Source organism: Oncorhynchus gorbuscha, linkage group LG10 (genome assembly GCF_021184085.1).
Source record: "Oncorhynchus gorbuscha isolate QuinsamMale2020 ecotype Even-year linkage group LG10, OgorEven_v1.0, whole genome shotgun sequence".
Classification (NCBI taxonomy): domain Eukaryota; kingdom Metazoa; phylum Chordata; class Actinopteri; order Salmoniformes; family Salmonidae; genus Oncorhynchus; species Oncorhynchus gorbuscha.
In genome coordinates, this window is record NC_060182.1 from 26,057,166 (window position 1) to 26,179,196 (window position 122,031).

Consider the following 122,031-nt stretch of genomic DNA (forward strand, 5'->3'; position numbering starts at 1 on the left):
CTCTCTCTGCATCTCTCTCCCTCTCTCTGCTCTCTCTCTGTGTATCTCTCTCCCTCTCTCTGCTCTCCCTTTCTCTGGATCTCCCTCTCTCTGCTCTCTCTCTCTCTGCATCTCTCTCCCTCTCTCTGCTCTCTCTCTCTGCTCTCTCTCTGCATATATCTCCCTCTCTCTGCTCTCCCTCTCTCTGCATCTCTCTCCCTCTCTCTGCTCTCTCCCTCTCTCTGTATCTCTCTCCCTCTCTCTGCATCTCTCTCCCTCTCTCTGCTCTCAATTTATTTTTTTCTGTCTATACTTTAATCTTTCTCACCCATCCCTGTCGTTCTCCTTGCATATCTTGAGAACTGTGTCACCTAAGGTGCATGCAGGGGACAGGTTAACGAGGTGCTAAAATGCCAAGTCGTGCACTTCTGCCACAAAGAGGTGTCATCCTCTCTCACACAGCCTTTCTCCCTGTCAGCCTCCCGATCAAGGTTGTTAGAAACGCCACCCACATGCCGGCAAGAACCACACAAAATCGCAATTTCTTAAAAAACACACCACTGATATCGACTCAAATTATAATATCCCACCGAGAGAGACATTGGAAGATATGAGGAAAGGGTAAGTTAAGGAGAGAAGAGGGAGGTTTTGGGGAAGCGTGTAAGTGTGTGTGCGTTTGCCTGCATGTCTGTCTGTGTCTGTGTGCATGTGTGTATTTGTGTCAATGTCTGTGGTAGAGCAGATGTCCTGTCTGCCGTTGTCTAACGGGGGAGTTGGAAAACATATCGCTCGTTGACAACCCATTAGCGGGAGGCCATCTCCAAACAGTGAGAGTAAGGGGAAGATACTGTGCTCTCATTCACACTGGGTTAATTAGAATGTGTGAAAATCCTAAATTAATGTGAAAATAGGGATCTAAATATAGATGGTAGAGTACATCTACACAATTGCAGTCAAATTCATTTGCACGAACAAGTGTGCGCTTGTGCACACACACACACAAATGCACCCACACTCACACACACACACACACACACACACACACACACACACACACACACACACACACACACACACACACACACACACACACACACACACACACACACACACACACACACACACACACACACACACACACAGCCCCCCTTGGGTTGTGCCGTGGCTGAGATCTTTGTAGGCTATACTCGGCCTTGTTTCAGGATGGTAAGTTGGTGGTTGAAGATATCCCTCTAGTGGTGTGGGGGCTATGTTTTGTCAAAGTGGGTGGGGTTATATCCTTCCATTTTGGCCCTGTCCGGGGGTATCATCGGATGGGGCCACTGTGTCTCCTGACCCCTCCTGTCTCAGCCTCCAGTATTTATGCTGCAGTAGTTTATGTGTCGGGAGGCTAGGGTCAGTTTGTTATATCTGGAGTACTTCTATCTTATCCGGTGTCCTGTGTGAATTTAAGTGTGCTCTCTCTAATTCTCTCTTCCTCTCTTTCTTTCTCTCTCTCGGAGGACCTGAGCCCTAGGACCATGCCTCAGGACTACCTGGCATGATGACTCCTTGCTGTCCCCAGTCCACCAGGCCGTGCTGCTGCTCCAGTTTCAACTGTTCTGCCTGCGGCTATGGAACCCTGACCTGTTCACCGGACGTGCTACCTGTCCCAGACCTGCTGTTTTTAACTCTCGAGAGACAGTGGTAGAGATACTCTTAATGATTGGCTATGAAAAGCCAACTGACATTTACTCCTGAGGTGCTGACTTGCTGCACCCTCGACAACTACTGTGATTATTATTATTTGACCATGCTGGTCATTTATGAACATTTGAACATCTTGGCCATGTTCTGTTATAATCTCCACCCGGCACAGCCAGAAGAGGACTGGCCACCCCTCATAGCCTGGTTCTTCTCTAGGTTTCTTCCTAGGTTTTGGCCTTTCTAGGGATTTTTTCCTAGCCACCGTGCTTCTACACCTGCATTGCTTGCTGTTTGGGGTTTTAGGCTGGGTTTCTGTACAGCACTTTGAGACATCAGCTGATGTACGAAGGGCTATATAAATAATTTGATTCGATTAATACATTGAGTTTAATGAGAGATGAGAGAGAAGTTCCTCTTCATTGGCACTCATCCTCTGAGGAGATATTAAAGGAATAAATAGCTAAATCCTTTAGGTGAGTTTCACCTCTCCCTCTTCTACAAACATCACAAAGAGCTTTAAAACCAAAACCTTTCCACACCAGACTGTGTGACTCCTGTTCATGTCATGAATCATTTCCTCTTCCAGCCAGGACCATTAATACCTAATGTTTCATTCAAGCAGGGCACCTCTCAGTTCCATCTCTTGGTAGCAACGACAAAAGCTAAATAGTCTACATATCTCTGCTGTACCGTAACCTCACATAGTATCCGTAACCATGGTAACAGCCACCAAACAGCTCCCAGAAGTAGGTCTGATCATTTGATGTTTTCCCAGCATGCAAAGCTAATGATGCCATTTGGCATGAGACAATGTGTCTAAATTCTTGGCTGTGATAGCTGGAATAATTGGGAGGACATTTCGGGTACTGTGAACACAAAATCAAAATGATGTAGGATAGGTTTGAGGAAGAAAAGGTCTGATATCCCATTAGTGTCTTATAGAGTGAGAGAGTGAGTGAGCGAAAGAGAGAAAGATGGAGAGAGAGAGATGAATTATTCATGGTCCTGTAGTTCTCACACAATCCTGTCAGTCAAAGACCATCCTTCCGTAAGCTGATCTGAGATCAAATCAAATCAGTAAAATGCTTACTCACGATCCCATTCCCAACAAAGCAGAATTAAAAAGTAAGACAAATATTTGCTAAATGAAAAAGGATATAGTAACACAATAATAAGAATAGCGAGGCTATGCACAAGGAGCACCAGTACCGAGTTAATGTGCAGGGGTACGAGGTAATTGAGGTCATATGATATGTACATGTCGGTAGGGGTAAAAGTAAAAATACTTATTTTCCACCATAATTTGCAAACAAATTCATTAAAAATCCAAAATTCCTCATTTTGCCTGTCATAGTTGAAGTGTACCTATGATGAAAATTACAGGCCTCTCTCATCTTTTTAGGTGGGAGAACTTGCACAATTGGTGGCTGACTAAATACTTTTTTGCCCCACTGTATATATAATAAAATGACCCAATTTGGCCCGTGGGCTGCCAGTTGAGGAACCCTGGTCTAGTGAGTGTGCAGAGAGCCAGTGCAAAACTATTAAGATGAAGAAATAAATAATAAAAGGGGTCAAAGTAAATTGTCTGGGTCGCCCTCAGTTCCCAGCAACGTTATCTAAATGTTGTGTAACGTTGCGTCCTCCTGACCAGAACCCCCTTTGGGTTCAGAGCTTGGGTTCATTTTATGACCCAACTGATATAACATTGCATGAAACGGTAGAAAACAGTCATTACATCAAAAGTTGAACCAAATCAAATAATCGTCTCAATCCAATCAAATAACAGTTTGCCTGATTATGTGTCACAGCAAGAGCTTATCAAAACTTATCAAATCAATAGCTGTGGTCATTATGTTGCGAAAGAGAATTGAAACCAGTGGCGCACTGATTTCCCAGAGGACACAGTCTGACACACAACAACAACACTTAGTTCAACTACTAACTGACTAGGTATCCCCCTTTCCCCTTAATGAACAGGACCAGTAATGCCATAATGTGAAATAGGGAGGCCCATTCAGGCCCAGAGCAGTTTCTTTCTCTACGGAACACCACTGCTCCACGATCCGCTGGGTTAACCTCGAGCGGGAATTGCTGTTCTGACATGACAGATGGTGTGGCGTTTAATTTTTTGGTTCACACTACTTTGCTTTGGTGTTGTCAAATAGAGGACTGTAATTTGGGTAAGCACTTCTCCCTCTAACCACACCATGATTGTGTGCCTGCAAACACATTGAGAGCAATTACTTTAATTAATATCACAACTATGGGAATGGGGAAAATGGTTCAGATTATTCTGAAAAAGTAGTTGGGGACATCTCCGAGTTGGTCTCTGTTTGGGTCCTCCGAAAGTCTAAAATGTTGTTTATATTTTGAACATTGAGAGATTAAGGGTCCACATTGACTCCTGAGCATAGCTAAGCATCTTGTTTCGTTTGATGGAAAGAGACATACGTTTCAATGGAGCATTAGTTGGCAATATGTTTTACGGTCTGTGTGTTCCTGTTCCCTAATGTTAGATTAACACTGTGCGGACAAAGCGATCATCAGCAGCTCTGACCGATAGCAAATTAACCTTGAGCGGTGAGGATACGCGCTGGATAGCTGGACAATTCCCCTCGCACACATATCTGTTCAACCTCTCACCCATAAATTTAGCAGTAGTAGTTGTAATGTTACAGGGCGCTCAATATGGGGCGTAACTCACGGATAAAGCAGCAATAACTTTGGCCAGACAGTTACTATCAGACGAAGCTGTAGAACACAGCTGGCGTTGCCCCTACCAGACCTGGGTTGAAATACTGTTTGAAATCATTAAATCATTTCAAATACTTTATCTGGACTTGATTGAGCTTTTTTGGTACAAAGTAACCAATATAATAGTCGCAAATGTTGCAAGCCTCGCCCATCGGGTACTCTAGGCAGGCTGAAGAAAACGCTAAAAGTATTTGAAAGATTTAAAATAGTATTTGAACCCAGGTCTGGTCTGTACTCTAGTAAAGCGCCTGTTGTTAATTTAGGGGAAATCTTTCCCTCGGGGTCGGCAAGCAGACTCATAACATCGTTGTTTAACACCAGTGGAACAAGGACACTGCTGCCACCAGATGATGTAACCAGAGGGGAGACTACGAGATAATGGGAATCTAAATTACACCATATTTTGTCATTGAGCGGTGTAAGTCGCTCTGGATAAGAGCGTCTGCTAAATGACTTAAATGTAAATGTAAATGTGTGACAGTCACATTGGACACAATGGTCTTTTATAGTGGTTTCCAAGGAAACACTCTATCTAGGGAAACACTGTTGAGGAATATTTATAGATAGTGCATATTGATAGATATCAAAGGGTGTCACGCCCTGGTCGAAGTATTTTGTATTTATCCTTATGTATTGGGTCAGGCCAGGGTGTGGCAAGGGTTTTTGTATGTGGGTGATTGTCCTTAGTGTCCTTGTAACTGTCTAGTGTTAGTTTGCACCAGTTTAGGCTGTTTCGGTTTTCATTACGTTTATTGTTTTTGTATTGATTTGTGTTTACTTTGTTTTTATTAAACATGGATCGCAATCTACACGCTGCAGTTTGGTCCGACTCTCCTTCACCACACCTAGAAAACCGTTACAGAATCACCCACCACAAACGGACCAAGCAGCGTGTCAACAGGCAGGAGCCACAGGAGAAGCAACAGCGGCACAATAAGGATTTCTGGACTTGGGAGGAAATCCTAAACGGAGAAGGACCCTGGGCTCAGCCTGGAGAATATCGCCGCTCCAAGGAAGAACTGGAGGCGTAGAGAGCGGAGAGGCGCCGGTATGAGGAGGCAGCACGGCGACTCGGAAGGAAGCCTGAGTGTCAGCCCCAAAAATGTCTTGGTGGGGGGCTCAGGGAGAGTGTGGCAGAGTCAGGAGTCAGACCTGAGCCAACTCTCCCTGTTTATCGTGAGGATACAAGGAGGAGACCAGAACCAGAGCCGGTGTTGGAGGTGAGCGAAGCAGAGACTGTGAAGGAGTTAATGGGGAAATTGGAGGAGAGAGAAATTAGTTGCTGTGTTTGTGCTTTTTGCATGGAATTCGCCCGACGGAACGTGTCTGGATTTGATGGCACCTGGGTCAGCGCTCCATACTCGTCCTGAGGTGCGTGTTAGTCGGCTGGTGAAGTTGGTGCCAGCCTCACACATCAGGCCTCCTGTGCACATCCCTGGCCTTGCACGTTCTGTGCCAGCACTGCTCTCAAGATCTCCAGTACGCCTTCACGGTCTAGCCCATCCTGTGCCACCTCCACACACCAGCCCACCAGTACCAGCACCACGCATCAGGCCTACAGTGCGCCTCGCCTCTCCAGCTCTGTCGGAGCCTTTCTCCTCTCCTGCGCTGCCGGAGTCTCCCGCCTGTTCAGCACAGCCAGAGCCTTTCTCCTCTACAGCGCTGCTGGAGTCTCCTGCCTGTTCAGCACAGCCAGAGCCTTCCTCCTCTACAGCGCTGCTGGAGTCTCCCGCCTGTTCAGCGCTGCCAGAGCTTTCCTCCTCTACAGCGCTGCTGGAGTCTCCCGCCTGTTCAGCACAGCCAGAGCCTTTCTCCTCTACAGCGCTGCTGGAGTCTCCCGCCTGTTCAGCACAGCCAGAGCCTTCCTCCTCTACAGCGCTGCTGGAGTCTCCCGCCTGTTCAGCGCTGCCAGAGCTTTCCTCCACTACAGCACTGCTGGAGTCTCCCGCCTGTTCAGCACAGCCAGAGCCTTCCTCCTCTACAGCGCTGCTGGAGTCTCCCGCCTGTTCAGCGCTGCCAGAGCTTTCCTCCTCTACAGCGCTGCTGGAGTCTCCTGCCTGTTCAGAGTTGTCAGTCTACATGGAGCAGCCAGAGCTGTCAGTCTGCATGGAGCAGCCAGAGCTGTCAGTCTGCAAGGTGCTGCCAGCCTGCATGGAGCAGCCAGAGCTGCCAGCCTGCATGGAGCAGCCAGAGCTGCCAGTCTGCACAGAGCTGTCAGTCTGCAAGGAGCTGCCAGTCTGCAAGGAGCTGTCAGTCTGCAAGGAGCTGTCAGTCTGCATGGAGCAGCCAGAGATGTCAGTCTGCATGAAGCAGCCAGAGCTGTCAGTCTGCATGAAGCAGCCAGAGCTGTCAGTCTGCAAGGAGCTGTCAGTCTACATGGAGCAGCCAGAGCTGTCAGTCTGCATGGAGCAGCCAGAGCTGTCAGTCTGCGAGGTGCTGCCAGCCTGCATGGAGCAGCCAGAGCTTCCAGCCTGCATGGAGCAGCCAGAGCTGCCAGTTTGCACGGAGCTGTCAGTCTGCAAGGAGCTGTCAGTCTGCAAGGAGCTGTCAGTCTACAAGGAGCTGTCAGTCTGCATGGAGCAGCCAGAGCTGTCAGTCTGCATGAAGCAGCCAGAGCTGTCAGTCTGCATGAAGCAGCCAGAGCTGTCAGTCTGCATGAAGCAGCCAGAGCTGTCAGTCTGCAAGGAGCTGTCAAGGAGCTGTCAGTCTGCAAGAAAGAGCTGTCAGTCTGCATGGAGCCAGAGCTGCCAAAGAGCTGTCAGTCTCAAGGAGCTGTCAGTCTGCATGGAGCAGCCAGAGCTGCCAGTCTGCATGAAGCAGCCAGAGCTGTCAGTCTGCATGAAGCAGCCAGAGCTGTCAGTCTGCATGAAGCAGCCAGAGCTGTCAGTCTGCATGAAGCAGCCAGAGCTGTCAGTCTGCATGAAGCAGCCAGAGCTGTCAGTCTGCATGAAGCAGCCAGAGATGTCAGTCTGCATGAAGCAGCCAGAGATGTCAGTCTGCATGAAGCAGCCAGAGCTGTCAGTCTGCATGAAGCAGCCAGAGCTGTCAGTCTGCATGAAGCAGCCAGAACTGTCAGTCTGCAAGGAGCTTCATTTTGGTCCGACTCTCCTTCACCACACCTAGACAACCGTTACAAAGGGGTGGAATGTAATGTTTGTTGGTGTTGATCTCAATCTATCTATCTACATTTACATTTACATTTAAGTCATTTATCAGACGCTCTTATCCAGAGCGACTTACAAATCTACCAATGCTCTGTTTTAATGGTTGCGTTACATCTATCTCACAGGCCAGTGGTACCTTGATTAGGGAGGACGGGCTCTTAGTAATGGCTGGAATGGAAAAATATAAAGGTATCAAGCACAGCGTTTCCATGGTTTCCATGTGTTTGATACCATTCCATTCACTCCATTCCAACCATTATTATGAGCCTTCCTCCCATCAGCAGCCTACTGAGATCTATCTATGTAACGAATCGATCAACCTCGCTGTTCTTTTTCTTTTTAGTCCGATTATTAGCAAGTCTAGCAACCACACTGAAAAACAACTCCCAGGGGCTATTATCAACAAGCTGATTTGCATTCAGACAATATGATCTAAATAATGGGGTTCCAGTTTGACCTCTGCTGTGTGTATTTTGCAGAGTGTTGAGAGTAGTTGAATGGGGCATCAAACAAGGGACCTGGTGAGACTGGGTGGGTTTTTCAAAGGCCATCCCTTCCATTGTGTCACGCCCTGACCTTAGAGAGACTTTTTATTTCTCTATTTGGTTAGGTCAGGGTGTGATTTGGGTGGGCATTCTAGTTTGTCTGTTTCTTTGTTGGCTGGGTATGGTTCCCAATCAGAGGCAGCTGTCTATCGTTGTCTCTGATTGGGAATCATACTTAGGCAGCCTTTTCCCCTCATGTGTTTGTGGGTAATTATTTGTTTTCTGTGAGTGTTTGTGTGCGCCACGGTTGCGTCACGGTCGGTTTCTGTTTACCTGTTTTTTTGTGAAGGTTTCACTTTTGTTAAAGATGTGGAATTACATGCACGCTGTGCCTTGGCTCATTTTTGACAGGGAGTTTGAAGACAGCGATCGTGACACATTGTGATGTAAAACATTGAGATGTAGCAGCACAAGGCATGTTGTACTCTCGGCCCGTTCAATGTTCATGTTCTCACAGAGAAAACATATCAGGAAGATTTGTTTGCGGATGTTATAAAGTAACACCTCAAGTTATACTTCACACACACGTACAGATACCAACTAACACATTACAAACTATAGCCATTAAAACAAGCTATGAATAAACTTTGAGATCGACAAGCAGTGGTTCGGCAAGCTCAATTTCTCAGACCATTAAGTCTGGGGGTCCATTGAACTGGTCTGGTACAGTAGATAAGGCTTGAACATACTGTTTTCCTACTATTGCCAAAATAATCTGGTCAACTGTGGATGTGCACACAGAACAAGCACAGCTTTGGATGCTGTGTTAACTAACCTCCAGACAAGCTTCGATGCCTTACAATTCTCCTTCCATGGCCTCCCAACTGCAAGTAAATGCAAGTAACACTAAGTGCATGCTCTTCAACCAATCGCTGCCCACACCGGCCCGCTCATCCAGCATCACTACTCTGGACGGTTCTGACTTAGAATATGTGGACAACTACAAATACCTAGGTGTTTGGTTAGACTGTAAACTCTCCTTCCAGACTCACATTAAGCATCTCCAATACAGAATTAAATTTAGAATTGGCTTCCTATTTCGCAACAAAGCATCCTTCACTCATGCTGCCAAACATACCCTTGTAAAACTGACGATCCTACCGATCCTTGACTTTGGCGATGTCATTTACAAAATAGCCTCTAACACTCTACTCAGCAAATTGAATGCAGTCTATCACAGTGCCATCCGTTTTGTCACCAAAGTCCCATATACTACCCACCACTGCAACCTGTATGCTCTCGTTGGCTGGCCCTCGCTTCATATTCGTTGCCAAATCCACTGGCTCCAGGTCACCTATAAGTCTTTGCTAGGTGAATCCCCGCCTCAGCTCACTGGTCACCATAGCAACACCAACCCGAAGCACGCCCTCCAGCAGGTGTATTTCACTTGTCACCCCCAAAGCCAATTCCCCGATTGGCCGCCTTTCCTTCCAGTTCTCTGCTGCCAATGACTGGAACGAACTGCAAAAATCACTGAAGCTGGAGACTCATATCTCCCTCACTAACTTTAAACACCAACTGTCAGAGCAGCTCACAGATCACTGCACCTGTACATAGCCCATCTGTAAATAGCCCATCCAACTACCTCATCCCCATAGTGTTATTTATTTATTTATCTCCTTTGTACCCCAGTATCTCTACTTGCACATTCATCTTCTGCACATCTATCACTCCAGTGTTTAATTGCTATATTGTAATTATTTCCCCACTATGGCCTATTTATTGCCTTACGTCCCTTATCCTACCTCATTTGCACACACTGTATATATACTTTTTTATATTGTATTATTGACTGTATGTTTTGTTTATTCCATGTGTAACTCTGTGTTGCTGTTTGTTTCGCACTGCTTTGCTCTATTTTGGCCAGGTCGCAGTGATAAATGAGAACTTGTTTTCAACTAGCCTACCTGGTTAAATCAAGGTGTTTTCAACTAGCTTACCTGATTAAATAAAGGTGTTTTCAACTAGCTTACCTGGTTAAATAAAGGTGTTTTCAACTAGCCTACCTGGTTAAATAAAGGTGTTTTCAACTAGCTTACCTGGTTAAATAAAGGTGTTTTCAACTAGCCTACCTGGTTAAATAAAGGTGTTTTCAACTAGCTTACCTGGTTAAATAAAGGTGTTTTCAACTAGCCTACCTGGTTAAATAAAGGTGTTTTCAACTAGCCTACCTGGTTAAATAAAGGTGTTTTCAACTAGCCTACCTGGTTAAATAAAGGTGTTTTCAACTAGCTTACCTGGTTAAATAAAGGTGTTTTCAACTAGCTTACCTGGTTAAATAAAGGTGTTTTCAACTAGCCTACCTGGTTAAATAAAGGTGTTTTCAACTAGCCTACCTGGTTAAATAAAGGTGTTTTCAACTAGCTTACCTGGTTAAATAAAGGTGTTTTCAACTAGCCTACCTGGTTAAATAAAGGTGTTTTCAACTAGCTTACCTGGTTAAATAAAGGTGTTTTCAACTAGCCTACCTGGTTAAATAAAGGTGTTTTCAACTAGCTTACCTGGTTAAATAAAGGTGTTTTCAACTAGCCTACCTGGTTAAATAAAGGTGTTTTCAACTAGTTTACCTGGTTAAATAAAGGTGTTTTCAACTAGCCTACCTGGTTAAATAAAGGTGTTTTCAACTAGCTTACCTGGTTAAATAAAGGTGTTTTCAACTAGCTTACCTGGTTAAATAAAGGTGAAATAAATACATCAAATAAAATAACTAGAATGAGAGTCTATTACTATGGGTTTGCAGCTGTAGTTTGATGTAGCTTATTGTGCATTACACTGTGGTGTCCAGTCTGCAAACTATGTTAATAAAGATGTAACTTGATGATGTGATCAAACCTAGAGCAGCAGAGGGAGACTCTCTCTGACTGGTCCACTGGCAAAAGACTGTGGATGTGTCTAATGTGCCTCATTTCTGACTGTAAAACCAGTGGACCTAGCATGAATGAATGTATGAATTAGCTTGAAAGACCATGGCATATTGACAGCACACACATGCGCTATCGCACACACACATACCCATGCACACACGCACACACACACACACACGCACACAGGTCAGACCATAATAAGTGATGTAAAGATTACATTAAGAGAACTCAACAATCAGCCTTTCTCTGGACAGCTAACGAAGCCACAGCACATCTGTGATGGAACACAGGCTCTGTGTAATGTGTTGCACTAGGAACCGCTCGATACGTTACACAGAGGGGTAGTGTCTACACACAACACAATGTTAAACTGTTATGATGCAGTGACTAGAGAAAGCTACCCTTTTCATCTGAGGTCATTATATGGGTGAATGTTGTCCAGAGACAGTCTTGTTCTGTACAAAATTACAGTGAGGAGAACAGTACAGGGGGATGTCCTTAAACAGAACATTTGCAGACCATCACACTTCACTTATAAACTGCATTTAAACGTCAATAAGGGTTTTTAAATGTATTTTTTTATCAGGCACATAATGTGGTTAGTCCTCCTGACAGAGCTCCTGGGCACCCTTGGTGAGTCTGGGGTCCTCTCTGGGAGATGGATGGCTGTGATGTTGGTCTAAGACAGCCTGGTGAACACTTCCCTCCAGCAGCAGGCCAGGCTTGGTGCTGGCCTTATAAGGCAGTGGAGGGGTGATCTTCTTCTTGTTGCTGTTTCATCATTACTCAAACACACAGAACAAAGCTGGGAGCTGGAGCAGCTAGTGATTCAGCTACACAGGCCCACTGACTAACAGAGAAGAAGGGGCCAATACAGTAAACAAGCGAAAAAGAACGATGAACCAGCATGTTTGTAGACACACTGCTATGTGTTTGCGCGGGACATTACATTCCTGGATACGGATAGACATTTGCAATTGAATATAGTAGTTCCGGGAGGTAGTGTGTTCCTTGCTTGTTTGAGTATCAGTAATTAGCTACTGAAGTTGATACAAATACTTTGTTAACAAAAACAAAGGGGAATAGTCATTGTTACCTCAGGTAAGGTTGTGAGCCTTATCTACAGCTCTCTCCATAGAGCCCCATAGTGCAGACCCTGGCAGTAAGTCACACTGTCTGCCACTCTAAAACCTTTCATCTTCACAATGGCTTCACGTGGGCAGCTTGATGGGAACATGATGGTACCTACTAGACAGGATGGAGGGGGAGACATAGAACGCAGCCACCACCACCATTACCTGAGAATCCTGAAGGACGCTTGTGTTATATGCAGATGTGGAAGGTGGGGAGTGGAGAGTGGAGAGTGGAGAGCAGACTGCGGAGGACTGATTATAGACAGTCAAAAGAAAGGGAGGGAGGGAGTGTAGTGGCGAAAGAGCACAGCTATTTTCCCCTGCCCTTGCACTGCAGCAGCTCTCCCAGGAGAGGAGGTGTGTTGACAACAAAGGGTAGAGCAGAAGGAAGGAGTGAGGAAAGAGGGCACGCTGAGGATGGAAGGAGTACACTGTACTGTACATATTGCTAGCCCACACAGCAGGTGCTGTACTCATAAAGCATCTCAGAGTAGGAGAGGGGGGAGGGTACAGAAATCAAATCATTTGATAGTGGTATGTTTATACCACGTACAGCAGGATAGCATGGGCTTGTGAAAACCCCATAATAAGCCCCTGATGATGAGTGAATGGGTGGCCAGTCTGATGAGTAGACAAACACACGCTCAGTGTCTGTCTGTCTGAACAGATTTCACAGTCAGCACTGATGTCACAGTTTCAGCCCTCCTCCTCTTCGGAGCACCATGTCTGTCTGGAGGAAAGATGCTCTTTTGTGGCTCCTCTCTCTCTCTCTCTCTCACTCTTTCTCTTTCTCTCTCTCTCTCTATGTCAGTGAGCTGTGTTCCTTCTGTCTCTCTGTACTGTTGGGCTCAGCAGGGGTGGAGGAACTCACCTGGCAACTCGCTGCACTCGTCCACATTGCCATGGCAACCTCATGGCCTGGCATTCACCTCATGGCAGTGAAGAGGAGAGAAAGAGAGAGAGAAACACCATCAACACAGCACTTACATTATTTTGCAAGCCTTAAACTGCATCAGTTATTCAAAAGGACAGGTTCATTTCAGTTTCTTACCAGCGTTTTCAGAATACATGGTATATGTGGGCTCACATAATGAAATAAAATTCATAGTTGAGTCAACAGACACTTGAAAGAACAATCATTTTTCTGCCAATTATCCTTTTACAGTAATTGCGTTATGGACATCATCTCTTGCTGTCATTGCCAAGTGCCAACTAATCCACTAGGGCGGCAGGTAGCCTAGCAGTTAAGAGTGTTGGGCCAGTAACTGAAAGTTCACTGGTTTGAATCCCGAGTTGACTTGGTGAAAAATCTGTGGATTTGCCCTTGAGCAAGACACTCAACCCTAATTGCTCTGTTAAATTACGTAAAAGTACCTCTTTATTAGAGTATTTGTCCATTTGAGTTCCCCAATGCATTATATAACAAGTTGTTCTGTAGATAGAACATTGGCTTTGTATCCATTAATTACAAACATCATTAATCAAATCAAATCAAATTTATTTATATAGCCCTTCGTACATCAGCTGATATCTCAAAGTGCTGTACAGAAACCCAGCCTAAAACCCCAAACAGCAAACAATGCAGGTGTAAAAGCACGGTGGCTAGGAAAAACTCCCTAGAAAGGCCAAAACCTAGGAAGAAACCTAGAGAGGAACCGGGCTATGTGGGGTGGCCAGTCCTCTTCTGGCTGTGCCGGGTAGAGATTATAACAGAACATGACCAAGATGTTCAAATGTTCATAAATGACCAGCATGGTCGAATAATAATAAGGCAGAACTGTTGAAACTGGAGCAGCAGCACAGTCAGGTGGACTGGGGACAGCAAGGAGCCATCATGTCAGGTAGTCCTGGGGCACGGTCCTAGGGCTCAGGTCCTCCGAGAGAGAGAAAGAAAGAGAGAATTAGAGAGAGCATATGTGGGGTGGCCAGTCCTCTTCTGGCTGTGCCGGGTGGAGATTATAACAGAACGTGGCCAAGATGTTCAAATGTTCATAAATGACCAGCATGGTTGAATAATAGTAAGGCAGAACAGTTGAAACTGGAGCAGCAGCATGGCCAGGTGGACTGGGGACAGCAAGGAGTCATCATGTCAGGTAGTCCTGGGACATGGTCCTAGGGCCCAGGCCAGTTGAAACTGGAGCAGCAGCATGGCCAGGTGGACTGGGGACAGCAAGGAGTCATCATGTCAGGTAATCCTGGGGCATGGTCCTAGGGCTCAGGTCCTCCGAGAGAGAGAAAGTAAGAGAGAAGGAGAGAATTAGAGAACGCACACTTAGATTCACACAGGACACCGAATAGGACAGGAGAAGTACTCCAGATATAACAAACTGACCCTAGCCCCCCGACACATAAACTACTGCAGCATAAATACTAGAGGCTGAGATTAAAGATTATTGTTTCAATTTATTAGCAAATGAATACAGCATTATAACAATTATTACATATTGAGCCTTGAAAGCATTTTGTCAGTCTGGTCTACTCTTCCACACAGGATAAACAATGTTTTTATCCTCTCAATTTCACTCAATCACCACTCCTGCACTGTCCTCTATATCTGCCAATAGATTTTTATTCATTGTATTTGGTATTTGTTATTTTATTAGGATTCCTATTAGCTGTTGCAAAAGCAGCAGCTACTCTTCCTGGGGTCCACACAAAACATGAAACATGACTTAATACAGAACATTTATAGACAATAAAAAATAGTTAAAGGGACATGTTGCCTACATGCCAATACATACACACAAACTATCTTGGTCAAATAGGAGAGAGGCATTGTGTTGTGAGGTGTTGCTTTATCTGTTTAAAAAAAAAAAACAGGTTTGCTTTTATTTGAGCTGATCTGATATGGAACGGAATTCCATATAATAATGTCTCTTTATATGTCACGCCCTGACCTTAGAAAGCTTTTCATTCTCTATGTTGTTTAGGTCGGGGTGTGACTGGGGTGGCATGCATAGCATTTATATCAGCCCTCTGATTACAATGAAGAGCAAGATGTGCTGTTCTGTTCTGGGCCAGCTGCAACTTAACTAGGTCTTTCCTGTCAGTACTCGACCACACGACTGGATAATAATCAAGATCTGATAAAACTAGAGCCTCCGGGACTTGCTTTGTGGAGTGTGGTGTCAAAAAAGCAGAGCATCTCTTTATCACAAACAGACCTCTCCTTATCTTTACAATCATTTAATCTACATGTTCATTGCTGGTCGTGTAGGCTAAAACATGACTTTCCAAAGCACTTACCAGTCTCTTTTTCAGCTGACGATTCTTGTTCTTCACAAACACAGAGTCCGCAGAGGAGACCTTCAACTACGAAAAGCTACAATACCCCCTCTTCATCAAGGTACTACATCCTGACAGCAGTGCGCTGCAGTGGGAATTGTGGGTGGAAGTTAGTACAGGCAAAGATTAAGATTATTATTTTGACAAGAGAGTTGAGTGACCGCTCTAACAATGGAAATGCACGTCCTCAAAGATGGAAGGCAGGTGGAGAAAATTAGCAGTGACATTTTCTGTTGACTGAATTTGACACTGTCACTGACCTCCATACAAAAATATATTTTAGGGTGTTTTCTCTGCTGTTAAACGTAGTGGCGGATCATTGTTTACCCTTAAGACAACACAAGGGTTAAGTAAACAGCTGAGGGCTAGAAAAATGGAACCACTCGCAAACTCAAGGACATAGCTATGGATACAAGGAATAGTATACAATACAAATTATAGTTTTAAACTTGGAGTAAAACAACTTCTATTTTGGGTTCTGATGGGTACGACAGTTGAACTAAGCTCATCGGTCATCTAGAAATAATATTATTCAGGAATCAGTGGGTATTTGTCATGAATTAAAGTCTAAAAATGGATGCAGCAACAGCAAATTGCCCCTTTAACTGCAATATCATTCCACCTGTTTTACCGAGTAAGATAATTACTCACTCAACCCATTTCCTCACTTTTCCACCTAGGTGAGAGAAATAGATACAGCATAAAGAGACCTACACATGTGAGACCTACACTCATACACACATTCACACTCACACACACACTCATACACAAACACACACCCTGTTACTCGCCCCGTGCTAGATCAGGTGGTAATTCTGTACAATGGAAAACAAAGCCCCACTGAACTGTATCTGTGGTGATCAAACAATATGTGCTGTTCTCTGCAAACCATGGAGAAGATACTGTGATATTGTTGTGTCGAAACAATTTAACAGAATGTGGATGGAGAGAAAAAATCAGAAGCATCTCAACAAGCAACCTGGAGCAGATGGGAGTAGAGCAGTACATGAACACTTGTATGAGTCAGAGGGGCTGGAGGACAGTGAACAAATAAATCAATGGAAGAAGAGGAGACAGAGGCTGAGAAAGAGCAGGAGCTTGAGTAGAGTACACTACACTCCTTCAGGTGGCTCATCTTCAGCCTTACTGAGGACCAGGACTGAACGTTAGCTGAAGGTTTACTAACCTCCAATTCCAACAATAGGGAAGGGCTATTCAACAGCTTTACATTTTACCTCATATTCTCTTAACATTTACAGTGCCTTGCGAAAGTATTCGGCCCCCTTGAACTTTGCGACCTTTTGCCACATTTCAGGCTTCAAACATAAAGATATAAAACTGTATTTATTTGTGAAGAATCAACAACAAGTGGGACACAATCATGAAGTGGAACGACATTTATTGGATATTTCAAACTTTTTTAACAAATCAAAAATGGAAAAATTGGGCGTGCAAAATTATTCAGCCCCTTTACTTTCAGTGCAGCAAACTCTCTCCAGAAGTTCAGTAAGGATCTCTGAATGATCCAATGTTGACCTAAATGACTAATGATGATAAATACAATCCACCTGTGTGTAATCAAGTCTCCGTATAAATGCACCTGCACTGTGATAGTCTCAGAGGTCCGTTAAAAGCGCAGAGAGCATCATGAAGAACAAGGAACACACCAGGCAGGTCCGAGATACTGTTGTGAAGAAGTTTAAAGCCGGATTTGGATACAAAAAGATTTCCCATACGTAACGCATAAAAATCGTCTGTCCTTGGTTGCAATACTCACTACCGAGTTCCAAACTGCCTCTAGAAGCAACGTTGGCACAAGAACTGTTTGTCGGGAGCATCGTGAAATGGGTTTCCATGGCCGAGCAGCCACACACAAGGCTAAGATCACCATGCGCAATACCAAGCGTTGGCTGGAGTTGTGTAAAGCTCGCCACCATTGGACTCTGGAGTAGTGGAAACGCGTTCTCTGCAGTGATGAATCACGCTTTACCGTCTGGCAATCCGATGGACGAATCTGGGTTTAGCGAAAGCCAGGAGAACACTACCTGATGAATGCATAATGCCAACTGTAAAGTTTGGTGGAGGAGGAATAATTGTCTGGGGCTGTTTTTCATGGTTCGGGCTAGAACCTTAGTTCCACTGAAGGGAAATCTTAACGCTACAGCATACAATGACACTAGACAATGCTGTGCTTCCAACTTTGTGGCAACAGTTTGTGGAAGGCTTTTTCAGCATCAGTTTATGTATGGCGGCAGCGTAGCCTAGTAGCCTAGTGGTTAGAGCGTTGGACTAGTAACCGGAAGGTTGCGAGTTCAAACCCCCGAGCTGACAAGGTACAAATCTGTCGTTCTGCCCCTGAACAGGCAGTTAACCCACTGTTCCCAGGCCGTCATTGAAAATAAGAATTTGTTCTTAACTGACTTGCCTGGTTAAATAAAGGTAAAATTAAAATGAAATTAAATCAGTTGTTGAATCTTGTTATGTTCATACAAATATTTCTACATGTTAAGGTTGCTGAAAATAAATGCAGTTTACAGTGAGAGGACGTTTCTTTTTTTGCTGAGTTTATTTAGCAGATGTTATTGTGGGTGTCAATGTATATTGTCCGGTTCTGATCTTTCTGACTTGTTCAGCAGTCTATCTTGGGGGTAGAAGCTATTTAGGGGCCTTTTGGTACCGTTTGCAATGTAGTAGCAGAGAGAACAGTCTAACAGTCTAACAGTCTAACAGTCTAACAGTCTATAACTTGGGTCTCTGACAATTTTATGGGCTTTCCTCTGACACCGTCTATTATATATGTCCTGGATGGCAGGAAGCTTGGCCCCAGTGATGTACTGGGCCATTCGCACTACCTTCTGTTGTGCCTTACGGCCAGATGCTGAGCAGTTGCCATACCAGGCGGTGATGCAACCGGTCAGGATGTTCTCGATGGTGCAGCTGTAGAACATTTTGAGGATCTGGGGGCCCATGCCAAATCATTTCATTCTCTTGAGGGGGAAAAGGTTTTGTCGTGCCATCTTCAAAACTGTCTTGGTGTGTTTGGACCATGATTGTTCGAACTGAACCAGTGACTGCCTCTGATGTAGTTGTGGTAGACCCCTGTGTTGTCGTGGAGGCTACATCGAGGACCACACTCCTCGGTATCAGACAGATGCAGCCACTCTGGCGACTGCGTTTTCCTTTCTTATATAATCTAGCACACTGTATTTTCCTTCCTTTTTAGACCACATAGGCCCAATAAAATACTTCAAATGTTAGGCTAACCGCGTCGCTGTCACTCCCTGACCATAGAGAGCTGTTTATTCTAATAATATATAATATATGCCATTTAGCAGACGCTTTTATCCAAAGCGACTTACAGTCATGTGTGCATACATTCTACGTATGGGTGGTCCCGGGGATCGAACCCACTACCCTGGCGTTACAAGCGCCATGCTCTACCAACTGAGCTACAGAAGTGTTGGTTGGGGCGTGACAGTGACTAGGGTGGTTTATCTAGGTGAATTATATATCTATGTTGGCCTGGTATGGTCCCCAATCAGAGGCAGCTGTTTATCGTTGTCTCTGATTGGGGATCATGTTTAGGTAGCCATTTTCCCATTGTGCTTTGTGGGATCTTGTCTAGGTATAGTTGCCTGTGAGCACTGCATTGAGTTTCACGGTTAGTTTGTTCGCTTTATTGTTTTTGTTCGCTAAGTTTCTCTTCCAAAATAGAAGGATGAAAACATACCACGCTGAATCTTGGTCCACTCCTTATAACGATCGTGACAGTCTCTCTTTCTTTCTCTCTCTTTGTCTGTGTGGTGACTTAAAGAAGAGTAAAATGAAGGCCTCAACATATGAATGAATTTATCTGAACTATCTGAATTTCTGTTGGTGTCCATTTTGAAAGTGCTGAACAAAGGCCTACATCGCCGCAGCTCGTTTGCCTGCATTTAAATGTAATGTTTGTTGTATAGTTAACTCAAAACTCATGTCGGCATTTGTTATTATCGAGTTACACAAATCCACAAGGAGTCAGTAGAAACCATATTTATTTAAGTAAGTCAGCCACCTCATCTATGGTTTTTAAAAAGGCATAAAATGAGGATGATTGAATTTTTTCGCTGGCAGATGAGGCTCCGCTCAAAGCCAGGTGCACCGGTGTTAAGGATTCACTTCATGGTGCTGAAAAGAAAGCTCTGCAGTTGGGACAACTTTATGTTGACCCTAACTATTTGCGTGCACGGTTTGTCACCATTATAATGTAATTAATGTATTATTTTGTGTTGTGTTGTGTAGTGGCTTTGCTGACATGCATCTAAAAAAGAATGGTTGAGTTTGTCCCACCAAGATGTACATGCTAAAATCACCACTGGAGAAGGTACTGCTCCGTTTCAACTGTTATGGGCAGCCTAGCTGTGTGGAGAAGGTACTGCTCCGTTTCAACTGTTATGGGCAGCCTAGCTGTGTGGAGGACAAGGTACTGCTCCGTTTCAACCGTTATGGGCAGCCTAGCTATGTGGAGGACAAGGTACTGCTCCGTTTCAACCATTATGGGCAGCCTAGCTATGTGGAGGACAAGGTACTGCTCCGTTTCAACTGTTATGGGCAGCCTAGCTGTGTGGAGGACAAGGTACTGCTCCGTTTCAACCGTTATGGGCAGCCTAACTGTGTGGAGGAGAAGGTACTGCTCCGTTTCAACTGTTATGGGCAGCCTAGCTGTGTGGAGGACAAGGTACTGCTCCGTTTCAACTGTTATGGGCAGCCTAGCTGTGTGGAGGAGAAGGTACTGCTCCGTTTCAGCCGTTATGGGCAGCCTAGCTGTGTGGAGGAGAAGGTACTGCTCCGTTTCCGCCGTTATGGGCAGCCTTGCTGTGTGGAGGAGAAGGTACTGCTCCGTTTCAGCCGTTATGGGCAGCCTAGCTGTGTGGAGGAGAAGGTACTGCTCCGTTTCAGCCGTTATGGGCAGCCTAGCTGTGTGGAGGAGAAGGTACTGCTCCGTTTCAGCCGTTATGGGCAGCCTAGCTGTGTGGAGGAGAAGGTACTGCTCCGTTTCCGCCGTTATGGGCAGCCTTGCTGTGTGGAGTAGAAGGTACTGCTCCGTTTCAACTGTTATGGGCAGCCTAGCTGTGTGGAGGAGAAGGTACTGCTCCGTTTCAACTGTTATGGGCAGCCTAGCTGTGTGGAGGAGAAGGTACTGCTCCGTTTCAACTGTTATGGGCAGCCTAGCTGTGTGGAGGAGAAGGTACTGCTCCGTTTCAACTGTTATGGGCAGCCTAGCTGTGTGGAGGACAAGGTACTGCTCCGTTTCAACTGTTATGGGCAGCCTAGCTGTGTGGAGGACAAGGTACTGCTCCGTTTCAACTGTTATGGGCAGCCTAGCTGTGTGGAGGACAAGGTACTGCTCCGTTTCAACTGTTATGGGCAGCCTAGCTGTGTGGAGGAGAAGGTACTGCTCTGTTTCAACTGTTATGGGGAGCTGTGTGGAGGAGAAGGTACTGCTCCGTTTCAACTGTTATGGGCAGCCTAGCTGTGTGGAGGACAAGGTACTGCTCCGTTTCAACTGTTATGGGCAGCCTAGCTGTGTGGAGGACAAGGTACTGCTCCGTTTCAACTGTTATGGGCAGCCTAGCTGTGTGGAGGAGAAGGTACTGCTCCGTTTCAACTGTTATGGGCAGCCTAGCTGTGTGGAGGAGAAGGTACTGCTCTGTTTCAACTGTTATGGGCAGCCTAGCTGTGTGGAGGAGAAGGTACTGCTCCGTTTCAACTGTTATGGGCAGCCTAGCTGTGTGGAGGACAAGGTACTGCTCCGTTTCAACTGTTATGGGCAGCCTAGCTGTGTGGAGGACAAGGTACTGCTCCGTTTCAACTGTTATGGGCAGCCTAGCTGTGTGGAGGAGAAGGTACTGCTCCGTTTCAACTGTTATGGGCAGCCTAGCTGTGTGGAGGAGAAGGTACTGCTCCGTTTCAGCCGTTATGGGCAGCCTAGCTGTGTGGAGGAGAAGGTACTGCTCCGTTTCAGCCGTTATGGGCAGCCTAGCTGTGTGGAGGAGAAGGTACTGCTCCGTTTCAGCCGTTATGGGCAGTCTTGCTGTGTGGAGAAGGTACTGCTCCGTTTCAGCCGTTATGGGCAGCCTAGCTGTGTGGAGGAGAAGGTACTGCTCCGTTTCAGCCGTTATGGGCAGCCTAGCTGTGTGGAGGAGAAGGTACTGCTCCGTTTCAGCCGTTATGGGCAGCCTAGCTGTGTGGAGGAGAAGGTACTGCTCCGTTTCAGCCGTTATGGGCAGCCTAGCTGTGTGGAGGAGAAGGCTTTTTTGTTTCCTTTAGTGTCCTTGCATCAACAGCCTTTGAAATGTTTGAATCCTTATGATGAAATGGGATTTATGGATTCAAATGAAGTATTTAAAATGTGTGTGTGTGAGAGTGTTTGTACATACGTACCTACGTGTGTGTGTCAAAGGGAAACTAATTAAGCGAGGTCACTCACTCAATATTGAGCAAGTAAGATTATTGTAACAATATTTCTGTGAAAAAATGTATTATGTACACAGTATTCTCTTACCAGGGGTAGGAGTTTAGGATAAATAGAACTTGGTGTGGGTCTTCTCTGGTGGTTATAATTCCAGCAGCATCAGCATATGTTCCTCCACCAGCATCCATTATTCATGCAGTATATCTACAACTACTCCAACACCTGACTCCCATCGCTTTACCACTTATCTTCACAACGCTGTTTCCCAGGAAACATATATAATAAACATAGCTGAGGGTTGTGTCCAAAATGCCACCATGTTCCCTATGTAATGCACTCATTTTGACTAGAGCCATATGTGTCTTGGTCAAGAGTACTGCACTAAATAGAATAGGGTGCCATTTGGGATGCAGGCGAGAAGTGAGTGAACCTCTTCAGATGATTAAAAGGGATGTAAGGTCCTGGGGCAGACGGAAGGGGACACTGAGGTGTCCCAGTAATGACTTTTTAATTGCATTTGTCCCCTGAGGAAAACCCATCCACAACACAGGGGAATAGTTTAACTTTAACCCCATACACACATATCCACCCTTCATGCATCAGGGCACAGGGGGAAGGGCGAGCTCAACTCTAGCAACGTCTGGTTTTTCCTGATTTAATTCCAGTGTGGATACAATCTAGGTTTTACTTGTGAGTAAACACTAGCGTGAACTAGCGCAATTCACAACATATGCAGGCACTCTCTGTCTCTCAAACACGCAAGCACTCTCTGTCTCTCAAACACGCAGGCACTCTCTGTCTCTCAAACACGCAGGCACTCTCTGTCTCTCAAACACGCAGGCACTCTCTGTCTCTCAAACACGCACGCACTCTCTGTCTCTCAAACACGCACGCACTCTCTGTCTCTCAAACACGCAGGCACTCTCTGTCTCTCAAACACGCAGGCACTCTCTGTCTCTCAAACACGCACGCACTCTCTATCTCTCAAACACGCAGGCACTCTCTGTCTCTCAAACACGCAGGCACTCTCTGTCTCTCAAACACGCAGGCACTCTCTGTCTCTCAAACACGCACGCACTCTCTGTCTCTCAAACACGCAGGCACTCTCTGTCTCTCAAACACGCAGGCACTCTCTGTCTCTCAAACACGCACGCACTCTCTGTCTCTCAAACACGCAGGCACTCTCTGTCTCTCAAACACGCACGCACTCTCTGTCTCTCAAACACGCAGGCACTCTCTGTCTCTCAAACACGCAGGCACTCTCTGTCTCTCAAACACGCAGGCACTCTCTGTCTCTCAAACACGCAGGCACTCTCTGTCTCTCAAACACGCACGCACTCTCTGTCTCTCAAACACGCACGCACTCTCTGTCTCTCAAACACGCAGGCACTCTCTGTCTCTCAAACACGCAGGCACTCTCTGTCTCTCAAACACGCACGCACTCTCTGTCTCTCAAACACGCACGCACTCTCTGTCTCTCAAACACGCAGGCACTCTCTGTCTCTCAAACACGCAGGCACTCTCTGTCTCTCAAACACGCACGCACTCTCTGTCTCTCAAACACGCAGGCACTCTCTGTCTCTCAAACACGCAGGCACTCTCTGTCTCTCAAACACGCAGGCACTCTCTGTCTCTCAAACACGCAGGCACTCTCTGTCTCTCAAACACGCAGGCACTCTCTGTCTCTCAAACACGCAGGCACTCTCTGTCTCTCAAACACGCAGGCACTCTCTGTCTCTCAAACACGCACGCACTCTCTGTCTCTCAAACACGCAGGCACTCTCTGTCTCTCAAACACGCAGGCACTCTCTGTCTCTCAAACACGCAGGCACTCTCTGTCTCTCAAACACGCAGGCACTCTCTGTCTCTCAAACACGCACGCACTCTCTGTCTCTCAAACACGCAGGCACTCTCTGTCTCTCAAACACGCAGGCACTCTCTGTCTCTCAAACACGCACGCACTCTGTCTCTCAAACACGCAGGCACTCTCTGTCTCTCAAACACGCAGGCACTCTCTGTCTCTCAAACACGCAGGCACTCTCTGTCTCTCAAACACGCAGGCACTCTCTGTCTCTCAAACACGCACGCACTCTCTGTCTCTCAAACACGCACGCACTCTCTGTCTCTCAAACACGCACGCACTCTCTGTCTCTCAAACACGCAGGCACTCTCTGTCTCTCAAACACGCACGCACTCTCTGTCTCTCAAACACGCAGGCACTCTCTGTCTCTCAAACACGCACGCACTCTCTCTCTGTCTCTCAAACACGCAGGCACTCTCTGTCTCTCAAACACGCACGCACTCTCTGTCTCTCAAACACGCAGGCACTCTCTGTCTCTCAAACACGCACGCACTCTCTGTCTCTCAAACACGCACGCACTCTCTGTCTCTCAAACACGCAGGCACTCTCTGTCTCTCAAACACGCAGGCACTCTCTGTCTCTCAAACACGCAGGCACTCTCTGTCTCTCAAACACGCAGGCACTCTCTGTCTCTCAAACACGCAGGCACTCTCTGTCTCTCAAACACGCAGGCACTCTCTGTCTCTCAAACACGCAGGCACTCTCTGTCTCTCAAACACGCACGCACTCTCTGTCTCTCAAACACGCACGCACTCTCTGTCTCTCAAAAACACTGTCTCTCACGCACTCTCTGTCTCTCAAACACGCACGCACTCTCTGTCTCTCAAACACGCAGGCACTCTCTGTCTCTCAAACACGCACGCACTCTCTGTCTCTCAAACACGCACGCACTCTCTGTCTCTCAAACACGCACGCACTCTCTGTCTCTCAAACACGCACGCACTCTCTGTCTCTCAAACACGCACGCACTCTCTGTCTCTCAAACACGCAGGCACTCTCTGTCTCTCAAACACGCACGCACTCTCTGTCTCTCAAACACGCACGCACTCTCTGTCTCTCAAACACGCACGCACTCTCTGTCTCTCAAACACGCAGGCACTCTCTGTCTCTCAAACACGCACGCACTCTCTGTCTCTCAAACACGCAGGCACTCTCTGTCTCTCAAACACGCAGGCACTCTCTGTCTCTCAAACACGCAGGCACTCTCTGTCTCTCAAACACGCACGCACTCTCTGTCTCTCAAACACGCACGCACTCTCTGTCTCTCAAACACGCAGGCACTCTCTGTCTCTCAAACACAGACTCTCACACTCTCTCATACACGCACGCACTCTCTGTCTCTCAAACACGCACGCACTCTCTGTCTCTCAAACACGCAGGCACTCTCTGTCTCTCAAACACGCAGGCACTCTCTGTCTCTCAAACACAGACTCTCACACTCTCTCATACACGCACGCACTCTCTGTCTCTCAAACACGCACGCACTCTCTGTCTCTCAAACACGCACGCACTCTCTGTCTCTCAAACACGCAGGCACTCTCTGTCTCTCAAACACGCAGGCACTCTCTGTCTCTCAAACACGCACGCACTCACACTCTCAAACAAGCACGCACTCACACTCTCAAACACGCACGCACTCACACTCTCAAACACGCACGCACTCACACTCTCAAACACGCACACACTCACACTCTCAAACACGCACACACTCACACTCTCAAACACACACACACTCTCCCACTCTCAAACATGCAGGCACTAATTAGGTGGTTGATGTTGCTGTGTCAGCAGCTTAGCAAATGAGCTCTCCTACTTTTTTAGCTCTAGGAGCCTTGTACTGCTGAACTACACATGACCTTTATGCCTAGCCATCATTTTCTTGCAGTGGTAATGCTATGATATAAACTTATTATCCATGTGCTGTGCCTGATGCAGTACATTTGCATTAAAAACACTTGGTCTATTCTAGAAAAACACTGTCTTTTTTTCCACTGGCAATGACACAATGACACATACAGCATACAGTGAGTCCTGGCTGACATCTCAAACTTCCTAGACTAGACAGGTCTGGGTGCAGGTCAGCATACAGTGAGTCCTGGCTGACATCTCAAACTTCCTAGACTAGACAGGTCTGGGTGCAGGTCAGCATACAGTGAGTCCTGGCTGACATCTCAAACTTCTTAGACTAGGCAGGTCTGGGTGCAGGTCAGCTTTAAATGGGGGTCGACACTGGTTGAAATGGCAGGTTACTCCAGCCAGCCAGTCACATCTGTCCACACAAAGCAAGGCCCAGACTCTGTCACAACAGGCTCCTTCCAAAGTGATGATTTGTTCTGGTTATTTCTGAAGTAGGTTAGAAAGATGGCCAGGGACAGAGAGGGGTAGAGAGAGAGAAAAAGAGTGAGTTAGAGAGACAAAAGAGAGAGATTAGAGAGAACTAAATCATTTGAGGGAGAGAGAGATAGAAAGAGAAGACAACAAGAGTACATCATTGTGATGACAGAGACAGACGGATTATTGTGTGGAGACGAGGCTTTAAATTTCTCCATTTGTCCCTCTATCTGATCTGTAATGACATGGATTTACTCACTTGGGCTTGCACAGGTCTCTAATAACACTGATAACACGGATTTACTCAGTATAAACCCACACTCACATTGTAGATGGAAATATAATATATCAGCTAGACAGAGGGAGAGACAGACTGACAGCATAGCTAGGTAGATGGAGTGAGTGGGGAGAGGTAGAAGAGGGGAAAGGTAGAAGAGGTAGAAACAGAAGTACAAACAGAGACTCAAATCCCCCTGGACCAGAGCACACAGCCCAGGGAGGAGTGATGGAGGAGAAGAGGGACTTGGGAATGGGAACGGGTACTGGCTACGGGAATGGGAACGGTTACTGGCTCGTTCTCCCTTTCCCTTTCTCTGTCTCCCCTCCTTCCTCAAGCCTCAGGGGCTGGAATCCCCAACCTGAATGGACTGTGTCACATGGAAGGGGACTTTGAGGGGAAAATCCAATAAGGTGCTAGAGTAGATTGACCAGGCCAGGATAAAGGCTGAGTCAAGCATGTATCTTTCTCGATCTGTTACTTATTGCCTACCCTTTGTTTCTCTCTTTCTCCTTCTTTCTAGTCACTCCTCCCTTCCACTGCCTGTCTTCATCCACCGTACATCCTCATATCCTCCTGTTTTGTACTCCTCTGTCACCTTCTCTCTCCCTTCCTCTGTCACCTTCTCTCTCCCTTCCTCTGTCACCTTCTCTCTCCCTTCCTCTGTCACCTTCTCTTCCTTCCTCTATCACCTTCTCTCTCCCTTCCTCTGTCACCTTCTCTCTCCCTTCCTCAGTCACCTTCTCTCTCCCTTCCTCAGTCACCTTCTCTCTCCCTTCCTCTGTCACCTCACTCCCCTCCTCTGTCACCTTCTCTCTCCCTTCCTCTGTCACCTTCTCTCTCCCTTCCTTTGTCACCTTCTCGCTCCCCTCCTCTGTCACCTTCTCTCTCCCATCCTCTGTCACCTTCTCGCTCCCCTCCTCTGTCACCTTCTCTCCCTTCCTCTGTCACTTCCTCTGTCACCTTCCCTCTCCCTTCCTCTGTCACCTTCCCTCTCCCTTCCTCTGTCACCTTCCCTCTCCCTTCCTCTGTCACCTTCTCTTCCTTCCTCTGTCACCTTCTCTCCCTTCCTCTGTCACCTTCTCTCGCTTCCTCTGTCACCTTCTCTCCCTTCTTCTGTCACCTTCTCTTTTCCTTCCTCTGTCACCTTCTCTCTCCCTTCCTCTGTCACCTTCTCTCTCCCTTCCTCTGTCACCTTCTCTCTCCCTTCCTCTGTCACCTTCTCTCTCCCTTCCTCTGTCACCTTCTCTTCCTTCCTCTGTCACCTTCTCTTCCTTCCTCTATCACCTTCTCTTCCTTCCTCTATCACCTTCTCTCTCCCTTCCTCAGTCACCTTCTCTCTCCCTTCCTCAGTCACCTTCTCTCTCCCTTCCTCAGTCACCTTCTCTCTCCCTTCCTCTGTCACCTTCTCTCTCCCTTCCTCTGTCACCTTCTCTCCCTTCCTTTGTCACCTTCTCGCTCCCCTCCTCTGTCACCTTCTCTCTCCCATCCTCTGTCACCTTCTCGCTCCCCTCCTCTGTCACCTTCTCTCCCTTCCTCTGTCACTTCCTCTGTCACCTTCCCTCTCCCTTCCTCTGTCACCTTCCCTCTCCCTTCCTCTGTCACCTTCCCTCTCCCTTCCTCTGTCACCTTCTCGCTCCCCTCTTCTGTCACCTTCTCTCCCTTCCTCTGTCACATTCTCTCTCCCTTCCTCTGTCACCTTCTCTCTCCCTTCTTCTGTCACCTTCTCTCTCCCTTCCTCTGTCACCTTCTCTCTCCCTTCCTCTGTCACCTTCTCTCTCCCTTCTTCTGTCACCTTCTCTCTCCCTTCCTCTGTCACCTTCTCTCTCCCTTCCTCTGTCACCTTCTCTCCCTTCCTCTGTCACCTTCTCTCTCCCTTCCCCCTCCCTGCTCTCTGAGGCCTCTAGAACCCTCTCTTCCTCCTGTCCAGTCTCCTGTTGTCACGGTCAGCCCACTGCATGCATAAACAATAACGGCCTGCCTCTCCACTGCACATTATGCTCACAAGGGTCAAGCGGCTGGACAGCTGGGCCAACACGCCCAACCAGTGCACCCAGGGGACTCCCAGGGCTGTCCCCTCATCCTGCCTGCCTGCCACCCCCAGACGGACCCCATCAACAGGCCATGGTGGGGGACTGACACACCCTGCTCTAGTCTTAAAATTACACATGTATGGGCAACACACACAAGTACAGAAACACACAGAGAAACGAACGTCCGCACACTCACACCGTGAGACTGAGTGTCCTATGATTTAAATTGTGTCTCAGTGGAGCTGCCCTTTCTACCCAGACTACAGCACAGACAAGACCAGCCTCCTCCCATTAAAGAAACTGCAAGTTGGCCGTTTGACTGGCTGGCCAGGGCCTACTATTACTGACCTGAATAGACTGTATCTATCACCAGAGGAGGGTTGAGAAGATGAACCTACGGATGAATGGATCAATCTGGATATGTGTCCAAAATTGCACCCTATTCCCTATATATTGCACTACTTTTGACTAGAGCCATATCGGCCCTGGTCAAAAGTAGTGCACTACATAGGGAATAGTGTGCCATTTCAGATGCAAGCCTGGGGGTGCTCAGGTTTTATGTGTGGAGGGAATGCTAAAAAGAGGATAAAGCAGAGGCACATACTGTAGGTCCGATACTGTGAACTAGCTAGATATGGATTTTGGTGACCTGGACATACAATAACCTGACACATCATGTGGTCTCCCAGCCACTCTCTTTCACACACACACCTCACCAAAACATGAGGACAAACCCCTTTGCTTCACCTGTCTCATTGATGAACGACCACAGCGTCATTAGGGCTGTTCATGTCCCTGAGCAAAACTGAGCTGGAAGAAGGGAGCCGGATATATATAATGAACACATGCTGCTGGACATGAATACAATGAATACATACAGTCCAGCGTCACCAGCCTCTACCCCAAAACCAATAACAACTTCATCAATTATTCAGTCCCAGCCATCCCCATGGCCAGCAAATGGTTCATGTTACCGATCAACATCATACAAGTGCGTATCAATTTCCTATACTAGATAAGCATGTACTTCATTAAATAGAAATCTATATAGTCACAGCTAGAGTTCAGTGGAGGCTACTGAGAGAACGGCTCACAATAAAGGCTGGGATGGAGCAAATAGAATGCTATCAAACACATGGAAACCACATGTATTTGAAAGCATTCCACTTATTGCACTCCAGACAATACAAGCCTGTCCTCACCAACCTCCTGTGGAGTGGTACCCTCTCTCCAGTCTACACACAATGACAAAGGATCCTACTATAGTTACTAAGTCGTATCTATGCTCAATCACTGCCATCTTGAGGGTGGTGCTGGTTCCACTTAAACAGAAGGCAGGTTCCATTCTAGGAGAAATCTGAGAAGAAATCAATCAGTGAGAAGAACACAATGAAGAGGCAGTGGATCATTCATATATTTATTCATCTTCAACTCTACAGGATGGTGGCTTCCAGTTAAATAGGCAGTTGATGAAACAGCATGAACAAACAATAACGAGTCAGCTACATTATATAAGCAAGTCAGACAGCACACAGAATGACTTCATTTACAGCAGTAGCATATCCTTCAATACATTCACACTTTACAATATTAGACTATTTTATGATTCAGTCAAATGACCAGAAAAATGGATGCGACACAAAAGAACAGGGAAAGATTAAAGGACTGGTTTACTCATCGTATGTATACAAGTGATCTTGAAAAAAGAATGCAAATTATTGCAGACAAATTTCAAAGCAGTAAGGCTGAATAGGGAAGTATGGGGTCAGGATTATTCCTGTCTCCTACCTGGAGTATTCTGATTCAGGAACTAAATACACCATTATTACATCGACTCATGTCATGTTCAGTCAGATACTATATAGCGGACTTTGTATCTGTGCCATTATAGCGTTTGTGACAGCACGGGCAGTGCCATAGAGGCTATTTCTGTTTTCGAAGTAGTCCATTTTCTTCTTCACGTTTGGCTGATCCCTCCTGATGACAGTTGCCCCAACAGGGTCCCCAGCCAATGAAATTGGAAGTCCCACCCAATGACTACACTAAAATGGTGGAAGTATTCAACGGCGCTGCCAATGCTAACAGGACTCTATCCTGCTTTATGTCATATACCCAAAGATCCTATTCTTTAAAACCAGAGTTCTTCATTGAAACAATAACAAAGCAGTCAATAGCCTTTGTTTCTGTAAAAGTTGAGGGATGATGGGCCTGGAGAAATGGAACCACTCAAATTCATAGATGACTGCAATGTCTGACCATCCTTGATATTAAAATTTAACCATTGTTTAAAAACATTAGAGTAAAACAAGCTTATAGGGTGCTGATGGTGTATGCCAGTTAAACTAAGCCCATGAAGCATTTAGATATCTTTTTCGAGAAACAATGGATATATACATCATTCATTTATGATGAAAAACAGATGTAGAAACTAAAGGATTGTGGCTAATAACTGAACACAGTATACTGTAGGTCTTGTATAATTATAGCACCATCTACTGGAAACGTAGGAAAGGTCAAGAAGAACTGCAAAGGTGTGAGATGAGATGCAACTGAATGAATAGAACGATCACAGCGCTCCAACATGCCCAGCACAGAGTTGGACTCATTAGGACATGCAATGGAAAATAGTTTTTAAAGTTCAACAGAAAATGAAAAATAAAAAAGTCCAAGTAGTCTCTCCCTGTTGGTTTGTTTTCTACCATTTAGTGCCTAGAACCCAGGTTTATATCCCAAAATAATAAAAAAACAGATCAGATCAGTCAGTCCATTTACTGTTATTGCATGTCACTTTGATACAAAGGGGCAACAAAAAGAAAACTGAGAAACATGTGACATACAGACAAATGCTTTCAAAACAAATAGCTGTTAAAAATGTTTCTTTTTAAAGTGTTGGCACATGAACACAATGATATTTCATAAACTATTTAAAATACTTTTAAACAGGTCTTACATTGTTATGTTTGGTCCCACTTTAAACAACTTATGAAGTCTTGAAATCTTTTACAAGGACTAAATCAGTTATTCACAAATCATATACACTGAGTTACAAAACATTAGAAACACCTGCTCTTTCCATGACAGACTGACCAGGTGAAAGCTGTGGAACGCTTGGACACCTTGTAGAGTTTATGCCCCGACGAATTGAGGCTGTTCTGAGGGCAAGGGGGGGTGCAACTCAATATTAGGAAGGTGTTCTTAACGTTTAGTACACTCTGTGTAGAAGCAAAGCCATACCATATATAAAGGGTAATAGAACAGGTCCTTGAATCTAGTGTGCCATTACCTGTCAGACCCTCTGAAATAGCATGACAGTTGCTGGTGAATGACATAGGCCGTATAAAAGGGTTTTTGAAGGCTTCAGTTATTTCTGCAAAAGGGGGACCTTGGATTTATTTCTAATACAATTAACCCAGTCTAAACAGAGGAAAGAGGAGTGTTCAGCGCAGTTCTGCTAATACACAAGCGCCCTCTGCCTCTAGAAGACAAAACTGGAGTGGAAAATGCATCTCAAAAACTCAAAACATTTCAAGCGTGCAGACAAACATGCATAGCAATCCTTTGTCAAACGGCAATGAAATAAAAAGGACAAAATAACAAGTGTACATAGTTCAAATGGAGAGAATTAAAAAATACAACTTTTGAATCTAATAGTACATTAAGTGTACTCAAGAGGGGAGAACTGAACTGCTGACAAACTAGAGAGATTTTGTTGTGTTTCTTTAACCCAAGTGTTGGCTCGAGTCCCACTATGAAGGCTGTACAGTTACATTTATACATCTCCTTCTGCTCCTCGTCCTCCCTGTTCAGCCTCGGTAAGAGTGTCAGGGTACTGTGGCCTCCTCTGTAGTTGTGAGCTCACATTTCGCCACAGCAGTGGTTCTGGAAGAGCAGTTCGATGACTGAGGAGTCGGCTAGCGTGGACACGTCGCCCAGGTCTCGCTCGTTACGGGCAATCTTACGTAGCACACGCCGCATGATCTTACCTGTGTACACAGAGGGGGGAGTAAAGGCAAGTCAGTCACTAATGAAGTTACCAGCTCTCATTCAAAACACCTTTCAAATCAAGCCATAGTGGAAAATGTTACATATTCATGGTTTTCGTACAGAATAAAATCATAGCCAACAATCATAACCAAGGTACACTCTCACCTGATCTGGTCTTGGGAAGGCCTGGGGCATTCTGTATAAAGTCTGGAGTGGCAATGGCACCAATCTTCTCTCTCACTGTCAAAGCAGATAAACAGCATTAGTCATCAGCGCCAATACAGAAACATATTGTCGGTGTGGAATGCATGCAGACAGTGTAGGACAATCCGCTTCATGTTCAGTGACAGTACTGTAGTTGGCTTTACACAGATAAAGCCAAAACGTACCTTGTTTCTTTAACTGGGCCTCCAGGGTGCGGCTGAAGCTGACTCCGTCGGTAAGCGTGACGAAGCAGTAGAGACTCTCCCCTTTGACAGGGTGCGGCCTGCTAACTACCGCTGCCTCGACCACCGCCTCGTGCTCCACCAGGGCCGACTCCACTTCTGCCGTGCTCAGCAGGTGACCTGATGTACACACAACCCACAGGATTATCATATAGTACAACAGTCCACTGATCTCTACTGTAAATCACAAGTTAGAGAAGGTTCTTACATGCACCATGACTAGAAGACAACCTTTAATATTTCACAACAGCAGACAGAGCCCTAGTAGTGGTAGTCCTATACCTTCCCCAGCTCAAGATAAATGAACCTGTTAGAGCACTATACTAGCAGTAGTGCAGATGACAGGACAAGAGACCTTACAGTACAGACAACTCCAACACACTGTACATCACATTTCACAGAGCTCCAGCTGATGGAAGTGCTCACCTGAGACATTCAACATGTCATCTATCCTCCCTGTGATCCAGTAATACCCATCCTTATCTCTACGGCAACCTGGGGGGGAAAACAGCAACACATTAATGTGGTTTCCATGTCAACAACAGAGGGTCTTGATTTAATATACACAAAAACAAAAATGCGCTGTCCATGACACAATGAGACTCAAAGAATACATATGGTAAATGTGAGTTATTCTACAAAACATCAGTCATTAATGGTGCTCAGGATGTTAGCCATGTTAGATTCATCTTACCGTCACCAGTGACGTAGTATCCTGGGAATTGCTCGAAGTAGGTGGTCTCAAACCTCTGGTGGTTCCCAAACACTGTCCTCATGACTCCTGGCCAGGGCTGTTTGAACACCTGAGGGGGATAAGAAGCAAGGATGTCCAAAGTCAAACAAGCAGTAAAGATCCACTTCATCAAATATAGACAGCCGACTGCAGTGAGATTATTGCGTATTGGGAGTGAGAATTAATCTAATGTTTAGTACTGGGTAGATCTCTACATAAACTTCTGGATAACCAATTGCTCCCGTTGTCTTACCAGGTAACCCTCGCTTGGTCCCTCAAGCTCCTCCCCAGACTCATTCAAAATGGCAGGGACAACTCCAAAGAAAGGAAACGTCTGGTGGAGAAATGGGAAAAGACCGGCAATTTAGACCAACTTATCCCACATGATGACAGGGAGGGAGCATCTCAGTGAGCAGGAATGGGGAAGTCAATATAACAACACTTACAGCAGAGCCAGGCTTCATGGGCGTGGCAGCAGGTAGAGGAGTCAACACGTGGCCACCCTGAGACAGAAGCCAATGGGAAGAGATTCAGTCAGAACAGAGATTACAGTTACAGAAAGATGTCCATTCAATAAACTCATCCATGTCTTTAACGTATTGAATCAAGACAAGACCGAAGATAAACGCCCCATTCCGCCCCCACAACCAAATCACAATGACATTTTTTGATCAACATGATATATGTAACCTAAGTCTCTGCCTTATTTATGAACAGCTGAAATAAAAGCCCAGTGATTTGAACCAACACTACAAAAATATATTAGGATGTAGGTTATTTCTGTCTGTTGTAACTAAGAACATTGCAGTAGCACAGACTGCCTGTCGGTGTCCTGCTTATGTTTGTAATAGCCTACTGTTACAATAGACAATGACATTTGTTGTACAAAACGATCATGTCTTGGGTACACGTTGAAGTTTGTAGGCTACGCAAGTCAAACACCGATCATCGCCACAGGGGACAAAAAAAATTGTGCGTGATGTAGAGAGTCAAGAGAATTTGGCAATGCAGCCACTCTATTCAATAAAATCTATTCAGTAACATTACGTTTTGATGTGTGTTAATCTAAAATTCATTAAAAAGAATAATAAACTGCTGACGGTCTCAGTCTGCCAGAAGGTGTCGACCACGGGGCACCTCTTCTCCCCCACCACGCTGTAGTACCACTGCCACGCCTCCGGGTTGATGGGCTCCCCCACCGTCCCCAGCACCTTCAGAGAATCCCGCTTGTACCTGACACACACACACACACGGAGGGAAAGGGTTAACAGACACCCCCATAGCCTCAGACAAAAGTACGAAACCAAAACATGCAGACATTTGCCAACACACATATAGTAAGTTTATAAACAGGGTGGTTTGAGCCCTGAAAACATGTATTTTTACCGCTCTAATTACACTGGTAACCAGTTTATAATAGTATTAAGGCACCTCGGAGGTTTTCTGGAATATTGCCATTATACCGCGGCTAAGGGCTGTATCCAGGTCATGGTAACATGGCTCCTTGGAAATCTAATGAGCATAATACAAAAATCCATCAGAATCTATCAATTTAAGCTAAAGATGTGTTTTAACATGGTCTGCATCTCAATCCACTGCATCCGCCGATGTCAGCCTTACACATCTGATCCGCCGATGTCAGCCTTACACATCTGATCCGCCGATGTCAGCCTTACACATCTGATCCGCCGATGTCAGCCTTACACATCTGATCCGCCGATGTCAGCCTTACACATCTGATCCGCCGATGTCAGCCTTACACATCTGATCCGCAGATGTCAGCCTTACACATCTGATCCACCGATGTCAGCCTTACACATCTGATCCGCCGATGTCAGCCTTACACATCTGATCCGCCGATGTCAGCCTTACACATCTGATCCGCCGATGTCAGCCTTACACATCTGATCCGCCGATGTCAGCCTTACACATCTGCTGTGAAAGGTGGCAAAGCTAGAGATGTGACAATTTTTGGGCTATGGAAAGAAGGTGTTCTCGGTTTTGCTCTCCAACCTGCACAAGAGTCATAAGACTTGTCTGAAGTTGGTATATCCAATCTGCCAACTTCTGTCTGTAGCATCTGAACAGTTTGGGCTACACACTAATATGACCCCTTTGTGGAAAGGTGAATCTCTCATGAACACGTACGTCGTATTTTTTGCTCTAGGACACCCACGCGCCTCGTCTGAAGGTCCTGCAATACCAGTTGAGTAAACATGGAGATCAGAAATATTTAACTAAACTTTCTTATCTCTCTCAGATATAGGACAGATACTTCAGAACAAAGTTCCTTTAGATTTTGTTTGGGAATGTCCATTTATCCATGTATGAAGCTGACAGTGCAGAGTAAAACCTTAAACTCAAAACCAGCAAATCTTTGCTGTATTTGTTGCCAGCCTCGCTCTAGTAATGGTTTAAAGAGATTAGAAATCTCACAGTATCAACTTTGCTGTAGCTTTCTTTTACACCTGCTACATTACTGCAGACACGGTAGTCTGAGCCATCCGATTGGCCAGTGGAAGGCCTATAGTGTACTTGATTGGCTCCCCCCAGGAAAGGCAGAGTTCGTAACTTCAGACATTAAATGAATCTAAAAGTTGCCTACCCAGCACGCAGAGCAGCTGAAACGGATGCACCTACTGCCAACAGCCCGGGTACAAATAAAAAAAGAAATGCAAGGCGTATCGTTGTTTTTTTAATAGAAATGTTTGGCGATCGACTAGGAATGCCTTGGAGATCGACCAGTCAACAGGCTGTTGGTGACCACAGCCTTAAGGGATCCATAAACTCAAATAGCTAAATGATTATTGGTATGACCATCTTAAACCAAATCCATATAGTTTAGTAGAACCCCCCCAGCTTAGACTCTAGTGGATTAAATGATAATATAAACAGATGGAGAACTCAATCTGTAGATACAGGAATGCTTCTTCTGTACTATGAAGCCCCATCATGCTCAAGCCTAGGTCATGTTCAACAGGATAGAACTTACTTAAAAAACAGGGTCAAACAAGGAGGTACTGTCCAATTTTAACAGTATTGTTAGTGTGCCCTAATGAACACAATCCTGGTGAGGAACAGGCTGAATGAGCCAAGAGTGTGGAGACTCACTTCTGGACGGGCTCGCTCCCATACTTCATGAGGAGGCGGATGGCTGTGGGCGCCGTGTAGAACTTGGTGACTTGGTACTTGTCCACTATCTCCCACATGCGGCTGACGTCCGGATAGGTGGGCAGACCCTCGAACTGAACATGTATCAAATTCACATCAAAACCGAGCCAGAGGCAGATGGTGTAAACACAACCTCATGATCATAACCTAAGTCATCATTAGCAGTCTGAACTACAGGAAAATAATATTCCCTTCCATCTTCCCCTCCTGTTTACACACACACACACACACACACACACACACACACACACACACACACACACACACACACACACACACACACACACACACACACACTTTTATGAGTAGCTTTATGATAGTCAATAAAACCATTCACTTGGTTATAAAACAAATCTCTAACATTTGTCCAAATGGACGTTTTAGACACATAGAAAGGTATTATGAAGTCCTGTTGCACAACATTGTAAAGCCTTCTTTCAATATAACAATGACAAGTTTATCACATTTAATCGTAAAAATACTCTGGGTGTGTCTCAAAGAGCACGCGCACACACACACACACACACACACACACACACACACACACACACACACACACACACACACTTAAACTCTTTCACAATTCCTGACATTTATTTCTATTAAAAAGTCTGTCTTAGGTCACTTCGGCTCACCACTTTATTTTAAGAATGTGAAATGTCAGAATAATAGTAGAGAGAATTATTTATTTCAGCTTTTATGACTTTGCTGTCCTTGAGCCATTTTGCCACAACTTTGGAAGTATGCTTGGGGTCATTGTCCATTTGGAAGACCCATTTGCAGCCAAGCTTCAACTTCCTGACTGATGTCTTGTTGCTTCAATATATCCACAATTTTCCTACCTCATGATGCCATCTATTTTGTGAAGTGCACCAGTTCCTCCTGCAGCAAAGCACCCCCACAACATGATGCTGCCACCCCCGTGCTTCACGGTTGGGATGGTGTTCTTTGGTTTGCAAGCCTCCCCCCCTTTTCTTCCAAACATAACGATGGTCATTATGGCCAAACAGTTCTATTTTTGTTTCATCAGACCAGAGGACATTCCTCCAAAAAGTACGATCTCGGTCCTCATGTGCAGTTGCAAACCGTAGTCTGGCTTTTTTTTATGGCGGTTTTGGAGCAGTGGCATCTTCCTTTCTGAGCGGCCTTTAAGGTTATGTCGATATAGGACTCGTTTTACTGTGAATATAGATACTTTTGTACCCGTTTCCTCTGGCATCTTCACAAGGTCCTTTGCTGTTGTTCTGGGATTGATTTGCACTTTTCGCACCAAAGTACATTCATCTCTAGGAGACAGAATGCGTCTCTTGTGGAGGTCTACGTTTTTTTTCCTGATGTCTTGGCTGATTTCTTTTGATTTTCCCATGATTTCAAGCAAAGAGGCACTGAGTTTGAAGGTAGGCCTTGAAATACATATATAGGTACATCTCCAATTGACTCAAATTATGTCAATTAGCCTATCAGAAGCTTCTAAAGCCATGACATTTTTTGGAATTTCCCAAGCTGTTTAAAAGGCACAGTCAACTTAGTGTATGTAAACTTCAGATCCACTAGAATTGTGATTGTGAATTATAAGTGAAATAATCTCTAAATGATTGTTGGAAAAATTACTTGTCATGCACAATGTAGATGTCCTAACAGACTTGCCAAAACTATAATTTCTTAAAACGAAATTTATGGAGTTCCGACTTCAACTATATAGTGCACTATTTTAGACCAAGGCCCTATTCCCTATATATATAGTGCACTACTTTAGACCAGATTCCAAACAGAATAAGGTTCCATTTCAGACAGCCCTCTTCCTCCTCTAAATGACAGTATTAACCCTGTGGCCATCCACTCACCAGGACACTGGTGGCCCCGTTAGCCAGGGGCCCGTAGGTGATGTAGGAGTGGCCCGTGATCCAGCCGATGTCGGCCGTGCACCAGTACACATCCTCAGGATGGTAGTCAAACACCAGTTTGAAGGTGGTGGCCACGTAGAGCATATAGCCACCGATCGTGTGCAGCACACCCTGATTACAAGACATGATCACCACAGCAGCATTTACAAGTATGTGAAGACAGAGTGCATAAATCTATATCAAACCGAGAGAAGAGAGAAAGGGAGTTAGAAACAGAGTGCCACTGCTGCATAGCATGTGTACCTTGGGTTTCCCGGTGGAGCCGCTGGTGTAGAGGATGAAGAGGGGATCTTCAGAGTCACACCACTCTGGTTCACATTCCTCAGACACACCACTCAGCAGGCTGAGCCAGCACTGATCAACCTCAGGGTTCCACGGCACCTGGCGGAACCACACACACACACAGGTAAAAACCACACAATGACATGGAACCCTGAATTTGTACAGCTCTTGAGAGAAACCACAAAGACATCCTGATAACGATCATAGGAAAAAACAAAAAAGTCTAATCTTACTTTGATTCTATTCAGTCAAGAGCAACAACCAAGCCTAATTGATAGCAGTAGGAAGAAACGTGTAAATGTTTCTAATCCCTAAATCAGGAGTGAGAATGTTAGCTCAAATCAAACATTCTCAAATAAGACAAAATACGAGAGCTATAAAAAGGTTATGGGAAGTCTAAGTGAATCAGCGTTTATGCTTGAACAGACTGAAACAATGGTGAGAGAAGTTAAATGTTTTAACTCCTTGAGTTCAATAGAATTACTCTCCTAAAATGCTGCTCTCAAGGGTGAAAGGTCACTATATGGGTGGGGCTAATGAAATACACGGAACAGATGTTCTAGAAATATGGGTAGGGCCCTGCATTTCTTTATTTTTTTTTCTCTGAAATATGCCAAATGTGCATAACATTGATAGTGTTGCACATATATTGATATACACTCAGTGGCCAGTTTATTAGGTACAACAACCTGTTCACAAAAATGGTTCACTCCTACATACAATGAGTCAAGTGGTCGTGGCTTGCTATATAAGCAGGCAGACAGGCATCGGAGCATTTGCTTACTATTTGATTGAACGTTATAGAATGGGTCAAACAAGTGACCTAAGTAACCGATTGTCGGTTCCAGGTGCACCCGTTCCAGTATCAGAAATGACGAGTCTCCTGGGCTTTTCACGCACGACAGTGTCTAGGGTTTAACGAGAATGGCGCGACAAACAAAAAACATCCAGTCAGCACCAGTCCCGTGGGTGAAAACAGCTCGTTGATGAGAGAGGTCGAAGGAGAATGGCAAGAATTGCGCAAGCTAACAGGCAGGCCATAAAAAGGCAATTAACTGCGTAGTACAACAGTGGTGTGCAGAACTGCATCTCGGAACGCGCAACTAGTCGGTCCTTGTCACACATGGGCTATGGAAACAGACGTCCACACCGAGCGCCACCCCCATCAGCTAAAAAAAAGAAGCGGCTCCAGCACAAACAGTGGACAATTGAGGAGTGGAAAAATATTGCCTCGTACGACAAATCCTAGTTCCTGTATGCGTCATGCTGATGGCAGAATCAGGATTTGGCGTAAGCAGCCCAAGCCCACGGCCCCATCCTGCCTGCTGTCACCGGTACAGGCTGGTGGTGTAATGGTGTGGGAAATGTTTTCCTGGCACACGTTAGGTCCCTTGATACCAACTGAACAACATTTCCACACCCCAAAGAATTTGGGTTGTTCTGGAGGCAAATGAGGGTCCGGCCCAGTACAAGATGGGTGTACCTAATAAACTGAGTGTATATTGACAGTGGTGCACAATCTCAATAAGACTTTTTTTTTTAAAACAGACATTATCTGAAACATGAAATGAAAGACCACACTTACAGTATGAGAGTTCAATTACATCTACATGGATTCAGGGGTCAATTACCTCTTATCTGAAACCTTAGTCATTGTTTATCCTTCAGTGAGTGTGGTTACATGCACACAATAATGCGATTATTGTGGATAGTCAGATTAATACAATAGTTTGAATAAAAGTTGACATGCTTTGCAAGAAGAATGATTTATTTAACAATCCTGTGTATATGGACACATCTGAAATTGGGTTACTTGATGGCACTCTGATAAATGCAGAAAAAACGCAATCAAAATAAACGTTCTACCACAGCAAACATGTTATTTTTGGGAAGCATATTTGATTCACAGTTCGGACATGTGAAAACTATTTCTAAGACCTATAGATTCAGTTGTTCCGAACTCACTTCAGTCACACTAAAGCGGTTGGCTCGCTCGGCTGGTGCTACCACATGCAACGATCAACTACACCGCTGGAACGCCAATTCCGGTGTTTACAGGGCTTAATAATTCTAAAGATTGCTGAGAAAATCAGTTGTTTTAAATGGGCGTATGTTTACTTCGATTTTGACCTTACGCCAATTAAGACAGCAGAGTATGGCGTTTACATGACTATTGCATAATTTGCCAACTGCCATCAGTTTAAGGTCGAATTATTAGTGTGCATGTAAACGTGTTTCTTTCAGGTCAAACCTTTATCAACATCTTAAAGATGCACTACACAGAAATTGGTCAGACATTTCCTGGTTGGTAAAATTCTAATAGTTTGCCTAATTTCAGTTTGTGACAATAGAAGCAGTGAAATATAATATGCAGTGAAATATAATTTCCATAACCAAAAATATTGGATTTTCAGCTGTTTGAAAGTAAGACTCAAAAGCGACACATAAGAACAGGAAGGATAGAAATATTTTTTTATTTAACTAGGCAAGTCAGTTAAGAACAAATTCTTATTTACAATGACGGCCTACCGGGGAACAGTGGGTTAACTGCCTCGTTCAGGGGTAGACCGACAGATTTTTACCTCGTCAGCTCGGGGATTCCACCTTTCGGTTACTGGCCCAACGCTCTAACCACTAGGCTACCTGCCTCCACAAAAAAGCTCACATCTACCGCTTCTTTGACTTGCTCTCAATTAGTGACAAATCTATAACACACATTTCTATGTGGATTTGGTCAGGTAGCCCAAAAAGTTACATATTGCAGCTTTATGTACAGCGAAAGTAAAGCCTAAAGCTAGACAGAGATCAGGTAAGGGACCCCTGACCGGTGTGAGCTGACAGACCACAGACAGACCACAGACAGACAGACAGACGTGTGTAACACGATCCACCCCTAGGGTTAGCCTACCGTTGACAAGTAGATCAGACAGGTGTTAAGAAGAAAAGGACAAGAAATGGAGAGAATTCAAGCTCAGAGAAATCTGAAATACCTGCGGGACGGGACGGATTTTCTTTACTCTGTCTTTCTGTTTCTCCTGCTAGAAGGGGTTAATGGAGACGGTTAGGCCTATTTGAACAAACATAAAAAGGGGTGGCTTCATGTCATTTGAACCATGACATCGAGACAAAGCCGTACCGACTTCGCCGATGGACCATCTACACTTTTCATTGTACACAAAACCAAAGAGAAAAAGCCAAACGTGTTGACTGTTTCTGGAGATGCGTGAAATACAAACATAGTAGGGAGTTAACATTAAAGTGATAAGGTATTTATTCATTAAACAGTAGCAAATGTTAAAGGTGCCCTAAACCTGCCCTATGAACACAGGGGTCGTATTCATTAGGCACCAACCGGAAAATATAATAATAATAATAATGGGACAGCGGTCTAAGGCTCTGCATTGCAGTGCTAGAGGAGTCACTAAAGACCCGGTTTCGATCCCAGGCCGTCTCGCAGCCGGCCGTGACCGGGAGACCCATGAGGCGGCGCACTATTGGCTCAGCATCGTCCAGGTTAGGGGACAGTTTGGCCGGCTGGGATGTCCTTGTCCTATCGCGCAGGCCAGAGACAAGCATGCCGACTTCGGTCGCCAGTTGTACGGTGTTTCCGCCGACGCATTGGTGAGGCTGGCTTCCGGGTTAAGAGAGCAGGATGTCAAGAAGCAGTGTGGCTTGGCAGGGTTGTGTTTCGGAGGACACATGGCTCTCTACCTTCGCCTCTCCCGAGTCCGTTGTGGAGTTGTTGCGATGGGACAAGACTAACTACCAATTGGATACCATGAAATCGGGGAGAAGGGGTCAAAAAATAAAATTTAAAAATTGTCCAATAACAAACACCCATTTTTAATTTGCGTTGCAATTTTTTTTGCTATGGTGTGCCCTAATGAATAGAACCCTGTAGAGAGACTGTGGGGCGTGAGAGAGCTTTTTCTGGTGGTCTCACCTGCAGGTCAGGACAGGGCCGCTTGGCAGGGGGAGATTGAGAGCTGAGGGGAATGGCCTCCACCTCCTTGGACAGGTGTTTAAGCATGATACACCTCTGTACTGGGAAACTCCTGACAGATGGAGAAGAGAGTGGGGCAGTGTGAAAGAGTAGAGGAAGAGACAAAGTAAAAGGACAGAGTCGTGATTCACATGAACAAAGTCTGCATGACGCTCTCCAAGTAAACATACAGGTATCTATCGGCAAGGATGTGTTGTAAATATCTAGCAAACAGAGTAGAAGTCTGTATACGCGACTAGCTAGTCAGATAGAAAGTGTCCTTACTTGTCCCTGCATTTCTGTAGTGCGTCGTCAGCGATCACCTTCAGGTTGATTAGCTTATCTCCTCTGTAGAAGCCATCTGAGAGAGGGGAGGTATGATGGGATGGGGGAGTTCAGAATGGATGAGGTCAAAGGGTGCACACCGAACAATGAGAGAAAGGCATGGCAGTGATTGCTATCGACAGGACTTTACTGGTACTGTCCTTCTGACTGCATTGGCATAAACCTGTCACAACCTGGGAACAATCTTCATATTGATATATTAAAATCCGCTGACAACAAAAATGAATGATTCTTAGATTATATTCATATGTGGTAAAACATTTTAGCATTGCGTGCTCAGCTCCTAAATGTTTTAGGATGTCAAACAAATGTATGTTTGGGTTCGAGTGTAATTGAACAGCAGCCAACGGGTGTCGCTAACGTGCAACGTTTTTAATTCACTTAATTCCCCTGGTAACAGTATTCAGCCATAGACCAAAATTGCCCAGGACCACACCCAGTCACTCACAATGGGTCACCATCTAAAGAGGTTATGGTGGTTATCCGATTAGCGTCACTCCAAATCCAAAGCTGTACAGTGATGCAGTAGGCCTGTACAGTGGGCTGGGCTCACTGTGATGAGTACAAAGCCACGCTAATTAACACTGTGGATTAGGGGGTCAGGGGATAATCTGTGGCACTGTAATCCAATCTAATAAGTGTCTCTTTATTACTGCAGTTTAGTTTGCAGGCTCACCGGCCGTGATCAGCAACGAGCACTGGGAGTCCAGGATCCTCTCGCACAGCGACTCTGCCGAAAAGCCTGCAAACTGGATAGTGTACACACAGAAATACACACATCAAATACACTGTGCGCAAATGCACTCTAAAGTGTTTGCCTATTCTGTTTGCCTTGTAGGGTGTTGGTAGATATGTTCCTTCTAAGTCTGAGGAAAAAGCTGGCAAAATGGGTATTACAGCCACTTAACCTACTAATTCAAGGTCGCTGAAGTGCACTTTAATGACGGTATAAATCTGGCTGGTATGATGTGTCTATAGGTTTTAGGGTTGTCAATGATACCAGTATGACGTCAGGAAGAAAAGGAAACTAAAACATGAAGCAGACTTATTTTGAGCAAAACAGTCCTAATGTTGGAAAACGGCCTCATGTGGTCACCCAGAGTCACTTGTTATTTCGCAAGCTATAGCACACACCATTTGACATAAAGTAGGATTTTAAAGGATCATGAAGTCTGCTTTGTGTTTTGTTTTTTTGCCACAGAAAATCTGCTATCGTATCAAGATACTAGTATCTTATCCATAGATTTGGATACTAGTATCTTGACAAAACTAAACAGGCCTAATACAGACAGTTTAGGTGTAGGTTGTTAGTTACTCACCACGATTGAGTGCACAGCCCCGATGCGCACACAAGCCAGCATGGCCACCACCAGCTCCACCACCATTGGCATGTAGATGGACACGCGGTCGCCCTTCTTCACCCCCTGGGACTTGAGCACATTGGCAAACTGGCAAACCTGCTGGAGCAGCTCTCTGTATGTCACCGTCATCTCATCACCAGGCTCGTTCCCTTCCCTGTAAGGGGACCAACATAGATATCTTAGAGATACGGTGCATTTTGAAAGCATTTAGACGCCTTCTCTTATTCCAGTTACGTTACAGCCGCATTCTAAAATGGATTAACTAAATAAAATCACCAATCTACACACAATACACCATAATGACAAAGCAAAAACAGGTTTTTAGAACTTTAAAATAGAAATACCTTATTTACATAAGTATTCAGACCCTTTGCTATGAGATTCAAAATTGAGCTCAGGTGCATCCTGTTTCCATTGATCATACTTGAGATGTTTCTACAACTTGGGAAACCACCTGTGGTAAATTCAATTGATTGGACATGATTTGGAAAGGCAAAAACCTGTCTATATAAAAGGTCCCACAGTTGACAGTGCATGTCAGAGCAAAAACCAATTGTCCGTAGAGCTCCGAGACAGGATTGTGTGTGAGGCATAAATCTGGGGAAAGCTACCAAAAAAAGTGTCTGCAGCAAATGAAGGTGCCCGACAACAGTGGCCTCCAGCTTTCTTAAAATGGAAGAAGTTTTGAACCACCAAGACTCTTCCTAGAGCTGGCTGCCTGGCCAAACTCAGCAATCGGGGGAGAAGGGCCTTGGTCTGGGAGGTGACCAAGAACTCAATGGTCACTGACAGAGCTCCAGAGTTCCTCTGTGGAGATCAGAGATTCTTCCAGAAGGAAAACCATCTCTGCAGCACTCCACCAATCAGGCCTTTATGGTAGAGTGGCCAGACAGAAGCCACTCCTCAGTAAAAGACACATGACAGCCACTTAGTTTGCCAAAAGGCACTTAAGGACTCTCAAACTATGAGAAACAAGATTCTCTGGTCTGATAAAACCAAGATTGAAATCTTTTGCCTGAATGTCAAGCATCACTCCTGGAGGAAACCTTGCACCATCGTTACAGTGAAGCATGATAGTGGCAGCATCATGCTGTGGAGTAAAACTGTGCCCAACAATTCCATAAGTTGCATGGACTCATTCTATGTTCAATAATAGAGGGTAACATGATTGACTAACTACCCCATTATCTTTATGGTCTCTCAATCGAGTAGTGAATTTCAAGCAGAGATTCAACCACAAAGACCTGGAAGGTTTTTTCAACGCCTTCCAAAGAAGGGCACCGATTGGTAGATGTGTAATAATGAAAAAAAAGCAGACGCTGAATACCCCTTTGAGCATGGTGAAGTTAATAATTAACAGGTGTCCTTCCTAACTCAAGGAGGGTGGTGGTTGCATCATGTTATGGGTATACAGCTAAGCACAGGCAAAATCCTAGAGGAAAACCTGATTCAGTCTGCTTTTCAACAGACACTGGGAGACAAATTGACCTTTCAGCAGGACAATAACCTAAAACACAAGGCCAAATATACACTGGAGTTGCTTACCAAGACGATATTGAATGTTCCTGAGTAGCCCAGTTACTGTTTTGAAAATCTATGGCAAGACTTGACAATGGCTGTCTGACAATGATCAACTTGACAGCGCTTGAATAATATGGACAAATGTTGTATAATCCAGGGTTGGAAAGCTCTTAAGATTCACAGTTGTAATCGCTGACAAAAGTTGCTTCTACAGAAGTATTAACTTTGGGGTGTGAATACTTACGTAAGATATTTAAATTTGAAATACATTTGCAAACATTTCTAAAAACAAGTTTTCACTGTCATTATGGGTTATTGTGTAGACTATTTAATCCATTTTGAATTCAGGGTGTAACAACAAAAATGTGGAAGTCAAGGTTTATGAATATTTTCTGAAGGCACTGTAGATGTTTATCCCCCTCCCCAAAAAATTCTGAAGATGAGTAATAATAAACCTCTGCTTTCTACTCAAACTCAAAACATTCAAGCACACCAACATGCTCACAAAGCTAATATTCAAGGTGGATAAATTCTAGCTAAGTATCTCATGTGCCTACACTTAAAGTAATAAACTGTGACATTGTGGCTCTCTGCTTTACTCAGCAATGTGCCTGAGCTGTGGAATCGTTCGTCTCGGGAATCGCCTTTAAAAACGAGAAATGCATGACTGGCAAACTAAGGACAAGCTCTTAAAATGGCAGTGTGCGCACTTCCGGTAGAATTTGGGATGTTGTGGTTACTGAGCATGATTGTACCTCTGTTAATCCTTAAGAGTCTATCGACTACCGTGCTTCAATCTAAGTATCAAAATACAAAAACTGCTTCAGAAACCATCAGTTTAAGCTAGAGATGTTAGCTTGAGAGATATTGCATGGGCTACGTCTCAGTCCAAAGCATCCGCCTATGGCCGCGCTACAGCGGTGTTCGTTAGACCATAAGACATCCCGAAAATCAGTCTTCTCACGAAAAAAGTCTAACATCCAAGCGGTTTGGCCTACAGTACTATTATGGCCACTCTATGGAAAGGGGAGACTCACGAACATGTTGTTGTTCTCCGTTTTGCTCTACACCCCCACAAGTGTCACAGGACCCATCTGAGGGGAACCCATACAAAAGAATGGAAGAATTCAGGTATATTTGTGCCAACAAAAATAAGGGGATAAATGTATACAAAAAATATCTATTTTCTGAGCTTTCTTATACATCGCCTAGGTATAGAACAGAGACCTAATTCCTCATTTATTTTTTGGCTGTCTCTTGCCATTTATGAATGTGTTATGTGTTTCTATGGGCTATAGTAGTAAAAGGTCTAATTCAATTTGATCAAATCATATATAAAGGGGTCCTAAATCATCCATGGTATCATCCATGGTATCATCCATGGTATGACCATCTTGAAACAAGTCCATGTTAACTTAGTCCCCCGCCCCCACCCAACAGCTTAGACTGAGGTTAAAGCACTGTATCCCTTCTTACACAGTTGGCCCACTTATCCCACCGGCCCATAACAAGAGCCCCTAGAGCCTGCTGAGAAATTAGAGCAAAACTCACTAACCAAGTTCACCCAATCAGCCCACATTCCACCCAAGGACAACAATCACTAATTGTGTTGTTGCTCTGCCATACTTTCGCACTCAAATTAACAAGGTAACTCTGCCAGACAGAAGATAATGGATTTCTCATTTGAGGTAGCGAATGCATTTGAGCAAATAGCACATAAACTTAATAGCATTTAGATTAACACAAGTTCTCCACTCCAGTTCAGGACACACATTGCTTAATATAAACAACACAGCCGTGTCTAATAGGAAATCTAAAGGAAAGGCCAGAGTTTGGTCTTTCCTATTGTGCAACACAATAGGCCTCCCAGATACTGTAGAGGGCCACTGTTATCTCACAACGGTTTATGTGCAAGAGCGCGAGGAGGAAAATACCCATGAAAAGCTCTGCTTTCACAAAACATGGATCTCTCACTATAGAGACTGCCCACTGCTCCCATTTAGATTTATGTTTGTGAGCTGCATTCTGCTCATTGGCAGAAAACTACACCATTGCTGGTAGGTCAAGGTCATCCAAACAGATCCCCTCTCTATGGTGGTGACAGAGTGTGGTGAAACACACACACACTCCTATAAATAGTCAGCAGAGAAAAAAAATCTTTCCACTCACGTTCAAGATGTCAAAGTACAGATGACAAAGACACTCTGTTGTAGAGGTTGGCAGAGGAGAGACAAAAACAGGCCTGCCTATTACCTACACTAAATAAACAAACTATAGTTAAGCAATAAGGCCCGAGGGGGTCTGGTTGGTTTATGGCCAATATACCAAAGCTAAGGGCTGTTCTCATGCACGACAACACGGAGTGCTAAGACACAGCCCTTAGCCGTGGTATATTGGCCATAAACCAACCAGACCCCCTCGGGCCTTATTGCTTAACTATAGTTTGTTTATTTAGTGTAGGTAATAGGCAGCCCCCCCGAGGTGCCTTATTTCTATTATAAACTGGTTACCAATGTAATTAGAGCAGTAAAAATAAATGTTTCGTCATACCCATGGTATACGGTCTGATATACCACGGCTTTCAGCAAAATCAGCATTCAGGGCTCAAACTACCCAGTTTATAATACAAATGAGATCATTTAGGGACAAAACAGCTAAAGTAAGGAATCCCCAGACAAAAAGCTTGCCTATTACAACATTGCGAGACTAAAAAGTAACTTCATAAAGAAAAGGACGTATCCAATGGATTGAATAAGCTGAGAAGTAGCAGGGCAAATCTAATGGTATGGCTGACAGTACATTGGAACTGATAGGACAGACATTCACACTTGAGTCATGAGCACTGGAAGAGACTGCAGAGAGCATTGCCTTTTACGCCACAGCAACATGGGACAAGGAAATGTCTAAGTTATACAAAATCTCTCGCAACTTTAAGAACTGTAATGACTAGCCCGTCGGCAAGGAATACACTTCAAAATGCTACTAGTGAGAAAGAACATCTCCTGTAGTGAGAAGTCAGTTTTCTAAAATCAGTTAAGTTGAGACCTCCGAGTAACCCTATGCAGTCAAAGTCAAGTGTAGGCCCAATGCTGTTCATTAGACATCAACTGGTAAATGCACAACAATTTGCAAGACAAGACAAATACTTGAGACTAGAGCATATCAAAGCTGCAGCATGTCAGTTCCCTGTGGTCTAAATTACCTAGTCTAGTGTGGTTAATGGGGTGAGCAAAGAGCATGTGTGTATTGTGTCTCAACTTCAAAGCTCTCCTATTCACTCATCCCAACAAAACACACAAATAGCTACCACATCCCTAAATAACCCACCCAGCACTAGAAGCCCATCCGTCCTCATAGATTCACTATACATTTATGAGGACATCGCTGACCTGGGGCTGGCTTTACAAAAGAGGGGGGCGGGGGTCTTGAGCACTAGTCATTTCAGACAAGACCAGAGACAAAGGACAGAGGATCATTGTAGAAGCATTCAACCTCCTGTCCTAGCATTCCATCAAATTGTTCCAGAGGGGCAATCTCCTCAAGCAGTGAAACAGACAATGTCCAAGGAGAGCGTGCTTTGACAGCCTCCGTAACCCCTTTCAACACACATACACAGGCCATCAGACTGTTAAACAGCCATCACTAACACAGTGAGGCTGCTGCCTACATACAGACTTGAAGTTATTGGTCACTTCATTAAATGGACTACTAGTCACTTTAATTATGTTTACATATCTTGCATTACTCATCTCATATGTATAAACTGTATTTTATACCATCTATTGCATCTTGCCTAAGCCGATCAGTCATTGCTCATCCATATATTTATATATTCTTATTCCATTACTTAGATTTGTGTGCATTAGAAAGTTCTGGAATTGTTAAGATTACTTGTTAGATATTGCTGCACTGTCAGAACTAGTGTCACAAGCATTTCGCAACAACATCTGCTAACCATGTGTATGTGACCCATAAGATTTGATTTGACACACACCAGTAGAATGCCACTTTGTCCCCTAGCCCCCTCTCATGAACGTTACAGTCCAGGACGTTGTAGCAGATGTTGGTGGTGGCCCCCTCCATGCACTTGATGTAGATCTCCCCCTTTGTCACGTCAAAGTTGTAGTCCATGAACTGGCCCGTGTGCTTCGACTTCCAGTAGAAGTCTTTTGCAATGTCACCCCAGAACTCTGGAATAAGGAAACATAATGAAGGGCCATTATGATGACACATGACAGGTGGCTGATGGGAACAATCATCCTCCACCACCAGAAAACACACAAATGTCAGATTCATTTCCTGTGTCACATTTCCTCGACATGCTCACAGTTGTTGGTAAGCTTCAAAGTACGATTTCCCTAAATGTCTAAACCATGTTACAAAAAAAGGAAAACATGAAGCAAGACAAGTAGAGTTACATGCACACTAACATAGACATGGGATAGATATGCTGGCAAAATCTATACACTTGGGACTGAAGTAAAACAAGACCTACTGCTGGTATAAATCAAAGGTTTTGTTCATGCAATACTTTTATTTCCACAAGGCTTTGAACGCCAACCCAGCCATAGGCTGCTCGCTCTGTGGTACCGGAGTTCCAAGTCTACGTCCAAGAGGCTTCTACGTCCAAGAGGCTTCTACGTCCAAGAGGCTTCTACGTCCAAGAGGCTTCTACGTCCAAGAGGCTTCTACGTCCAAGAGGCTTCTACGTCCAAGAGGCTTCTACGTCCAAGAGGCGTCCAAGAGGCTTCTACGTCCGTCCAAGAGGCTTCTACGTCCAAGAGGCTTCTACGTCCAAGAGGCTTTTACGTCCAAGAGGCTTCTACGTCCAAGAGGCTTCTACGTCCAAGAGGCTTCTACGTCCAAGAGGCTTCTACGTCCAAGAGGCTTCTACGTCCAAGAGGCTTCGTCCAAGAGGCTTCTACGTCCAAGAGGCTTCTACGTCCAAGAGGCTTCTACGTCCAAGAGGCTACGTCTACGTCCAAGAGGCTTCTACGTCCAAGAGGCTTCTACGTCCAAGAGGCTTCTACGTCCAAGAGGCTTCTACGTCCAAGAGGCTTCTACGTCCAAGAGGCTTCTACGTCCAAGAGGCTTCTACGTCCAAGAGGCTTCTACGTCCAAGAGGCTTCTACGTCCAAGAGGCTTCTACGTCCAAGAGGCTTCTACGTCCAAGAGGCTTCTACGTCCAAGAGGCTTCTACGTCCAAGAGGCTTCTACGTCCAAGAGGCTTCTACGTCCAAGAGGCTTCTACGTCCAAGAGGCTTCTACGTCCAAGAGGCTTCTACGTCCAAGCCATAAGACTCCTGAAAATCTAATCAAATGGCTACCCTGACTATTTACATTGCCACCCCCCCTTTACGTTATTCTATATGCATAGTCACTTTAATAACCCTACATACATACACATTACCTCGACTAACCGGTATCCCCTGTATATAATCTCGCTATTGCTTTTTTACTGCTGCTCTTTAACTACTTGTTACCTTTATTTCGTATTTGTATTTTTTTTTAACTGCATTTTTGGTTTGGGGCTTGCAAGTATTTCATTGTAAGGTCTACACCGCTTGTATTCGGCGCATGTGACTAATTCCATTTGATTTAAATGTGTTTGTAAATAAACCTACCATCTGGATGTTCAATAGATTTCAGGTAGAGTTCTTTGTACTTCTCAAAGTTGGGTACATGAGCATCCTTCTTTAAGTCTCCTCCTGCATGAAATACGTCCTCCTTCGGTGCTTTGTCTGGAATCATTTTGCCCTTCAGTTAGCTGGCTTGCGATCTATCCTAACTATCGAAATACGAGACAAAAGATGGCAAAACTGCGAAGAATGGTATTAACGATAAATTGCGCTATTTGCTCGTGCCCACTGCAGCTCAAAACTACGTGCAATTTAAAAAAAAACTCCAGTGAGTCACCCTCTCACTGCATGGTATTGAACAAAAACAATGGTACAACTGGCATAGTTAATTCTGACTTCCTTGTTTAAGGATGCTTCTTTAGCCTCCTAGCTACTTTAGAAGTCGACTATATCGATTAATGCATAGGAAAACAATACATTAACTGAGATAATGAGGCTAACTGTCAAACTAGCCAACGTTAACTTAGCTGGTTGCAAATCCAAGCAATATTTCCAGGCAGTTGAACCCAAAAGAAATGAGATAGCAGCTAGCTAACTTTAGGGACATCAGCTATTCAAAGCGTTAGGAAATAGCTTAAAATATAAACCACTTCCTGCTATTCAAGAAGGTTAATAACTGCGTTTCCAGTTAGCTAGCTAACTTAGACCCACCGCTAGCTGGAGTTCAAATCCTTGTAAAAAAAATATCTAGCTGCTATAACTATAAGGAAGTAGTAAACGATTGACTTGAGAGCGAGACGAGGCCGTTCTGTTTGAAGTGGTAGGTTGAACACCACTTGACTTGATAGCGCATTCTTCCATTCAAATTAAGCTACATGAAATATTTATCTGGAAAAATATCCGTTTTCCCTGAAGTGGAAGTGGTCTGCCCTTCGTCCAAATGTCTTTTGAAGGCAGAGACAACGCGAAGGAAGAGCGCATGAGGAATGACAGTAAACTTAACTCCGGTTGGCCCTAAAATGGGCGGAGCGGCAGCCAATCATATTTGAGGAGAACGATGACGATTCCATTAAATACGTTTGAAAGATACCTCCACTTCCTCCAAAGACAAAGGGTATTTTTATTGATAAACTTTCCTCTCATCAGGTGTGGGTATGTGTGCATATGACATTTTATTTGTCATATGGATAAGTAATCCCTCTCACCCCCCCCCTTTAAGATGTAGATGCACTATTGTAAAGTGACTGTTCCACTGGATGTCATAAGGTGAATGCACCAATTTGTAAGTCGCTCTGGATAAGAGCGTCTGCTAAATGACTTAAATGTAAATGTAAATGTACATGCTTTGTAAACAACAGGTGGAGTTAAAGGGAAATGTTTACTTATTGGCCCCAACCATGTGTGTGAAGTATGCATCTCCAGGGGTCAGTGTTTTGTGTTAATGGAGTCATAAAGAGGATGCCACTGGAGATAACTGATAGCCCTAAGTCCACTCGAAGGTTGTCACCACTGTAGTAGACAGTGAAACTGGTGCCAATTAAAACAATTTAATAACATGACAGTAATTACACAAATTATGTATTGAAACAGTTCATTCAGAAACAGGGAGAAATAACAGGTAAAACCAATGGACACTGCCACAATCACAGCTACTCAGTTCCCTAGGCGATGCTGCTGCCTCCCCTGGTCTGCTGTTTGGGAGCGATAGACTTCCTGCGCGCCCCTTTGTTCGAGCTGAAGCGTACATGAGCACCACGCTTGTTGTTCCTCTTCTGCTTGCCCAGCATGTCAGCCCCGTCCTGGGTCTTCTGCTGCTGCTCCTTCAGTAGCTCAGGTACCGGAGGCTGGATGATGGGCAGCAGGGATGTGCAGGGCATTGACTTGTACACCCGTAGCTGCAATGGACAATGAAGAATGTTAGAGTAGGAGCTGAATACACACAGAATTGGTATTTTTGTCTCCTATGAGGCTTGACATCTATGACAAGCATTGAGTCTTGCTGTATATAATGTGACATTATGAGGTAAATCCTCCAGGGTTGGGGTCAATTCCAGTTTAATTAGAAATTAAATTGTTGAATTCACTAATGAAGTGGAGAATTAACATTGAATTAAATTCAAATGAACAATCTTCAAGTTATGGAATTTAAATTAGACTTAATATTTGTACATTTCCCAGTCATTTTAATTAATGACCGTAGTATTTTTTTTTAAAATCACTGCAGGTGTTAAATCATTTCAACATGTTTTTATATATTTCCAGCTAGGCAGTCTGAACAGTGACATGATAAGCCTGAAAGCCTGAGGGAATTGAATTCATATTGGGATTTGTGGAATTGTCAGGGATATTGAATTGGGAATTTAATTATTTGAATTGAACCAACATTGCAATTGAGAGGAAATTAATTATCTCTGAATTCAAAGACTGGCCTGAATTTTAAGTTAATTAAATTGAATTTGCATGGAGAGCCTAGCTAGCACATTTGGTTTCTTGAAAGTTGTGGGAACGCACATTTTTGGATTACCATTGTTTCAGGGAGCAAAGCCATACGTTTCCTAACCGGTGAAACTGAACGTTTTTTTAAACATTCTGAGAATGGATGTTTTGCCTGTTCTGGGAACATTAATTTGTAGTTTGCAGGGAAGTCAGAACATTTTACTATGGTTCCCAGAATGTTTTCCTGAGAAGTTTTATAATTTCTGTTCTCAGAACATTAAGTTATTTGAAGATTTTTGAACAACTTAAGTTTCGCTGAATGTTTCAGTAAGACTTAATAACACTGCTAACTTTGTTTGGTTGAACTGTTTTGAACTCCAAGCACAGATAGGACACAGAAATGAATTTGCTTATGCATTAATCATGCAAACACATTTATTTATTTATTGTGGCACGTGTCAGTGAGATTCAAACATATGATCTCTTCTATATACCTGGAATTAGTCCACTGTGCCACCAGGATGGTGTTTTTAAAATTCATACAAAGCTGTTCATTTTAATCTACTCAAAACAGACCACATTTCAAAGGAAATAAGCACTCTTTAAGATGAGGCGTGGCAAATTAGTGGGCGCAGCAAACACACCTGAACACACTTAAGATGGAGGATAGAGTGTTTTGTTGATGCTGAGAATGGAATGCATGTTTTTAAATCGCATTCTTAGAATGTTATTTTTTTGGAAAGTTCTTAATGTTCTGACAACACGACTAAATAGAACCACGAGGAAACCTGCAGAAAAAAAATGCTGAAGTACCGAAATTCCCACTGAAAAATGTTGTTTCTTAAATGTTCTCAGAACAATGAGAACATTACTTTAAAATAGAACCTCAAGGAAATGTTATGCTGAAGCAAGAGGTACTGGAGCACCAAGTCTGGGACCAAAAGGCCCTTGAATAGCTTCGACCCCCAAGCCATAAGGCTGCTCAACAGTTAATCAAATGCTTCCCGGAATATTTGCATTGACCCCCTTTTTATTTGCACTGAATCTCTTGCACCGGCTCTATGCACACTCACTGGTCTCTACCCACATACTACACTGACACTCCAACACACACCCACCCACCCACCCCACACACACACACATATTGACGCCACATGCACGCACACACTCTTTCACATATGCTGCTGTTACTCTGTTTATTATCAAACCTGATTGCCAACCCCTACCTACTGTCACAAGAGGTTGGTGGCATCTTAATTGGGGAGGACAGGCTCATGGTAATGGCTGGAGCGGAATGGTATCAAATACATGGTTCCCATGTGTTGATAACATTGCATTTACTGTATTACCTCTACCTCTTACCCCTTTGCGTATTAACTCGGTAGCGGTACTCCTTGAATATAGTCTCGTTGTTATTTTATTGTGTTACTATTTTTTAACTCTGAATTGTTGGGAAAGGGCACGTAAGTAAGCATTTCACAGTAAAGTCTACACCTGTTGTATTCGACGTAATAAATAAAATTGTATTTGTTTTGAAGTACCAAAATTCCCACCTAAGAAACATATGGTTCTCAGAATGTGCTAGCTGGGTATCCTGCTCTATTCCCAGAATTCTGTGGGAAGGTTGTATGCAAAACAACCATAGGACAACCACACGCTCACCAAGCTCTAAGAAACATACGGTTCTCAGAACGTTAAGTGACAGCTGGGAGGTAATTGAATAAGAATTTGTGGAATTTACCCCAACCCTAATAGTCTCATGCGGAGGCACAAGGAGATGGTCATGGTAAAAATGGGAAGCACCCACCTGCTCTCGGCTGCTAAAGGACACCTGGAGGTCTGGGGGACAGGAGGGCAGGTGGTGCCTCACTTTCTGCTTGTAGGCAAGCCCCAGGATGGCACTCGTCTGCAGGGGAAATACAACATCTAGATTAGTAAGTAATGCTCTCTCACACCTAAACCCAACCACACTTTACAGTGCTACATAATTCAAATTCAAATGGATTAATTTGAACAATATAACCACAAAGATTTGAAAGTAAGATTGTGGAACTAACAATTCAATGTGATATAGTTGGCCATATACATGGAGCACCTATGTATCCCCACTATCTAGTACCCCGTTGTCATCCTCCTGCCGATCACCTGTTTGCCCTTCTCTTGCCAGTGCTGCCAGGTCTCCTCGATCTGGTCGTTGCTGTACTGGGCGATGCGTGGGTCGGCTGGCACCAGCTCCTGCAGGTCAGAGGCAGTGCTGGCCATGGCTGTATGCCGGAGCTTCTGCTGGGTCAGTGTCTCCAGGATACGTTTGGCACAGCTGTTTAGTTTTTTGGGCTCAGTTCAGTAAATATTTATCGTCACAGGTGGGCAATGTGTGCAGCATTAGAAATGTAAAACCATAGAGCCACAACACACAATACAAGAAATAGGAAAAGCATGTAGGCTTACTGTATAATAGGACATGTTTAAGTAAAAAAACAATGGCTCAGCAATGCACTCACAACAGAGGAGTCACAGTGAGACCAAAATCTCCCAGGTTGCACTTTGCCCTTTGGGGTTTGAGACTCACTTCCAGTGGGGTTGTGTTCCCTGGTTGAGCACTTTGAGGGTCTGGCAGGAGCCAACCCTCCTCAGGTCCATTGGCAGTTCCCAGGGGAAAGCATGGTGGTCTCCCACACGCCACTGGGCCTGGCCAAACGTGCCTGAAGAAAACACTTCTAGTTAGCGTGACATTACCTCTACCCTAGCCTCCAACCAGCCATGCGCATCTATCCTCTATTATGACTGATAGCTCAAACATTGTATTGTGATTATATTTGACTGTACAGATGTGATTCAATAAAATAAAATAAAAAAAATTTAAAGACTGATAGCAAGACCCCCACTGTCCTAAAAGCATTTCACTGTTACGGAGCAAGCATGTGTCAAATAAAACTGGATTTGAAATGATATCATTTTCATCTAGGTGCTTTTGAAACAAGAGCACACAGGGCAGCAGGCACACTACTGGTTAAGAGCGTTGGGCCAGTAACCGAAAGGTTGCCGTGTCGAATCCCAGAGAAGTAAAAAAACTTCTGATGTGCCCTTGAGCAAGGCACTTAACCCTAATTACTCCTGAAGTCGCTCTGGATAAGAGCGTCTGGTAAAATGTAAAAATGAGACCGCAACAGGCCCATATGAGAGCACCACACCTATGTAGCTGCCAGCGATGGTCCACAGTCGCACATTACAATCCAGGCTGGCGGTGACAATGAGGCGGAAACGTTCCACGTACTCCAGACTAACAATGCCCTTCAGGTGACCCCGCCAGGAGCTGAGGAGGGGCGGAGGGGTGAGGGAGACGCTCCAGCCATCCACCACCTGTCCAAGTGGAAACCGTGAATAATTAATGAATAAATGAGACAGGGTTATAAACTCTACAAGCCTCTTTGATTGGAATGAAATGGATAATGTGGTGAAAATAATATATCCATGTACACTGAGTGTATAAAATATTATGAACAAATGCTCTTTCCATGACAGTGTAGATGAAGAAGAAGAGACTGGTTAAAGAAGGATTTTTAAACCTTGAGACAAATTAAATATTTGATTGTGTATGTGTGCCATTCAGAGGGTGAATGGGCAACACAAAATATTTAAGTGCCGTTATGGCAGTAGGTGCCATGTGCACTGGTTTGTGTCAAGAACTGCAACGTTGCTGGGTTTTTCATGCTCAACAGTTTCCCATGTGTATCAAGAATGGTCCACCACCAAAAGGACATCCAGCCAATTTGACACAACTATGGGAAGCATTGGAGTAAACATGGGCCAGCATCCCTGTGGAACACTTTTGACACCCTGTAGAGGGCAAAAGAGGATGCAACTCAATATTAGGAAGGTGTTCTTAATGTTTTGTACACTCAGAGTATATTAATTAGTCAGTGAGAAAGCAACAATGGATTTGTTGCTATGTATTTTCAATATTTATTTCCCAGAAAGCCACTGAAATCAACATGTAAAATTTGTCTGAACAGGGTCGTGTGCAGTAGGCCCGAAGAAGAGAAAACATTTTAAAATGTAGGATGTTCAGAAACTTGCGTAACACTGATATCAGTCTTCTGTTGCAAAACATTTCACTACAGTGTGCCATACAGAACATGACTGATATTGTAACCATCTCCTCCTACTCACTCCCACCAAATTAGAATGGTTTATTCGAAATTAGAAAGGTTTATGACGTGTTACTCTAGTATGTTCTCTCTCTATGCTGCACCTCGGTTCTCTTCTCCACCTTCATCCTGCGAGGCCCAGTCACCTTACAGTACCTGGGGATGAGGCTGGGCAGATGAACGGCCTTTTCCAGAGGGGCCATCCCCTCCCGCTCCCCTTGCATACAGAAGCAGTACCTCTCTATGTCCCACAGCTGTGGAGGGGGATAGAAAGTGTTAACTGTAAGTGGCTTCAGATAAGCGTCTGCTAGCAGCAAACAACCATATTCACATACAGTGCGGAGAACAAGTATTTGATAACCTGCAAAATCGGCAGTGTTTCGGACTTACAAAGCATGTAGAGGTCTGTAATATTTATCATAGGTACACTTCAACTGTGAGAGACGGAATCTAAAACAAAAATCCAGAAAATCACATTGTATGATTTTTAAGTAATTAATTTGCATTTTATTGCATGACATAAGTATTTGATCACCTACCAACCAGTAAGAATTCCAGCTCTCACAGACCTGTTAGTTTGTCTTTAAGAATCCCTCCTGTTCTCCACTCATTACCTGTATTAACTGCACCTGTTTGAACTCGTTACCTGTATAAAAGACACCTGTCCACACACTCAATCAAACAGACTAACCTCTCCACAATGGTCAAGACCAGAGAGCTGTGTAAGGACATCAGGGATAAAATTGTAGCCCTGCACAAGGCTGGGCTACAGGACAATAGGCAAGCAGCTTGGTGAGAAGGCGACAACTGTTGGCACAATTATTAGAAAATTAAAGTTCAAGATGACGGTCAATCACCCTCTGTCTGGGGCTCCATGCAAGATCTCACCTCGTGGGGCATCAATGATCATTAGGAAGGTGAGGGATCAGCCCAGAACTACACGGCAGGACCTGGTCAATGACCTGAAGAGAGCTGGGACCACAGTCTCAAAGAAAACCATTATTAACACACTACGCAGTCATGGATTAAAATTCTGCAGCGCATGCAAGGTCCCCCTGCTCAAGCCAGCGCATGTCCAGGCCCATCTGAAGTTTGCCGACCTGAAGCACACAGCCAGGGCAACTAAGGAGTGGCTCCGTAAGAAGCATCTCAAGGTCCTGGAGTGACCATGCCAGTCTCCAGACCTGAACCCAATAGAAAATATTTGGAGGGAGCTGAAAGTCCATATTGCCCAGCGACAGCCCCGAAACCTGAAGGATATGGAAGGAGTGGGCCAAAATCCCTGCTGCAGTGTGTGCAAACCTGGTCATGAACTACAGGAAATGTATGATCTCTGTAATTGCAAAGAAAGGTTTCTGTACCAAATATTAAGTTCTGCTTTTCTGATGTATCAAATACTTATGTCATGCAAATGAATTACTTAAAAATCATACAATGTGATTTTCGTTTTAGATTCCATCTCTCACAGTTGAAGTGTACCTATGATCAAAATTACAGACCTCTACATGCTTTGTAAGTAGGAAACACTGCCGATTTTGCAGGTTATCAAATACTTGTTCTCCCCACTGTATATCGTAATATTCTGATATGGGAACGTCTGCGCTACTAATCCTCTATGATTCTTCCGACCAACCATGATGTAGCCGGTGCTGTCCCCAGTTAGCAGCATCTGGTCTTGCAGATCAGTAGACATGGTGCTGATGGCCGTGCCCTCGGAGTGGACCGCCCGGAACTTGCCCAGCAGCCCCCCCAGGTGGTGGATGGACCAGGCGTACACGTAGCCGTCAGCTGCACTGGTCAGCAGGATGGCTGTGTCAGGGCTCCGCTCCCTGGTTCCCAGGAAAAGAGCCTGAGGGAGTGAAGGAGGGGATTTGTGTATGTTCAACCAATTTGTTGGTACTTGTTACATCATTGTGACCTGATCTGCTCTGATGTCGTGGGAATATTGCTCAGTGTCTGAGGGTGTCCAATGCTGCATCCACAGACTCCCACTGACTGGTCCATTAGCCCATACCTTCTCCACAGCCAGTCTGGGTTTCTCTAACTCTTTTGCACTGATCGGCTGAGGTTTGCCGCTCTTGTGCCGCTGCTTTGGTGACTTCTTCTGATGAGTTCTCTCATTTTCTTTCTCCGCGCCTGACTCCTCCTGGTGGGGTCAAACAAGGTCAAATATCAACTAAGAGAGAAGCCAATGGGAGGGATAAAAGCAGGGTTGAGGTCAATTCAATTTTCAATTCAGGCAAATAATACATCCTCATTGAAAACACACAGCGATGTATTTTTTCAATTCACTTCATGAATGGCCCTTAACCCTAGTCAGCAGTTATGGGTCAGAATGTCTCACCTGGATCATCTCAGGGGTGCTGCTGCAAGAGCTGTCCTTGTCCTCCTGAGGAGAAGGGGGATGAGGAGGGGGTGCACCGGGCCCCACTGAGACCCCCTGGCTGGACTGGGATACTGTGGCCTCCCCTCTGTCCTCTGATGAATCTGTCCATTCGCTCTCATCAAACGAGCCCTTAGACTCTGATACCTCAAATCTGTCAAAAGCTGACCTGTCAATCACCTGGAAGGCAGGATTGGGCAACAAAAACATGATCATTTAGCCTTCTAGCATAGGGGTTTTCAAACTTTACTTGCCCAGGGACCCCCTGCCCAAGCAAACTGGCAACCCAGGGACCCTAATCATATGTTGGAGAAAAAAAGAAAAAAAAAACTTGCGTCTTGTAACCTGGGGCTATGGAACCCTGACCTGTTCACCAGACGTGGTGCTACCTTGTCCCTGACCTGCTGTTTTCGACTCCCTCTCTCTACCACACCTGCTGAATGCTTGGCTATAAAAAAATAACAGATTTACTCCTGAGGTGCTGACCTGTTAAACCCTGTACAATCACTGATGATGATTATTATTATTATTATTATAATACCCGGCTGATCATCTGTGAATGTTTGAACATCTTGTCCATGTACGGTTATAAATCTCCACCCGGCACAGCCAGAAGAGGACTGGCCACCCCTCAGAGCCTGGTTCCTCTCTACCCGGCACAGCCAGAAGAGGACTGGCCACCCCTCAGAGCCTGGTTCCTCTCTACCCGGCACAGCCAGAAGAGGACTGGCCACCCCTCAGAGCCTGGTTCCTCTCTACCCGGCACAGCCAGAAGAGGACTGGCCACCCCTCATAGCCTGGTTCCTCTCTAGGTTTCTGCCTTTCTAGGGAGTTTTTCAGAGCCACCGTGCTTCTACATCTGCATTGCTTGCTATTTGGGGTTTTAGGCTAGGTTTCTGTACAGCACTTTGAGACATCAGCTGATGTAAAAAGGGCTTTATAAATACATTTGATTGATTATCAGGTGAATGATAATGGCAAGTAGAAGTAATCAACATTTTAAAATGAATAGTTTCATTATTTTGACCTCCACACACTTAATTGGAAGAGGAAGTGGTCCTTCTGTAGCTCAGTTGGTAGAGCATGGCGCTTGTAACGCCAGGGTAGTGGGTTCGATCCCCGGGACCACCCATACATAGAATGTATGCACACATGACTGTAAGTCGCTTTGGATAAAAGCGTCTGCTAAATGGCATATATTACTATATTAAGTGTAAACTCTAACATACCCTATTAGCTAGTGGATCGTGAAACTACATATAACTTCCTTCATACTGGACAGACATAAAAATGGCATTCTGTTGTAGCTAGCAATATTCATAAAATAATACTTTTTCTCCAAATAATAAAACAAATATTTTAAAAATTACACTGACCCCCTGCAGTACCTCCGCGTACCCTAGTGGGCCATGGACCCCAGTTTGAAACCCCCTGTTCTAGGGGATTGGTCAAAAAGTAAGTATGATCACTATCCCCTCACCCGATTGGGCAGCAGTGGTCGCGAACTCTCGCTGGCGTTGAAGCGGCAGAAAGCCCGCCCCGAGTCGATGTTCCATACGATGATGTCACCACTGTAGGAGGCGGTCACAAGCATCTTATTGCCGTGGGCATGCATGGAGTAGATATCCTCGGCATGGTACTGGTTCCAGATACGGTACTCCATCTCCATATCCTCCTTCACATCCCTGGCAGCCATAGCAACAACCACACGACATCAGAGGAGCCTTAAAGGTACACTCAGAAATACAACAGTGTGTGATGTCGTCACATTGCTCAGTATACATTTAACCCTGCAGACTTTAATGACACATGGTGTCGATGGGAGGTGTACTCACAAGTACCACATGACCCTTTTGCTCCAGCCGGACACATATATCCTTTGGTTGATGTAAATGACTCCAGTCACCTGGAAAAAGAGCAGGGTTAGATGTTCTTATCCCCCTATTGGATAAGGCTGAACGAAGGTAGGCTAGCTACTGATCCCTGCTCTGTAGTTAGGCGTAACTTCTACCTCGTTATCATTCAGTATGGGGAGTGTAGCTAGCAGCGCTCCGTTGTTGAAGTTCCAAAGGCGCAGGCTACCATCCTTGGACCCTGTGATGAGGCGGCGCTTGGGCCCGTCAAACGTCATGGCCGTCACCTCCACCGCCTTCTCCGGAGATGTCTGGAATTGCATGATCTTCTCCCCAGTCAGGATTTCCCACACGCTCACCACGCCGTTATGACAGCCACTCACTACCTGGAACAGAAAGAAGGCAGGCACCTTGGGGTTCAAATGGGACAGAACATTGTTATTTCATTCATATCTTAATGAATTAGTTATTTGTTCATTCATCCAGCCAACTGGTGTTTTAGAGTATACCCAACAACTCACCTGTTTGAAGTTGGTGTTATAGAGAGCTGTACACAGGGGCTGCTCATGTGATGTCTGCAGCTTGTGAACAGTATCCACATCATCCACCACTCCATGTAGAACCCCTATCTGCACAAAGATTGCTGTTATAATAGGCAAAAAAAAAGCATAGCTGTTGATGCTAGAGAAGCTGTAATCTTCCTAGAGCCTTGATTACTTCAATCAGTCCCCTTTTATGTGTCCTACAGTATGTGAATGAACAAGTTGGGGAGCATACCAGAAAGGTGGCCAGCACTAGGGTGTTGGTGTCTCTGTTGTAGTGGACACTTGAGATAGGGAAGCGACTCATGGTCACATTCCTAGAGTGGATATTCTGGAGACAGGCACAGTCCTGCAGGTCCCACACACGCACATTCTGAGACCAAGAGAGACACAGACAGAGAATAGGAAAGAAAACTGTGATGATGTGCGTGAAATCAAGCAGTGTTTCTCTTACATTCATGGCAATTCTTGCTCATCACATTTCTCATGATTTCAAGTAATCCTGATCACCGAGTAACCAGAGACCGTAGATCAGGTTTGTCCCCAGACAGACCTTGTCCTTGGAGATGCTGATGATCTTGTTGTCGCTGCTGTTGACCATGATGTGTGTGATGGCTGTGGAGTGGCCCTTCATCTGAGAGGTGGCACAGTTGTTCACGTACGGGTTCCATATCCTCACGATGCGGTCAAAGCCTCCAGTCACTATGACAGGGATTCAAATTCAAAACAACCCTTCTTTTAACTTTGAAATTCATTTATCTACACAAAGTGATTTGACATGTAAGAAACAAAAATGCAGGTGGTGAAAAAAAGACTGCTGATATTTTTGCACAAACATAACCCAAATGACTAATTGCCTTATTATTAGACTTTAGTGAAGGAGGATTCATCCTAATCAATCTCTTACCCAGAATGTTAAACTCTGGAGAGTAGTCAAAGCAGAGGATTCCCTTCCTCAGCTGAAAGAATGAGTTGCTATGATGGAGAAAGTACAGTCACTTTTGGAAACAAATTGTATTCCTAAACATTTAGTACTTTTGTGAAAATGAGCAAAATGCTACTGTAACAATCAGGGCTCTTATTCAGAGTCTTAAAAGTAGGACTTTTAAAGGGCAGCTGATCCTAGATCAGCACTCAAAAACGCTTTGTGAATATGGGCTCTGTTCCTCTGTACGGTCGACAGAGATACAGATACGAGTGAGTGGAATAAGGTAGAAGAGAGAGTTCCTGGACCACTATGTAGGAGCATGCACTGTGTGCCGGGCAGGGGGAACGTACTGTATTTTAGCCTTCTGAGAGTGGGGCACAGTGGTGAGAACCATGGAAGTTTGGTCAGATGCACAGCAGGTGGCGACAGCGTTTAACTCTGGTAGAAAGCGGATCTGATGGCACCAGTTATTGTGCAGGGCCTGGGGGGGGGGGGGGGGGGGGGGGGGCACAGAGGCATGAAAAGTAGAGATACAGTAATGATGTGAAAAAGGCGGGATCCTGATAAAATAAGAGACCAACATAATAAATAGGTAATAGAGTAGTGTAATAAAGGCTGCTGAGAGGGAAGTGGAGGCACATGTGGTCAAATGGAAGTATGTGGTCTACTATCAGTCCATCTTCCAGCCCAGGCTCCCCCCCTGACCAGCAGACTATCATCTTCTACCTGATTAGTCACAGATGGGTAAATGGGACAGTCCCTTTGTGACAGACTGATGCATCACAGAGGTAGAGACACTCTCTCCATAACCCCATCCCCTTCTCCATCTCTCACAATGCTGTTGTCATCCCTTTATTTTTCCTTCCTCTCCAACAGACGTAAAACTGTGTTGACTATTATAAAAATAGAGACCTTTTCATTAACGTTATTTTCATCAAATCCTTTACATCTCTGCAAAACTCTGGAGCAGGAGAGAGGGTTACCGTCCCCCCAAATCTTCATTCCTGTCCTAAAGATCTACTGGTGGGTGGACATTCATTCAAAAGCCTACAGTAACAGACCCCAATTCAGCATAATTGTAAGTGAAGTGAAGACCTTAATTAGTTAAATATTTGAATCAAGTTTTACTGCTGGGCTATAACAAAACCATGCACAGATTCCTGCTCTTAGACTGACCAGAATAATTGCCTTTGTAGAGCAACGTACCACTTTGAAACACAGGAAATACTTGGAGGTGTTCTTCAACAGAGCTGGGACAGGGATGCGGCAATTCCCCCCCTGAGACAGAGAGAGAGAGGGTAACCATCCACCCAACTTGCTGAGAAAAATCATAAGGTGAAGAGAAAGGGTTGAAATATGTACAGAGAAGGGTTTGATTTTGTACAGTGAATGGAGTGTTGCATCAGGACAGGGAGGGTTAGTACCAGACTTAAAGGCCCCGCTGTTGAACAGTCCATACTGGAGCACATCACTGGAGATGAAGACAGACACATAACCCTCAATGTCCCCTATCGAAAACACTGCTTTGGTTCCATCTGACCTGGACAGACATATAGACAGACACAGACAGTGTGGGAAATTAGCCTTACACAACAAAATGCACCGTTAACAGATCCTCCCTTTGACTGACCTGATGTTTTATCTAAATGTGTGATGCCCTATAGCCAATGTCATACCAGTAATTGAAAGTCCTAGCCAATGCCCTATCAGCAGTGGTGTAAAGTACTTATGTAAAAATACTTACAAGTACTACTAAAGTCGTTTTTGGGGGTATGTGTACTTTTTACTCCATACATTTTCCTTGACACCCAACAGTACTCGTTACATTTAGAAATGCTTAGCAGGACAGGAAAATAGTCCAAATCATACACATCAAGAGAACATCCATGGTCATCCCTACTGTCTTTTATCTGGCAGACTCCCTAACCACATACTTAAGTATATTTAAAACCAAATACTTTTAGGACTTTTACTCAAGTAGTATTTTACTGGGTGACTTTCACTTGAGTCATTTTTTATTTAAGGTATCTTTACTTTTACTCAAGTATGACAATTAGGTACTTTTCCACCGCTGCCTATCAGTAATCTAAAAACATATCCATTGCCCTATCAGTAATATAAGTTGCTAGACTAGCTAGTGTCCGGAAAAATCCAATGCCCTACCAGTAATCCATGACAACCACGTAGCCCTCCAGTCCAGTCAGAGAGAATACAATGTCACACTTGCTGGCGCTGATGTCATAAAACTCTAACACACAGAGAAACACATTAAATAATGTCTAAAGCGATACAAAGTGAAAGTAAGGGATGTTAAATTGCTACTACCGAATCTGGTCTGATGTGGTTCATGGTTTTGTTCAGGGTTAATTACAATTCTTACAGACACACACCCTCGCATGCACTTGCTACAGGCTCCACACATGCATACACACCAACGTCTCGTCCGGTGGAGGCGATGGCCAGGAGGTTAAGGTTGCTCAAGCAGATCATGTCGGTTACCCAGATCTGTTGGATGGAGGTGGAGGGGGGGGGGCTCGTTTCAGCTGGTCCAACTGATAGAGGACAGATAGAAAAGGACGGTCAAAAGTCAGTAGACCACTACAACCACACATACATACACTCCCGTCCAAAATGTTGGGGTCACATAGATATATGTCTTTGTTTTTTTTTGGACAGATGAACATTATTTTTATTTCTACTTTGCACATTTTTCCATTGCAAAACTACCATTCCAGTGTTTTACTTGCTATATTGTATTTACTTTGCCACCATGGCCTTTTTTGCCTTTACCTCCCTTCTCACCTAATTTGCTCACATTGTATATAGACTTGTTTATACTGTATTATTGACTGTATGTTTGTTTTACTCCATGTGTAACTCTGTGTCGTATCTGTCGAACTGCTTTGCTTTATCTTGGCCAGGTCGCAATTGTAAATGAGAACTTGTTCTCAACTTGCCTACCTGGTTAAATAAAGGTGAAATAAAAATAAATAAAAAACATGGTACCTTCAGGTGTTTGGAAAATGCTCCCAAGGATGAACCAGACTTGGAGGTCTAGAATTATACATTTCTTCTACAATCTTGGCTGATTTCTTTTGATTTTCCCATGATGTCAAGCAAAGAGACACTAAGTTTGAAGGTAGGCCTTGAAATACATCCACAGGTACACCTCCAGTTCAGAAGCTTCTAAAGCCATGACATGATTTTCTGGGATTTTCCAAGCTGTTTAAAGGCAGTCAACTTAGTGTATGTAAACCTCTGACCCACTGGAATTGTGATACAGTGAATAAGTGAAATAATCTGTCTAAACAATTGTTGGAAAAATGACTTGTGTCATGCACAAAGTAGATGTCCTCACCGACTTGCCAAAACTATAGTTTCTTAACAAGAAATTTGTGGAGTGGTTGAAAAACAAGTTTTAATGACTCCAACCTAAGTGTATGTAAACTTCAACTAATATATATATATATATATATAAAAGCGATAATGTTGATGTTTCAACTAAAAAGGGATGATGGCCCATGTTGACTCCCACAGTTGTCAGAGATTACCAAGATCTCAGTGGGTCAATATATAATGGGAAGAGAAAACTACCCCAAGATGACGTTCAACCTCACTGATCTCTGACAGTAAGGTCCATGGACTAACATTTCTATATAATATTAAAAACAGTAGATAAAAATATATATATATATGAACAGAAACAATCATAGATGGGATAATTTTACAGTGACAGACCCTTCACAGTAGACTGACCCAAGACAGCAAATCATATCATCAATGCTCAACATGCAGTGTAAGGGAAAATGAGAAATTGTGCTGGAGAGATTTTGCCTCATCACAATCCAAACCAACTAGACACTGAAGATCACATCTGGAATTACAGATCATTTGGATTGCTGTAATAATAATAACTACGTAACAATCAGAAGGCATCAATATTTCCCATGTTCCCTTAGCTGAGAGAGTCTTCGTGGCGTCAGTGAAGAAGCAGTGATGAAGCGTAGCCTTCAGTGTTAGTACATACCATTGCCTTGGAGCTAATTCAGAGGGTGGCAATGTGGGCGTGTTGTGGAGGGGTGGAGGGGGCGGGGAGGAAGCAGAGGGGACAGAGCCTAGTCTTACTCACAGCTCAACAACATTAGAGGAGACACAGAAAGCAGGCCTGTTTGATTCCTGCTCTGGTGTACCGCAGCACTGCTGGTTTTCCTCTGTCCCTGGTAGCTAAGTGATCAGTTCATGCCATTGGTTAGCCAGAGTCCACTACTCACCTGGTTTCCAAGATCTAAATAAAAAGAAGCAGTGGGGTCCCACTGGGCACAGACGTCAATTCAACGTCTATTACACGTTGGTTCAATAGAATTTCATTGATATGACGTAGAAACAACGTTGATTCAACCAGTTGTGTGGCTCTCCAGGCTTGGAATTGATTAGCCTAAAGTCTGCTACGACAATCATCTCTCAGGATGCTGGTAAGCTCAATGACAATTTTAGAAATCTTAACTTCTGGGGAGTACTGTTCAATGTTAAATCCAAGGCAATATTAGCAATTTTCATCTGTCTCTCTCATCTGGTGCAGTAGTGCAGTTTAAATGTTTGACCACAGGGTGGTGGTAGAGCTCAATTGAACAATTATCAGGAGATGAACTGTAATGTATCCAAAGGGCTGGGACAGCAGGTTGAAATGTTTTGTCATGAATCTTGTTCTGGGGGCAGCTCTGTCGAGTGGTCACTAGCTGGCACAGCCACAAAGTAATATAATCTAATTTTAAACCTAACCTTAACCACACTGTTAACAGTGTTTCAGAGTGGGATTACCACACTGGTAATCTTGGTCAGCCTTTACAGAAGCAGTGATTTTAACAGATCCATGGAGAGACGAGGCAATCCGCCTACGGTGTCCTCAGTGGCCCGCCCAATCAGACGGGTGATGTGTGGCACCACCTGTCCCAGTGGAGCTGAACTATGCCGGTCTGATTTATTGCCATGGCAGGTGTCTACTTTATATCCATGGATGAGTCATTGTGGCCAAATTTAAAATAGACCAAGTGGTGACAGGACATCCATCCTTCTCTATGGAAGAGCAGCATAGACTCAATTAATGTTTTTTCATCCTACCATGCAATGCACTGAATTCCTCTCTCCTCAGTCTAACCTCTGAAGGGAAGTACTCTGGTGTTTTAAGTGCACACACACAAAGATGCACTTGTACACACACAGTGGCGTGCACACACAGACACACTCACGTTGACAGTGCGTGTCAGTTTGAACCTCTCGCTCCAGTAGTTGAGGATGCCATCTCGGCTGACAGACAGGTAGCGTCCCAGCTGGGCGCGGGTTTTGGGCACGGCCTTGCCCTGCCCCCCGTTCTTCTCTGCCTGGGGGGTCTGGAAGGGGTAGAACTGCAGCCGAACGATGGGCTCACAGTGGGCACTGTAGAGAACCAGAGAAACCACACAGACCTCACAAACCACCAAGACATCAGTCAAAGAACAAAACCTGTGTGGATTATTGGACATTTAGGATTCAGAGTATTTTGTTTATCAAATATATGAGAAAAGTGGCAAGCTGCAATATTTCTGAAGACCTGTTCTCCAACGATTCCATTAAATGACATTATCTTAGCCATTCTCTGGTGATATTTATAGACTGCCTATATCCATGTCTCAGAAATAGACCCCAGGGGGACTGGATGCCAGTGATCTCAGATAGACAGACCATGAGTAAGGAGAGTAGCAGTGCTGTGCCATCCACGGACATGAGTCATCATGAGTCACTGACAGACAGGGGGATGCATGCATGGCCACACCAGACACACACAACCCCGTACAGACAGAGAATAGGAAAGAAGGCATATATATATGCCATATATATGCCATTTAGCAGACTTACAGTCATGTGTGCATACATTCTACTACGTATGGGTGGTCCCGGGAATCGAACCCACTACCCTGGCGTTACAAGCGCCATGCTCTACCAACTGAGCTACAGAAGGATACACTTGAGAGAACAGAAGAATGCAAAGGGCGTGGGTGTAAAGAGTGGGGGTTAGAAAGTATGGGAGATTCATGGCAAAAATCCTTGGACCCTTTGAATAATTTACATGTGAAACTACAAAAGGCGCTGTTATATGCAAATAATCTCTTTCACCCTCTCCACACACATACAACTGGGGAGTAGTTGTCCTAGCCAACGATAATGGGAACCATCCATGTCTATCGGAGAGCCATCACTCGTCTCACATACAGCAGTAGCATCCCATCCTTCTCCGGTCTCCCAGGCATGGCACCGTACCATGACAACACACCTAACCCAGGATCGAATTAATGGACTGAAACACAGAGGGACTGCTTGGACTTTTCCAATAAGAAACGCTTGTTTTTGTTTTCCATTGCAAAACGTTTTGCTACGGTGTGCCGTAATGAATAGGATCCAAGTGAGAGAGCACTTACACAGGGATGATCTTTAGAGGTTTAGGGAAGTAGAGGGGACGGTTCTGCTTCTGTAGGGAGTCCTTCTCCCTGTACTCCAGCAGCATGTAGTTTAGATACTCATCCTACAGGCAGACAGGCACACATCATGAGCTACTGTATGTCCAAAGGCAAATAAGAAATGGCACTCTATTCCCCACATGTGCGCTAGAGAGTAGGGAATAGTGTGTCATTTTGGATGCATGAAAAAGAAAGTCGCACTCTAGGAGCTCAGAAGCAAAATCATGTTACAACCAATGTTCCGACAGCCAAGCTATCTTCATCAGAGTATAATGACAAACACTGCAGATCACTAGTTTATATAGTTTGAAAGGACACACACACCGGTGTCCATAATCAAAGCCAGCTGTGGCTTGATTTCATTGGAAGATTTACAGATGTCAATAGACATAAGTCATGAATGGATAACATGTGATCATAAATACAATTTGGCTACATACGCCTACAAACACTTATAATGATAGCAAAAACACAATAGCTTCAGATCAAACTCTACGTTGAATGTGCAGCTCTGCTTTTCTTTTTCAAGTGTTCTACTCTGATAGCCAGCACCTCTTCTAAGCAGGTGTGCATTTCTGTGCCTTCATTTTGGGTGCAGCCATTAAGTATGTGGAGAAAGGTGGAATTTTAAAAATACTGCTCACTGCTTGTGAGCATAGAGGTTTGACAAAAAGTCTAATGATCCATGGGTTTCATGAGTAAGCTGCCTGCGGATATATTCATATAGGGAGTAAATGTAGTAAAAACGTCAGTGAGGAATGAAGAATCATATCCAACTCCATTTGAAACTAAAACAATGAGATCATGTGTTATTCAAATAAGTCCTTTCTCCCTCTGGAGTGGATGTTGCATTCCAGTCTTTCTAGTAGGAGTCTGGCCTGGATCAGTGTGTGTGTGTGTGGGGGGGGGGGGGGGGGGGGGGCTGGGGTTATTCACTCTTCAGGCATTTAGATAAGAGACTCCCACCACAGTCACCCTCTGTGCCTCAGCACACAGACATCCCTGGTCTGGCCCTCTGTCTAGTAACAGGCGAGGGATCATCGTAAATAATGGTTTGGGGTGGCAGCTAGGGGTTTGAGGCAGAGGGAGCTCACTGTGAGAGACGAGTGACACTCTTTGGGAGCATGTAAAAAGCCTGAGGAAGGATGAAATTTGACTCTTTTTATCCCCCTAATCCCAATTTCGCCCTACCGTGTACCCATTAACCCATACCCTGAGAAATATAAAACGCCTTTGTTTACAGTCCTGAAAACTACCAGCTTGGCCAGACAGACACCCACCCAGTCCACACCGCCGTCACAGTTGGTGTCCACCTTCATGAAGATAATGTCCACATCTTCATCATCAATGTCACCCATGATCTTCTTGATTGCCTCACGAAACTCTTCCATATCCAATCCTTTCAGCGAGGGAGACAGAAAGAGAGGAGAAAAGAGGGTCATTAGGATAAGTGTTGAACCATGGTTGTACAGTGGGACAAAAAAGTATTTAGTCAGCCACCAATTGTGCAAGATCTCCCACTTAAAAATATTAGAGAGGCTAATTTTCATCATAGGTACACTTCAACTATGACAGAAAATGAGAAAAAGAAATCCAGAAAATCACATTGTAGGATTTGTAATGAATTTATTTGCAAATTATGGTGGAAAATAAGCATTTGGTCAATAACAAAATTGATCTTAATACTTTGTTATCCTTTTGCGTGTAGGGGGCAGTATTTTCGTTTTTGGCTAAAAAAAACATACCCATTTGAAACTGCCTATTTCTCAGCTCCAGAAACTAGAATATGCATATAATTCAGATTAGTCAGATTAGGATAGAAAACACTCTAAAGTTTCCAAAACTGTAAAAATATTGTCGGTGAGTATAACAGAACTGATATTGCAGGCAAAAGACTTGAGGAAAATCTAATCAGGAAGTGACTCTTTAAAAAAAAAAACTATGTTCCTATGCATGCCTATCCTCCATTTAAAGGGATATCAACCAGATTCCTTTTTCTATGGCTTCCCTAAGGTGTCAGTCTTTAGACATAGTTTCAGGCTTTTACTTTGAAAAATGAGCGTGAAGGTTCACATTGCGTAAGTGGATAGGTGGGGGCTCTCATGTTTCTGTGGACATTATTTGGAATATAGGTCTGCGTTGTCGTGATCGCTATTTCCTGTGGATTTCTGAACATAACGCGACAAACGTCGGTATTTTGGGTATGAAAATAATCTTTATGGAACAAAAGGGTTATATCCTTCCTGTTTGGCCCTGTCCGGGGGTGTCCTCGGATGGGGCCACAGTGTCTCCTGACCCCTCCTGTCTCAGCCTCCAGTATTTATGCTGCAGTAGTTTGTGTCGGGGGGCTAGGGTTAGTTTGTTATATCTGGAGTACTTCTCCTGTCCTATTCGGTGTCCTGTGTGAATTTAAGTGTGCGTTCTCTAATTCTCTCCTCTCTTTCGGAGGACCTGAGCCCTAGGACCATGCCTCAGGACTACCTGACATGATGACTCCTTGCTGTCCCCAGTCCACCTGACCGTGCTGCTGCTCCAGTTTCAACTGTTCTGCCTTATTATTATTATACCATGCTGGTCATTTATGAACATTTGAACATCTTGGCCATGTTCTGTTATAATCTCCACCCGACACAGCCAAAAGAGGACTGGCCACCCCACAAGCCTGGTTCCTCTCTCTAGGTTTCTTCCTAGGTTTTGGCCTTTCTAGGGAGTTTTTCCTAGCCACCGTGCTTCTACACCTGCATTGCTTGCTGTTTGGGGTTTTAGGCTGGGTTTCTGTACAGCACTTTCAAATCATTTGATTTGAAAAGGAACATTTGTTGTGTAACTGGGAGTCTCGTGAGTGAAAACATCCGAAGATCAAAGGTAAACTATTTGTTTGATTGCTTTTCTGATTTGTGACCTAGCTACTTAATGCTTAGTGTACATTATGTTATGCTATCGATAAACTTACAAACGCTTGGATTGCTTTCGCTGTAAAGCATCATTTCAAAATCTGAGATGACAGGTGGAATAACAAAAGGCTAAACTGTGTTTTACAATATTGCACTTGTGATTTCAAGAATATGAATATTTTTTTGTAATATTATATGACTGTGGCGCTATGCTATTCAGCGGTTGCTGATGACAATTATCCCGGTACCGGGATGGGTAGCGTCAAGAAGTTATATACCCTTTGTTGACAATGACAGAGGTCAAACGTTTTCTGTACGTCTTCACAAGGTTTTCACACACTGTTGCTGGTATTTTGGCCCATTCCTCCACGCAGATCTCCTCTAGAGCAGTGATGTTTTGGGGCTGTTGCTAGGCAACACGGACTTTCAACTCCCTCCAAAGATTTTCTATGAGGTTGAGTTCTGGAGACTGGCTAGGCCACTCCAGGACCTTGAAATGCTTCTTATGAAGCCACTCCTTCGTTGCCCAGGCGGTGTGTTTGGGATCATGGTCATGCTGAAAGACCCAGCCACATTTCATCTTCAATGCCCTTGCTGATAGGAGGTTTTCACACAAAATCTCACGATACATGGCCCCATTCATTCTTTCCTTTACACGGATCAGTCGTCCTGGTCCCTTTGCAGAAAAACAGCCCCAAAGCATGATGTTTCCACCCCCATGCTTCACAGTAGGTATGGTGTTCTTTGGATGCAACTCAGCAATCTTTGTCCTCCAAACAAGACGAGTTGAGTTTTTACCAAAAAGTTATATTTTGGTTTCATCTGACCATATGACATTCTCCCAATCTTCTTCTGGATCATCCAAATGCTCTCAAGCAAACTTCAGACGGGCCTGGACATGTACTGGCTTAAGCACGTCTGGCACTGCAGGATTTGAGTCCCTGGCGGCGTAGTGTGTTACTGATGGTAGGCTTTGTTACTTTGGTCCCAGCTCTCTGCAGGTCATTTACTAGGTCCCCCCGTGTGGTTCTGGGATTTTTGCTCACCGTTCTTGTGATCATTTTGACCCCACGGGGTGAGATCTTGCGTGGAGCCCCAGATCGAGGGAGATTATCAGTGGTCTTGTATGTCTTCCATTTTCTAATAATTGCTCCCACTGTTGATTTCTTCAAACCAAGCTGCTTACCCATTACAGCCTTCCCAGCCTGGTGCAGGTCTACAATTTTGTTTCTGGTGTCCTTTGACAGCTCTTTGGTCTTGACCATAGTGGAGTTTGGAGTGTGACTGTTTGAGTTTGTGGACAGGTGTCTTTTATACTGATAACAAGTTCAAACAGGTGCCATTAATACAGGTAACGAGTGGAGGACAGAGGAGCCTCTTAAAGAAGAAGTTACAGGTCTGTGAGAGCCAGAAATCTTCCTTGTTTGTAGGTGACCAAATACTTATTTTCCACCATAATTTGCAAATAAATTCATTAAAAAATCCTACAATGTGATTTTCTGGATTTCTCTCATCTTGTCTGTCATAGTTGAAGTGTACCTAATGTGAAAATTACAGGCCTCTCATCTTTTTAAGTGGGAGAACTTGCACAATTGGTGGCTGACTAAATACTTTTTTGCCCCACTGTATTTCTGATCATGCCACAACGTATCTTCAGACGGTGTTGAAAATGAGCACAGCGATGGCACTGCTATAGTCAAGAAGCTTTCATGAGGAGTGAGACATCAGAACGGTACCCTTGTCTCCAGGTTAATTTCTAATGCATATAGACAGACGTCAAGCTAGTAGATTTCACTATCAGAACTGGATCAACAGGAGATGGGGTGTGGATGAGAGGTACGGAATCTATGTACCTCCCCCTCCATCTGTGTCTGCTTCATGGAACATGGCCTCAATCCGTTGAAGGTGCTCCTCGTTGATCTGGTCCTCCACACGTCCCTGGTTCCTCTTCTCGCCCTCCTCTGGGGAGTCACTCTTTGTGCACCCGCTGCCAGCAGTCGGCTACACAACAAGGGACAGGATAGAAGGAATAACAGTACTTTTACATCTCTCACAACCAGACAATCAGACCAAGAAGAATACAGTAGAAGGTTCTGTAATGCACAAGTGGTCTTTACACTATACCTGTGGTCCATTTTGTTTGTGCTTGTCTCCATCAGTAGGGGACCTGGAAGAAAAGTTATTCATGCAGTCAATTGTGATTATCATTTTGTAAATGTTTATCCTCAGTGTAAATGGCTAGACAGCAATCTCATCACTCAATGCACATACCAGGCCTCTGAAGATACCTTCATCATGTTGGTATTGCTGCCCTGGGGCGAAGTACTTCCCATGACTAACATTAGGCCATATGGTTGGTTTGTTGTGGTCTCAGGCTTTTCAACAATTGAGTTTCACTAAATAATTGACATTCCAGAATAATGCACAGTCTTTATGATGTCACAGCAATGGAATTCCAATCTGGCAAGTTGACCTGGAAATGTGAATTTCAAATTCTGAACTAGAACTGCTTGTTTTGTCAACCCGAATAACAGACCTTTTATGCCATATATCATATTAGAGCAACAAAAATTAACAGCCAACTGAAGAAGAAAAAAAAAACTTGAAATACTGTTTTATTGTTTGTAAGAAACTTGAGTCGGCTAACATGATTTAAGTAAATCAGAAAAATATATATTTAAATCAATAAATGTAAATTTAAAAATTTAAAATAAAAATAAATAAAAAAATCACCAAAAAACCCCAGACAGACAAAAAAAATAATAATAATTTTAAAAAATTAAAAAGAGAGCAGAAGGTGACAAGGCCCACAGTGTACCAGAATGTCAGCACAGATGTCACAGGGGAGATCTGATGGACACCACTGATCTTTCACACCCCAAAAACACAAGAGCTGCAAGGGCTCCTTCCAATAACCACACCAATCATTCAGAATATCTAGAAAATTATACAATCAGGAACCAATAGCTAACACTCAATGGTTAAAGGTCAAGATTGGCACCAGGTTAGATTGAAACAGGCCATTGCGGGTTTCTGCCTTGTATATAAAATGCACTTCACCAAAACAATTTCCACCTTCCAGAATGACTACATTATAGATGTCTGCCAAATCTCCACTCCTGGATAAGTGTTTAATTTCTGCAAACCACATGTATAGCAAACTGATAGACTGCGCAGTCGATGACGTTGCACATAACCATTGGTTGTAGACTGCTGGAACATGACCCGTGTTTAAGACCCAAAAACCAACAAAAATCTGCCACCAGGATAGTTTAGTCAAACAAGCCAAGTTCAAAAAAGACAATTATGTTTTTAAACGATCACTCAAAACAACATTTCTTGACTCAAGGTTAACAGTCATAATGATTATTTCTGTGTTAAAACATACACATTCATATCCCAATACATTTTGAAACACTGTTTTGGACATGGTAATCCCAAAAAGTAGACAAATTAAATTAGGGTTGTGGTCCTGAAGAACGTAACGAGGACCAAAACGTAATTGAAAAAAATAAATATTACAGCCAGGCATCACCATGCAAAAACGTTCCGAAATGCACGACATTCAAACTTCCTTCATTAACTAGAAAAGTCCCGTTTTTTGTGCCAGAAAACTAAAGTACACTACAATGGTCAAATCTATGTGCAGCTCCCACATGGGCTTCAAGACAATTCATTACATATTCAGCATCAGAAAATCCCCTTCATAAAAAACGACATGCAAAGCTGATGCCCAGCTATCAGCACAACCAAAGGATGCTATAGATCACATTGTGGCATTACTGTTCAATTTATTATACATTATTTAACAGGCCTTGTAAGGAGGCAAGACTTTGGACTTGTCAGTTATGTACTTCTAATTAATCAGATAGGTAATTTCAGCCAACAGATGGGTGGCACGAGTTAGATTAAGTACACCAATAAGTTCAGAACACTTCAAATGAATGATATCCACATGTAAATTGGCCTGTAAGAGCATTGTATTAACTGGAAGACTGAAAATCTATTTGCCAGATTCTCTAGACGTCCATTCAGAGCAGCAGAAAGAAGAAAAGAAAACAAGATCTGAAATGACAATTCTTTAAATTGAATTACCAACATTTGCCAAAAAGAGAGTACAAAGTCACATATGTAGATTATGAAAGGTATTTAAGAATAAATACCTTTGCCTTATGTAGGTTATGGAAGGTATATAAGAATAAGGCAAAGGTATTTATTCTTAAATACCTTTCATAACCTACATATGTGACTTTGTACTCTCTTTTTGGCAATATGTTTGTAATTCATAAAACTTTTTTTTATTTTACTTTTAATCTCTGATCTTCCAGTGCAGAGACTGACAGTTCTATTTGTGCATCAGCATTTTGGGCCTAGAACCTGTCAATGGTGCAGTGGCTACATAATCATGACAGATTAAAATGCAAGACAGGAGTTTTTAAAAAATTATGAACTTAGAAAATAGAACAACATCAGCCACCTTTTGCATTCCCTAAGAAGATGCAGACACTAGAAGTGCTAAATCAAGTTAAAACTTCATCCCCTGCCAACTGAACAATTTTAGACAAGAGAAATGACAAAAAACAAAACAGTGGATAATTTGGGATATGCTTGGGACCAGAGAGTTTCTAGCATCCACAGTGCCCACAGTTCCTTCCAACATCCAAGAGACAAACACACACAAAATATTCCACCATAAACTTGTAGTTTAACATGTTTCTTCATAAATATCGTCAGGTTGTTATGAGCTGTCCCGAGAATTGCAGCCACACTAAGAGACGTTGACCTGAATCTTTGAGAAAAAAATGCCACTTTCCTAGAATAAAAAGGATTGCAAACGTTTTTTTTTTTAATCTCCAAACAGGAGGAGACCAAATGAAAGTAGATAACTCAACTAGGTTTGAGAGATATGAACAGTTGGTTAGTAAAGCAAAAATGTCCCACGATCACTACAAAGTGAATTTGCTCAGACCCAGAAAACAATTGCTACACGTGGCAAAGACAGTGATAATTTAGAAAACAGGTAAAATAAGAAAAATACTATGTACAAAAGTGACTGCAGGTTCCAATGAACTTGTAACGCCAATTCCTGGAACAAACACAGAAATTGAGGGGAAAGACAAGCAAACAAAAAAAGTGACATCTTACAGACAGTTCACTCTTCTGGACCCAAATAGAGCCAAAATGGCTGCCTTCAGGGCCTCCCAGGTGGCGCAGTGCTTAAGGGCGCTGTACTGCAGCGCCAGCTGTGACAGAGTCCCTGGGTTCGCGCCCAGGCTCTGTCGTAACCGGCCGTGACAGAGAGGTCCGTGGGGCGACGCACAATTGGCCTAGCGTCGCCCGGGTTAGGGAGGGCTTGGTCGGTAGGGATGTCCTTGTCTCATCGCGCACCAGCGACTCGTGGCGGGCTGGGCGCAGTGTGCGCTAGCCAAGGTGGCCAGGTGCACGGTGTTTCCTCCGGCGCATTGGTGCGGCTGGCTTCCGGGTTGGATGCGCACTGTTTTAAGAAGCAGTGCGGCTTGGTTGGGTTGTGTATCGGAGGACGCATGACTTTCAACCTTCGTCTCTCCCGAGCCCGTACGGGAGTTGTAGCGATGAGACAAGATAGTAGCTACAATTGGATACCACGAAATTGGGGAGAAAAAGGAGTAAAATTTAATTTAAATTAAAAAAAATAATAATAATAATGGCTGCCTTCTAACATGATGCTGATACGGGCCAATGGGATGACCCAGAGAAGGGCTTTCAAAATAGGTACTTCACACACTTACTTATTTCAACTTGATTTTACAGAAAACAAACATTTGATATACAGTCCACTCAGAGATCACGAACGCATAACATGATACATTTTTTGGAGTGGGTGTTGCACATAGGGAGAGGATAGAGATGTTGTAGCTGATTGAAGGGGTTTGGTGGGTTGAGGGGTTGTATTAAAAGCTGCATGATCCAGTCTTGAATGTTAGAATTCCTCCTGGTCCTCTGACTCAGCGTCCGGTATGACAAAGCCCTCCTGAGATCACAGAGAGGGATGAAGAAGAAGATATCAGGTTAGATATTAGGTTATAGGACTCTACGTAGCGGAAATACACTCAAATTGAGATCAACGTCTGACCTGGGCCAAATACACTACACAGCCAAAAGTATGTGGACATCCCTTCATATTAGTGGATTTGGCTATTCCAGCCACACACACGTTGCTGACAAGCACAGAGCCATGCAGCGTTCATAGACAAACAGTAGAAGGCCCGTACTCAAGAGCTAAGTGACTTTAAACATGGCACAGACATAGGATTCCACCTTTCCAACAAGTCAGTTAATCAAATTTCTGCCCTGCTAGAGCTGCCCCAGTCGACCTTAAGTGCTGTTTTTGGTGAACTGGAAACGTCTAGAATCAACATAGGCTCAGCCGCGAAGTGGTAGGCCACACAAGCTCACAGAACAGGACCGCCAAGTGCTGAAGCACGTAATAGATTTTTTTTTGAAAGTCACCTGTCCTCGGTTGCAATACTCACTACAGAGTTCCAACCTGCCTCTGGAAGCAATGTCAGCACAGTAACTGTTTTGCCGGAAGCTTCATTAAATGGGTTTCCATGTAAAGGGAAATCCTAAAGCTACGCCAGTCAATGACATGCTAGACGATTCTGTGCTTCCAACTTTGTGGCAACAGTTCGGGGAAGGCCCTTTCCTGTTTCAGCATGACAATGCCCCTGTGCACAAAGCAAGGTCCATACAGAAATGGTTTGCCGAGATCAGTGTGGAAGAACTTGACTGGCTCCACAGAGACCTGACCTCAACTCCATCGAACACATTTGGGATGAATTGGAACTCCGACTGAGACCCAGGCCAAATCACCCAACATCAGTGTCCTCTCTCATTAATACTCGTGGCTGAATAGAAGCAAGTCAATATACCAACAACATCGAGAGGAAAACCTTCCCAGAAGATTGGAGGCTCTTTTAGAAGCAAAGGGGGGGGCAACTCCATGATTTTTGAATGAGATGTAGCGGGTGTCCGCATACTTTTTACAGTGTATATTTTTTCTTTTTGAATTTTACCCGACCGACCACAGGGGTCGCTGGTGCGCGATGAGACAAGGACATCCCTACCGGCCAAGCCCTCCCTAACCTGGACGACGCTAGGCCAATTGTGCGTCGCCCCACGGACCTCCCGGTCGCGGCCCGGTTACGACAGAGCCTGGGCGCGAAACCAGAGTCTCTGATGGCACAGCTGGCGCTGCAGTACAGCGCCCTTAACCACTGCGCCACCCGGGAGGCCCTGTAGTGTACTTTTCAAACACTTGAGTGGCATTTCATTTGGTTTGCCTGGTATAGAAGGCACCAATGGAATAGTCCCAAAAGTGCAAAGTAAGCTAAATCAAGCACACTAGTGTTTGGACATTTATTCGACGCAGTTCTGATCTAAGCATGCATGAATTTCAAGGAAGGAAACTGCACAAGCTGTATGAGCATACTTTAGCATTCCGTTTGAGCTACATACATGCCATTCCACAAACTGAATTTTAAGAAGGCATCAGCAGTTGTTTGAACCAAAACACATGGGCTCAAACCTAAAAAAGCTGAAGTGACCCGGCGAGGCTGTGTGTAATGTTGACTAAACTCACATCTGTGGCGTAGAGTATATCCACGATCCTCTGCAGTGTGGGATCACCCTCGCCTTCCTTTTCTTGGCAGATGAGCTCAATGTTCCTCAGTTTGCCGAAATAAAAGTCCCTCTCCTTCTCCATGTCCTGGATGGTGGACTTCAGTATATTTACCTGGGAAGAGGGAGGTGGGAAACAGATGATATAACCTGCATCTCTGAACTTTGGCAACAGCTTCAGTCAAACCAATTGTTATCATTTCTAATAAGACATTGCACATTAATGGAAGGATGGATGACAGTACCTCCTGAATGAGTTCTGCCCGCTCCTCGTCACCTCCGCCAGCCCCTGGTCTCCGCGCCAAGCTGGACGCCATTTTTGGTGCTACCTTGGCAACTGCTGCTCGCTGGGATGCTGATGGGAACAAGCAACCAGTCAGAAAAGAGATGGGGAGAGGTTGCTATTGACAAGCTCAGTAGATTTAAGTATGGAAAGACAAATCACCTCTAGACTGCTTACAGAAGACATTTCTTGCTGCTACAGTGTTTCCATTCTCCCCCCAAACTAAAAGTATTTTGATTTTGTTGCTTTCAATTGACAATTTTAGTTCAACAGGTCTCAAGAGGTTGAGTTTTGGGCCACAACCTTCTGTAGGGGAACCACTCCTAAAAAGTAATTCCACAGTGAATATATATATATTTTTAAACTCAGCTACTACTAGTAGTAGTAGCTGAGTAGTAGGCTCCGCTACTACTCTCACCAGCGTTGAGGATTTTCTTGGGCTTGTTGAGGGCCGACATGGCGGGATTGGACATTGAGTCTTGGCCCTGGCGAGCCTCCACAGGATCGTACTCTTTCCCATCATAGTTGGCATCAAAGAACTTCTTGAACCACTGCACAAACTCAAAGTTGTCCTGGAACTTGCTTTTTATCAACTTGTCAACAGGGATGATCTTGGGAAGAACAATGCACCAGGTAAGTGAATTAAACACCACAAAAAGGGTTAAATAAACACTAGTGATGTCCACATCATACACAATTGATTTAGACAAAATGCATCGCAGAGGTAGTGACTACCGTTACAAATGCTGTCGGGATGTGGATAGAACACACAGAGACTAGGAGACGAGGACTGTCCATTTCTAAACTCTCGCTCTGAAGTGTTTTGCTCCCTGTCTCTCAAAGACAGGACAGCTCTTCACTGCGCAGTAGCCGAATCCAACAAATACACCATCTAACTGCTGGATGAGAACCAATGACTAATAGAGTGGAGACTGCATAGGATGCCAACAGTCCTGTCTCTGCGGGCACAGGAAAGTCAATATCAGTGAGCCACTGTAGAGAGGTCATGCTAGCTCAGCAGTAAACACAATTAGCAAGCAGTGGCAGAGAAGTATACAGCTGACATCATTGGTACAAACACAGACAAACCCACACTACGGGCAACTCAGATGTGTAAGTCCAACAACATGCCGTTGTTGAATTGTTATCATGTTACAAACCAACACATGGTAAAGACAGAAAGCAAAAGGATCAATATGCTTCGAAAGCAACCAGTTCAAAAATATATAAATCAGCCTGGCAAATAGAGCTCTGGATGTAGACTAGAGCCTAGGACATGCTGAGAGGGAAAATGGAATATCCCACTTACTTTTTCGACACCCATTCTTTTGAAGCCAGCTTGCAAGATCTTATAGTTGTGAATGAATTCGTGCTCTAGTTTTGCAGCAAATTTGACTTTCTTCAAAGGCACACAGCCGGGGAAGAGCATGTCCATGAACTGGCAGTAGGCCGCACCTTGAGAGGACAGGCACACCAGGGGTCAACACAAATGCTAATGAACTATTCCTCTATGATGACATACTGACACTAAAGGAAAGTAGGCTTAACCTTCAGGCTACATCAATTACAGGATTTACTTTCATTTTCACTAACCATATAAACAATCTACACCTTATGAAGTAATGGAAGAACAAATGCAGTTGTGCCATCCATAACCTGCCAATTACCTGAACATAACAGCTCTATCTTAGTAAGGTTGATCTGTAACGATTCGTTGATCCAGGCAAGCATGTCATGACGACTCAAGTTGTCACTGCACACCGAGGTTGAGTAAACGTTCACAGCCATTTTCTGTTGAAGCACAAAAGGAGAAATGTTGATTTCAACTTCATGTCACGTTAGAAAAAGCACACAGGTGATAATTTTTCGGGGGACATTTCTATGCCATATAATCATGTCAGAGATCCAACAGGTTAGGTTGGGGGGGGCCTACTACTGGTTCAGTGGGGACCATTCCAGAAACGAAGGGAAATTATCATGATCAGGAGAAGATGAGTTGAAGAAAGCTGCAGCCAGGTCTGTTAACCAAAGACAGAATCCCTTCTGAACACTGGCTAGCTAGCTAGGTAACTAACAAGGTAGTTTAGTTCAGTTGGACTAGCTTTCGTAACGTTGGGTAGTTAATTTAGACGTATTGGTGAGTGGAAATTACGAGGAAAGAAGCAAGCATTGTCTTGCAGATGTGTAAGCTACCCAAGTTAGGTAGCTAGAATATCCCTGAAATTACTATCAAATAAATGTGCCAACGTTAGTTAGTCATGAAGTCTGCTTGTAATGAAAGTTAGCTAGCTAACGTTTCTAAGTTACGTTAACTAGGTTGTCATTTCCAACCTAACAGCTAGCTTATCGAGCTAGTAAAGAAAAAAAGTAATGTTAGATAGTTTGCGCACTATTAATATGTAACGTAGCTATCTGTGGGTGGCTAACTAGCTGGTCTGGTAACATTTCCCCCAGCCCAACTCAGTAGTGTTAGCTAACTAAACCACCATATACCATTGGCATAGAGATTTGCATTCAATCTAACCCCGGCCTCTGCGCCCCATCCATGCCATTGGCTAACTAAATGCTAGCTAGTTAAATTACGTGTTCAATTGCAAATATTGCTGTATAAATGACTTACCCTGTTTTGGCGTAGGTGCTGCCAATATATTAATTCAAGAGACGTCAATGTTTACTGCTCTCAGTTCATTCAAGAAATCTACCAGCGAGGCGATGTATTTAAATGCAACTGCGTGCATTTGTTCTCAAGTCAAACGTCGCCAAGACGTAAAGTCTCGACGCATGCTGGAGCATGCTGATGCTGGTGGACATGGGAAGAGATGGATACCTGGGCCCAATGACTGTCGAATTTAGTTATCGAAAGATGTCATGGATAATTTGCTACGTGTGGTTTATTTGATCAAATATACGTTTCGTAAAGCATAGTTAGGTTGTTGCGAGTGTACTGATATAAGTAGGACATGTGACATCCCAGCAACGTTGAGAAAAATATCGGAGTTGTACCTGATAACGCACTCGAATTGGCCCTCATTGGCAAGAATGGTCCCACCTGTCATCGCCTCCTCCCAACTGTCTTCCATATTTCTTTGAATACATGTATTTTTTTGTTAGAGCGCCTAATTGAGTATCACACACACTAGCTGGTGGGCTAAGTCAGCAGAAGACCTGGAAGCCCGATATCCTCCCATAAAGGGGAGAGGTATGAATGAGCTGTCACACAGCCTTGGAGGGCAATTTTCGACTCCGACCCACAGGTCACAGTTGCCCTGTGGTCATAGCTAGGCTCACCTGAAATTATTGTAGCTCTCTACCCTTACAGTGTATACATTCTCCGGTTACTATTATATTACTTAATTTGATGAATTAGTATATTGCTTAAGAAATATTTTATATTTATACTTTGTAATTTATTTTCTTCACATTCTGAGCTGAGAGAACACTGTATCACCATGATGCTGGGCATACATGGCTGCTCCTCTTGTGGAGCTGAACTACAAGTAGAAGATGGTCATGACCTGTGCCCCGCCTGCCTAGGTATTGGCCACCTACGTGAGGCCCTTTCTGACCCCTGTATTAACTGCACCATCCTGCCTGTGAAGGTTGAGGGCCTGGATTTCACAGATAATTTACTAGTGTTTCGCGGTGTTCGCCAGGACCCACCCAAGGCCACCAAAAGAGGGACAGCCCACAAAACCGATGGCACCCCCCCGGTAAAACAGTCTAAAAATAAGAGCCTTACTCAGAAGGTTGATTACTTATCCTCTGAGATAGAGCAGCTAAAAACACTTTTGCATTTCTTCAAGCCCCCAAAGTCGGTGCTCTCTAGCACTCCCTCCAGCATGGAGGATGCAACAGAGGACTCAGATAGCCGTGATGATGACCTCCACTCGGGCATCCAGCCGGCTCTTTAGTGACCAGAAGGATGACACGCCCAACATGGTGAAGGAGGTGCCAACCAGTGTTGTGGACCTGTTCAGTCTCAACGCTAAAGATGGGTCAGAGGAGTCATTCCGAGGCTCTGATCACACAGAGTCAGACGAAAGCTCTGCCTCACTATGTGCTGTCCTGAATGTGGCCTTAGCTAGGCTAGAGCTTGATGACCCTCAAGCTACAGCTCCTGCAGCTAACCCATTCTTTAAGAAGGCCCTGGCAGCTATACTTTTCAGTGTGCCACCTTCACCGGCTTTTGTTACGGAGCTTCAGAGATGCTGGTCCGACCCACAAGCTCTCGCCCACCATAGCAAGGACAGTAGGACACTATCTGACATGCACGATGCAAAACAACATGGGCTTGACCATATGCCTAGGGTGGATGAATTTATAGCAGAGCTGATGCTCTCCTTAGATGAAGGAGGATGGCCGCTGCCCAAGACCTCATTGCAGGGCCACAGATGAGCTACTGTCACGGGCCTATAACACAGCACCCCGCTTGGGAACTCCCTCTCAGTGCTCATGCTAGCACAGAACAGCATGCTCCAGCCGGACCACGCAGACCTGGACCTCTGCAACCTGAATGACGCATCTCTTCAAGCGTTTGCATTCATGACCAGAGAGCTAGACAGACTGATGTCCACCCTTGTTGTGACTCGTCACCAGGCCTGGCTTGCCCAAGTCCCAGTGTCCGATAACTCCAGAAGGGCACTGGGAAAGCTCCCAGTAGCTCTTCTGCAACAATTCTTCTGCCACAATTCCAGTTGAATGCATTGGTGAAGGTACGAATGTACCAACAACTGATGGGCATGCTTGCTGGGTGACACCATTAGGCTTGTCTTTAAGGCCACTACACGTGTGGTTCAACAACCTTCACGTGGAGGAAGAGAGCCTACCTGATTACAGGTGTCCCTCTCGGATCATTTCCGGCAAGGCGGGAAGTAGTGATGACCAACGCTTCACCAGCAGGCTGGAGATCAGTGTGGCAACACAGGTCTGTATGGGGAGAGTGGTGCCCCCGCTGGAGGAAAAAGCACACCAACGTGCTAGAACTTCAGACAGTTTGCCTCGCCCTGATTCACTTTCTGCCGGTTCTCAAACACAAACATGTCATGATACGATCAGATAATACCTCAACAGTGTTCCACATCAACCATCTACCACATCTGGCCTCCCTACGAGCCTACCACATCTCTGAACGAGGTGGCAGACTTCTTGTTGCGACAGAAACCGCCCCTGGGGGAGTGGAGACTTCACCCAAAAACTCCCTTGAAAGGCCAAAACCTAGGAAGAAACCTAGAGAGGAACCAGGCTATGTGGGGTGGCCAGTCCTCTTCTGGCTGCCAGGTGGAGATAACAGAACATGGCCAAGATGTTCAAATGTTCATAAATGACCAGCATGGTCAAATAATAATAATCACAGGCAGAACAGTTGAAACTGGAACAGCAGCACGGCCAGGTAGACTGGGGACAGCAAGGAGTCATCATGTCAGGTAGTCCTGAGGCATGGTCCTAGGGCTCAGTTCCTCCGAGAGAGAGAATTAGAGAGAGCATACTTAAATTCACACAGAACACCGGATAGGACAGCAGAAGTACTCCAGTTATAACAAATTGACCCTAGCCCCCCGACACATAAACTCCTGCAGCATAAATACTGGAGGCTGAGACAGGAGGGGTCAGGAGACACTGTGGCCACATCCGATGACACCCCCGGACAGGGCCAAACAGGAAGGATATAACCCCACCCACTTTTCCAAAGCACAGCCCCCACACCACTAGAGGGATATCTTCAATCACCAACTTACCATCCTGAGAAAAGGCCGAGTATAGCCCACAAAGATCTCCGCCACGGCACAACCCAAAGGGGGGCGCCAACCCAGACAGGAAGATTACATCAGTGACTCAACCCACTCAAGTGACGCACCCCTCCTAGGGACGGTATGAAAGAGCCCTAGTAAGCCAGTGACTCAGCCCCTGTAATAGGATTAGAGGCAGAGAATCCCAGTGGAAAGAGGGGAACCGGCCAGACAGAGACAGCAAGGGCAGTTCGTTGCTCCAGAGCCTTTCCGTTCACCTGTTATGTGTTAGGCTAGTAGGTGATTGTGTTGTACTTACCAGTACCCAGTGTTCGCAGGGTCCGACATGCCAATCAACGTGCAAACTGCCAATCACGGGAATGCCTGGAATGTTCTGATGCCGGGCTTGCTGGTGGTTGGCAGTGGCGTGGAGGGGGGTTGGGCAGGGGGATGGAGCATTGGAAGTTAAGACCAGGTTTAGCCATTGTTCTCTCTCTTACGTTTGGCCTTCATAAGAGAAGGTCACGGTTGGCTTGTGGGTTATCTTTCATTTATTTGGAGTGGGCTACGGCCAAACAGGGTTTATTAACCCTGTGTAAAGTTGGGTTAATAAACCGTCAATTTGTAAACTCAATCCTCTGTCTGGACAATTGTTATTTTATGATCTAGTCAGGTCATTACACCACTTCCAGGCACAAATGAGAGCGAACCTCACTCTGACCATTTCACTCGCCTTATCAGAGCTGTTTAGGCTGTTTTCATGTTATCTAGACGTTGGTGACTGTAACTGCTGCTGGAAAAAATGACACCGGACATTTTCATCTGGTTTTACGAGTTTGTAAATTCATCAGTTTTTCTGCGCTCTGGCACCCTCAGACGAGAGTGCTCTGAAATCGGAGGAGATAGCCAGAGTAAATTTATGAATGGGCTGGAGGGAAGCAAAAGTAATTCCGCTACCCAAGAACAGCAAAGCAACCTTTACTGGCTCAAACAGCCGACCAATCAGCCTGTTACCAACCCTTAGTAAAATAAATCATGTTTGACCTGTGTGGCGGGTCAGCAGGTCAGCCACCAGGGGGCGACTCGTCGAGGCCTGGTGACAGATGGAGTATACATCACGAGGCGATGGCTCCATCTGCTGGACGTGCCAGGTCTCGACGGGCTCTCAGGCCAGGACTAATTGGGGCTAATTGAGAATTTGTGAGTAATCAAGGATTGATTGCTCACCAGCTGTGCAAGTCCCATAAAGCTGCCAGAAGGGGGTGGGGGGAGAGAGAGAGAGAGAGGGGGGGGGGAGAGAGAGAGTGGGAGAGAGAGAGAGAGAGAGTGGGGGGAGAGAGAGAGAGAGAGAGAGGGGGAGAGAGAGAGAGAGAGAGAGAGAGAGAGAGAGAGAGAGAGAGAGAGAGAGAGAGAGAGAGAGGGAGAGAGAGAGAGTGGGGGGAGAGAGAGAGAGAGTGGGGGAGAGAGAGAGTGGGGGAGGGGAGAGAGAGAGAGAGTGGGGGGGGAGAGAGAGAGAGGGGGGGAGAGAGAGGGTGGGGGAGAGAGGGGTGGGGGAGAGAGAGAGTGGTGGGGGAGAGAGAGAGTGAGAGAGAGAGAGAGAGAGAGAGGGTGGGAGGGAGAGAGAGAGGGTGGGAGAGAGAGAGGGTGGGAGAGAGAGAGAGAAAGAGGGTGGGAGAGAGAGAGAGAAAGAGGGTGGGGGGAGAGAGAGAGAAAGAGGGTGGGAGAGAGAGAGAGGTGGTGGGGGAGAGGGTGGGGGAGAGAGAGACAGTGGGGGTGGGGGAGAGAGAGACACTGGGGGTGGGGGAGAGAGAGAGAGTGGGGGTTGGGGGAGAGAGAGAGAGAGTGGGGGTTGGGGAGAGAGAGAGAGAGAGAGAGTGGGGGTGGGGGGAGAGAGAGAGAGTGGGGGTGGGGGAGAGAGAGAGAGGGTGGGAGAGAGAGAGAGAGGGTGGGAGAGAGAGAGAGAGAGAGAGGGTGGGAGAGAGAGAGGGTGGGGGAGAGAGAGAGAGAGAGAGGGTGGGGGAGAGAGAGAGGGTGGGGGAGAGAGAGAGTGGGGGAGAGTGGTGGTGGGGGAGAGAGAAAGAGGGTGGGGGAGAGAGAGAAAGAGGGTGGAGAGAAAGAGGGTGGTAGAGAGAGAAAGAGGGTGGGGAGAGAGAGAGAGGGGCAGAGAGAGGGGGGAGAGAGAGAGAGAGAGAGGGGGGGAGAGAGAGAGTGGGGGAGAGAGAGAGAGTGGGGGAGAGAGGGTGGGGAGAGAGAGAGAGAGTGGGGGAGAGAGAGAGAGAGGGGGGGAGAGAGAGAGTGGGGGGGAGAGAGAGAGAGAGAGAGAGTGGGGGGAGAGAGAGAGAGTGGGGGAGAGAGAGAGTGGGGAGAGAGAGAGAGAGAGTGGGGAGAGAGAGAGAGAGAGAGAGAGAGAGAGAGAGAGAGAGAGAGAGAGAGAGAGAGAGAGAGAGAGAGTGGGGGAGAGAGAGAGAGAGAGTGGGGAGAGAGAGAGAGAGAGAGAGAGAGAGAGAGAGAGAGAGAGAGAGAGAGAGAGAGAGAGGGGGGAGAGAGAGAGAGAGAGAGAGAGAGAGAGAGAGAGAGAGAGAGAGAGGGGGAGAGAGAGAGAGAGAGAGTGGGGAGAGAGAGAGAGTGGGAGAGAGAGAGAGAGAGAGAGAGTGGGGGTGGGGGGAGAGAGAGAGAAAGGGGGTGGGAGAGAGAGAGAAAGAGGGTGGGAGAGAGAGAGAAAGAGGGTGGGAGAGAGAGAAAGAGGGTGGGGGAGAGAGAGAGAAAGGGTGGGGGAGAGAGAGAGAAAGAGGGTGGGAGAGAGAGAGAAAGAGGGTGGGAGAGAGAGAGAGGGTGGGGAGAGAGAGAAAGAGGTGGTGGGGAGAGGGTGGGGGTGGGGGGAGAGAGTGGGGGTGGGGGAGAGAGAGACAGTGGAGGTGGGGGAGAGAGAGAGAGAGAGAGAGAGTGGGGGTTGGGGAGAGAGAGAGAGAGAGTGGGGGAGAGAGAATCCCGTCCCAGTACCTCAGATTCACGTACACATGGCAGTTAACACTCTGGCTGAACCTCATCTTCCACCTCCCCAACGGTTCTCAGGTGATCCAAGTGCTTGTAAAGGGTTTCTCACCCAATGTTCTCTCTCCTTCGAGCTGCAACCCTCGTCGTTCCCCACCGACCGGTCTAAGATCACATATATCATCACCCTGCTGTCGGAAAAAGCCCTGGCCTGGGCTACTGCTGTGTGGGATGCCCATAGTTCCTGCTGTGCCAGCTACTCTGCCTTTGCTGAGGAATTCAAACGAGTGTTTCAAGGCCCAAGCAGTGGTCCTGACTCAGCCAAACAGCTCCTGACTCTCCACCAAGGTCGGCGCAGCGTGACGGACTATGCCATCCAGTTCCGCACGGTGGCAGCAGCGAGTGGCTGGAACAACGAGGCGCTCACAGTGTGCTTTCTGAAAGGCCTTTCCGACACTATCCAAGATGAACTGGCCACTCGGGAACCACCGGACAATCTCGAGTCCCTGATCAAGTTGGCCTCACGCATTGACCAGCGTCTGAGAGAGAGAACTCAACCGTAGACCTCTAGCCCCTATCAGTCCCAGCTCCGAGTCCCCACCTTTATCCTCGCTGGCTCCACCGGAACCCATGCAGATTGGACGCATCTCCCAGGCTGAGAGAGACCGCCGGATGAGGGAGCGACGCTGTCTATATTGCGGCAAACCGGGCCATTTCCGTTCCACGTGTCCCGGGCTCCAGGGAAACGCTCTGTCCCGTACAGACCGGGGGGAACTGTAACGGGAAACATAACCTCCTCCCATCCGTCCAACTCCCGTCTGCTCATTCCAGTCACCCTTTCCTGGGACAACCACAAGCTTCACCTTCAAGCCTTGGTAGACTCTGGAGCCGCAGGTAACTTCATGGATGGTGTCTGGGTGAAGGAGAATGGCGTTCCCTCTGAACCTCTGAGTGACCCCATGAGGGTTACTACATTGGATGGAAGCCCTTTGGGATCTGGACTTGTCACTCATGTCACTACCTCCTTGCGACTTTCAGTTTCACAACACCAGGAATTGATGAACTTTCATTTGATCTCCTGTTCAGAGTTCCCTCTCGTCCTTGGATACCCCTGGCTTCACAGCCATAACCCTCACATCGACTGGTCTGTGGGCACTATCAAGCAGTGGGGTCCTACGTGCCAAGCTACTTGTATTTTCCCGAATTCCCAGAGTTCTACTCCCGAGTCTTTAGAATCCATCGACCTGACCCGAGTTCCCGAGTGTTACCATGACCTCAAACTGGTATTTAGCAAACAGAGGGCCACCATGCTACCACCCCATAGACCTTATGATTGCCCCATCAAACTGTTTCCGGGCACTTGCCCCCCCAGGGGTCGGATCTTTTCCCTATCTCCACCCGAACGAGCTGCTATGGATACCTACATCAAGGACGCTCTGGAAGCAGGCCTCATGCATCCATCCACCTCCCCGGCGGGAGCAGGGTTTTTCTTTGTGGCCAAGAAAGACGGTGGATTACGTCCTTGCATCGACTACTGGGGACTCAATGCCATAACTGTCCGTAACCGTTACCCGCTACCCCTTATGGCCACAGACTTCGAGCTGCTCCAGGAAGCAGTTGTTTTCACTAAGCTTGACCTGCGGAATGCATACCATCTTGTGCGGATCAGACCTGGTGACGAGTGGAAGACCGCTTTCAACACGCCTACTGGTCACTATGAATACTTGGTGATGCCCTTCGGCCTGACCAACGCCCCAGCGGTGTTCCAAGCGCTCATAAACGATGTGCTTAGGGATATGCTTAACATATTTGTGTTCGTTTACTTGGATGACATCCTCATCTTTTCGAGCTCTCTTCAAGAACACACAAAGCATGTCAGACAAGTACTCAAACGCCTCCTAGACAGCCATCTGTACGTTAAGCCGGAAAAATGTGAATTCCATTCATCCCGAGTACAATTCCTGGGATTTGTAGTGGAACCCGGTCGAGTCCAAATGGACCCCAGGAAGGTAGGGGCGGTAGCGGATTGGCCCACCCCCAAATCCGTTAAGGAAGTTCAGCGTTTCCTGGGCTTCACTAACTTTTACCGCAAGTTCATCAAGAACTTCAGCTTGGTGGCAGCCCCTCTCTCAGCTTTAACCAAGGGTGGCAATGCAAGGTTTTTGTGGGGAAGAGAAGCTGAGACGGCCTTCCAAGGACTCAAGCAGCGCGTCCTCTCTGCTCCCATCCTGATACTACCGACTACGGATGAACCGTTTGTGGTGGAGGTAGACGCCTCAGAGGTTGGTGTTGGAGCTGTCCTGTCTCAGAGGGGTGAAGACAAGAAGCTTCATCCGTGCGCTTTCTTCTCACACCGGCTTACCCCGGCTGAGAGGAACTACGATGTGGGGGATCGTGAACTCCTAGCGGTTAAGATGGCATTAAAGGAATGGAGACACTGGCTCGAGGGGGCTTCTCACCCGTTTCAAGTGCTTACGGACCACAAAAATCTGGAGTATATCCAGCAGGCGAAGCGGTTGAACTCTAGACAAGCTAGATGGTCTCTTTTCTTCAATCAATTCCAGTTTATCCTCACCTATCGGCCCGGGTCGAAGAATCTCAAACCGGATGCCCTGTCCCGAGTCTACGCTCCTGCCATTCGAGATGACACGGAAATGCCTGTCCTTCCTGCTGCTAAGATCGTGGCTCCGATCTCGTGGCAAGTTGAGGATACCGTGAGACGAGCTCAAGCTATTGAACCGGACCCGAAAGGAGGTCCTGCCAATCGGTTGTTTGTCCCCAAGGCAGTGAGGACTCAGGTCCTTCTGTGGGGGCACTCCTCTCGCCTCACCTGTCACCCAGGCGTAGGTCGCACCTTGGAGTTCATCCAGCGTAAGTTCTGGTGGCCTACCATAAGAGAAGACGTTGCCACTTTCGTCAATGCCTGCCCCGTGTGCTGCCAGGGCAAATCTTCTCACCTCCGCCCGCAAGAACTCCTTCACCCTTTACCTGTTCCCCACAGACCCTGGTCCCATATCTCGTTGGACTTTATTACTGGCCTTCCTCCATCCCATGGCAATACTACTATCCTAGTCATAATCGACAGGTTTTCAAAGGCGGCCAGGTTCGTCCCTCTGACTAAGTTACCTTCTGCCAAGGAAACGGCTGAGTTGGTAATTAATCATGTGTTCCGAGTCTTCGGCATTCCTCAAGATATGGTTTCTGACAGAGGTCCCCAATTCGCCTCTAGGTTTTGGAAGGCCTTCTGCCAACTCATGGGGGCTTCTGCCAGTCTATCTTCAGGGTACCATCCGGAGTCCAACGGCCAAACAGAGGATGAATCAAGAGCTGGAAACCACCCTCCGATGTATGACTCGTAACAACCCGTCCACATGGTCGTCCTTCATTGTTTGGGCCGAATACGCGCACAACACCTTGCGCCCCTCCTCCACTGGTATGTCCCCGCACGAGTGTCAGTTTGGCTATGCCCCTCCATTGTTCCCGGACCAGGAGGCAGAAGTCAGAGTGCCTTCAGCCTTGAAGTTCGTCAGACGCTGTCGGCTTATGTGGAGGAAGACCCGTCTTAATCTTATGCGTTCCTCACAGAGGTACCAACAACAAGCCAACAGACGTCGCCGTCCCGGGCCTACCCTGCGCCCCGGCCAGAGAGTCTGGCTCTCCACAAGAGACTTACCACTACGGGTGGAGTCTCGCAAGCTGTCCCAAAAAATACATTGGTCCCTTTAAGGTTGCCAGGAGAGTTAACCCAGTTTCTTATCGCCTACACTTACCCAGATCCCTTAAGATTAATCCCACATTTCACATTTCCTTATTAAAACCTGTTGTTTTTTTCTCCCCTTGTCCCGGCAGACAGACCTCCCCCTCCGCCTCGTGTCATTGGAGGCCAGCAGGCTTATACCGTCCATCGGATACTGGATTCCCGCCGGGTGCAGCGGTCCTGGCAGTATCTGGTGGACTGGGAAGGCTACGGTCCCGAGGAGCGCTCCTGGGTTCCTGCCAAAGACATACTGGACCCTGACCTCATTCGTCAGTTCAGGGCCCTCCACCCTGAGAGAGCTGGTAGGACCGTCAGGAGCCGTTCCTAGGGGGGAGGGTGGATTCTGTCAGGATTTGGCCAGGGTTGTTCCGGTTTTTGGTCACTAGATGCCCCCATTGTGCCTTTTGACCTTTTGTTTTCCCTTGATCCCCATTATTATTTGCACCTGTGCCTCGTTTCCCCTGATTGTATTTAAACCCTTTGTTTTCCTCAGTCCTTTGCTCTGTGTTTGTATGTTAGCACCCAGCCCTAGTACTCTTGTTGATCCCGGTGGACTCTCTTGTGGAATTCTGTTTTTTGTTCTTGTTTGTTTTTGAGTATTTTTTTTAGGCTTTTTGTGCTATACCTTCCACCTTGTGGATTTACCTTTTTGTCTTGGAGGATTACCTATGTTCTTGTGGAATTCCTTTTGAGGTTGTGGAGTTACATGTTTTCCTGAACTTCACTTTTTTCTTCATTAAATACACCGTCTCAAGTACTGCTGTGTCTGCCTCATCTTCTGGGTTCTGCCAACTATTCGTGGCTCAGTTGGTTAAGTGACTGTTTCTCACTCCGGAGACCCGGGTTCGTAACCGGGTCCTGACAATGATGTCAGCTGATCCTTTTGCGGCAGGGCTGAAATGCATTGGAAATGTTTTGGGAGGATTCAGTTAATTTGCATGGCAAAGAGGGACTTTGCAATTAATTCATTAATCTGATCACTCTTCATAACATTCTGGAGTATATGCAAATTGTCATCATACAAACTGAGGAAGCAGACTTTGTGAAAATTAATATTTGTGTCATTCTCAAAAATTTTGGCCACAACTGTACCTGTATTTGTGAGAACTATCGACATGTTGACTGCACCGAGCTGTCTGGTTAAACGACTAGCACACAGCTCAGACACCCATGCATACCCCACAAGAACAGACTACGGGATGCGCACAGTACCAACGTGACCTATTCTAGGTCTAGCTCTATTCCACATCAAGTAACTCTTGGAAGCAATAAAATCAAATGTAAAAATCTGATAAAAATCCACCTTATGGAACAGCGGGTACTGTGAAGAGACACACACGCACATGATAACACACGCACTATATGTACACATGGATTTTGTGTTGTAGATATGTGGTAGTAGATTATTGGCCTGAGGGTGCACACTTAATGTGTTGTGAAACTGCTTTAATTTTGCTCAACCTCTGGCAACAGCTAATGAGGATCCATAATAAACAGCTTGTGGGGTGGCTTGCTTCCTCTTCTGTCTTTTTAATTATTACTTTCCTCAAATGGCTATAAATAAAAACAAATCATGAAAACAACTATTTTATTTCTAATCTTTAATTAAGGTTAGGTTTAAAATCTCATTTTAAGAGAGTGAAGAAATAGCCGGGATTTGAGTGCTTGGCCATCGAATCCCCGAGCTGACAAAGTAAAAATTTGTGCTTCTGCCCCTGAACAAGGCAGTTAACCTACTGTTCCCTGGTAGGCCGTCATTGTAAATAAGGATGTATTCTTCACTGACTTGCCTCGTTTAAATAAAAGTTACATTAAAGAAATACTAAAGGGAACATCAGTTATTTGCAACATAGTAAAGCAATGAAAAAATAATAATTCTAAAACAGATTTCTTTACACTTTTGCTTTACACCATTTATTTAAACTTTACAACTGTGGCAGTTATGCTGGTTATTAGTACAGGCATCAGTGTTGGGGAATAGTGAACTATATGTAGTTCAACTAGTAATTCAACTACATTTTTCAGTAGGTTTGTGGTCGTTAAACTAAATTCAAATTTTGCTTTAAGTAGCTTATGACTTTTTTTTGCCATGTAGCGTTGTAGCTAACTACTGGAACTACACATCACTGTTTTATCATGTAGCATGTAGCTAACTACTGGAACTACATAATACTGTTTATATAGAGAAGAAAATATGGGGGGAAATAAGCAAACATTGTTTTTATCAGCAACAGAACAGCTTAATTCTCACTTGAAACAGTTTGTGTTTAAAACGTCAAATTACACATTCTTGTAGTCTGACATTTCAGATTTAGATATAATTTGTCCTGGAGTAGCTTTAGTGTAGTGCACTACGTTTTCAAAGTAGCTTAACTTCTTCTAGTGTGAAGTATTTGGTAGATTGGTAAATTAACTATTACTTGCATGATTCCCGCCAATCCAACATGGGGTAGGATTAACTGCTCAAGTTGTATCTCAAACTAAATATCAGTGACTTCATCCTTTAACCTTTTATTCTAGAATCTAGATGGTTTTAATGTCACCAATGGATCCTCTGTGCTATGAAAGGGCCATTCCATCTGAATGGGCTCTTCTCACAAAAGGCTTGACCACAAACTACACACTTACGAAGCAATGTATGCACTAGAGGTCTTCTTGGGTGAAAAACATTGGTAGTGTTTACTTCTAGATGTGACACTACTTGTCCCAAAAACAATCAGACCCGAACCCTATTGACAAAAAAAAGTGTTGGAGCTCATTATGATGAAAGACCAGGGGTTGTTCCCAGTGCTGACCGGCTCGCTGCTTTGAGGTAGGCCTGGTTGAAATGTAAATGTGTGACCCGATAGTCTTTTGGGCAAGTATTGTAGTTTAAAGGTAGACTCAGTGAAGTTGCCACGAGCAGCACCACAGATATTGAGATGAGTGAGATGCAATACTTCTCTCACCGTCACACAGTATCTGTGCAGGTGCAAGGTTCACTTCACGCTGTTCAGTGTGGTAGCCAGGGTACCAAAACAGCTGAGAAGTTGAGGCTCGTGCTTCGTCACTTAGTTGTTGTGGAAATCGACCCACTATGATGTTTACTTTCTGCATATCGCTGAGTCTACCTTTAATTTATACTAATTACTATAATAATCTATTTGGATTACATACTACAATCACCATTTGCAAAATCACCCAATGCATATAACTGACAATAAAACACAACCATGACATCATATTAAACATTTCATACATTCTTTATTTGTACTATTAATTTTTAAATAAGACATCACTATATATCCCTTGGTTTAACACAATAGAACTCAGTTTTTTTAAATGACCATGATTCTGTCTTCCTACTTTCACACAATAAAGGAATCTTATAAAAACATCCAATATCTGACCAAATTATTTACAGTAGTATCATACCAACTTCAATTCTATTTACAAAAGGTACATTATATTTACAGTAGAAGGTGGCTTGTTAGCAGCAGATATGTTTGAGTGTTTCTCTGTCATAAAGCAACAGAGGTAGTCTTGCTGGATCTAACCAGCTTTGTTGAGAACATCTCTGCATGTCACAGCTTTGACTTGCACAGTAAGTGACAGTGGGTTAAAAAAAAACACATACATGAAATCTCAAGTAATCTAATACAGGCCAAATCTCAAGTAATCTAATACAGGCCAAATCTCAAGTAATCTAATAGAGGCCAAATCTCAAGTAATCTAATAGAGGCCAAATCTCAAGTAATCTAATAGAGGCCAAATCTCAAGTAATCTAATAGAGGCCAAATCTCAAGTAATCTAATACAGGCCAAATCTCAAGTAATCTAATAGAGGCCAAATCTCAAGTAATCTAATAGAGGCCAAATCTCAAGTAATCTAATAGAGGCCAAATCTCAAGTAATCTAATACAGGCCAAATCTCAAGTAATCTAATACAGGCCAAATCTCAAGTAATCTAATACAGGCCAAATCTCAAGTAATCTAATAGAGGCCAAATCTCAAGTAATCTAATACAGGCCAAATCTCAAGTAATCTAATAGAGGCCAAATCTCAAGTAATCTAATAGAGGCCAAATCTCAAGTAATCTAATACAGGCCAAATCTCAAGTAATCTAATAGAGGCCAAATCTCAAGTAATCTAATAGAGGCCAAATCTCAAGTAATCTAATAGAGGCCAAATCTCAAGTAATCTAATACAGGCCAAATCTCAAGTAATCTAATACAGGCCAAATCTCAAGTAATCTAATACAGGCCAAATCTCAAGTAATCTAATAGAGGCCAAATCTCAAGTAATCTAATAGAGGCCAAATCTCAAGTAATCTAATACAGGCCAAATCTCAAGTAATCTAATAGAGGCCAAATCTCAAGTAATCTAATAGAGGCCAAATCTCAAGTAATCTAATAGAGGCCAAATCTCAAGTAATCTAATAGAGGCCAAATCTCAAGTAATCTAATAGAGGCCAAATCTCAAGTAATCTAATAGAGGCCAAATATCAAGTAATTTTCCCATAAAAAGAGACATAAATGAATAATAACCCAATGAGAGGATTATCCAACTCAGCACTATTAACACAGACTGTGAACCCAACGGTGATGATGAAGCTTTGTCTTAGTAAGATGTGTCTGCTCTTTCTTTTTGCTTGGCCTTTGTGTCAGGTAAGAAAACCAGTGTGAACATAATAAAAGAGATGCATAAAATGGTTTAAGTAGAACACTTAAAAGATTAAAAAAGATCAGATAAGGAGATTTTTTGTTGTGGGTATTTTCTGTTTAGTTTCCCCCCCTATTAATTTAGTTCTGTCTTATGGGCCACAGCCCCGTAGGGTGGAGGGTAAGCGCCCTTAATGAACCTGACTGTCACTCCAGGGGACTAACCATGATGGGCCACCCATTGACCCCTCCCCCATAGCTGTTGCTGAGGAACTAGATGGCTGCGAAAGGAACGGGGGGAAGTTGTTCGCAGGCAAAGTACTCCTTCAGTGGGGCAAAGAGATGGCGGATCACAGGCACACTCCAGGACTTCCCCAGCACCTTCTGCCTCTGCTGGCGATTCATGTTCTTTACATCGGTGTAGTGCTTGGGGAAGCCAAAGATCCTTAAAGTGAAAGAGAACATCTTTAATATCCACAGAGTTATATTTTACATTTTTATTTATTTACCTTTATTTTACTAGGCAAGTCAGTTAAGAACAAATTCTTATTTTCAATGACGGCTTAGGAACAGTGGGTTAACTGCCTGTTCAGGGGCAGAAGACAGATTTGTACCTTGTCAGCTCGGGGATTCGAACTTGCAACCTTCCGGTTACTAGTCCAACGCTCTAACCACTAGGCTACCCTGCCGCCCCCCAATGAAATGCCATATTTCCAAATGCCTACTTCTCCAACTCTGTGATCCATAGGTGGTCATCCACGCCTTTCTCTGACACAGGGAGCTTGCTCACGTCCTTGCCCTGCTTGAGGGAGTTCGGGTTGGTGGTGATGGTCCTCACTTTTGTGAACTGTGCAATAGAATACAAAATAAACAAAGGAAAACAAGAAAGTAAGACACCAGGAAATGCTTGGACAAACAGTCACCGGTTCTAAAGAAAGACGGGTAGACTTAACTCAAATGGAAAAAAATATATATTTTTTTAGAAAAGAACTAAAGAGGATCAGATTGAGACTTCCTAGTTAAATAGAAAATTAATTTGAAACATTTTCTGACCTTGGCAACTCTTCCCCTTTCAAGGCAGTCCTGGAGAATAACCTTGTCGGTCTGGGATGCAATGATGGGTCTAGACACATTGAACAAAACCCAAGAAGATTTCTAAAGGCAGGAAGCAGACTCATCACTAAGAAGATAATTATTGTAATTATTTCACCACTATGGCCTATTTATTGCCTTACCTCCCTAATCTTACTACATATAGACTTTTCTATTGTGTTATTGACTGTACGTTTGTTTATCCCATGTGTAACTGTGTTGTTTGTGTCACACTGCTTTGCTATATCTTGGCCAGGTCGCAGTTGTAAATGAGAACTTGTTCTCAACTGGCCTACCTGGTCAAATAATCACAGAGATGGGACTAAAGATGGTGTCATACTGGTGTGGTCCTGGGTTTTTGCGAAGACCCACATATCTGTAGACTATAGAGATCAATTGCACTGAATAAATCATTTTAATCTATGGTTTCAATAACCAAAGGGGTTGATGAGAAAGGATCATGGATCAGCTGAGTGGTTTAGTTTGGTCCAGGGTGCAGACACGTACCTGTTCATTCCAGGGATGTTGCCCCAGAAGTATCGCGCTCTGTGGGCCGGGCTCACATTTACCGCATCCACCAGAACTGGGTTGCACTGAGAACAGACTCAGTTATTTGGGTTCTAAACTACAGAACATTTAGACAGTATGATTTGTATACAAATCAAGAGATCTGGTGCTGTGTTCATGTGAATTATTTGATTTTCTGACTTCAAACCCGTTCATTCTGAGATCCAGACCAAAACCACAAAGACTCAGAAATATAAGCAGCAAAATTTTGTTTTAAGCTTGAACCGTAAGTTTCCCATTAGAATTCCCAATTTTGGAGACAAAAATGTACGCAGCACGATACAACTGTTCTAAGAGGAGAGTGAATGGGGCTAGCTAACCTCCAGGAAGCGGCAGATGTCGACCTTGTGGTGGTTGTTCATGAACACCACGTTCTCGAAAAACCAGAAGAACGGCCTCCGGTCGTCTTCTTTGGGCTTCATGATGTGAAGAAGCCGGTAATACTCAAAGAAGAGCCTCCCTGTCCCTTCTACAGACAGAATGACAGATTTAATAAGCACCCATAACACAGGGGAATAGTCTGGGAAGTCATGTTATGCACTGTAGCTAAGCAGTGAACAACATTGCAGAGCTGATATCCACATTCGAGCTAACACAGATGTTGCACTCTACTTGCCTATTCCAAACTAACCACACTGTTGTACACTGCACTCTGCTGGTAATGTCTATAAGCCACACTACAAAATGTGTAGAAAATACTTAAATATATTTTTACTCTGTTGATCTCACAAGGTAAACTATTTCAAGTCCCAGACATACCAAACAGTCCCTTCCGTGCTGGGTTCACCATGGCCAGATCGTTGCAAGGGCTCCCACCAATGAGCAGATCGAACGGACCCCACTTTAGGATCTGCATTGGACAAGAGTTGTGAGGTCTGTTTTAGTGACCAATGTTTCAAACCGACAGTAAAAGTGCTGTGCTCACATTATAAGACATACGTGCTCTTTGGTGATGAGCCGGACATCATCCACATGTATGATCTTGCCTTCATGGTTGATCTCAGAAACAGCAATGGACTCCGAACAGATCTCCGAGGCCACATATTTGTCCACCTTGAATCCCAGCTCTTTCAGCACCAAGTAACCTAAGGGTCAAATAAAACTGATGTCTGTTTTGGTAAGTGCTACTGTGCAAAGTCTGATTATTGAAGTTCCTCTTCTCGTTAGACCTTAAAAGGGGTATAATTTTCACAGTGGAATCAGAACAGTTGAAAAACAATAGAATTAGCATCAAATGAAATAGTCAAATATTCACAGTAGAAGCAGAACAAATAATTGTAGAATCAAAATTAGAGTAGAATTAAAACAAATACAGTAGTGTTTTTGTCATCAGAATCAGGATAACAGAGTAGAATTAGAATGGAAGAACTCCGGCGCAGCAGCTAACCTGTGCCAATCCCATCAAACAGTGAGAGGACGTTGATTGGTCGACGCAGGTTGGCAGGGATGGACGGGTATACCCGATCGGGCTCCTAGAGAGGGCAAAGGTTTAGTACACTCATTCGGTTATTGACCAATAAGAGCAGTACCGGTATGTAAATGAATGTTACTAATAGATCAAAACAAAAAGCATTCCATTCTAAGGTAACGCTACAACCGCCACTCACAAACTGAAAGGCACTGTTATTTGCAAAAAACTCCTGGACACGGATGCTCCAGTCAAGACGGGGTTTCAGGGCACCGTGGGCATTGTATGGTTCACACAGGTAGCAGATCCATGGATCCACCTCCTTCAGAAAGTCAAAGGTACCTGGGCCAACCAAGATGTTTAGGCAGTCCAAACAGTAGGAGCTGGGAGAAGACATATGTTAGAACTTGACCCATGTCTGGAAGGTTTAGAGTAAACAATGGCATAGGAGGCCGGTGGAGTGAGAATGGGGAGGACGGTCCCTCTTCCACCAGCCTCCACTGGAGAGAGCGTTAGTAGCAAATACTGTTACTCACCGGCAGCAGCTGTCATTCCCACAGAGGATGACCTCCAGGCCAGCACAGCACACTGTACAGTATGACTGGTAGCCATCCTCATCGTATCGATAGAGAGTCTCAGTGAAGTTATCCTGTAGGGAAGAGTAGTCAGTGTTATAACTTCCCATATAAAGATTTAGGAATTGGCACAACTAGGGAAGACATGACCATCTGAAAAAAATGGAGGCAACACACAAACAAAATGTATAACATATACAGTACCAGTCAAAAGTTTGGACATACTTACTCATTCAAGGGTTTTTCTTTAATAACACATATGGAATCATGTAGTAACCAAAACAGTGTTAAACAAATCAAAATATATTTGAGATTCTTTAAAATAGCCACCCTTTGCCTTGATGACAGTGTTGCACACTCTTGACATTATCTCAACCAGCTTCATAAGGTAGTCACCTGGAATGCATTTCAATCAACAGGTGTGTCTTGTTAAAAGTTAATTTGTGGAATTTCTTTCCTTCTTAATGCGTTTGAACCAATCAGTTGTGTTGCTACAAAGAAACCACTACTAAAGGACACCAATAAGAAGAGACTTGCCAACAAAACACTAGCAATGGACAATAGACCAGTGGAAATCTGTCCTCTGGTCTGATGAGTACAAATTAGAGATTGTGAGACAGTATTTTTTAAATGCATTTTACTAGGCAAGTCAGTTAAGAACAAATTCTTATTTTAATGACGGCCTAGGAACAGTGGGTTAACTGCCTTGTTTAGGGGCAGAACAACAGATTTGTACCTTGTCAGCTCGGGGATTCGATCTTGCAACCTTTCGGTTACTAGTCCAACACTAACCACTAGGCTACGCTGCCGCCCCAAGAGTAGGTGAACAGATGATCTCTGCATGTTTGGTTCCCACCGTGAAGCATGGAGGAGGAGGTGTGATGGTGCTTTAGTGACACTGATTTATTTAGTATTCAAGGCACCCTTAACCAGCATGGCTACCACAGCATTCTGCAGCAATATACAATCACATCTAGTTTGCGCTTAGTGGGACCATCATTTGTTTTTCAATATGACAATGACTCAACACACCCCCAGGCTGTGTAAGGGCTATTTGACCATGATGGAGATTGATGGAGTGCTGCATCAGGTGACCTGTTCTCCACAATCACCCGACTTCAACCCAATTGAGATGGTTTGGGATGAGTTCGACCGCAGAGTGAAGGAAAAGCAGCCAACAAGTGCTCAGCATATGTGGGAACTCCTTCAAGACTGTTGGAAAAGCATTCCAGGTGAAGCTGGTTGAGAGAATGCTAAGAGTGTGCAATGCTGTCATCAAGGCAAAGGGTGGCTACTTTGAAGAATCTCAAATAGGCCAAATAAAGAAAAACCCATGAATGAGTAAGTGTCCAAACTTTTGACTGGTACTGGATGTTTTTGTAACCTCTGACCTGTACAACATGATGAAATGTAGCAAGAACCACAAGATGAATATAGGTTTTGCTTTACCTTGCATTTAAGGCAAAGGCTTCCTTCAAACAGTGGATGGAAAATATCTATATCGTCAGCCATACAGCACAGGCAGAAAGCTTTGGAAGATAGAAAATTACAAAGTGAGTGAACAAAACAATGAAGGAACCAGACTTCCAACACAATACCACTATTTAATACAAAAGTGTCCATGTCAGCACAAGCTCTCACCTTCAATGTCCAGTCTTTTCTTCTGTACCCTTTGAACCATCTCCTCTGAGAAAATAAAGATACAAAACACAGTATATTAAAAGAGTGCGCAGAGACAGTGTCAGTGCATTGAGAAAAGTAATAGCTCAGTTTAGAGTAAAAGTAATCAAATGTATGGAAATGACTGTAAGTCGCTTTGGATAAAAGCGTCTGCTAAATGGCATATATTATTTATTTATTATATTACAATTATTAACAGGGGATATATCAGCGTGAAGAAAGAGTAGAGAAGGCCCACCTCTGTATTTCTGATCCGGCTGTTCATAGACGTAGCCTAGGTCTTTTTTTTTGTCGGACTGCTGCTTTTTTTCTTTTTTGAGTGGTGGCTGGCAGTCTGGATTTTGATCATTTTTCTCCATGTTGGACGAGGCACCTGCATCCTCCTCCTGCCGGAGGTTGAAGGTGCCGCTGTCCAGGTTCAGCGAGAGCTTGGTGAGACACACAGACACCTGGCTCAGGTTGTGCAGTTCGCGGTTGATGGATGTTGCCTTTTTTTGGTCCGGTTGCTTCCCATTAGCAATCCCTTTAGCTGTAAAATCATTAACATCAAAATATTGTACACCATTAAGACAAAATATATCCATTTATTTTCATATAAGTTGTTATAACATCTTCAAAATGAAAGAGGGGTATTATGTATGTAATACCCACTGGGCACATACGTCAGTTCAACGTCTATTCCACATTGGGTCAACGTAATTTAATTGAAATTACGTGGGAACATTGGCTCAAGTGGGTAGATACAGAATGATATGTTAGTCAGCCTCTTAGCTTACCTTCTGTCTGGAGTGGTGGTTGGAACCCATCTGGACCAGTGGGTTTGAAACCGCCGAAGGCCCAGTCCACCATTTCCCTGAGGTGCTCCTCCCGCTTCTCTGAACCCAGGGAAAACACCTTCCCACATCTTGAAGCAGCCACCTACACGGTTACATATCAACACACAATCGGATGGGATACACACATACAAATCGACAACCATACACAAAGCAGAGCTAGACAGACTGACCTGTAAAGACTGGAATATAGCATCCCTGTACGTGACGAGGGTGGCGAAGCTATTTGTGCAGAAACATTGTGCAAACGATCCAAATGGCAGCAGTCCCCGGGTGTTTTTCTGAAACAGACAGAATTTCCCTGAGTGATAGGCATAACAATTCACCTTTACAATTTAATTTTAAAAACATTATTGTCCATCAAATATGGACACTCATAACTCACATAAACACACTGACAACAAAAACACGATGTCCTTCTCCACCCTCACCTCGGATAACATGCCATCCCCAAACCATTCAACTTTCCGGATGCTTTTGGCTGCCTGCCGTCCCTTCCAGGGTTGGACAGTCCCTGGCCACAGGGAGAATCCCCCCATCTGTCCCCATACCAGATCCCCCACATTGTAGCCCTTCTCATCCTACAGGGAAACGCACAGCACACAGTCAGCCATACACCACAAAACACATCTGGTGAGATTGAACACCGAAATACATTGATATGTACCATTGTTGGCCTCAAAGCTAACTGTCATGATAATGTATATCAGAAAAGAAAAAGGATTATTTTACACACGTCAGTTAAGCAGAGAGAATTAAGACTAATAACAATACTACTTAACAAATGTATAAGACCTTGGCAAGAAAAAGTGTGTGAACCCTTTGGAATTACCTGGACATAAATTGGTCATCAAATTTGAACTTCATCTAAGTCACAACAATAGACTGTCTGCTTATACTAATAACACGTGTACATATCTTTAATGAACACACCGTGTAAACATTCACAGTGCAGGGTGGGAAAAGTATGTGAACTAGAGGTCGACCGATTAATTAGGGCCGATTTCAAGTTTCCATACCAATCGGAAATCAGTATTTTTGGGCGCCGATTTACCAAATGTTTTTTTTTTTGTTGTACACCTTTCTTTAATCTTTATTTAACTAGGCAAGTCAGTTAAGAACACATTCTTATTTTCAATGACGGCCTAGGAACGGTGGGTTAACTGCCTCGTTCAGGGGCAGATAGACAGATTTTCACCTTGTCAGCTCGGGGGATTCAATCTTGCAACCTTAGTTAACTAGTCCAACGCAATAACGACCTGCCTCTCTCTTGCACTCCACAAGGAGACTAACTGCCTGTTATGCAAATGCAGTAAGCCAAGGTAAGTTGCTCGCTAGCATTAAACTTATCTTATGAAAACAATCAATCATAATCACTAGTTAACTACACATGGTTGATATTACTAGATATTATCTAGCGTGTCCTGTGTTGCATATAATCTGACTGAGCATACAAGCATCTAAGTATCTGACTGAGCGGTGGTAGGCAGAAGCAGGCGCGTAACATTCATTCAAACAGCACTTTGGTGCGTTTTGTCAGCAGCTCTTCGTTGTGCGTCAAGCACTGCGCTGTTTATGATTCCAAACCTATCAACTCCCAATATGAGGCTGGTGTGACCGAAGTGAAATGGCTGGCTAGTTAGCGTGCACTAGTAGAGTTTCAAACTTCACTCGCTCTGAGCCTTGGGGTGGTTGTTTCCCTTGCTCTGCACGGGTAACGCTGCTTCGATGTGGTGGCAGTTGTCGTTGTGTTGCTGATTCGAGCGAGGAGAGGGACGGAAGCTATAGTGTTACACTGGCAATACTAAAGTGCCTATAAGAACATCCAATTGTCAAAGGTTAATGAAATACAAATGGTATAGAGGGAAATAGTCCTATAATAACTACAACTTCTTACCTGGGAATATTAAAGACTCATGTTAAAAGGAACCACCAGCTTTCATGTTCTGAGCAAGGAACAGAAACGTTAGCTTTCTTACATAGAACGTAAAAGGGCAATATGTGCTTCTCCAACACTTTGTTTTTGCATTATTTCAAATTGAACATGTTTCATTATCTACTTGAGGCTAAATTGACTTTATTGATGTATTATATGATGTATTATAGTAAGTTAAAATAAGTGTTAATTCAGTATTGTTGTAATTATTATTACAAATACATCCATCTTTAAATTGGTCGATTAATCGGTATCCGCTTTTTTGGTCCTCCAATAATCGGTATCGGCATTGAAAAAAAAAAATCATAAAATCGGTCGGCCTCTAATGTTAACCCTTGGTTTTAATAACTGGTTGATCCTACTTCGGCAGCAATAACCTCAACCAAACATTTTCTGTAGTTGCGGATCAGACCTGCACAACAGTCAGGAGGAATTTTGGACCATTCCTGGAACGAGTGCGCTGAGAGTCGGGAAGCAAGTTCAGGGAGTGAGTGTTTTAATAAATAAAATAAACACGAAACACACGACATGAAAACAGAGTCATTAACACCAGAGTAAAGATCCAAGGTGAGTGACAGATATAGGGAAGATAATCAAGGAGATTATGGAGTCCAGGTGAGTGACATGAGGCACAGGTGTGCGAGACAATGGTGACAGGTGTGCTGGATAATCAGCAGCCTGATGACCTAGAGGCCGGAGGGGAGTATAAGTGACATTCAGAGTTCAAGTAACAGACACATCTCAACATCAACTCTTCAGAGGAGACTGCGTCACAATTCCTCTGTTTCAGTTCAGCAATATTCTTGGGATGTCTGGCGTGAACCACTCTCTTGAGGACATGCCACAGCATCTCAATTGGGTTGAGGGCAGGACTCTGACTGGGCCCATCCAGAAGATGCATTTTCTTCTGTTGTTGATTTACTTCTGTGTTCTGGGTCGTTGTCCTGTTGCATCACCCAACTTCTGTTGAGCTTCAATTGGGGGACAGATAGCCTTAAAGTCTCTGCAAAATGTCTTAATAAACTTGGGAATTCTTTTTTCAGTTGATGATAGAAAGCTGTCCAGGCCCTGAGGCAGCAAAGCAGCCCCAAACCATGATGCTCCCTCCACCATACTTTACAGTTGGGATGAGGTTGATGTTGGTGTGCTGTACCATTTTTTCTCCACACATAGTGTTGTGTGTTCCTGCCAAACAACTCAACTTCAGTTTCATCTGTCTACAGAATATTTTGCCAATAGCGCTGTGGAACATTAGATACTCTTTTGTGAACTTCAGACGTGCAGTTATGTTTTTTTTGTACAGTGGTGTCCTCCCATGAACAACATTCTTGTTCACTGTTTTAAGTATCGTAGACTCGTTAACGGAGATGTTAGCATGTTCCAGAGATTTTTTTAAATGTCTTTAGCTGAGACTCTAGGATTCTTCTTAACCTCATTCAGCGCTGTGCTCTTGTAGTCATCTTTGCAGGACGACCACTCCTAGGGAGAGTAGCAACAGTGCTGAACTTTCTCAATTTATAGACAATTTGTCTTACCGTGGACTGGTGAACATCAAGGTTTAGAGATACTTTTGTAACCTTTTCCAGCTTTATGCAAGGCAACAATTCTGAGATCTTTTGTTCGAGGCATGGTTCACATCAGGCAATACTTCGTGTGAATAGCAACCTCAAATTTTGTGAGTGTTTTTTATAGGGCAGGGCACCTCTGACCAACATCTCCAATCTCGTCTCAATGATTGTACCCCAGGTTAGCCGACTCCTGGGTTCACATACTTTTTCCCAATCTACACTGAATGTTTAAATGATATATTCAATGTAGACAAGACAAATACAATAGTTTGTGCGTTATTAGTTTAAGCAGAATGTGTTTGTCTGTTGTGACTTTATGCAGAAATCCAGATAATTCCAAAGGGTTCACATACTTTTTCTTGCCACTGTACATACATAACAGTATCATTTAATATAATAACAGTGACAATCTGTTTTTTATGGAGTCAACAGTACCTACCTCGTACAGGCAGGAGGATGTCTTAGATGGTCCTTCAGGGGTGGATGTGGCCATCGGCAGGGCATTGTCATTTTTAAGCTGGGGGTCAGTGAGAGAAACACTTATATTATGCTTCCATAATATATGCACTGCACATAATCACATTTTATATTAAAAAAAAGGAAATAGATTTAAACAAAAATATAAACAAAAATATAATGTACCTTGTGCTGTATGGTCTCAGTCCAAATAACGTCATCGTCGCTGTCATCGAGAACAATAATTTCAATAGACCCAGTTGTCTTTAGCGCTGCCATTGTGGGCAAATTGCAAAGAGGTCAATATTTTTTAGGACATTACATTTACATTTAAGTCATTTAGCAGACGCTCTTATCCAGAGCGACTTACAAATTGGGATATAAATATACAATATTCATACAATTGTATGACAATGATCCTTTAATGAGTGCATGTGATTCTCAGTGCTATCCTTACCTGGTCTTGTGTCTGTCTGAACAGGCCTAGGTTCAGTCTCAGCAGGCTCTGTGATGTCAATCAAATCTTGAACAATAGGAACAATCGGAATTATTAAATATACAGTATATCTGTATTCACCTACGGGGTATGCAATGTTTTTGTTCCAGCCCAGCACTCATACACTTGTGTCAAATAAACAACAAATAAATGGCCTTCAGTCTGGAGAGAGGCTTAGTTGAATTGAGTCTGTTACTGCTGGGCTGGAACAAAAACCTGCACACAGAAATAGAGCTGGAGACCTCTGCTCCGAATAAACAGTTTGTCAAGTGTCACATTCCGGTAAATATATAGTACAATCTTACCAGATGAGTTGCTCTCCTGTTTTAGAGGACTTGAGGGTGATGAGGGTATGCCTTCGTCCTCACTGCGTTCTGTGAGCCAGTCATCCTCATCCCGACTACCATCACCAAGCAAGGTAGCCTGGACACATAAAAGACATCCATACCAACACATTTACAGACAGAAACAAAAAAATTGTATGTTCTACATTGCAAAACAATGTGACTATAGTAATAGCATACATTACAGCAGAGCTAACACACCAACATAATTTCCCAAACAGTGCCGCCTAGTCCAGTTAGCTACACACCCGAGCGAAGACCTTGTCCCTTTGCAGAGGGCCAGAGGGGAGAGTAAGCAGGCTGCAGATCAGCCTACGTAGGATAGATTTCTTTTCCATGGTTCTCAGCACCTGTTTCCAGTGCTGCTCCACCGTGGGCCCAGGGGTGGGAGAGTCGGCAGTAGGCTTCTCACCCTCTGAGATCATATACTCCAGGAACTCATCGGTCAGCAGGGCCATGTCCCCCGGGACTCCACACAGCCCCATGAGGGACCCCAGCTCGGCCACTACCCTACTCGTCACCTCCAGCCTCCCAGCAGGCCTCAGCAAGATGGGAATGTTCTTCAGGGCCACGTTGGATAGTGGCAGGCTCTTCATCAGGCTCCAGGTGGTAGCCTTGTAGAAGGAGACACTGCTCTCCCGGAAAGAGTCTACGACATCGTCTTCGAGTTCTGCCTGATGTTCCGACAGGAAGTCCTTCACGCGGGTGCCCGTATTCACATCCACCCTCAGGAGGTGATCCTTCTCGTTGGCAAGGAGCGTGGGCTCCCGCCGCCTCAGGGAGCGGTCCACGGCGGGCGAGCGGAGGAAGCTGGCTGCATAGGACTGCACCAGGCTGGAGGCCTGCTGTAGGATGTTGGCCACATCAGAGTCGCCCCATTCAAGGAGCTCCTGGAAAGCACAGAGGGGCTCCAAGGCGTGCCCCAGGAACAGCAGGCTCAGTCGGACTTTTAGGTCCCTTAGACGGGTACACACTTGCTCCGCGTCCCCCTCATTGCCCCGGGACTCAAAGTACTGGAGCAGCTCGGGCCAGGCGTCTGCCATCCTCTGCACTGTCCTGCCCAGGAAAAGGCACTGGGACGACAGGGGAAGGAGAGGGTCCAAGGATGGCACGTCGGCAAATATCTCCTTGAGGTTGGTGGTGGGGCAGGTGGAGTAGTGGTGGTGGACGTCTCTAACCAGCTCCAGGACCGACTCCGGCAGCGCACTCACGCCCAGTTGACACGCCCGTCCAGCCAGGCCAGGGAGACCACAGAGGGACACCAGCCCAGGGTTCAGGGCCCTGAGCCCAGACTCCAACACCTGGCCCAGCCCTGTGTCTCCACAGTAGAACACAGCTAAGTTCGCCAAGGGGAGCTCAAACCTCCTCAGAGTCTCCACCAGACAGTTCAGCTCAGCTGTACCAGCTGACACTGTGGCATCCCTGGGCTGAAGGGTGTCTAGCAGGCGCACATGCTTGACCCCTGACCTCTGGTCAAAGTAGCCTATCAGGAGCACACTGACAGTCTCCCGGTCTCCATCCCCTCCCAGCTCCACACCTCGGTACAGGTAGAGGCAGTAGGGGGTCTTGGAGCAGGCAGCGGTGATGTCCTGAGGGTATTTCTGACCCATAACGTGTCTGGCTACCTGATCCTGGGTAAGTTCTGTCCCGTGCTTTGCTGGGCTGGGCCAGTGCTTCTGGATGAGCTGCAGCAGGCTGGGGCTGAAATGGAAAAATGTATCCTCCTTCTCCTCTGCTGTTTGAACATCCAGTGCCATTTCCTGGTTCTGCCAGGGCCCCTCAGACATCTCCACTTCCCTAGCTGTGGGTGACAACATTGAGAAACCAAAACACAAATAAAGTGGATACAGTGGACTAGAATTTCATACTAGCAATTCACATGAAAAAACAAAAGAACAGAGAGAGAGTGATGTTGAGTCTCACAGAAGTCAAGTTGTGTCAGGGCTTTGGGTCTTTGTGGCTGTTTAGCAGCATTAGCAGGTGGCATGCTCTGTCCAGCCCGCGACTCCAGAGCATCATACTCCTGGCCATTGTGGTTGGAGTCAAAGAACACCTTGAACCACTGTAGGAAGTCCAGGCTCGCCTCAGAGCTCCCTACGACCAGACCATCCACTGGGATTGACTGGGGGAGGAGATATTTTACACAACATTATTAAATCACTACATGTAACAATATGCATGTTATAAAATGTAATAAGTACTAGATTACATATACACTGCTCAAAAAACTAAAGGGAACACTTAAACAACACCATGTAACTCCAAGGCAATCACACTTCTGTGAAATCAAACTGTCCACTTAGGAAGCAACACTGATTGACAATAAATTTCACATGCTGTTGTGCAAATGGAATAGACAACAGGTGGAAATTATAGGCAATTCGCAAGACACCCCCAATAAAGGAGTGGTTCTGCAGGTGGTGCCCCCAAAGACCACGTCTCAGTTCCTATGCTTCCTGGCTGAAGTTTTGGTCACTTTTGAATGCTGGCGGTGCTTTCACTCTAGTGGTAGCATGAGACGGAGTCTACAACCCACACAAGTGGCTCAGGTAGTGCAGCTCATCCAGGATGGCACATCAATGCGAGCTGTGGCAAGAAGGTTTGCTGTGTCTTGTCAGCGTAGTGTCCAGAGCATGGAGGCGCTACCAGGAGACAGGCCAGTACATCAGGAGACGTGGAGGAGGCCGTAGGAGGGCAACAACCCAGCAGCAGGACCGCTACCCCCGCATTTGTGCAAGGAGGAGCACTGCCAGAGCCCTGCAAAATGACCTCCAGCAGGCCACAAATGTGCATGTGTCTGCTCAAACGGTCAGAAACAGAATCCATGCGGGTGGTATGAGGGCCCGACGTCCACAGGTGGGGGTTGTGCTTACAGCCCAACACCGTGCAGGAAATTCGCCACTGGCGCCCTGTGCTCTTCACAGATGAAAGCAGATTCACACTGAGCACATGTGACAGACGTGAGAGTCTGAAGACGCCGTGGAGAACGTTATGCTGCCTGCAACATCCTCCAGCATGACCGGTTTGGAGGTTGGTCAGCATTTCATTGGGGGGGGGGCGGCGCACAGCCCTCCATGTGCTCGCTAGAGGTAGGCTGACTGCCATTAGGTACCGAGTTGAGATCCTCAGACCCCTTGTGAGACCATATGCTGGTGCGGTTGGCCTTGGGTTCCTCCTAATGCAAGACAACATGTGGCTGGAGTGTGTCAGCAGTTCCTGCAAGAGGAAGGCATTGACGCTATGGACTGGCCCGCCCGTTCCCCAGACCTGAATCCAATTGAGCACACCTGGGGCATCATGTCTCGCTCCATCCACCAACGCCACGTTGCACCACAGACTGTCCAGGAGTTGGTGGATGCTTTAGTCCAGGTCTGGGAGGAGATCCCTCAGGAGACCATCTGCCACCGCATCAGGAGCATGCCCAGGCGTTGTAGAGAGGTCATACAGGCACGTGGAGGCCACACACACTACTGAGCCTCATTTTGACTTGTTTTAAGGACATCACATCAAAGTTGGGTCAGCCTGTAGTGTGGTTTTCCACTTTAATGTTGAGTGTGACTCCAAATCCAGACCTCCATGGGTTGATAAATTTGATTTCCATTGATAATTTGTGTGATTATGTTGTCAGCACATTCAACTATGTAAAGAAAAAAGTATTTAATAAGAATATTTCATTCATTCAGATCTAGGATGTGTTATTTGAGTGTTCCCTTTATTTTTTTGAGCAGTGTATAATATGTAATTACACCATGTTATTACTAGAGTAATTGCAGTGTTGCTACACATGTGTAAGAGCAATGGAATGAAGAAGTTGTGTGCAGATTACACAGTCCTACCAGACTGCAGTATATCATTAACAGGTGTATGGCTGTAGAGTGTAACTCACTTTGAGCACCCCACTCCTCCTGAAGCCGGCCTGCAGCACACTGTAGTTGTGACGGACATCCACCTCATCACTGGCATGGAACCTCACTCTCTGTACGTCCACAGAACCAGGGAACAGCCAATGCATCAGCTGGCAGAACGCAGCACCTGGAACACACATTTAGAGTCTTACCCCATCCCTGAAACTCATGCAAAATAGGTAACTATGATTGTTTTACATGGTAACTTCTCAACTGGCCGACCTGGTTAAATAAAAGTTTAATAAAAACATTGATGTAGAGGAATGTTCTCTAAGTATGACAGACACATAACAGTGTATTATCTAGAGACAATACATAGGCCTAGAGAATGTCAACACTGTGTACAATGAGCATCTAGCCTACCTGAGCATGTTTGCTCCACCTTTGTGAACCTGGTCTGTAGAGATTCATTGAGCCAAGCCAGCAGCTCATAGCGGTTGTGTTTCTCACCAGGCTTGACTTGGACATTCACTGCCATCTCCAGGTCTCCGCCTGTAGCAAAACCACAAATCAATAACAATGTAGCTTAATAACTAAAACAAGGATCACAGTATTTGTATAAGTGATAGTATGTGTTAAATGCATGAATTGATATTCAGTACGGAGTGCACACTCCACCAACAAGGCTACTTCCAGGCACTGGTAAACATCAACGTAAACATCCATATGCGTATTGTAAAGGTTGGGGGGAAGGAATCGAACATCGCAATAACAATAACAGTGAACTACCGCTACAAGTGTGTCACATATAGCTGCTGCAACATTGTATCGCTCTCGAACGATTCAGGGTGTTGTAACATTGTGTCGATTCATCTGCTCTCTTGCTTTGTGCATTCGTGCTTCACCTTAACTTCCTGAATGTTTAAATAGTAACTGTTAATATAGGCTATAGTCAAATGTTCTGATTTTAAATGTTTACACAATTCGCCAACGGCTAAACTTACGCATGCTCATATTTTTCCCCCCGCAAAAACACCGAAGGAATGTATTGTATTTGGACCAATGCTGACCCAAGCAGCCACGTGTATAGTAACCATGCAGTGTTGAGAGAAAACGTGAGTGAACCGAACAAACGCAGAAGTGTTTCTTCAGGTGGCCCACATGTTATTAGAACGTTATTTAGAACAATATTTAACTAGTGTTTTCAACAAGGCTGGTAAACTGTAGCCAAAATGGCAAAACATAGATTTCTCAGCATTCCAAGCAATAATCATTTATTTGGACATATTGGTAAAATAAAAAAGTATATATCATTCAATTACATTGTTATGTGTAACCTATGCTATTTATAAAGCTTGGTGAACGTAAAAAGTACAATACAACCTGGTAAAAGTTCATGTGAGGCTATGGGCTAGGCTACTTGTCTATTTGCTTACGATATATCGAAAATGTTCAATATTGTTCAGACATGTGCGCTCACCTAGCTCTCCTTTCCTTTTCATGGCGTTTTCAATGTCCCAAACTCGTGGTCTGTCGTTTGGCCAAGCTAGTACCCCTTTGGCTCAGGGAATACGGGATATTTAACTCGCTGCGGCTGTACAGAAGACCCATAGCTAATGTTTCCGTCCGCGGGATTCCAACCAATGAGCTCTCTATGCTAATGTCTGGTGTTGGCGGGATTCCAACCAATGATCTCTCTATGCTAATGTCTGGTGTTGGCGCGATTCCAACCAATGATTTCTCTATGCTAATGTTGAGTGGGGTTGAACTAAGTGAACCCGCCGATCCCGCTTCGTGCGCAATTACGCAAACTATGCTATAGCTATTTGCGCCCGCCAACCACCGAAACACTAACTGTTTTACAGTTTCCAAGTCAGAATCGTAGGCGAAACATCGTAATCTATTGTTATATCATCGTAGGGTTGTGTTTACGACATTTTGAGAGCCACAAGGTGTTGCAGACAAAAAGCCCATCAAAACGGATCTAGGCGAAATTTACTCAGCATCTCAGATGATCGAACTTTCTAGTGTGGCCCCTAAAAGGAAGTAACCGAATGTACCCACATATTCATCACGTTCCACGACAAAACAACATTTAGGACGATAAAAACACCATGGGGGTAGGTAGGGGGACCACAGGGTTGAACTTTCTTGATAGAAACATAAACGCCTTCGTTCCCGAAATATGCCTAAATCTGGACAGGCTAAATCTGTAGTAATGTGACCATTCCGTCCTATTTAGTTGAAACATTCTGTGCACAGGCCTACAGTAGCCTAGTTCTTCTGTTGTCAAATGGCAGCTCCAACGGGTCTAAAATGGCGAAGGTCGAAACTAAGCTCAGTTGGGATCGACTCAAACTCCGAGTAATTTAGATGTTAAACGAATGGATTAACATTATCCACGTTTCTATCCACAGTTTTTGTGTGAGTAAAGTAATATGTATTAAAAAAACACGACAGCTGTGATAGAACGTTTTGGTGTAATTGTTATAAATGGACAAATAGGCCTAATTTGTTCGTTCAACATGGTGGGATCTTTTTGTGACTAATATTATTTATCTGCAAAATGGTGGTGAAAAGTTATAATTATAGTATTCAGACCCCATTACCTTTTCCAAATGTTGTTAAATTATGGCCTTATTCTGAAATAGATTCAATTGTTATTTTTCTCCTCATCAGGCCTTTATGGCAGAGCAGCCAGACAGAAGCTACTTCTCAGTAAAAGGCACATAACAGCCTGCTTGGGGTTTGCCAAAAGGCACCTAAAGACTCAGACCATTAGAAACAAGATTCTCTGGTCTGATGAAACCAAGATTGAACTCTTTGGCCTGAATGCCAAGCTTCACGCCTGGAGGAAACCTGGCACCATCCCTATGGTGAAGTATGGTGGTGGCTGCATCATGCTGTGGGATGTTTTTCAGTGGCAGGGCCTGGGAGATTAGTCAGGATCGAGGGAAAGATGAACAGAGAAAAGTACAGAAAGATCCTTGATGAAAACCTGCTCTAGAGCACTCAGGACCTCACACTGGGTGTCAAGGCTCTCGTCGTAATGAGGATCGGACCAAAGCGCAGCAAGTTTAGAACAAAATAAACAGAGGGAAACCTGAAACAGTTCTGTAAGGTGCATAAACTATACAGAAAACAACTACCCACAAAACACAGGTGGGGAAAAAGGCTGCCTAAGTAGGATTCCCAATCAGAGACAATGATAGACAGCTGTCCCTGATTGAGAACCATTCCGGTCAAAACATAGAAATAAAGAAACTAGAATGCCCACCCTAGTCACACCCTGGCCTAAACAAAATAAATAATAAAAGCCTCTCTATGGTCAGGGCGTGACAATGGGGCAAAGGTTCACCTTCCAACAGGACAACGACCCTAAGCACACAGCCAAGACAACACAGGAGTGGCTTCAGGACAAGTCTCTGAATGTCCTTGAGTGTCCCAGGCAGAGCCCGGACTTGGCCCCTTAGTTCCAGTGAAGGGAAATCTTCACGCTACAGCATACAATGGCATGCTAGATGATTCTGTAATTTGTGGCAACAGTTTGGAGAAGGTCCTTTTGTGTTTCAGCATGACAATGCCCCCATGCACAAAGCGGTCCATAAAGAAATGGTTTGTACAGATCGGTGTGGAAGAACTTGACTGGCCTGCACAGAGCCCTGACCTCAACCCCATCAAATACCTTTGCAATGAATTGGACACCGATTGCGAGCAAGCCCTAATCTCCCTACAACAGTGCATGACTTCACCAATGCTCTTGTGGCTGAATGGAAGCATGTCCCCTCAACAATGTTCCAACATCTAGTGGAAATCCTTTCCAGAAGAGTGGAGGCTCTCCATATTAATGCCCATGATTTTGAAATTAGATGTTCAACGAGCAGGTGTCCACATACTTTTGGTCATGTAGTGTATGTCTCATGTGCTCTTCCTGAAGGGCTTGACCCATGAGAGGGTGTATTTATTTATTTTTATTTCACCTTTATTTAACCAGGTAGGCTAGTTGAGAACAAGTTCTCATTTGCAACTGGGACCTGGCCAAGATAAAGCAAAGCAGTTCGACACATACAACAACACAGAGTTACACAATACATTACATTAGAAAAAGTCTATATACAGTGTGTGTAAATGAGGTAGGATAAGGGTGGTAAGGCAATAAATAGGCCATGGTGGCGAAGTAATTACAATATAGCAATTAAACACTGGAGTGGTAGATGTGCAGAAGATGAATGTGCAAGTAGAGATACTAGGGTGCAAAGGAGCAAAATAAATAAATACAGGAAGGGGATGAGGTAGTTAGATACACTATAATTGAGAATTTCAATAAGCATTTTTCTACGGTTGGCCATGCTTTCCACCTGGCTACTCCTACCCCGGTCAACAGCACTTACCCCCCACAGCAACTCGCCCAAGCCTTCCCCATTTCTCCTTCTCCCAAATCCAGTCAGCTGATGTTCTGAAAGAGCTGCAAAATCTGGACCCCTACAAATCAGCCGGGCTAGACAATCTGGACCCTTTCTTTCTAAAATTATCTGCTAAAATTGTTGCCACCCCTATTACTAGCCTGTTCAACCTCTCTTTCGTGTCGTCTGAGATTCCCAAAGATTGGAAAGCAGCTGCAGTCATCCCCCTCTTCAAAGGGGGGGACACTCTTGACCCAAACTGCTACAGACCTATATATATCCTACCCTGCCTTTCTAAGGTCTTTCGAAAGCCAAGTCAACAAACAGATTACCGACCATTTTGAATCTCACCATACCTTCTCTGCTATGCAATCTGGTTTCAGAGTTGGTCATGGGTACACCTCAGCCACGCTCAAGGTCCTAAACGATATCTTAACTGTCATCGATAAGAAACATTACTGTGCAGCCGTATTCATTGATCTGGCCAAGGCTTTTGACTCTGTCAATCACCACATCCTCATCGGCAGACTCGACAGCCTTGGTTTCTCAAATGATTGCCTCGCCTGGTTCACCAACTACTTCTCTGATAGAGTTCAGTGTGTCAAATCGGAGGGTCTGCTGTCCGGACCTCTGGCAGTCTATGGGGGTGCCACAGGGTTCAATTCTTGGACCGACTCTCTTCTCTGTCTACATCAATGATGTCGCTCTTGTTGCTGGTGAGTCTCTGATCCACCTCTACATAGAGGTGTACTTCTGTATACTTCTGGCCCTTCTTTGGAGACTGTGTTAACTAACCTCCAGACGAGCTTCAATGCCATACAACTCTCCTTCCGTGGCCTACAATTGCTCTTAAATACAAGTAAAACTAAATGCATGCTCTTCAACCGATCTCTGCCTGCACCTGCGCTCCTGTCCAACATCACTACTCTGGACGGCTCTGACTTAGAATACGTGGACAACTACAAATACCTAGGTGTCTGGTTAGACTGTAAACTCTCCTTCCAGACCCACATCAAACATCTCCAATCCAAAGTTAAATCTAGAATTGGCTTCCTATTTCGCAACAAAGCATGCTTCACTCATGCTGCCAAACATACCCTTGTAAAACTGACAATCCTACCAATCCTCGACTTCAGCGATGTCATTTACAAAATAGCCTCCAATACCCTACTCAACAAATTGGATGCAGTCTATCACAGTGCAATCCGTTTTGTCACCAAAGCCCCATATACTACCCACCATTGCGACCTGCACACTCGTTGGCTGGCCCTTGCTTCATACTCATCGCCAAACCCACTGGCTCCATGTTATCTACAAGACCCTGCTAGGTAAAGTCCCCCCTTATCTCAGCTCGCTGGTCACCATAGCATCACCCACCTGTAGCACGCGCTCCAGCAGGTATATCTTCTGGTCACCCCCAAAACCAATTATTTCTTTGGCCGCCTCTCCTTCCAGTTCTCTGCTGCCAATGACTGGAACGAACTACAAAAATCTCTGAAACTGGAAACACTTATCTCCCTCACTAGTTTTCAGCACCAATTGTCAGAGCAGCTCACAGATTACTGTGAGCTGCTCTGATATCGTTTAGGATCTTGAGCTTGGCTGAGGTGCAACCATGACCAGCTCTGAAACCAGATTGCATAGCGGAGAAGGTACGGTGGGATTCGAAAAGGCTTGGTAATCTGTTTGTTAACTTGGCTTGGAAGAGAGGGTCAGATTGTCTAGCCCAGCTGATTTGTAGGGATCCAGATTTTGCAGCTCTTTCAGAACATCAGCTATCTGGATTTGGGTGATGGAGAAATGGGGAGGCTTGGGCATGTTGCTGTGGGGGGTGCAGAGCTGTTGACCGGATTATGGGTAGCCAGGTGGAAAGCATGGCCAGCTGTAGAAAAATGCGATGTAGCCCTTTGAGAACCAAGGGCTATATCTGTTCCTGGTTCTGAATTGGAACCCACCATACGAGACTGTACAGTGTAAAACGTTTCCCTGTAAATTTACAGCATTATACTGGCACCACAGTTGCCAGTTTAATACAGCTGTAATATAGTTTACAGCATGATTTATGTGACATACATATTACAGCATCCCTGCTGTACATTTACAGCAGGGATGCTGTAATATGATTTACAGTAAGAAAAATCATGCTGTAAACATAGCAAAATTACAGTATTAAACTGGCAACTGTGGTGCCAGTATAATGCTGTAAATTTACAGGAGAATACTTACAGTAATATACAATTATTTTACAGTACTAAGCAGCATTGCAGGTTGTCTTTAGAAGACACCTCCCTGAAATGTAATATTGTAAGAAAAACAATGTGTACAAATATATATATTTATTCAAATTCATAATAGGAATTTCACATGAATTGCACTTTAACCACAAAAAACAACATTTGAAAAGAGCAACATTACAACTCCAGATAGTAGGGGAGAGAGAGAGACAGAGAGAGATACAGTGATAAGAACATTGACAAATACAGGCCAATAATGTACTTCACCATACACAAACCAAGACATCAGAATAGGGCATTCTTGAAAATACAGGATTATGTAAAAAAAAGAAGAAATCTAAACAGATCAATAAAAAATAGGAAAACAACAGTAGAAAATGAAGACATTTTGACAAAAAACTACAACAAGAACTGCTTGCCTGCCTGTCTTTGAGAAAGAAATGAGAGAAAGAGAGATCGAGAGAAAAAGGGGCTGAGAGAAGGACGGATAGAAAGGAGCAAGCAGGGCTAGACTGGAGCCAGAGTAGCATGCTACCACAAGCCAACACAGGCTCTGGGATGGAGCAAGCAGATCATTTTCAATGCCCCAACTGATTTAATATATTCCATGTTGGGTTGTGCAGGTTCCTGGTTCGAATAAACCCTGAAGGAACCAAATTCACAGCTAAAGCAGAAGCGAGCCGCAAGACCGGAAAGTTCGTTCAGAGGAAGCCATTGCCAATTGACCCACATGTTACACACTTTCTCGCAGACCTGAACGAGTTTTAGTGGAAAAAGTACACAAACAATAAGGAATATCATTGCAATGTAACTAACAAATGCTAAATGTAAGTGTTGGATTAATGAATGTTCAATGGCTGTTAGATCGTCATTGCCTTTTATGTAACCGTCGATTTCATTCAGCAGGCACTGGATCTCTCTCCTCAACTTGGTCTTTCGGTTTTTTTAAAAGTTGAAAATTCTCTTACCCTTGTTCAGGAGAGCTTGAGTCAGGTGACTGTCAATCACAAGTATTGAAGTGGTCGCAGAGCCATAACTTGGTGAAAAGGATAGGCTACTGTTCCTGGAGGTCACTGATGCTTGGAGGAGGACAAGTGTCCTATCCATTCTTCATTTTCTTTAAAAAATACAAAGAAAAAAATGCTGTTAGGCTGCACTCCATACCAGCACAAGAGGACAAACAATTCATTTTCAGAAACATTGTCACGTTCTGACCTTAGTTCTGTTATTATATATTTGTTTTATTATAGTCAGGGCGTGAGTTGGGTGGGCAGTCTATGTTTGTTTTTCTATGTTGGTTTTTGAGTTCGGCCTAGTATGGTTCTCAATCAGAGGCAGCTGTCAATTGTTGTCCCTGATTGAGAATCATACTTAGGTAGCCTGGGTTTCACTTTTGGGTTGTGGGTGTTTGTTTTCCGTGTGTGTTTGGGCCACACGGTACTGTTTTCGGTTTGTATAATCACGTCGTTGTTTTGTTCGAGTGTTCGATTGTCTTTATTAAAAAACATTAGGGACACTTACCACACTGCATTTTGGTCCTCTGATCTTTCATACTACTCCTCTTCGTAAGAAGGACGAAAACCCTTACAAACATTTGAATATTTCTGTACTTTTATGTATTTTTGTCATTTCCGTCCATGTCTCGCTCCATCATAGCATAAACCATTTTTTTTGAGGGCAAACAAACGAACTAAACTCAGCAAAAAAAAGAAACGTCCCCTTTTCAGGACCCTGTCTTTCAAAGATAATTCGTAAAAATCCAAATGACTTCACAGATCTCATTGTAAAGGGAAACACTGTTTCCCATGCTTGTTCAATGAACCATAAACAATTAATGAACATGCACCTGTGGAGCGGTCATTGAGACACTAACAGCTTACAAACAGTAGGCAATTAAGGTCACAGTTATGGACACTAAAGAGGCCTTTCTACAAACTCGGAAAAACACAAAAAGAAAGATGCCCAGGGTCCATTGTTTATACCCACGTGTAGGCTCATCCTGACATGACCCTCCAGCATGACAATTCCACCAGCCATACTGCTCGTTCTGTGCATGATTTCCAGCAAGACAGGAATGTCAGTGTTCTGCCATGGCCAGCGAAGAGCCCGGATCTCAATCCCATTGAGCATGTCTGGGACCTGTTGGATCGGAGGGTGAGGGCTAGGGCCATTCCCCCCAGAAATGTC

The 122,031-nt window shown here is 44.7% G+C and overlaps 4 protein-coding genes and 1 long non-coding RNA gene across 8 annotated transcripts; all 5 read right to left on the reverse strand.

Annotated features, from left to right (window-relative positions):
* Nucleotides 1-29,772: 29,772 nt before the first annotated feature.
* On the reverse strand, nucleotides 29,773-52,685 carry LOC124045759 (acetyl-coenzyme A synthetase, cytoplasmic-like). 2 transcript variants are annotated; one of them, XM_046365341.1, is made up of 18 exons: nucleotides 51,723-52,685; nucleotides 50,093-50,288; nucleotides 44,536-44,731; nucleotides 43,893-43,965; nucleotides 43,157-43,232; nucleotides 42,833-42,944; nucleotides 41,880-41,927; nucleotides 38,851-38,988; nucleotides 38,548-38,718; nucleotides 36,644-36,777; nucleotides 34,633-34,765; nucleotides 33,979-34,035; nucleotides 33,786-33,866; nucleotides 33,494-33,602; nucleotides 33,226-33,294; nucleotides 32,743-32,919; nucleotides 32,519-32,593; nucleotides 29,773-32,352 (listed from the first exon to the last, which is right to left on the reverse strand). In XM_046365341.1, exons 1-18 carry the CDS (start codon nucleotides 51,847-51,849, stop codon nucleotides 32,225-32,227), a joined length of 2,100 nt encoding a protein of 699 aa, XP_046221297.1. In that variant the 5' UTR covers nucleotides 51,850-52,685; the 3' UTR covers nucleotides 29,773-32,224. The 2 variants fall into 2 exon arrangements, with proteins under 2 accessions (XP_046221297.1, XP_046221298.1); XM_046365342.1 differs by lacking the exon at nucleotides 41,880-41,927.
* A 523-nt stretch (nucleotides 52,686-53,208) lies between these two features.
* LOC124045760 (WD repeat-containing protein on Y chromosome-like) lies at nucleotides 53,209-69,344 on the reverse strand. Its single transcript, XM_046365343.1, has 22 exons — nucleotides 69,214-69,344; nucleotides 66,400-66,519; nucleotides 66,131-66,215; nucleotides 65,392-65,507; nucleotides 65,174-65,244; nucleotides 64,318-64,448; nucleotides 63,947-64,014; nucleotides 63,593-63,741; nucleotides 63,275-63,412; nucleotides 63,019-63,126; nucleotides 62,656-62,883; nucleotides 62,480-62,550; nucleotides 62,125-62,329; nucleotides 60,606-60,824; nucleotides 60,276-60,407; nucleotides 59,895-60,110; nucleotides 58,366-58,515; nucleotides 57,305-57,473; nucleotides 56,683-56,815; nucleotides 56,259-56,430; nucleotides 55,921-56,019; nucleotides 53,209-53,572 (listed from the first exon to the last, which is right to left on the reverse strand). Exons 2-22 carry the CDS (start codon nucleotides 66,455-66,457, stop codon nucleotides 53,339-53,341), a joined length of 2,952 nt encoding a protein of 983 aa, XP_046221299.1. The 5' UTR covers nucleotides 66,458-66,519; nucleotides 69,214-69,344; the 3' UTR covers nucleotides 53,209-53,338.
* A 9,568-nt stretch (nucleotides 69,345-78,912) lies between these two features.
* Nucleotides 78,913-84,431, reverse strand: LOC124045058 (microtubule-associated protein RP/EB family member 1-like). Of its 2 annotated transcripts, none has more exons than XM_046364280.1 (7): nucleotides 84,298-84,431; nucleotides 82,962-83,085; nucleotides 82,604-82,749; nucleotides 81,713-81,905; nucleotides 81,257-81,366; nucleotides 80,974-81,126; nucleotides 78,913-79,362 (listed from the first exon to the last, which is right to left on the reverse strand). In XM_046364280.1, the coding sequence occupies exons 2-7, from the start codon at nucleotides 83,080-83,082 to the stop codon at nucleotides 79,312-79,314; spliced, it is 774 nt and encodes a 257-aa protein (XP_046220236.1). In that variant the 5' UTR covers nucleotides 83,083-83,085; nucleotides 84,298-84,431; the 3' UTR covers nucleotides 78,913-79,311. The 2 variants fall into 2 exon arrangements, with proteins under 2 accessions (XP_046220236.1, XP_046220235.1); XM_046364279.1 differs by lacking the exon at nucleotides 84,298-84,431 and adding an exon at nucleotides 83,915-84,072.
* A 12,566-nt stretch (nucleotides 84,432-96,997) lies between these two features.
* Nucleotides 96,998-114,831, reverse strand: LOC124045761. Of its 2 annotated transcripts, none has more exons than XM_046365345.1 (25): nucleotides 114,688-114,831; nucleotides 113,631-113,759; nucleotides 113,249-113,394; nucleotides 111,286-111,484; nucleotides 109,713-111,163; nucleotides 109,324-109,441; nucleotides 108,980-109,045; nucleotides 108,709-108,794; nucleotides 108,506-108,583; nucleotides 104,994-105,143; nucleotides 104,736-104,843; nucleotides 104,506-104,647; nucleotides 103,968-104,258; nucleotides 103,691-103,735; nucleotides 103,499-103,578; nucleotides 102,011-102,123; nucleotides 101,674-101,857; nucleotides 101,454-101,538; nucleotides 101,006-101,151; nucleotides 100,826-100,916; nucleotides 100,387-100,535; nucleotides 100,007-100,092; nucleotides 99,461-99,530; nucleotides 99,133-99,254; nucleotides 96,998-98,852 (listed from the first exon to the last, which is right to left on the reverse strand). In XM_046365345.1, exons 1-25 carry the CDS (start codon nucleotides 114,707-114,709, stop codon nucleotides 98,681-98,683), a joined length of 4,329 nt encoding a protein of 1,442 aa, XP_046221301.1. In that variant the 5' UTR covers nucleotides 114,710-114,831; the 3' UTR covers nucleotides 96,998-98,680. The 2 variants fall into 2 exon arrangements, with proteins under 2 accessions (XP_046221301.1, XP_046221300.1); XM_046365344.1 differs by having other exon boundaries at nucleotides 109,611-111,163.
* A 5,312-nt stretch (nucleotides 114,832-120,143) lies between these two features.
* Nucleotides 120,144-121,104, reverse strand: LOC124045404. The gene is made up of 3 exons (XR_006840848.1): nucleotides 121,060-121,104; nucleotides 120,813-120,961; nucleotides 120,144-120,597 (listed from the first exon to the last, which is right to left on the reverse strand). It is a non-coding gene; the product is annotated as an uncharacterized LOC124045404 (long non-coding RNA).
* Between the last annotated feature and the right edge of the window lie 927 nt (nucleotides 121,105-122,031).

Bases quoted from the DNA above. Each gene is read 5' to 3' on its own strand.
- LOC124045759 (XM_046365341.1), bottom strand. From the start codon at position 51,849: ATGATTCCAGACAAAGCACCGAAGGAGGACGTATTTCATGCAGGAGGA. The intron at 34,036-34,632 runs GTCAGCAGTTTA...CTTCTGTCTCAG, and splicing joins CCTTCTGGCAGACTGAGACC to GGTGGCCACGTGTTGACTCC. The intron at 32,920-33,225 runs GTGAGCACTTCC...TGTGTACATCAG, and splicing joins TGACATGTTGAATGTCTCAG to GTCACCTGCTGAGCACGGCA.
- LOC124045760 (XM_046365343.1), bottom strand. From the start codon at position 66,457: ATGATCTGCTTGAGCAACCTTAACCTCCTGGCCATCGCCTCCACCGGA. The intron at 63,742-63,946 runs GTAAGAGATTGA...TCCCTGTCATAG, and splicing joins TCCAGAGTTTAACATTCTGG to TGACTGGAGGCTTTGACCGC. The intron at 56,431-56,682 runs GTGAGTCTCAAA...AAAACTAAACAG, and splicing joins GGAACACAACCCCACTGGAA to CTGTGCCAAACGTATCCTGG.
- LOC124045058 (XM_046364280.1), bottom strand. From the start codon at position 83,082: ATGGCTGTGAACGTTTACTCAACCTCGGTGTGCAGTGACAACTTGAGT. The intron at 82,750-82,961 runs GTAATTGGCAGG...TGTCCTCTCAAG, and splicing joins GATAGAGCTGTTATGTTCAG to GTGCGGCCTACTGCCAGTTC. The intron at 79,363-80,973 runs GTGAGTTTAGTC...CTGTGATCTCAG, and splicing joins ATATACTCTACGCCACAGAT to GAGGGCTTTGTCATACCGGA.
- LOC124045761 (XM_046365344.1), bottom strand. From the start codon at position 114,709: ATGAAAAGGAAAGGAGAGCTAG. The intron at 111,485-113,248 runs GTGAGTTACACT...CTCCTCCCCCAG, and splicing joins GGAGGAGTGGGGTGCTCAAA to TCAATCCCAGTGGATGGTCT. The intron at 105,144-108,505 runs GTAGGTACTGTT...GTTTCCCTGTAG, and splicing joins CATCCTCCTGCCTGTACGAG to GATGAGAAGGGCTACAATGT.